This window comes from Xyrauchen texanus, chromosome 30, assembly GCF_025860055.1.
Source record: "Xyrauchen texanus isolate HMW12.3.18 chromosome 30, RBS_HiC_50CHRs, whole genome shotgun sequence".
In the NCBI taxonomy this organism is placed as follows: domain Eukaryota; kingdom Metazoa; phylum Chordata; class Actinopteri; order Cypriniformes; family Catostomidae; genus Xyrauchen; species Xyrauchen texanus.
Genome location: NC_068305.1, coordinates 22,680,893 through 22,802,630, shown reverse-complemented (window position 1 = coordinate 22,802,630; position 121,738 = coordinate 22,680,893). Strand labels below are relative to the sequence as shown.

The 121,738-nt window shown below is 39.7% G+C and overlaps 2 protein-coding genes and 2 pseudogenes across 5 annotated transcripts; 2 read left to right on the top strand and 2 right to left on the bottom strand.

Moving 5' to 3' along the window:
- Positions 1–1,030: 1,030 nt before the first annotated feature.
- On the top strand, positions 1,031–11,316 carry LOC127623919 (39S ribosomal protein L19, mitochondrial-like; annotated as a pseudogene).
- On the bottom strand, positions 4,065–11,151 carry LOC127624064 (uncharacterized; annotated as a pseudogene).
- Positions 11,317–14,131: 2,815 nt separating the features above from the next.
- On the top strand, positions 14,132–74,542 carry LOC127624352 (intersectin-2-like). Of its 4 annotated transcripts, none has more exons than XM_052099144.1 (40): positions 14,139–14,254; positions 34,867–34,927; positions 39,573–39,665; positions 39,849–39,912; positions 41,487–41,650; positions 41,943–42,134; positions 42,873–42,933; positions 49,432–49,574; positions 49,694–49,757; positions 50,394–50,531; positions 50,618–50,712; positions 51,137–51,417; positions 52,023–52,160; positions 52,342–52,482; positions 52,801–52,885; positions 53,041–53,180; positions 53,712–53,792; positions 57,960–58,099; positions 58,747–59,018; positions 59,567–59,688; positions 59,783–59,946; positions 61,345–61,417; positions 61,696–61,874; positions 62,209–62,264; positions 62,363–62,529; positions 63,019–63,052; positions 63,163–63,284; positions 64,252–64,348; positions 64,505–64,696; positions 65,989–66,110; positions 66,711–66,817; positions 67,021–67,204; positions 67,902–68,000; positions 68,390–68,557; positions 69,357–69,566; positions 69,695–69,816; positions 70,510–70,592; positions 70,684–70,767; positions 71,278–71,451; positions 72,469–74,542. In XM_052099144.1, the coding sequence occupies exons 2-40, from the start codon at positions 34,921–34,923 to the stop codon at positions 72,609–72,611; spliced, it is 5,001 nt and encodes a 1,666-aa protein (XP_051955104.1). In that variant the 5' UTR covers positions 14,139–14,254; positions 34,867–34,920; the 3' UTR covers positions 72,612–74,542. The 4 variants fall into 4 exon arrangements, with proteins under 4 accessions (XP_051955106.1, XP_051955104.1, XP_051955105.1 ...); XM_052099145.1 differs by having other exon boundaries at positions 51,137–51,421; positions 52,027–52,160; XM_052099146.1 differs by lacking the exon at positions 34,867–34,927 and having other exon boundaries at positions 14,132–14,254.
- A 3,363-nt stretch (positions 74,543–77,905) lies between these two features.
- On the bottom strand, positions 77,906–80,981 carry LOC127624047 (CCN family member 2-like). Its single transcript, XM_052098665.1, has 5 exons — positions 80,691–80,981; positions 80,242–80,458; positions 79,654–79,905; positions 79,261–79,472; positions 77,906–79,160 (listed from the first exon to the last, which is right to left on the bottom strand). The coding sequence occupies exons 1-5, from the start codon at positions 80,742–80,744 to the stop codon at positions 78,864–78,866; spliced, it is 1,032 nt and encodes a 343-aa protein (XP_051954625.1). The 5' UTR covers positions 80,745–80,981; the 3' UTR covers positions 77,906–78,863.
- Between the last annotated feature and the right edge of the window lie 40,757 nt (positions 80,982–121,738).

Genomic DNA, 121,738 nt, shown 5'->3' with positions numbered 1-121,738 from the left:
AATCAACTTTAATGGTCAAGTATTTGTACAAATACAAGAAATTTGACCACAGTTTTTTTCATTGCTCTCAATGTGCTTACACAGGATTTATATTATATTTGATCAATAAAATATATATCAAAGTGGATTGACCCTAACCCAAATTAGGAATATAAATTCTGTGCAATTTGTTGTCACACTGTCATTTAACAATTAGTGTTATGCTGCTTTTTAAGTATTTAATGACGTACGAACCTCTGAATAAACTCCGGTGTACTGGCCACCTCTTCCTGGTACTGCACATTGAATACATAGTACCAGTCAAACAGGACAGCTAATGCTGATGAAAAATCTGTTAGCTCCTGCGGCTGGATGATGACTCTGCCCTCCATAGTTAGCATCCATGTTTTTGCTTGGAGAACAGAATCTCCTGTAACAAACACCATCACAGCAGCTTTTTAGATTTGTCACAGGCTATGTTCAGCCTATGTGTAAGATCTTAAAGCTGGTGTTGTATAGACTCACCATCTGATCATAATCTCAGCCATAGTATCAATTAATTTAATTATTTTCATAGTCTTACCAAGTGCAATCACCTTGTGTAATCTGCTGGAGTTGCAGTGACCTAAGTGCAGCAATGAACAAAAAGTAGGAAGAAATTCATTAAATATATAGAGAACATACTTGTCTTTCTTTAAAATACTTTCTAATAGGCTCCTCTATAGAGGTTATGCTTATATGTCACTATGTGTTATATCTTGTGATACAACCCCTTGACCAGTATGTCTGCCTATCTTGCAATTCACAGTTAAATTCTAACAGGCTTATTACCTGTAAAGTTTGATTTTTGAATGATGCAAATAAAATGGACCCTCAAATGCATGACACATGTATACAAAACAGGAATAGTCTTTGAAATGTCAAACTATGATCCTAATTACAATCAATATTCTCTAGAAACAGCTGTTCAAATTAGCATTAATACTTACATCAGCCAAAAGAAAGAGAGAATCCTCCCTCTCTCTGAAGTACGTCATTGTGGTAATCATAGATGAAAACTGCAAGGTCAAGTTGGCAAATCTAGAATTAGTCAGGTTCATATTTTGATATGGTGGTAAAACCTGGAAAGCGTTCACACAGATAAATTACATTGTTTACACACACATAGCGCGGTCATTTTATAGTAACCACTAACTAGTTGCTCGATAAATATCAACCACGAAACAATGTTATGAGAGGCTGCTGATTTAATGGCAACGTTTTAATATTAAAGTCAAATAACATTGGTTTAAGCGCCAGTTTCTTTATCTTTTGTTTGTCTGCTGAACTTACCGTTACAACGGAAACACCAGAAAAGACAAAAGACACCTCCAATCTGGGACTCGAACACGATCCAGACCAAAACCTTGAAAAAAAAAAAAGATGCACTTGAAAATACTGTCTCATAAAATAATAATAATAATAATAATAATAATAATAAACTCCGTTTGAACATCGGTGTTGCCTAACATTCTTTAGTATTTCACATTAGCTATTTACGTTGAGTTAAACACTCCTCCTCCTGGTTAGCTAACATTAAAGTGGCAGAGGAACACACAAAAGTTTCGTTTCTCTGTTTAACTAAGGGTTTCTTCAGCTAATTTAATTGATATTAACATATTCACCAGTTGATAATATCACCATTATGACGGCAATCACCGACAACTCCTAGCCAACAGCCAAAAAAACGGGCGCAAAAAGACAAAAAGTTACTGTTAATAAAACTTTATTTAATCAGGTCACGCACGTTAGTATGCTGTTAACTTTACAAATCAATACATTTGAAAATGTCTCTGTTTTATATAATTAAATATAATAATTCAAACAATATACTAACCTTTTTGATGAATCACCATTGTAAAATTTCTATCCCAGTTGTCCTTTATCTCACTTTCACCAAACAGGATGGAAAAACATATTTGAAAAGAAATCTCTCTTGCCATTGGTCAGTTTTTTGTGGGCAGGTTCACTACTGTAAATGGATTTACAGTACAGAAGAATTACTGTAAAATTACAGTAATGACCATATATTTTCCCATAATCCTTTGCTATTTACAGTAATGTACTGTATACTCATTTTACAGTATCTTGCTGTACGTATAACATTAAAATACCGTTCAAATTACAAAAATCAGTTACAGTGTATGTTAAAATTGGCTTTAAAATGACCTTCCCTGCTTTTTTTTTCTTCTCTCCTCTCTCTTTCTCTCTCTCTCCCAATTTGGAATGCCCAATATCCACTATTTAGTAGGTCCTCTTGGTGGTGCGGTTACCTCAGTCCAGGTGGCGGAGGACAAGTCTCAGTTGCCTCCGCTTCTGAGACCGTCAATCCGCACATTTTATCACATGGCTCGCTGTGCATGACACCGCAGAGAGTCACAGCATGTGGAGGCTCATGCTCCATGATCCATGCACAATTTACCACATGCCCCATTGAGAGTGAGAACCACTAATAGCAAGCACAAGGAGGTTACCCCATGTGACTCTACCCTCCCTAGCAACTGGGCCAATTTGGTTGCTAAGGAGACCTGGCTGGAGTCACTCAGCATGCCCTGGATTTGAACTCACGACTCCAGGTGTGGTAGTCAGCATCAATAATCTCTGATCTACCCAGGCCCCGACCTTCCCTGCTTTTAAATCATGAGTTGATTTGGGAATATGCTTGGAAAGCACTGCTCGGATTCATGCTTAATTCACACTGCATGCTAAAATGGCTTTTCTAGGTTTCTGAGTCCAGAGGTCATCCCTCCTCGTCAGCGCACAAATCCTGTGAAGTTTTCCGTAGAACGGAAAGACATGATACAAAGACGGAAAGTTCTCAACATTCCAGAGTTTTATGTTGGTAAGATAAATTGACTGTTGTAACACCTCTGTAGACTCCTGTGTCACATGGATTTTTTCCTAGTTAATCTATAGGCCATAACATTTCCTTATGTTTTTATTTATTTGTGTGGTTTTATGTAGGCAGTGTCTTAACAGTGATCATGCGAGTGGGAACCTGAATCAGTTTGTTGGGATCTGCATTCAACGCTCTGGAAAAGGACTGGGAGCTACTTTCATTCTTAGAAATGTGGTTGACGGCCAAGGTATAAAAAGTTAACCGTAACATTCCTTTTTACATCACCCAACGGCCCACGGCCAAGCTTTCATATTTTGTCCATGTAATCCATCCATCCATGGAAACATAGCTAAAATTGTTACATTATATCCCATTTATCTGTTCTGATTGTACTGGTAGCATTTTAATAATGGTATTCAGGGGTTACACGGAAATGTAATGTCTGTGTGTAAATGTAAAGTAAATAATGAATGAGAAATCATGTATATTGTGATTACTGTAGGCGTGGAGATATGCTATGAGTTGTACAGTCCACGTCTGCGGCAGATTGAGGTGTTGAAGCTGGAAAAGGGACTGGATGACAATCTCATTGTACCTGAGAGATGCGCTACCTGAGTATAGCACCTTTGACTTTGATTTGAAACCTGTCCGTTTTGAGCTCACTGGAGATGTCCCAGTCAATTCAGTAAGAGACCTTTTCATTTGTAATAAGTCATGAGTAATGCACACTTTTTGTAAAAAGCTTTCCTCACCTGTCCTTTTACTCTCTCTTTCTCTCACTTGCAGTTGAAAATAAAAATGAAGCCTAAACCATGGTCGAAACGTTGGGAGCGTCCAAAGTTTAACATTCAGGGGATCCGCTTTGACCTACGTTTGACCTCAGAGAAGATGGAGCATGCTCAGACAACAGTATCCAGCTGCAGACCCGCAGCACCACCAGTTTCAGAACCCCAGCGCCAGAACCGGAGCTTACGTTCTAAACCGAGTAGCGCCACCTAACGTTTTGGAGCATAGTTGGCTTTTATTACAAACGAAACACCATACTTTATACGTATGTTATAATGATTCTTTAAGGTACAGTACAATAAGCATTTTAAAACATTGATCTTGTGTAATATAATTGTATATAGTTATCCGTTTCATTGTATTATGAGAGTTACTTCCTGATCATGATGGTGAAAAATAATGCTTGAAACTTATGGCCATTTTATATAAAATATACTTTATTCCACAAGAACATGTGCAGCATACATTTTTCTTTATGTAAAATAAAACATGTCAAAAAACTAAAAAAGAGAGAAAATTAAGCATTTTAAAAGAAACAAAAATATATATATATATATAAAAAAAAAAACACTTCAACCCTAGGCCCATTTAATCATGACAATCCTGTATAAATTAAACTTAAAATTTATCAAATGAGGCATTCACTCTCAGGCCCATTTTGTCCTTACATTCTTGTAAAAATAACTCCATGTCATCCCTGAACACAAAATGAAATAGAAAGGGCTCTCTGGAAGCTTCTGACTGTTCCAGGAGATTGTTGCGGGCCTTTTCCTTGTCGTCTTCATTCATTGGAATGAAAAGAGGCTCTTCCACTGGACCCCTGAGCAGATGGCTGTTGGAATGGAGCCATTTCACAGCTTCTTTCATGAGCTGGATTATTGGGAGCTCCTTCATTACAGAATATTAAAGGAAAATGTGACTTTCTAAATGTATTATATGTTAAGAGATTATATATACATATATACACACACACACACACACACACGCCTCACTGCTGCTAAGCGTAGCTTGTTCTTCACATGGAAGGGACTCTTGTAGGGTTTCTGCACTGGAATATATATATCTTGGTTAATTTAAAATTGATCAGAAGAGGGTGCAAATGTAAAGGTGGGCTGGAGTAAATGTCCAGTATCTACCTTTCAGAGAAAACCCCAAAGTTCTCCATAAGAATAAGAGCCCACCATCTCCGTATGTTTGGAAAGTCGCACTGGAAGACAAAAATAGAGAAATCTTGATATTTCAACTGCTACAACATCATAAAGGTCAATTACTTGAACTGGTAATTACTTACAGATGTAAAATCAAAGGGTGCTCCCAAGACAAGATGTAGAGCATACTGGAAAACAGCAAAAATTAAGGAACATTATCTCTGTAAACGTCAAATTAAAAAAATTCTTCCTTGTTTCGTATTTAACAACTTTAAAAAATGTAAATAAAAACACCACCACACCAATCATTGGTTTAATTATATCAAAACAATCTCTCACCATCAACATGAAGACTCCACAGTCTACACCACCAATCTGTTGGGGGATATCCTAAAAAAAAAAAAAGCATGAGTTTTTATTAAGGGTTTGACACTTCAGCAGTCCCAACTTTAGCAGACTTCTTTATAACCAACCTTGCTTTTCAGTAGCACCCATGTGCCAGGTGCAATTTTGGCTGTCATCTTACTGCAACAAAAATAATAAAACAGATTTGTTAATATGAAGTTACATTGTGCAGCACACAGTTTGAAGCTCTGAATCCATGCAAAAACACAGTCAACAGTATTTGGTCTTTCTTGTAAAAACTGTCACAGCATGCAAAATCAGAACATCATGCAAGTAACCATTAAGCAAGTTTATTAAACTCTTGAACGGCAAAACTTGAACACACACATTGAACAGCGAACCTGAACTCAGAACCTTGAACAGCAAACCTGAAGTCAGAACCTTGAACAGCAAACCTGAACTAAGAACCTTGAACATTTTCACTTCTATATTTATTTTTGCAACCTGAAAACTTTCACATATCTCTCATCACTCAACCCATATGGATTGGTTGAATCTAGGAAGTACATGTGCCTATCTTTTGGCTTCATGACCTGCAAAAAATAGTGTTAGTACTTCAGAATCATGAAATGGCATTTCTGAATTGTGATGAGACAAAAGCAGGCAATTTTCAGACAACACTGCAAAGTTACATTAAATAGCCAGATTACAAATAACTTACAACATCCAGTGTGCTGGCTTCCAAGCAGGGAAGACAATGCAATCTTTCAGTGCAATACAATCCTATAGATGATTTAAAAAAAATCCATTTAGTTTAAAATAAAATTGGACACTGCTGTGAATGTTATGTAACTTTGTGGCCTCACTGGAAATGACAAGGATGGGTCCAAATTATTTGGAGGCAACCAGGTCACCACAACATATGCGTTGGCTGTCCACACATCCATTCCCTACAACATAACATACCAATGTAAGACTGTACACTAGACAACTAGGGACTATTGACTATTTGAGATTTGCAGCTTTACAAAAACGTACTCGTTCCTTAGCCACCAATGCGATTACCTCAAGACAGCTGTTTGCAATCTGCAGTTTTTAAAAAGAGAACTGTAAACAGTCACAAACATTTCATATTGTTATTGTATGTTATTGCATGTCAACTCACTGTTGCCTCTAACAGCTCATTGAGACCTAGAGTACAGAAATCTTTCCTTCTCAGAACCAAGTTTCCAACTTTGGCAATTGTCTCATCTGGGTCATCTGTCCCCAAAGCCCATTCAAGCTTAAAGACAAATGAGAGAAGAAATTACATATATATATATATATATATATATATATATATATATAAAAAAATTCTGCATTCTGCATATCAAATTCATAAATCCTGGTTTGTGAGTGCCATTACAACATCAAATAAAACTGAAAACTGTCATTCACATACCATTGCTGATTGCCTATGACTTGGCAGACAATCCCAACACACTCTACTGGCAGACAGGTGTTTGATGTTACAGACAATTTCATTTTCTGCTGTAATAGTTAAAATGGATAATTACATACAATACCTTGCATCAGGATATATCACGAATTAATACAAGATATATTAACACTTACTACTGGTTGGGACCATCATTGAGGTCGGGGTTGTGTCCTCCATCTCAATGTCTATGGGGACTGGCTCCTCAGTGGAGATGTCAGAATTTTCTATAACAATACAAACAGCCAAAAAGAGATAGACCCAAACCTCATATTTCCTTTAAACACAAACACTGGATGGTGGCCTATGCATTTCCACTACTTAAAAAAATAAAATAAATATATATATAAGATATTTTAATTTACCCAGCACAGCCTGTCCATGCATATTCTTCACCAACTTTGATCCAAACGTCTTCATTAATCTAGTCCTCACTTTGTTGTTCTTGTTTTCGTTATAGTGGTGAATTATGGTCCTCATTTGAAACAGATGTGTTGATGGTTGAGACATGTTCAAAAAGTAGTTATTTTTTCTCATCTTTGAGAACAGTTGCTCTGCAACCTGGCTATTTATTTTGCCAGCTAGTTGAGGCACTATAGTGATCTTCCTCAGAACATCTCTACTGTCTTTGGAATTGCTCTCGTGAAAACAGTCAGACAATACGTAATGATCCGAAGACCCTGTCAGTGGGTGTCCTTGAGGATCGCTCACACTAATTTTTTCCTCCAGCCAAGGCAATGACACTTTCAGATTTCCAGATTTGGCAAGTTTAAGGTTTTCTTCATTGGGTTCTGCTAAGCGTCCTTCATATGGACGTATAGGTATGCTTTCTGGTGCCCTTAGATTGGCATGTGTTGCAAAACCATGTGCAAAGTCATAAATAATGATGTTCGGCAGATGCTTCCATGAGAACAGAAGATCAGCAAAATCTCGAGGGCTTTCTGCTCGAAGATTGCTTTTTAAACTGTAAACTATGCCACATGGGCACATGATGACTCCCCAGCCTCCTAATATAGCACAAAAAAAAAGACATTCTTCAAAAAAAATTTCTTTCAAAGTTTTAAACATTAATGTATTGGCAATATATTGACTGTAATATCAAAGGTTATATTTGTAACACCAGACAAAACAGTATTAGAAATTAAGCTCACCAGAGGCACCCCAGATTTTTTCAAAGATTTTATCATATGTTTGCCTCGATTTCATTTCATTAGACAATCTGAGGAGGTCACTCCAAGATCCAATGGAGTCCAGACCACATTCTTTGCATAGTTTTCGAATAACATTAACCTACAAAAAATATTATTGAATATAGTGTAGTATATTGGAAAAAATAGTAGTACTTTTACAAACAAACCTTTTGAAGTTCTTCCTTCAGCCTCACCTCTCTCACCGTAATTTCTGCGGTCTATGAGGCAGACTTTGAAGAATGAAGTTTTTCATACTCTGTGTTTAGCACACTATCTGAACGACGTGTGTTCTTGCCAATCCAAGGAGCCCAGAAGTGATACATGGGTTTAAAAACAAATGGATTTTGTGCCCCACCTACAACAGCAGAATTAAAAACATAATAAGCTGTGTGATTCTTTTAATTTCATTGCAATATGGTGCATAAAAAAAAAACTATGTTTGCACATACTTGCAACAAATCCACGACATATCATCTCTTTGGACAACGCCTCCCAGAATGTTTCCAGATTGACTTCCCCTTGATAGTTTTCTGGGGGGTTCCTCTATGTCATTAACTGGAAGAAAACAAAATGTGTACCAAAAATGTTCACTATATGGCAATAACATGAAGAAAAATAAATAGAAAATAAATAAATAAAACAAACTTGGAAGTGAACATGATTACAATAAACATACCAGTAAGCTGGAAAACACCCTTTTTGTGTAGATCCATTATCACAACAGGGGGATAATCACCACAGGTAATGCATGAATACTCGTACTCATGTTTTGTAAGGGCCTCAAAGTGTAAATAAGCATGCAGCACCGTGTCTGCTGACGGAAACTTTAAACCGGTCAAATCTTGCAAAAAATCTACGGCTCTGCTCACAGAAGTATGCACCTGGAATAAACAAAATCTGTTTTAAGTAACATACATAAATACATACACCATAGTGTTAAATTAAAAGTTACCTGGAGAAGGCTTCTCAAGGTTAGGCATAAGGGTATGGCAAGGATGATGTGGTCATTGAAGTTATGTAGGTGGTCTTTCCACTCCTGGTAACGGTAGAACATTCCACAAAGTGGGCACTGCTTACAGTAGGTGGCAACGTCTAAAATTTAAACAAGTAATACATCAGAGGACAATTTAGCTGAATATCACATACGCAATTACATAACACCAAATCATACCTTCAATAATGGACCAGTTTGTGAGTATTTTAGCCTTCTTTGTAATTAGGATGGGATCACTGAGGGGGATAACACCTGGACAACTCTGACAGATACTTTCATCTGGACAAAGGTTCCTTGGGTAGTCTTTGTCTGGTGATGGTACATGCACATCATCTGGTAGATCAACGGGTATCTTCTTGTGCTGAAGAATGTAAGATACCATATTTTTTAGCCCCAGATCTTTTGGAGGATAAACAGGACTGTCTTCTCTGAAATCCTTCTCCTCAGACTGTGCATGTGGCCCTTTGAGTGGTGATTCTTCTCTGCTGAAGACTGTTCGAAACAACTCACGTTGGGTCTGAAAAAGGTGCCATTTTGCAATATATTTGTGCACACATGAACGCCTCAATTTGGCACAGGGACAATGCCATGTGTTTAATTTTGAGTCATACACAACCATTACACGTCCCAACCGACTGTAATAGGAGACACTGGGTTCAAATACTGAAATTAATTTCTTTGTTTCAGGGGTGCCAATCGAAGTTTGAACAGAGAGTGGTATGCAATTGCTGTTGGCAAGCTGCTGGTGAGTAAGGCATATCTTCTTTTCATTACTAAACCACTTTGCTTTTACCATCTCGGTTAAAATCTCCTCTTTCAGGGAGACTGGTTCTGCAGCAGATGTACAGTAAGTTACAGAGCGAATGTGTTTGCACAGATATGATGACAGGCCACTCCTCTGTGCAACTTCCATGTTGACCTGACATTCATGTGATTCACAGATGACCTTATGGTGTTCTCCCCATGTCTTAAGCTGAATATGAAGAGGAACACTGTGACCCTTGATAACTTTAAGGACTGTAAATATGCCATTTGTCCTGTCAATGCACTGGCTTACAAGATGGAATGTGGCATTAATGTCCTGTATTGGCTGTTCTGTGTGTTTGCGGTCAATGTGTTTTTTTTAAGTTTTTTCTATTAATGAGGATATTGCAAACTGGGCATTTTTTTTTTATCACAGGGTGCACACGAACCCGGTGTGGTGTTGTCAGAGTGGTTGGAGAAGGTGTGGTCAGCGCTGCAGTGGCTGGAGAAGGTGTGGTCAGCGTTGCAGTGGCTGGAGAAGGTGTGGTCAGCGTTGCAGTGGCTGGAGAAGGTGTGGTCAGCGTTGCAGTGGCTGGAGAAGGTGTGGTCAGCGCTGCAGTGGCTGGAGAAGGTGTGGTCAGCGTTGCAGTGGCTGGAGAAGGTGTGGTCAGCGTTGCAGTGGCTGGAGAAGGTGTGGTCAGCGCTGCAGTGGCTGGAGAAGGTGTGGTCAGCATTGCAGTGGCTGGAGAAGGTGTGCTCAACGCTGCAGTGGCTGGTGATAAAATTGTGGCTGAAGTTGGAAGCGGGTTTTTTTTGCAAACCTGTACATGCGTCTCAAAATCCCTTCTCCTTAAAACTGTAGTATCACAGTATGGGCAGTGGTAATGCAGTGCTGTTCTACATCCCAGTCCACATCTGTGTATAGTGAAGCCTAAAATAAATCAGTATACCGGTAAACTATTATGCTATAATATATTGGATGTACATATAGTAAACAAATAACTCAAGATATTCATACCTCCATATACAACTGCCTTGTTGAAGTGGATTTGAACATGACTTTTTAATTTGACAAGTTTGGCTGGCTTAAATACACTGGCCGAGCAAAAAGGGCAGTGGTAATATCTGCAGGACTTGTTGCACTGCTGCAGCTCAGGTAATGAGTCACCTCTCTGAATCGTTATATGTCTCTACAAGAGATGAAAGCACCACACAGTAATCTCAACGTAAAAAAAAAAACACAACTATAAGGTAACATTAACTCACAAACAATGCATATAACAGAGGAAGGTGGAACAAACACTTTAACACCTTCACAAGATGTCTTCAAAACATCACCGCAAGGCCCATTTACAACACGCAAAAATTTATCGAACCATCCGTAGAATTTTTTTTTTTAATACAATAAAGTATGACAACATATTCAAGCTTCAATAAGATGATAAAGTTATGCACAAATTAAATATTTAGCAGATAAACGCTGAACTTAATATATGCGATAATTCTTCACCACATGAGGTCAAAAACGTTGGACAACGTTACACAACTCACCATGCTCTCCGCCATGCTTGTCTCATTGTCAATAACTCCGCCCCTCACTTCCGGTTCTGGCGCTGGGGTTCTGAAACTGGTGGTGCTGCGGGGCTGCAGCTGGATATGTCTCCGCTCAGAAGTGGGCTGAACCTTGGAGGCAGTATGATATGCTGCGGGAATATGACACATCCAGCCTGGAGGAGCAGATCCTACAGGAGGTACAAGCAAACTTCAGCAAGTGAGCAGTCAACAGGGAAAGAATCCAAATAAAGGGCCCTGGGGCAGATATGGCAACTGATTGAGTCGAGATGCTGAAAGTGTTTGAATTTGAGAAGGGAAAATGTGTACAGGTTGACAAAAGACTCATCCATTTATCCACCCACCCCAGTTCTGGTGTGTGCTTCAAAATGAATACTGGAAATTCATTCAGAAGACCAAACATTGGTGCCTGGTGGAACTTTTTGTGAGAGAATGTTTTTGTCTATTTTACACAGTGATATGTACATAATGGATCTCACCTGCACAACATGTTTTAATGCTGGAGCTTATTTACAAATAACAGTAGTCAATTAAAAATGACTCCGCTTTGATATTATTTATCATTATTTTATATCTGTCTCGTCTTGTGTCTACAATGGAGTGTCTTTCTGCCTCTCAATTTGTCACTCTGACCAGTGGAGAGCAGCAGAGAACACATAAATGTTCATTTCTAAATAGAAACAAAATATCCTTAACCAGGTTTTTTCAAACTGAACACTTATAACGAACAATTTATAAAAATGTAAAATAATATTTAGCATTATTTGAAATGATTTCTGGTTAATTCTGAAACTGAAATGAATCATGATTATTTTATTGACGGCTATAAACTAATATACACTCACCTAAAGGATTATTAGGAACACCTGTTAAATTTCTCATTAATGCAATTATCTAATCAACCAATCACATGGCAGTTGCTTCAATGCATTTAGGGGTGTGGTCCTGGTCAAGACAATCTCCTGAACTCCAAACTGAATGTCAGAATGGGAAAGAAAGGTGATTTAAGCAATTTTGAGCGTGGCATGTTTGTTGGTGCCAGACGGGCCGGTCTGAGTATTTCACAATCTGCTCAGTTACTGGAATTTTCAGGCACAACCATTTCTAGGGTTTACAAAGAATGGTGTGAAAAGGGAAAAACATGCAGTATGCGGCAGTCCTGTGGGCGAAAATGCCTTGTTGATGCTAGAGGTCAGAGGAGAATGGGCCGACTGATTCAAGCTGATATGCAACTTTGCCTGAAATAACCACTCGTTACAACTGAGGTATGCAGCAAAGCATTTGTGAAGCCACAACAAGCACAACCTTGAGGCGGATGGGCTACAACAGCAGAAGACCCCACCGGGTACCACTCATCTCCACTACAAATAGGAAAAAGAGGCTACAATTTGCAAGAGCTCTCCAAAATTGGACAGTTGAAGACTGGAAAAATGTTGCCTGGTCTGATGAGTCTCGAATTCTGTTGAGACATTCAGATGGTAGAGTCAGAATTTGGCGAAAACAGAATGAGAACATGGATCCATCATGCCTTGTTACCACTGTGCAGGCTGGTGGTGGTGGTGTAATGGTGTGGGGGATGTTTTCTTGGCACACTTTAGGCCCCTTAGTGCCAATTGGGCATCGTTTAAATGCCACAGCCTACCTGAGCATTGTTTCAGACCATGTCCATCCCTTTATGGCCACCATGTACCCATCCTCTGATGGCTACTTCCAGCAGGATAATGCACCATGTCACAAAGCTCGAATCATTTCAAATTGGTTTCTTGAAAATGACAATGAGTTCATTGTACTAAAATGGCCCCCACAGTCACCAGATCTCAACCCAATAGAGCATCTTTGGGATGTGGTGGAACGGGAGCTTCGTGCCCTGGATGTGCATCCTACAAATCTCCATCAACTGCAAGATGCTATCCTATCAATATGGGCCAACATTTCTAAAGAATGCTTTCAGCACCTTGTTGAATCAATGCCATGTAGAATTAAGGCAGTTCTGAAGGCGAAAGGGAGTCAAGCACAGTATTAGTATGGTGTTCCTAATAATCCTTTAGGTGAGTGTAATTTATAGTTACATAATTTAATATATTGTGGAACAATTTTATTTGAAAGAAATAAGGGTCGTACTTCACTATGCTCTTTAAAGCTGCTTTGAAATTATATTTATTGTGAAAAGTACAACACATACATTTGAATTGTAAATGTTTCACGTTTAAACATCTTGCATCACTATAGTAGAAAAGAAACGATCAAAATTAATACATATTTTCCTAATTAAATAATTACATTTGCTTTAGTGCAATGGCACTATTAAATCCAGGTATTTTCATTTGACAAAAAACATGTTTATAATATAATGTTTACTATTATGCAAGGGAATCATCATATTTAGTGGTTCTTGTCATCGCAAATTTTGAAATTGCTCACAGTCTGGAAAGAAATTAGAAGGGCAGTTAAGAAAAGTTAACAGAGTAAGAAATATTTTATTAATAGAACTGCGGTTTGTTTACAATGTACTGATGAAAGACACTGAGACTTTAAACACGATTGTATATAAAGCTCAGTGCTATTAATATAACACAAATATTTCTGATGATTAGTAATAGCTTTTAAAAGTTCATAATTATTCATTTGATCCGTATTCTAAAATTAATTGCCACACAATCTCATCAAACACATGCACAATGAATATCGCCTTTCTTCACTTTACCACTCTTGTTTCAACGCTCCGTTTGAACAAAGGAGCGCACTGATATCCATATCAGTGACTTCTAATATTCAAGCGTGCTATTTCATTTTAGACCAACTGCTAGATATATATAATCCACAGTATGAGCGTGTCACATTATCTTGGTGACTGCCATGGTATTTTTTCCGACCTCATCTGGAGCCGCTCGCGCTAATCCTCGCGCACATCTGTGCATTGCTCCAGAGAGAGCACGAGCAAGGTTCCGCCCATCCTGCTGTTGTCAGTGACGTCAGCCCTATCACTTGTGGGCAGTGAAACGACGCCGCAGTCAGCGAGCTGCAGTGAGCAGGTGTAGCCGTCACCTGAATACATTGTTTGCTATCCAAGGATATATCCGGCTTTATTTTCATAAAATCCAAAGAATAACGGGTCGTTCTCTCTTTTTTACGTAATGTACGGTAAGTGTTAATGATACCTCGCGACATTTATCATGTGCAGATGCTTATATTACTCTATTTTGAGGTTCGCAATAAGGTTACCATCTATTTTTTATATATGCATATATATTTAGAACTAGCTTAGTAGACAGGCTCTATATTTATGAGCGATATCTAATAGCTGCCTTTTGAGATTAATAATTTTATGCTAGAAAAAGTGGCAGAACATAAGCCCGTAACATGTTGGAGAAGGAGCGGAATAGCTGTCATTGATTTTCATCCCATAACGGACAAACTTGTGTGGCCGGTTTTGAACTTGCGCATACAGCAACTCTTCTCAGTTTTAAGTAACATAATATCCTGAAACGCAAGTGTTTCCCTACTGGGGCGCTGAAAGTGCCGTTAGAGATTCAACACACCTGTCCCACTACAGAACCTGCATTTAGGATACCTGAATACATCTGCAATGACCCTTATCATCCAAGATCTCATCTCAAAATATGGACTCAATGCATACATAAAATGCACTTATTTTGATCACAGTTGATGAATTTGTCTATTAAATTAAGATGTTGGCTGTTTGGTAACACTTTTTTGCTTTGTGGAGTCCATATTACATGTTAATAAAATGTAATTCAGTAACAAAGACAACGTGCTCAAATTACAGTGTAATTATGAAATACCTTGTTATGATTTACTCTTATAATTACACTGTAACATGACGGCTGTTATTAAGTGTGACCCAGGGTTTTAGGTTTTGTAAATGTTTAGATTTACAGACTGTAGGTTATGTAGTGCGTGAAAACTGCCATTTATTCTCATACATTTCTTTCCAAGGCTAGCTCAGCTAATCAAAGCACAGAGGCTACAATCTGTTTTGGCTCTTGCATTTCACAATGTGGGATTTGACCCAGGCGGCAGTAACCTGCTTAATTAAATTGTGAGGCTGGTCAGGAGAATTATGTTGACAATCTTTCCTTTTCTCTTATCAGCACAGTGATACTCTGTCCCTAGTTTATATATATATATATATATATATATATATATATATATATATATATATATATATATATTATACCATAACTGGGATGTATCCAGATGGAAATATTAATAATCTGCAGGTGTCATGCATGCACCTTAGGCAGTTTAATTTTAAATATGCATTTATTTTTGTTATTATAAAAGGCAGAATCAATGTTCTACAACTAAGATTTAATGTTTGGTTGGATGCTATCTGAGGTCTGGAATAGTCTAATCTTTGTGTTAAAGGCAGTGGAATTAATACCTCATTGCAATTGTCCTTGGAGGACATACAGTGTTAATCAGAATTGTTCTTTAGAGTTGTATGCTGACATCACACACACATAGCAGGCCTATGCAGGAAAGGCCTTTATCTGAAGAATCAAGACAAATGACATAATTTCCTGCAAGGTTAAAGGGATAGTTCTCCACAAAAATGAAACATTTCTCATAATTTACTCACCCTCATGCTGAGGGTGTCATGGGTTTCTTTATTCTGCTGAACACAAATGAAAATATTTTGAATCATATCTCTGCCCTGTAGGTCCATGCAAGGAAAGTGAATGAGTACCAATTTTATAAAGATCCTAAAAGCACATTAAGGCAGCATAAAAGTATTCCATATGACTCCAGTTGTATAATCCATATCTTCAGAAGCGATGTGACAGGTGTGGGTGAGAAACAGATAAATATTGCCCCCCCCCCTTTTTTTTTTTTTTTTTTTACATAGAATTCTACTTCCTGCTAGGGCTGTCAAAATTGCTCAAAAATGACATTCGAATATTCCCTCTAAAAAAAACACATATATTCGAACTATTCGAATATCTGGTTGCGCATTTGGTCAATGACGCGCATTACGTCAATAACAGGACAAATTAATACAAAGAGACATAACTATTTGTATAGGTAGTTTATTTAAGTTTAAACATATTTGACAACGTATTACCTACACAAAAACAAGTAAATCAACTAATGGCCAAGACCTCACTCTCGCTCGCACGCACGAGGCACTCTTTCTCTCTCTCTGCCCTCACGCTCTCTGCGATAATGGTTTAAAAGAACAACAACAATAAACAAATGTTGAGTGCTGATCAAGAGTTTTGTGCAAGCAATATAAGGTCGCGACTCTTGTCCCAAATATAGCAGGCTTCATTCAGTGATTAAAACAAATTATTAACATTAATTGAAGTTTTACAGTATATAGAACCGACATTGAACGCTCGAGCGAGCTGTGCTGTGGTAAACATGGAACTTTTCCTTGACATGAAACGGTAAATAATCAAACCAGTGGAAGCCTGCAGTGCATGAAACTGCTGTATCTAACCTACCTTATTCATGCAACATCTATTCAGTCAGTACAGTAGCCTTACATTTTAGTCATGTTTCTGTTTAACGTTAAATAAAATGAGGCACACAATTCCAGAAATGTGACAACAAAGACCCCTCAGGCAGCACGCCCACTCGCAAAGCAGACAGCCGCACATCTGCTACCGCGGGCGCGTTTTTTTTTCCACATTCGAATATTAATTTTCACCTTCGAATTTCTGTTTTTTAAAACTATTCGAATATATATTCGAATTTAGAATATTCGTTGACAGCCCTACTTCCTGCCCAGTTGGAGGTGATGTGCATGAATAATGTGAATCATTAAAAACAAAAGGGGAATGTGAAAGTGGACATTTATAGTAAAAAAGGACTTGTACATCATTCTGTTTCTTACTTACATCTATCATATCCCTTCAGAAGACATTCATTTAACCATTGTATGGACTACTTTTAAGCTGCATTTATGTACCTTTTGGAGCTTTAAAGTTTTAGTCACCATTCACTTGCATTGTGAGGACCTACAGAGCTGAGATATTCTTCTAAAATCTTCATTTGTGTTCAGCAGAAGAAAGTCATACACATCTGGGATGGCACGAGAGTGAGTAAATGATGAGATAATTTTCATTTTTGTATAAACCATTCGTTTAGTAGTGATAATGTTCATGCAGCCTATACAAGCTGCATTGTGTTGCTGTATAGTGTGTCTGTGAAAATCTGTAAACATATCCTAAAATGCACTAGCGAAAATTTATTTAAATGATTTGTGAGCTGCTGAACTGAATGGGGTCAGGCTAAAATAACTGCATATGTGTGGATGGTCGATGTGACATGATTTTCTCTTTGATTCTCAAATATCGATTGGTACAGTTTTTTTCCCCTCAAAAAATGTTTCCACTCTGAAATGCCAACCACCCATGTTCTATGAGAGTGCTAGTGTGTGTAAGTCTCCCCTGTGAGATCAGGGTGGAGTGGCCCAGAAATATGCCTTATATGTCACACAGACAGAGGATTGCTTGCTTCGTACTAGAGGATGCTGGCTGCCCTAAATACCAACAGTTGGATATGTGTGTGTGTGTGTGTGTGTGTGTGTGTGCATGCTTGAGAGTTTACCAGAGAGATAGAAACAAGAGAAGAAGGGAAAATGGGTTTTTTGCCAATATGTCCTCGGAATGCTATTTGAAGTCATCAGATCGTCTAGAGTCAAATTCTCTGGCTGTACATCATCCAGAACAACACAATATCACTCTTGAATATCAATTGATTTACAGAGAAATCTCATTGCTGTCATTGTTCACCTTCAAATGTAAAAAGACTGAGAAAAGCTTGGCATAAACCTCTGTTGAGGAAAAATAGAATCTACCCAGAATATGAATGATGGAGGTGCCTCTCTGAAATAATAGCTTATTGGTGGACCTGAGTGAGAAGAAGTGTTATAGAAAAGACAAATGGTCTCTTAAACGTACTTTTGAAGAAACGTGGCTCCAACCTACACACAGTTAATACTCACACTGTGAAACAGATAAAGAGAGAAAGAGTGCTAAATGAAACTGAAGCGTGAACACTATTTGTGTTATTCAAATTTAGATAAACACTTCAGAAATCTGTGTGTGAGAACAAGATCTGGTGGTGCAGTTCTCCTCCCTGGTGCATTATGATTGTCCTGTTTAGCTCTGTAAACAAAAAGTTAATACATAAAATGTGTGAACATAAATCAAATGTGAATGATTATGACATTTTCATTGTTGAGTGAACTATCCCTTTAAAAAGTATTGCTGTAGTTCACTGGTTCATATCCGGGAGCTCTAGTTCAACTAGTTCAGGATAGTTCACCCAAAAATGAAAATGATCTCATCATTAACTTACCTCATGCCATCCCAGATTTGTTTGGTTCTGCTGAACACAAACAAAAATAAAAAAAAGATATCTCAGCTCCAGTGCTCACAGTGCAAGCGAATTGTGACCAGGAATGTCCAAAAAGCGCATAAAGGCAGCATAAAGTCATCTTTATAATGCCAGTGTGTCTTCTAAAGTGATATGATAAGTGTGGGTGTGAAACTGATCAATAAGTCCTTTTTACTTTAAATCTACTCTTTAACTTTCACACTCTGGTGTGGAAGTGACATTCACTTTCACATTCAGCCACCTACTGGTTCAGGCTGGTCAAAGGTGGAGATTTATAGTAAAAAAAGGACTTAAATATTGCTTTAAGTCCTTTTTGCATATCGAATTGCTTCAGAAGACAAGGATTTAATCATCAGAGTCATGTGGATTACTTTTATGATGCCTTTATATACTTGTGGACCTTCTGAGTTCTGGCCACCATTCACTTGAATTGAGAGGACATACATAGAGGTGATATTCCTCTAAAAATTTGTGTTTGTGTTCAGCAGAAAAAGAAAGTCATAAACAAAGTCAATGAGATTCTTTTTTTTCTGTGTGTTGAGAGTAAAAGTTTGGTTTGACTTGTGTCCAAAGATAAGATCCATGCAATCAATTTGTCATGAAAAATGTCTTTTTTTAATACACTTTCTTTACTATACAGTCAGTCGTTTATAAAAAAAAAAAACAAGACAAAATACTAATTTAATACTAATGACGGATAGCATGGATGAGATAAAGACTTTTGAGTCCTCTCTTGTTAATATGCAGATTTACAGACGCTCTATACAGAACTGCCAGTTTTCTAAAATCTTTCTCATCTGAAAGACGGTACCTTTTTACAGTATTGTGTCTCCATCACTATACTGGGATGTTAGGACCCACACAGACCACAGAGTGAGCACCCCCTGCTGGCCTAAATAACACCTTTTCCAAGTAAAAGTAATTTTATTAACCATTAGTATATGCCAGATGAGCAAGTGTAACAACAGTGAAACTGCTTCACTGTCAGTTTGATAGCAACTGCTTATAGAGCTAAGCAGCATTCAAATCAAACATTATCAAGACTGAGAGTCCATCCTCAACCTAAGAACAAGCCGCAATCTTCACCACAGTTATAACTCCAAAAGTGCCAGCCTTACAAATAGTCCTTTTAAATGCCAATTTAACACACCTTTAAACATGAACAAATCTCTTCCTATTCTTATCTTACTCAAAAATGCATAAAATAACACTTAGTTTCAACATTTGTTCACGCCATCGGTCATTTGAAAGCATGCTGGAAAATGGAAATCCCCTGCCTAGTTTTATCAATGATACAAAAAGTATTCATGTAGTCTAGGGCTGGGAGATACAGTATATAAAACTATTTTTTGTGATAATTGCAGAGGGTCGTGAATTTTTTATTGATTTTGCTTTAAAAATTTTATAACCAAAAGAACCCCATATCCAAACATTTACGGTCTCCAACGGCTCCATTTGCATCACGGAGTTCGCAATGCGTGGCAACCGCAAGGAAATAAAGAAAATTAAACTCACAGCACCTCCCAATATGTTCAGAGATCATTTTCAGCATTCTCATAGACAATATTATTTTTGCAAACAGTTTTCAGATGAATGAAACAGAGAAAAAAGAGTGAAAACTCTATACATGCTCTTGCTCAACATGATAGGCTTGTGCTTCACGCCTCTGAAAAAACAGCAAATCAGACACAAACATTGACGGCTTTTCTTTTGTCTGTTAAAAATATAATAAAGTATGTTTTTTTTAAGCACATGTCTTTGTGACTAACAGCTTTTCTTGTCATGTGTCACTCAGACAGACAGGTCACCCGCCTTTTGCAGGTAGTTGAGCAAAATTACCCACGCATGAAATACATTTGGACGAGGAGATTGCTAACTTGATTCAGCCTCGTCACATTTGCCGGGGGCTAGTTTCACACCCTGGCCACTGTTTAATATATTTGGCGACTTCCCAGATCCATGGTTTTGCCATTTCCAGATTTTGTCAATATTCATCTGGTCGCAATAGTCATCGGGATCTTTCACATTGTCGGAATCCGATTACATTGCCATATCGCCCTAATGTAGTCCAAACTCAAATTGATTAAGTAAACTTCAGTTTTACAAATATAATTAGAAAGAACATAATGAAATCAAGTTAAGACAAAGTTTTCTAGATTTGTGTTGCTTTAGATCATTTTAATTAAGTAAACTGGACAACCTGCAAAAAATTTTTTTTGAGTGTAGATCTGGAACAAAAGAGTTGCCACTATTATTTGCATGTGGTGGTGTTTTACTGTTCACTTGGTCTTCTGCAACATCACTCAGCACAACTGTCTGAATGGTTGATGTGGTGTCTGCTGGCATGTCTTATATGCTTGTTTCCTGTGTGGACAGAGGAGCCCTCATTCACCTTCCCTGCACAAAGCACGCTTAGAACAGACATGTGCTGTGTGAGGAGAGTGAAATGTTGAATACTGATTGGCCTGTGCTGCATGCAGGTGTCCATCATTAACAGTTAAAGGGACATTTGTGACTAAGTGAGAAAGTGAAGGATAGAGGACAGGAGCAGGCATAATGAAAAGAGAGAGTGAGGCTTTAAAGCTGAAGTTTGTAATTCTTGCCCCACCAAACAGAACTGCAAAAATGAACATTGTTTTTAAACAGCTTTACCGAATTAACTCTATACATGACACATAGCATGTATTTCCTGTAAAATGTGTGTCCGATAACAAGCTTCCGGTATCATATTCTGCCAAGGCGAATGTGTCAAGAGAGTTGCAGCAAACTTCTTTTCTTTTTAAACTGAAAAGATTGATCACAAAAAAATGTGATATCATTTAGAAGTATAAAATGTATCTGAATAAAAAGCTCCAATAAGTTTAAAAACATACGCAATTAAGCTTGCAGTATGGCCGAGCACTGCTTGTCCCATTGTTTGAGGCATCCTCTGTGTGCATAGTGTTATAATTACATTTACATCCAGAAATTGTACAGCGATGAACAAGTGATGACTTCATCAACAGAAGTGATTCAAGGAGAGCACAAATACCAGAAGATGAAGTTAGGGAGGCTTTAAAATTTTAGCGTCCTCCGCAGGGCAACTAAACATCACAAATAACAGTACAAAGCTTAAACAGTACTCCTTTTTTTGGCATTATAGTTATTATAATTTCAGTCTGTTGTCATGAAAATTATGTAACTGTGGCAACATTTTTGCTAAATTAAATTATGTGGTTCATTACACGTATCGGTGCAGTTTGGAGGTGAAATGTTCACTGGGCGCTAAAAGCAAGTCAAATGTTTGCTCTATGGAGTTTTAAATTTACAAAAGCTCCATCCCTAACCTAAACCTTTTAACTGAAAACCTAACCCAGGTAGCAAAATACACTCCGGTCAGAGTTTCAGTTAGAATCTCATCTGCAGGAGCCTATCCCTGTAGCCCGCTTCCATCTCCTGTACTCGGGCGGGTACCACTCCCCGATTCTGGCCCAAATCAATCAGCCCAGATGTGGCAGTCGGCGACATGCTGATGCTGTTGGCGTTAAGCCAGAATTGACCCAAAACTATAGTAGACAGCGCGACAGAGCTGGCCTGTGTTTATTTCTGCATGTAACCATGTATGATTCATAAATTTAACATTTTAAAATGTATATTCAACCTAAACTTTCTCTTGCATTTTAATTATAGTTTATAATACATACTTAATATATTTATATGAACTTATTTTAATAAATGTACAAGAACTCACTTAAATGCATGAAGAAAATTTACAACATCACACAAACAGCTATTGTTTAATAAGTATACTTTTAAACATTTATACAATTTTAGAAACATGTAAGTGTATAATACTACTGTCAACCAACAGTGTAATAAAAAGCAAATGTTACATAACAGAGCATTAATCTTAAAAACCTTGTCAGTTTTTCTAGCTTTAAATAAACAGAACTGATGTCCCTACCCTAAATGCTACATCTAAATCTAACCAATAAAAAGCAAATGTGAGATGAAAAACACAATAGCTGAAGCAACCACTTTATTTCATGGTGTCGCTATTACGCTTTCGGCTCACGTGTCAACTTGCGTGCTTTGCTGGTCTCAAAACTGGGTCTTCTGTGTTCAAAGTCCAACACTCTGGTCATGCCTGAAAAGCTTGTAAAGGTAATGCTTAAAATGTGTAGTCTTTGAATGCATTATAGTAAATGTGTTTTGATGTCACTAGAGAGTACTGTGTGGGGAACAGAGTGAAAAATAAATGTTCATAAAGTGCTAATCTACCATTTTATTCATGATTTTATACCACGCCCTCACTTCCACATACTCAAATCGCCCGACTCAGGCCAGGGGGCCATCCAGCCTGCCCAGTACACCCCCCTCCCCCTTTTCTGGAGAGGAAGCCATCTGCAGCCTCAGTCTGTGGACCACCTTGAACTTAAAAGACTGAAGTGCCAGATACTAACGTGTGATCTGTGCATTTGTATCCTTCATGCGATGGAACCACTGGAGTGGGGCTTGGTCTGAATAGAGGGTGAAAGCCCATCCCGGGAGGTAGAAGTGAAGGGTGAGGACCACCCACTTGATGGCCAGACACTCAATGTTGCTGTACCTTGCCTCTCTCGCCCACTGATGTACAGCACGGGGTGCTGCTCCCCCTCGACCAGCTGGGACAACACGGCCCACAACCCTCTGTACTACGCATCAGTCTGTCAGACAAAAGGGAGAGAGAAATCAGGAGAATGTAACAACGGTACCCCCCAAAGTGCAGCTTTCACCTGCATAAAAACCTGTTGGTATGGCTCCGCCCACTGGACCATGTCTGGGGCTCCCTTTCTGGTGAGATCCGAATAATTAAGCACAAATCTTCTATAGAAGCCTGCCAGCTTAGGCCTCTGGCAGGCTGCAATTGCTGTGGTCTTCACAATTTGGGGACACACCTGCCCGTGGCCCCAGTGGAACCCCAGATAGAGATTTCCCTCTCCCATAAGACATCCTGCAGTGGAGCGGACATAGATGGCCCTGGCTCCGCCTCCCCAGCCAGCACATCGCAAAAAACACACCAAGACGCTTTGTTACAAGACCCATCCACACAAATTTCCCACAATAAAGTGGTAAATGCTGGACAATTTGTACCCAAGATTAGAGGATGTGTGAGGTTGGGACTAACTGTCACCTCGACACTATGCTTTTGTCCCCGGAATTGAATAGTCAGCATCACTACCAGATAACCATGGACATCACCATGCACACACCTCATCTTCACCCTGTGATAAGCACCCAAAGCCTCATCTTGAACCAGACATTGATGGATGGAGGTTTGGTTGAAACCCAAATCCACCAAGGGCTGGTATGTACCCCCCTTAATACTCACAGGTATGTGGTATGTTCCTGCTTGATCGGGGGCAGCCTGTGGAGTATTGGGGACTGGGACCAATGTCCCTACCTCCATCACTGGGCACTGGTCCTGGAAATGCCTGGGCTACCCGCAGCTTCAGAAAACCAGCCCAGACTTCCCACCTGTGCCTGCGGCGATGGATTCACCGACCTGGGAGTGAGGGTGGAGTGGGCCAGGGGAAGCCAGCAGGTTTTGCAATTCCCAAAGCTGGGGAGTTGGTCTGGGAGGGGTAACTCCCCATTTCTGGGGAGGAGGAATAGGATGAGTGGAAGGTGAGGAGAGAGAGTGAGAAGAGATAGAGAAAAGAGGACCTCGGGGCTCGCCGGGTCCTGAATACGCTGTCATATGGTCCTCTGCCAGGTGGATGGCTATTTGGTGCGATGCCGGGCGATGGCACTGGACCCATCCCTCTTGGAAGCTGTTATAAACTGCTCCTATACCACCAGGTCAATCACAGCCTGACGTCGAGTTGCTCAGCCAGCAACTGCTGGTCACTGTTAGGACAAATTTTATCACTCACTCCCGCATTCGACGTGAAGTCAAAGTATCGTCAATTGTCTAGTATAGTGGTATACTTAATCTAGCAAGATGAATCAAAATAATAACATGTATAAGTATATACAGAACTTGCTTAGACAGTGCTGGTCAGTGCTCCTTCTTTTAACTGGATAAAGCAACAGTTCCATGTCTCAATTTGTGATGGATATTGTTTAATATCATCTGTATAAACTCCTAAAAATGAATGTATCCCCTGACACTTCAGCATTACACAATTCAGCTTCAAGAAGTGAATTAAAATGTAGACATCACCGTGGTGGAATTTAGCGCATCTAATATTACCCATTGAGCTCCAGGATCTTGGGTGGGGTGGTGTGTTACTGTGTTTGTGTGTATAAAGGACAGGTTTTATATTATGTTCCATTGCCTGTGGGCTCAGACTCTGTTTGCAGTGTAACCAATTCTTAGGTTACACACACTCACAAACACACATTCACTCTGCATTTACAATGACCTACTGTCCATAATATTGACACTAGTAAGGAAGTGTTCTAGGTAACATATAACAATTAAAGTATTTCTTTTCCCATCAGTATTCTTGTGCACCACAGTGGTAGTGGGGGTGTGGTTGAGTGCCAATTTGTGAATGGAGAGCAAGATCGGGAGATGGGAACAGTAAAGATCATCACCTTGAATGTCGCTAAAAGCTGTTTGTCATTGCAGTGAGAGTTGGAGGCAGATTTAAGAGCGAGCCAGATGCCAGTCAGGTAGAGAGAGAGAGAGAGAGAGAGAGAGAGCTACCACACACACACCAAGACTTTGTTAAGCTATGTGCACTGAAAAGCGTGCTTATTGAGTGAAGTGCTGAAAAGACAATTTTGTGTTATAAAATAAATACAGTTTGAGTTGGATTCCCATCTCTCGCTTCCTCCTTGCAACCCCATTACCAACTTTGATACAACCACATATCCTAAAAACAAAACAAATATTAGTGACTTATTCTTTGCTTATGAAACCCTGTGGGTTCCAAAAGTCCATCAGACCAGTTTTGTGATCTTTCCTTATGAAAGACAGATGTCTTAACAATGTCTCAGATTTAGATTTTTGTAGCAAAAATGGCATTGATGTTGGTAACTTATGTTTTTGAATTACTGTATATTTCCATGAAACAATTCATTTGAATGAATCAATTTTAAACTTTGATTTTCTGATTCTATGTACAGGTATACAGTATATATACCTTATACAGTATATACTGAATACATTACTGTGCAAAAGTCACAGATGCATTAGATATTTCACAAAAGCATTTGTCTTAAAATTGTTATTTTATATCTTCTGCTTTGGTGTGACAATAAAAAAATATATTTTAGATTTATACCTTCCTTGTGCAAATAGAATAGAATAGGTGTAGAACAAGGTGTCCTGTAACAGGTGGTATGGCCGTCACAGAGCCCGGATATCAACATCATTGAGTCAGTCTGGGATTACATGAAGAGACTAAATACATTTAGATTATTTACCTAAATACAACTATGGCAAGTTCTCCAACATGCTTAGAACATCCTGTCTGCCAACAACCTTGATAAACTGCATGCAAGTAAACCTAGGAGAAACACACACAGACACACACACACACACACACACACACACACACACACACACACACACACACACACACACACACACACACACACACACAAACACACTATCAATCACACTATCAACTATCAATATATAGAAGTATAATTTATTGTTTTTGTTTTATTGCCCAGCTCTAAACCAGCATCCCATGTAAGTTTTCTCAGTGCCTCAGGGAGACGTAGTTGTGTGGTTTTGCATTTGTGTGGATGTAAATAGAAATTTGGGTGCTGCAGAACTTGAGTGAGTTTATTGAACAAGAAAACACAAAACATTTCTTTCTGAGACCCACAACAACTAATACTGCTGTCAAGTTAGAGAGAATATTATGTATGCTAGAGTTACTATAAAAGTGGCCCTGCAAGCCATGCTATACTAATATATGAACTCTCCTCTCCTGTCCTCTCCTCTCCTCTCCTCTCCTCTCCTCTCCTCTCCGCTCCTCTCCTCTCCTCTCCTCTCCTCTCCTCTCCTCTCCTCTCCTCTCCCACACCTCATCTCTTCTCCTCTCCTCTCCTCTCTCCTCTCCTCTCCTCTCCTCTCCCCACACCTCATCTCTTCTCCTCTCCTCTCCTCTCCTCTCCTCTCCTCTCCACCTCTCCTCTCCTCTTGTGCAAGCAACCCAATTTAGTATTCAATCTACAAGTCTACATGAGAACTGTGAAACTTAGAATGGAATTTAGAGTGAAGTCTTTAATAAGCAATTCAGCATCAATTCACCTTTCAACCTCTCATTGACATGCTGAGCTTTTTTGTAGACATTTTTTCAAGAATTCCTTGACATGAGTTGGCTAAAATCCTGAATGAAATAAAAGAAATCACTCTCTCCCTGATTCCTATTATCTTGAACAGGCTTATTGTAAATGTACTGTGGATGATATTTGTTGGTGTGTGGCTTTATGCAAATCAGTCAAGTTGTGGATTATACAAAGCTGATTTAGAAATGAATCTGAATAATATTCCCCTCGTTCAACAAGTAATGACATGCAAATGTCAGGTCTTTACTATGTGCATATAAATGAGATGAGAATCCCATGTCTGTTTGAGAATAAAATGTGCTGTTTGCTTTAGATTCTTGTTTTATCTCTGTGCTTGTTTTAATATTCATATTTTACTGGATAAGTGTATTTAACTTAAGTTGAATAGTCATCTTAGGAAACCCGGTAGTTTACCAAGCTTTACTGTAATAACTCTTTTATTGTAGGACTGAATTTTTTGCAGATATTTCCTATTGGTTATAGTGGCTATGTATCATAGTCTAATATATTGCAATTTGTCTCCTGTTTTGTATAGATAGATAATTTAACTAGAATGATTTTGGATTTGGAATACATTTTGTTCCAGTTATGTTCCCTTTGCTGTGGCGTTTTTAGCTTAGAACATTTCTCTCCATAAACGCTAATTTTGTGTGGTTGACACACCAGCACAGACAGGGAAACTAGAGCAAATATTCATATTCATTCTCTTATACTGATCACTGGAATAAGAGCTCTGTTATATTTTGGGGTTGAATGAAATAACTGGGTTGAATTAAATAGCAAAAATGAATGTGTGTTTGTGTGTGTCTATTTTTGGAAGTACTTTTTGTCTCATAATTTAGATCCACTTCACACAATTCAACTTTAAGATTGAAGAGCATTACTATGTGGCAAATGCAATTAGAAGTCGCTAAAACATTGGTGGTGGTGTAATGGGCTAAAGCACATAGCATGTAATCAGAAGGTTGCTGGTTCGATCCTCACAGTCACCACCATTGTGTTCTGGAGCATGGCACTTAACTCCAGGTTTCTCCTGGGGAATTGTCCCTGTAATTAGTGCACTGTAATTTGCTTTGGATAAAAGCAACTGCCAAATGCATAAATGTAAATGTAGATAGATTTCTCTAAGACGTACGCCTCAGCACTTCTTGATGTAAAACTGATGATGATTAAATTAGTTAATGGTTAATTTATACTGCAATTGGTCAAGGAGAAGTTCCACTTTTTATTAGGAAATTCATTTAAATTTAAAGTAGTATTATATGCCTTTGTTACAGTGCATCATAAACTAATTATTACTGTAAGTAATGGGTCATTTGTTTCATGACAGTATATGATGTCTGAATATATATCTGATCTGTAATAATATAATAATATAGATATATATCTTTTTAAATAACTTGTCAGAAATAGCAAGTTACTTGAGTTAGAAATAACATATGTTAGAGTTAAGAAAATAATTCAAAGGACATTTTCTAGTAAAAAAAAAATGCTGAATCACGAACCTTCTTTCAAGACAATCTAGACTTTGCTTATCGTAAACAGAGATATCAAACTCTGAAGTCATTGGCTAAATTGTTGCACCTCCCAACTTATTTTAGTGTTTGTCCACATGAACATTTCTCACACTGGTGATCTTTGTTTACCTATAGGATCTCTGGTTTACAGTTCAGCTTGTTGGTAGAAGAAAGTTCATGTACAGGTGAGATATAATGCACTAAACTACAGGTCAGTGACAATAAGTACATTTACATGCACAGTTTTAAATTGAAAACTTGCAAGATCATGTTAATCCCTTAATATGCTTATTTTTGTCTAACGGTTATAAAATGTTAAACAGGAATAAAGGAATATTTTACCCAAAAATGAAAATTCAGTCATAATTTACTCACCCTTGAATAAATTTAAGTGCTAAACAACGCAGGTTCTCGAGTGAACATGCAACAGACTAATGAATAATGAAAAATGAATGAAAGCTGCAATGCATAACTTTGTGCTCTCTTGCAACATCTGCAATTTGCGAAAGAACACTTTACATCAGTCATTTTTCAGCACTGCCCTTCTGGCGGATGAATCTCATCATTTGAGCTTAACTGGACATCGCCTGTGTGTGATCATGACTGGTAGATATTCAGAGCAGGAGTCACAACGTGCAATATTCATGTTGATTTTATGTTATACGATTAAACATTTAGAACTGAAATATGACTTGCTTTGATGAAGATAAAATAACACTCTCATTTACATATTTTGAATGAATTTATTTTATACTTATAGTGCTTTTCTGACACTCAAAGCGCTAGAGAACTGGGGACTGTCCTCAACCACCACCAATTACCAGTATATTTTAATATGATTATTCAATTGTTTTATCTACTCTTAATGTTTGTATTGTACTACGCTTATCAATTTAAGAGGTGAAACTCACGATATGGCTGATATGAGTTCAATGGAAGACTTTGTTATTTTTATGTTATATTTTGTACAGCCTCAGTTGATAATACAAGTGAACCATAATACTACTACAGTATGTCTTTGCAATGCACACTATAACACAGTAAACATAAAACAAGTTCCCTGTCTGTCGCTCACTCGACGTTTGTTGAATGAAGTGACACTAGGGGTCTTTCTTGAAGGCCTCGGTTACTTCTGAACTTGAGAAAAGGCCAATGAGAAATTGGCAGACAAAATTTGCATGTCCCTCCCCTGGACATACGGGTATAAAAGGAGGGAATCGTGCATCTGTCCTTTCAGATTTTTGCTTCAGAGCCGGTTTTGTGTGTTCAGCAAGCTGGTGTTCCACTTCTGTTCCACTCGCCTCTAAGAGCATTGCAGTCCACACGCCTGAGCGCTTTGACGGCATTTCCTTAAAGAGCAAATAGACCTGTAAAAGAGTATATTTGCTCTAAAAGAATATACAAATTGGCGTTGAAAGTCTTTTTAAAGACGAGTCTTTTTAAAGACGTCTTTCCGCAGGTGGACCTGTTTGCTTCCCAAGAGACCTCCCACTGCCCGCTCTGGTACTCCCTAACAGAGTCTTCCCTAGGAACAGATGCACTGTCACACAGCTGGCCCAGGGGGCTGCGCAAATGCACATTTACCCCAATGAGCCTACATGCACAGGTGCAGTGCAAGGCCAGGGAGGAAAAGGAACATGTCACCCTAGTGGCCCCCTATTGGCGCACTCTGACTTGGTTCTCGGATCTTATTCTCCTCGCGACAGAACCTCCCTGGCAGATTCCCCCGAGAAGGGACCTTCTTTCTCATGGACGGGGCACCCTCTGGCATCCACACCCAGACTTCTGGAACCTCCATGTCTGGCCCTTGGACGGGGTGCGGAAGATCCATGTGGCCTACCACCTGCTGTCGTAGACATGATCAACCAAGCCAGAGCTCCCTCTACCAGGCAGCTTCACACCCAAAATTGTGGCTTGTTCACGATTTGGTGTTCTTCCCGATCTGAAGACCCGCAGAGATGCGCAGTCGGGTCAGTGCTCTCATGTCTGCAGGAGAGGCTGGAGGGGAGGCCCCCCTCCACCTTGAAGGTCTATGTAGCCGCCATGTCGGCTCACCACAATGCAGTGGACAGCAAGTCCTTAGGGAAGCACGACCTGATCATCAGGTTCCTTAGAGGCGCCTGGAGGCTGAACCCTCCCAGGCCATGCCTGTTTTCCTAATGGGATCTCTCCATGGTCCTTTTCTGGCTTCAGAGACCCCCCTTCGAGGCACTAGAGTCAGTCGAGCTTATTTCCCGTATTTTCTCAAGTCCGAGCACGTAGAACTCAGTAATGTGGAATGGCTGACTGGGTGTTCCGCTTGCACATAGTGCCCTTCCCCTCCACTGAGACGATCATGTGCACTCTTTCTCCCAGGAGAGTCCACTAAACTCACGCTCCCTGGATGTCTTTGCTCCCTAGCCCTCTGGTCCGTGAATTCAGCTGAGGAATTCCCGACCAGACCCACTAAAGGTGCGTACACACTTCCAGCGACTTTGTCGCTGCAGGTCGCCAGTGGCTGGTGGTGAAGTCGCTAGTGGGTGTTCCCACTACTGGTTGCCTAGTAACGTTTATAAATGACATTCACGGATGTCATTCCATTGCTGTTGACAGCGAATCTCTTTTCTTGCCACTAAAAACAAACATTTTGGAGGGAAAAGACTAAATATAAATGGAATCAGTACATAAAATGCCTTATATCAAAGATGAATGAGAAACAAGGCATGCTGTTTGCCATATCGGCTGTTTATCTGCGGCGAAAATGCAAATGTCGGTCTGTCTGGGTCCATAAAATCCCCGTGATCTCAGATACACCTTTCCACGCAGTATTTTTCTTAAAAATGTCCTTGTACGTGGGAAGAGACATATCATAGAGCACTGGAAAATTTCTAACAGCAAGAATTAGCCTTTCATCCATCTTTCCGTTTCTGCAGGAGCTGAGAGAGAGAGAAGGATCACGTGAGCTCTCCCGTCTTCTCTCCTATTGGCTGTCGCTTCCGTTAGTCGCTCTTCATTTGAATAAAGTTGAACTTGTCTCAACTTTGTCGCGTCGCTGGACACGCCCACATCTAGTCGCCAATGGTCGCGACAGCTCGTGTCGCCGGAAGTCGCTGTGCTTGCATTGAAAATGAATGGTATGGAGTTGCTGTCGCGTGCGATGTCGCTGGCAGTGTGCACGCACCTTAAGGGTACTAACTACCCTGTACTGGAATAGGTGCTCCACAGGGTTTGGCCATCACGGATGAATCCCCCCTTTGGGTTTGGCCATCACAGATTAATCCCCCCTTTGTGTATTTTCTACGGTCCCCCAGCTGGCGGACCTGCGTCTCCCTTGGGCAGTCCCCTCTGTCCCCCGGTCACTGTGTTTGTAGCAACTCCTCCCTCGCTACGTAGGATCTACCACCACACCACTTCCACATGTGGCCTGAAAACCTATGTGACGTATTTGGAAAAGAACGCCTTTCCCGATGTGTGTTATAGCGTTAAATGGCCTTGCAACCCCCCCCTCACACAGCCTGCTGCCTTGGCATGCAACTGCCTGCCCACACCAGCATCAGCAGTTCACGTACACGGTTCAGTGCATGGCGTGATTGAATAGGGACCCCTAGTGTCGCTTCATTCGACACAACAACATACAGGGAACGTCTAGGTTACTATTGTACCTTCTTTCCCTGATAGAGGAAACGAGACGTTGTCCCCTGGCCACAACGCTGAACCGAGCCACTGTTACGGCTGAACCTTATTCTTGGCCCCTCAGTGAAAAACCTGAATGGACAGATGCACAATTCCCTCCTTTTATATCCGTATGTCCGTGTGAGGGACAAGCAAATTCTGTCTGCCAATTTCTCATTGGCCTTTTCTCAAGTTCTTCAGGTAACCGAGGCCTTCAAGAAAGACCCCTTGCGTCGCTTCATTCGACACAATGGCTCGTTCCCTCAATCAGGGAATGAAGATTACAATAGCAACCTAGTTGGATTCAGTAATGATGGGGATAAAATATACTTTATTAAACATAGACATAATATGCTTAATTATGCAATATAAAAATTACAAGTTAATTTCAGAAGTCATACATGTTAGTAAACATGTTACAGAAAATTCACCGGACAGCGTAGATACATCGCGACATGTTAACACATGAGTAATATTTGATTCATAAAATCATGACAACCAATATATGCTTCAACAACCCTACCAGAAAACATATCCAAGCATCATAGCACGTAAACACCATTGCTAAACGGATAACATATATACATCCATCCAGATTGCTGCAATGTTGTCCTGAACGGAATGAGTGTGACTGACTGAACTGAAAGCCATAGATTCCCTAGCCAAAACACGTGACAGCCGGTTCCTCTTTTCTGTCTTTATGGACATGACATTATGACGCAAGGCGAATGACATAAGCCAGAGATTTCATGCCAAATCTGACCTGACAGCTCAAACTACATATATTTTTATAGGCTTACCTATAAAAAACATATAGGCTTTTTATAGACCATGCAATGTGCAAAAGCCTAGAACTGTGTAGTGCTGCTATTGTGTTTGCAAATAGAGCACATACTCAGAGTGCATGCAGACACAGACTCTCTCGAGCGCACTTTCCTCTCTTGCGAGTAGCGCTGGGCAGTTTGCGATCATTCAACAAAGGTTGATTCATTTAGATGTTTCAAAACGATTCACAGCCACAGACATCAAAACGTTAGAAGAGGGAAGGCATTGGAGAGTGCGCTTATTGTCTCTGATTGCCTCTTTTTTGATTGCTGTCTGACACTATGCATGCACATGATTGCCAACCAAATGAAAGGAGCCTGATTATTTTGATCAAACGAAAGAGGTACGAAGCGTTATCACTTATAGCCATCTGAATTCTGTAACATCATACCTAACAACACTGCTCAGCACCAGATGTGTGTGTGTGTGTGCATTGGCACTGAATGAAAAAGAGAAAATGTGATTAACCCAAGGGCAGTGAAATTATTAAAAGCTCTTTGTTTTACATAAAAATACTACTATAGTTATTGTATCTGTGTTTAATAAACTAAGTATTTTTAAAGTTTCATTATCGCTTAACCAATAAAATACACTTCATAAAAAGCAGCTATTTTAATGTTATGATACCTTGCTAATCAATGGTGTCCTGTATTTTGATATTAATAGTGAAGTTATGCTCCATGTGAGTATCAAAAAGAAAGTATCGGTATTCATACTCATTTTCTTAAAACGTTATCTGTGCATCTCAAGTATGATTTATATTTGAATGAAATATTTGAATAAAATGTTCATATGAAAATTCCAGTTGAAATCACATGACACATACAGATGCATTGATGATCCACCTCAGAGTTCATTGTATAGAAATATATTTTAGACTTAATTGGCCAATTTAGCACACAGAAAATTTCTCAAATTGGTGCATTCTGGAATAATTGTTAAAAATGTTTACGTATTAGGTTTGGGAGTGGCATATTTTGAGTTTTGCTATTGGGATAGATTTTGGGCTATTTTTATAGGCTATTAGGCTAGTTGTGATTGGCTATTAGGCTAGTTTTGATTGGCTATTGGGCTGGTTTTGTAACAGAGACCTGGCAATCCTGCCTGATGTAATCTCCTCATGTACATATTCACGGTTTTCTTGTGTCATCAGGTTTCGCTAATGAGCTACTTTTTGATAATTATCAGTGCATTGCTGTACATTAAAACACATCCATTTACACTTTTCTGGATCTCCCCCCTTAACTGCAGCTCACAAATTTTCCAGCAAATGTTTAGATTGAGCTTGAAACACTTCAGCTTTAATTAAGTTGAGCTTGTGTTTGTTCAGTTGGCCCATGGAGCACTGACTTAATTCAGCTGTGAGACACAGGGCTAGTTTCCCAGAAAGAGCTTTAGAGCGAAGACAGGGAGGTATACACACGTGTGCACAAACACTCACACTGCATTAAGTGAAAAAGCTATGGCACAATCAATATCACCGATGTGTGTGTGAATGTGTGATGCTGTGCAGGCTGTGTGGCATGCTGCATGTGCATGACGAGGAAGATGAATGGAAACAATTAACAAAATTACAGTGTCAAGAGAGGCTAAGAGAGATCCCTTTGTCCATTTTTTTTAAAAGCACTCCTTTTCCATTCTTAATACTCTCTAATTGTTCTCTTCCTATAAGAATGTGTCCTCTGTAGCTCCTAAAGGTTTGTAAAACCTCAACTTTCTAATTCAACATGATCAAACGGAAGGTCAGCATGTTGATTCAGAGAGTTCCAGTACCCTAGGATCGGCCACATTATGCCGACTCACTGACAAGCACCATCTCCATCAGACATTTTGCCTTGGCTCCAACGTTTTTACCTGGTCTTGTGGAACGAACTCACTTTTAGCACCCCTCCATGGACATTACAGCCGGAAAATGGAGCTCACACATGCCCATACTCCCAACAACACTTACCGCTTTGGACACTGTGGATAGTGATTCAAATTTCGATAAGCACAGATTGATTTTAGCTACATCTGATTTCACAGTGAGATCACTCTGAACTCCTTACCTACCTAATCTCTCTCTCTCTCTCTCTCTCTCTCTCTCTCTCTCTCTCTCTCTGTGTGTGTGTGTTTCTACAGATGAGTATTAGCTAGCCAGTCGAGCAGAGGGTCACTCACATCCCACCTGCAGTCATGAATGGTAAGAACACAGTTCTTTATGTGTTTGTGTGGCAAGGTCATGCATTTTCTTTTAAAGGAGCAAGGAGGTCATTGCATCCTTCTCTCTCTCTCTCTCTCTCTCTCTCTCTCTCTCTCTCTCCCTCTCCCTCTCGCTCTCTCTCTCTGTCTCTCTCTCTGCTTTAATTTTTTATGTGTGGAAAATAATTCAGCTGACAGCTCATTTCGCTTTTGTGCTGAATTTGATCAGAACAGCATCGCACAGTATAAGAAGGACGTGAAAGGTTCTGGTGTTGTAGAGTGTTATTGAGCTCAGATTATATAACGAATAGTTCCCCTTCTGTCACTCACTCGATGTTGTGTTGATGAAGTGACACTAGGGGTTGATCTCGAGAGCCTAAAACATCTTCAGATCTTTGAGAAAAGGCCAACTTACGGGTATAAAAGGGAGGCCAGCGTGCAAGTTCATTCAGATTTCTTCTTCGGAGCCGAGCGGTCGCACTACAGCAAGCTGATGTTGTCTGCTCACTCATTCACCGTCCCTCTCAAGAGCGTTGTTGTTGGATTTACGGTGCTTTCCAGCAGTCTCTCTCCACTCTGCACTCTGCTGCAGACTACAACCCTGGGCACTTAGACAGCGCTTCTGAAAGACTTTATTTTCTCTAAAAGTGTGTGCACAGTCACGCCTTTTAAAGATTTCATTCCGTCTCTGTGCATTTCCTGGATGTGGTCATTACCTCTCCGCCTCTGACGGTCACGAACACTGCCACACCGTGTGGCTCTAACGCCCGCAGCTCGGCGCCATTTCAGCCCTTGGACCGACCTTACGTTCTTGCAGGCAGGAGTCCCTATACAGAAAGTGTCCAGGCACGTCATATTACGACGGATGCCTCCAAGACCAGCTAGGGCACCAAGGTGGTTAACGCTCCCGTCTCATGTCACAACTCACCCGCCGGCACCTCCTCTGGAATCACCGGTGGCTCAGGTTGCTGCATGCCACGTGCAACATCACAGCAGATGCTCTGCCATGACAGGTAATGCTCAGAAGTGAGTGGAGACTCCCCCCTCAGGTGGTCCAGCTGATTTGGAATCGATTCGGCAGGGCACAGGTAGACCTTTTTGCCTCCCAAGAATCTTCCCACTGCCCACTCTGGTATGCCTTGACAGGGACTCCCCTCGGCACAGATGCGCTGGCACACAGCTGGACCTGAGGGCTGCGCAAATATGCGTTCCCCCCAGTGAGCTTGCTTGCATAGGTTTTGTGCAAGGTCAGGGAGGATGAGGAGCAGGTCACCCTCGTGGCTCCGTACTGGCCCACTCAGACCTGGTTCTCAGACCTCACACTCCTCGCGACAGCTTCTACCTAGCGAGTTCCCCTGAGGAAGGACCTTCTTTCTCAGGGACGGGGCACCCTCTGGCACCCATGCCCAGACCTCTGGAATCTCCATGTCTGGTCCCTGGACAGGACGCAGCAGATCTAACGGGTCTACCACCTGCTGTGGTTAACATGATCACTCAGGCCAGAGCCCCTTCTACAAGGTAGCTCTACTCCCGTATCTTTGCTAAGTGGTGTTCTTCCTGGAATGAAGACCCCCAAAGCTGCGCAGTCGGGTCAGTGCTTGCCTTCCTGCAACAGAAGTTGGATGGGCAGCTGTCCCCTCCACTCTCAAGGTCTACGTAACTACCATAGCAGCACACCACGACGTGGTTCAAGGTAAGTCCCTTTGTAATCATGACCTGGTCATCAGGTTCCTGAGAGGCGCCAGGAGGCTGAACCCTCCTAGACCTCGCCTCTTTCTCTCATGGGACCTTTTTGTGGTCCTCTCGTGCCTACGGAGAGCCGTAAAGTAATAAACTTTACTGTTTATTAAACAGTGTCTTTTATATTGCTCTTCTTGCTATCACTTTATGAAAGTCAAAAGCCCCCGAGATTTTTTCATGTGCAAGGGTGTTTTTATCTTAAGCACAACAGGAAGCATAATGCTTAAACTCTCTTTAAAATAAATGTAATGCATGACCTTCTGTGTGTTATTACATTAATACATGAATTAGTGAAAAAGTAATTGTCAGAATTCCCACATTGTCTAGATGCAGAACAATGTTTGTACAGAACACGCCCAGCAAAATTTGCAAATGACTACTTCCCTAATTATTTAGGAATAGGTCAAATATTTGCTAAAACACCACAAAAGATTCTGAAAGGTTTTATGAATATTTTCAACACTTTGTTGAACACCCTTACACAAAGTTGTGGTACTGACTACTAAGTGATTGAAAAATATCAATACTCCATGGTACATGGTACTACAAGCTACACTGTCAGTAGGGTTTCCACTTGTTCCCGTAAAATACAGGATCACCCCGTATTTAAAGATGAAATGACGCATCCCGTATCGATTCAATATGGGACGCAATATGTCCCATATTGAATCTGGTCAGATAGCGTCACACTATAGATCATTAATTTAACATTGATATAAATTGGAAATTTTGCCTATGGTCTGCTGTCTGAAAAGTCCACACATTGTACTATAACTGTGGATTATATTATATTATTGAAAAACAAAATGTTAAATGTTCATTAAGATGTACAAAATGACACAGACCTGTGTATAGTTTTATTAAAAAAATCATACCATTGCACAATTTATATTTATTGGGTAGAAAGTGTGTGTGTTTGATGTCTTTGGTTTGTTTTATGTTGCCTTGAAGTAAAGCTTCAAAAATGTTTCACTGTTAAGCTTACTTTTACAGCCATTACATCTCTTACTTTAAGAAATCAAGAATTGCCCATTTGCTGAATGCAGCATCAGAAAGGTGGCAAAATTGAGATTGCAGGTTTGAACCTTTGAATGTAAATTAATCCAAAAAGACAAAATAATCTCAAATAAATGCTAATCATAAAATGTTGTGCAGAATTTAGGCAGGGGTTTTAAAACTGTATAGGCTGAGGTATGCATTTCCAGATGCATTTCTTGTTGATGTTTCGTGTGTATATACTGTATGTGTCCTTATTTTGTGTCTGTGTGTACTCCATTCACCTTTGTATGGGCATGTGTTTGTTACTAGCCTATGTGGTTGCTAATCGTCTTAGCGCTGTTTGGAAAGGGTTGCCTGTTCACAGTTTAATCAACCTGTAAGTGCACAACAGAGAAATAAATATGTTTCCGTAAAAAATTGTGTGTCAGTTGGTATTTTAATCGTTATTTGCTGTTGATTCTGTATTATGTTCATTTGAGCTGAAAAAGCTCCTTTACATTCCTTAAAAAGCATACCTGCCTTTTCAAAACCAAAAAAATAAATAAAAAATTGCACTTAACGCTTAAATGGGGAAACATTTGAATTAGTAATAAACCTTAAGAATGTGTTTCACTGTGTGTGGCCTGTAGAGATTACATTTTCCCAAAGGAGCACCTGAATACTTCAGAAGCACCTGAAGACTCTCTGATTCCCACAAGACTAACTCTGTTGCCATGATTCATTGTTAGGGGACCTGATTGTGGAACTGTGTGACCTTCAATACAATGTTAAAAGTGGAAATGTGCAGATGTTATAATGGTTGGTGCTATTTTATGATTTTCATCAGAACTGCATAGAAGGTAGCTACTGACATACAGTATATCAAATCTGTTGTCTAACAGGGACTTGGGTTAGAATTCTGCAAATTTATTTGCTGGTAATTTCATTCTAGATTCAAAATGTTTTTCTGCAAATCAGCTTACAAAGCATCTGATTGTCAGTAACTATGCCAACATTGAAACTGAGAAAGAAAGTGTGGATTTTGTAGTTACTGCAATTTGTCTCTAAATCTGATCTTATATTGAGCCAGACCTGTGCTGAAAGCCTTCATGTGTGTCCATGTTTGAGGATTAGAAAATATGGTCTACTTGAGGACGTCTTGTTATGTTTGACTTTTGGATGACATGTTTACAATACTCTCTGATCAACTCTGCAAGGAAAGCGAAACAATAATAAAAGATAAAAACATGGATGCTAATGAGTTAGTATCAGTTCACTGAAGCAAATATCTTTGACTTGAATAAAACCAGTTAATTTATTCATTACTACATTAAGGCAATTTTTTCTGGCTGCAAAACATCAGTGTTGTTTCTAAATTTTTCATGGTCATACAAATAGTTTATTTTTGTTATAAAATGAGATGGGGTTGTTTTTTTTTAATGAATGGGCTAAATTTGTAAAGAAAGTGTTTAGGTCCATTGCTCAAATCAACTGCTGTCTCTACCCTTTAGATCAGTGCAATAATGCACCAGCAGGTATGAAAATGCATGTTTTCAGCACTCTGTATGAAAGCTGTGTTGAAAATGTCCTACATTAAGCATGTTGTTTAAAATGCAGGTCGTTATTGGCCACTTAAATCTTTGATTGATTTTTGCATGTTGCCTATAAAAAGAAGTAATTAATTAAAATAATTAATAATAATAACAACGAAGGCCCAAATCATCCCAATATTAGTCATTAGAGCCCTCCTTGAACAAACATCTACAGTATAATACTTTGAACACTCACAAGACAATAGCCCTTGTCTATGCAACGTTAAATATAATGGATTTTCACAGAAAACTGCTTGGAATTTTAAGACCCAAAAAGATGAAGAACAACATCTGATTCAAATGACATTACTCTCTTTCTTTCTCTATACTTCATAGGTGGTTTTAATATTTGGGCTATAACTCCAGAAGAGAGAGGGAAACATGACAAACAGTTTGACTCTCTGGCTCCCAAACTGGGCTATTTGTCAGGTGTGAACACACACACACACACACACACACACACACACACACACACACACACACACACACACACACACACACACACACACACACACACACACACACACACACACACACACGTACAGTATGCTTCATGCACACATGCATTCTGATGGCACTGTAGATTACTGTGTGTGCTGTATTTTTTCCTAGGAGATCAAGCACGAACGTTCTTTCTGCAATCTGGCCTTCCTACAGCAGTCCTGGCTGACATCTGGTAAATGTACACATACATACACACCCTAACTGTAAATACACACTTGATCCAGTTCTTCTAACAGTTATTCAGTGTACTGCCTTGCCCTTCCTATGTCTTCCCTTCTGTCTTGCATTCCCTTACTCTTTGTGTAATGTATATAGTCTGCTTTCAACACTCAAAGACTGTTGTTGTGATGCTTACTGTAAAGGTTTCACACAAAACTAATTTGTGAATGCACATTTGTGAATGTTTAAGTGACAAAGTGGCATATAAAAATAGTGAGGTAAGAATGCAAACTTTCACAAATTAGGTTCAAAAGTCTGAAACCACATTAAAAAATCTCTGGATATAACTTGACCTGGAAATAAATGTATATTTTTGACAAAATTAAAACTGATAAAAGATATGACGTAAGAATTAATGGTAAGGTAATACTAAGAAACTTTAATACTAAGGTTACATTTGTTAACTTTAGTAAAAGCATTAGTTATTATGAACCATAAATGAACAATATATTTTTACAGAATTTATTAATCTTAGTTAATGTTAATTTTTAAAAGTATAATGTTAGTTCATGTTAGTTCATGATGTATTAACTGATGTTAGCACATGTACATGAATCTGGCGTGGTGAGCTGGAACCTGCTTACGTCAGCTGTCACCGCTTACGTCACGAAGTACCGCAACAGCCAATAGGAAAATTCAACTGCAGTAGCCACCGTTCAACCTGAAGAGGGCAGCACGCAGACGTTTTTACACCATATATTGTAAAATTAAAACACTTTATACACAAATGTCAAAAAAATTACTTGAATCAATGACCAGTACTAATAAAGCCCCATGCTTACAGATCATTAACTAAAAAAAGTTGGTTTAGGGTTTAGTTACCCTTTAAAGCAATTAGGACAAACCAAATGCTAAGAAATTCTGAAATTCATGTTAATTTTCTAATTCAACTTGTCACTCAAATTGTTATGCTGATAATATAAATTTAGTATGCAGTAATTACACATTTTGTAATAAAATAGAATAATTTTCACTACTGGTGTCAGACTTATGGACCCTATTGTACATACATTATATCTAAAAGGCTGTGCTTTGTATTTGCCTCTGATTTACTACACCTGTGTATACTGCATGTGCCTTAATGGTTGTTTTTAAATGTGTGTGAGTGGTGAGTGTGGATGTGTGTGGTACAGTGTGAGCTTGAAAACACATACCCCTCTGGAGGGTGGAGGTTCCCTGAAGCAACATCTTCCTGTCTGTGCTTAATCAACTTGTAAACACTGTTGCTCGTCCACAAACAGGATGTCGATTTATTGTGACTGGATGCAGATTTTGATTTGAGTTTATAACACAGCAAGTTGTCTTCTCTGCACCATGCTAATTCCCAACATTCTCTTATTCCTAATTAAATAGATATGTTGGAAGCATAACAGATTACTATCTGAGCTGTGCTACTGAGATCACAATAATACTGCTCTGTCGTCACACAGTTATATCTGGGCTGCTCCACTGGGACTAATGCAATTAGTGTTCTGTAAGCCAGATTTGATAAAAAGCATCAATGGCTGCTAACTTCCTTTCTTTCAGGGCTCTTGCGGATATGGGGAAGGATGGGAAGATGGGCAGATTGGAATTCTCCATCGCAATGAAGCTAATTAAACTGCAGTTGCAGGGTCAGCCCCTCCCTTCCACTCTACCAGTCATCATGAAGAAGACACCTTCCCCCATTATGACGTCATCATCACGCTTTGGTATGCAAGATGGTAGAAAAGATGATTACATAATGACAAGATATTTACCCAAAAATTTAAATTATGTCATAATTTTCTCACCTTCATTTCATTCCAAACCCGAAGTATTTTCTTTTTTCTCTAAACGGAGATGTTAAGCAGTGTTTATTTAACTACCCTTTGTTAATTTAACTACCGGCTGAGACTAAGATGACTTTGATACTATGACACAGATTAAATTTGTTTCAATCAAAATCATTTTAGAATTTAGAAAATCTCAATGAACTTATTTAATTTGATACCTTATTTTCAGGAATGGGCTCAATGTCAAATCTCTCTGCCATGTCAGTGATGCCCATCCTTACACCCATGTCTGCAGTCCCTGCAGTGACTGCTTTGGTCTCTGCACCCACCCTGGTATCAGGAGCCCTGCCTCAGATCCCCAATTCTCTCAGCGTGCCAGTCTTACCCAATGGCAATGCAACTCTCCTCACAGCAACACCAGGTAGCACACTCTCTCACACCATTCTGCATTTATGCACACCCAGCATTTTGCACTGGCCAAGCTGAATGCACAGTGAGCAGAATTTGCATGCTGGAAAATTGAGTTTTAGATGATACACGTATCAGCATGAATTACTAGCAAATATGTCTGCAGTGAGACTCTCATCTACAGCACAAAATGTATCTGTATTTTAATACTGCTTTCACACTTCATTTGATTTCATGGTCCGATACCAAATTTGAATCCAACCCTCTTCCCCTGCCCTCGAATGTCTCTTTTCACATTGTATAATTTGCATCCGAACCTTGCTATATTGCGTCATAACGTGAGTATCGCCACAAGTTCTAGCAGCAGCTGTTTATCACTGATACTAGGTAACAACTCAGGAGGAGAAGATGCCAGTTTAATTTTTATTATTGAAGCATTTGTCCCTTTGCATTTAGAAACCTTTACGTATGTAAAACTTTACATACACAGAATGGCAGTTGTGTTTATCTGCTGTGGATGCATTGCAAGAGATGCAAAGAATGCAAGTTGCTCTAAGAGAGTTTATTTGGAGACAAGCAGCTATTCTAATTGCATTATATTCTAATAATTGCTTTGAGCATGCAAAGAGGAAAATTAGACATCATCACATGTTGCATTTGCGAATTGAGCCTAATTGCTTACATAATAAATTGTGAAAGTACCCTAAGCAATTATCTTTCTCTCTCTTTCTCTCTTCTCTTACCTCTCCAGCTTTCCCAGTTTCCAGTGGTTTGAGTAAATCTCACTCGCTGTTGGACCTTGGCTCTAGCAGGTGAGAAACATGCTTACTGAATTCTACATACACATAAACGGCCACGTTTCTCTTTACTATTGGATTTTTATGTAAAATTCATTACATGAATGTGTATGAGTGTGTTGGCACATTGTTTGTTTCTGTCAGAGCTGAAAGGACAGTGGTTTTCTTATTGCAGATTTAAATGAGTGGGTAGAACTGAACTCTTCTGAGACATCCTGTTGTTTTGCTAGTACTGGAAGTTTGTAGTAAATAAGAGTGTGTTTGCTGATGGAGTGCTTGAATAGCACAGTTGTCTCCCCGTATCTTAACAAGATCTTGTTAGGGTTCCTCCGAGTGCCATCCAGCCTCCACATGTTGGTACAGAAGCTGTTAATTAACCCACTAATACCTGTGGGTTTGTAATGATTATCGCTACATATGAGATGTAATGATTATCGCTGCAAAAATATATCTTTTTTTTTGTATTTATAAAACATTTGGCATGTAAATGCAATATCTGGATTTGAAAGTGCAGTACAATTGAAAACTTTCAGGAATTACCTGAAGATCTAGATGGTCTGTATTTAGCATAAAAATAATTTAAAGGGATAATTTAAGTTAACCCAAAAGGAAAATTCTGTCTCCACTATGTTGTCCCAAACTGTATGACCTTTTTCCTGCTGGAATATAAAAGTTGATGTTAGACTGAATCTAAGGGATTGACAGGATCAGTCGCTATTTATGTGTAAATGGTGACTTAAACTGTCAGTCTCTAACATTCTATCTAACATCTCCTTTTGAGTCTTTTTTCTCCACAGAAGAAAGACATTTTGGAACAACATAATGGAAAATGATAGTGCATGATGACATAATGTAATTAAACATTTTGGTTGAACTGTCACTTTTAAAGGTGCACTCAGTAACTTGTTTCTGTGTCATCTTGGACTTACATTAACACCTAGCTGCTTGGATGTAGCATCATTAAACATCAATAGTTTTCAGTGTCAGATGCCATTGTATAAATCATCATGTTACTGTTGTAACCTCCGTTCCCGATGGAAGCAATGAGATGTTGTATCGATTGTAGTGACACAAGGGATCTCTTCTGAGAGCCTTGCATACCTCTGAACTTGAGAAAAGGCCAATGTCAAGTTGGCAGACATAATTTGCATGCCCCGCCCCTGGACATACGGGTATAAAGGGGAGCGGGCAAGCGAATGTCTGACAGGTTTTCACTGAGGAGCCAAAAATAAGGTTACGGTGCATTACAGTGGTAGGGATAGTGACGTGGCAAGGGGAACACAACGTCTCATTCCTTCCATCAGAGAATGGAGGTTTCAACAGTAATCATGACATTACCCTTCTGCCACTCACTCGACGTTGTGTCGATTGTAGTGACACAAGGGGTCCCACTTCAAAACGCCATGCACTAACCCGTGTTACGTGGCTGCTGAGCCAGTTGCAAGCAGGCTGTTGCGTGCTAGAAGCAGCTGGGTTGGCTGCACGTAATACCCCCCAACACCCCCAATAAAAGGTGTCATATACCGCTCTTAGTTTCCAGTACCCGTATGGGAACAGGTGACATGACTTGTATGGGAGCCAGCCGGCCAGCCTATCTTAACGCTACAGATGCGTCGGGGAAGGCATTCTTTCCCGTTCCTATTCTTTCAGGGGGAAAAGGCTCTGCGGAGACAACGACCTGCCCAGACTTGGGGAGGTAACTTGTGGCTAAAACACACAGGGGTTGTCAAGCCACCTGTGGACATGGTGTGATGGTAGATCCTGTCGCTACAGACATGGCGACCTGGGGGCAGCAAGGACTGCCCAAGGGAGATGCGGGTCCTGCCAGCGGGGTAACGTACAGCGGAAAATACGTCACCGGGAGTTGCCTGAAGCGGGAACAATGCCTGTGGAGCCCAAGCCCAGCACGGAGCACTCGACTCGTGGTGGGTCTGGTGGCAAATTCCTCCGCTGAATCAGCGGCCAGAGGGCTAGGGAGGAAGAGCATCCAGGAAGCGAGAGCTTGCTGGCTCACCTGGGAAAGAAGGCACACTGGATCAGCTTGGTGAAGGGCGCAAGGTGCAAGCGGAACACCCGGTCGGTTGTTCCGTATTAGCGAGTTCTACCAGCTCGGACCTGTCAAAACACGGGACGAGACTGACTCAACCCTGAGGTTGTATAACCTAGCAAAGGTGTTGGGTGTTGCCAAGCCCAAGATATCTGCTAGGGAGGTACCATGTGCCAGTGCCCACGAGGATGCCACACTTTTCGTAGAGTGTGCTCGAACCCGCGGGGGCGGGGGCACGGCATGGGGGTGATAGGCTAGGGAGATAGCATCAACAACCGAATGAGCTAACCCCTTTTTGGAGATGGCATTCTCTTTCCGCTGTCCGCCAAAGCAGACAAAGAGCTGCTCAGAGCATCTAAAGCCCTGCGTATGGTCCATGTAGATACGCAAAGCACGTACTGGACACAGCAACCAAGGGGCTGCACTTGCAGGATCACGACCTGGTCCCTGAAGGGGGTCGTAGGAACCTTAGGCAGGTAGCCCGGTCACGGTCTTAGGATGACGTGAGCACCTGCCGGACCGAACTCCAGGCATGTGTCGCTGACAGAGACGAGAACGCTTGCAGGTCCCAGACCCTCTTGATGGAAGTGAGTGCGATCAGGAGGGCCATCTTCAAGGAGAGGGCTTTGAGCTCGACTGAATCAAGTGGCTCGAAGCGGGTTCTCTGAAGGCCTGAGAGGATCCCATCCCAGGAGGGGAACAGGTTTGGCCGGGAAGGATTCAACCTCCGGGCGCCTCTAAGGATCCTGATAATAAAGTCATGCTTACCAAGGGACTTGCCGTCTACTGCGTCGTGGTGTGCTGCGATAGCAGCGACATAAACATTCAAGGTCTCCCCTCCAGCCTCTCCTGCAGGATTGAAAGCACTGACCGAACTGCGCATCTCTGTGGGTCTTCAGATCTGGAAGAACACCAATTTGGGAACAGACGCTACTTGAGGGCGTAAAGCTGCCTGGAAGAGGGAGCTCTGGCTTGGTTGATCGTGTCTATGACTGTATGTGGTAGACCACTTAAGTCTTCCACGTCCTGTCCAGGGCCAGACATGGAGATTCCTCAGGGGAATTTGCCAGGGAGGTGCTGTTGCGAGAAGTGCGAGATCCGAGAACCAGGTCTGGGTGGGCCAATAAGGAGCAACCATGGTGACCTCTTCCTCGTCCTGCCTGACCTTGCACAGCACCAGTGCAAGAAGGCTCACTGGGGGAAATGCGCACTTGCGCAGGCCCCGGGGCCAGCTGTGTGCCAGCACGTCTGTGCCGAGGGGGGCTTCCATTAGGGAGCACCAGAGTGGGTAGTGGGAGTTGTCTTGGGAGGCAAAGAGATCTATCTGTGCCTTGCCGAAGTGGCCCCAAATCAGCTGGACCACCTGAGGGTGGGGCCTCCACTCTCCGCTGAGCGCAACCTGCCACTACAGCGCGTCCGCCATCGTGTTGCGGTTGCCCGGGATGTGAGTGGCGAGCAGTGACCTGAGTCACGGCTGACTCCAAAGGAGGAGATGGCGGGCGAGTTGTGACGTGATGGGAGCGCACCCACCTTGGCGATTTATGTACGCTACAGTGGTGGTGCTGTCTGAACGGATCAAGACATGTATGCCCCGAATCAGCGGGAAAAACCTCCGCAGGGCAAGGAGGCCAACAACTCAAGGCAGTTGATGTGCCAATGCAGACGGGGCCCCATCCAGGAGCCCGCAGCTGCATGCCCATAGCACACAGCACCCCAACCCAGTTGAGTCTGTCCAAGGGTTGAAAGTCTGACGGCAGGAAGGGGTGATAACCACACTGTATGTGCCGTGGCGCCATGCCAATCTCGGGACTCGAGTCTGAAGCCAGTGCTGGGGCGGTCTCATATCCATCAACCCGAGTGGCGTGACCGTGGCTGAGGATGCCATATACCCCAGGAGCCTCTGGAACTGTGTGAGAGGCCGAGAAAAGAGATGCTCTGAACCGGAGAAAGCTTGCTTTTTTCCCCAGTTGACCTGAAGCCCTTAGCGGCTGAGGTGCATAAGCACCTGGTCCCTGTGGGCACATAGTAACTCTTGATAGTGTGCTAGGATGAGCCAGTCATCAAGGTAGTTGAGTATGCGGATGCCCACTTCCCGTAGCGGGGCAAGGGCTACCTCTTCGACCTGGGTGAAGATGCGAGGGGACAGGGACAGGCCGAAGGGGAGTACCTTGTACTGATATGCCTGGCCGCTGAACACGAACCGTTAGAAGGGTCGTGTCGAGGCAGAATGGAGACGTGGAAATACGTGTCCTTCAGGTCTACCGCCAGGAACCAATCTTGATGCCGAACACAGGTTAGAATTTGCCTATGCGTGAGCATTTTGAACGGGAGTCTGTGTAAAGTCTGGTTGAGAACTCGCAAGTCCAAGATTGGCCACAACCCACCACATTTTTGGGCACTATGATTTAAGGGCTATAGAAACCCTTCTTCATCTCGGCTGTAGGGACAAGCTCTATCGCATCCTTGAGTAACAAAGTGGCAATCTCTGCTTGTAGGTGCTGGCGTTCTCATTGCGCAACAGGGTGGAGCGAATATCGCTGAAACGAGGCGGTAGCCTGGCGAATTGAATCACATAGACGAGTCGGATGATCCTGGCCAGCCAATGCGACGGGCTGGCAAGTGCAAGCCATATGTCTAAGCTCCGTGTGAGGGGCACTAATGGGATGATCGTTTTGGACGTACTGGGTGGGGCCTCGCCGCAGGGGCGGAGCAGGAAAAAGGCTTGGGTGCTGAGAAAAAACTCAAAGCACTTACCTTGATCCGCACACCCGGGGCTGGGCAGTCGTGGGTCTGGAGGCGAGGTGGCCGCGTCGGGGAGAGCGCACTGGTCTGATGAAATTGCTCTTTTATTGATAATTTGGGTTCCGCAGCCCAAAGGGGGTGTGGCGAAAGAAAAAGGGAGAACTGAGGATTCTACTCCCGGCCCTCCACCGGGTGACTGAGTGGTCTTGTTACCAGCTCCGGAGCAAACTTCACAGTCTCAGGAGCATTTAGGGGTCTTACGGGCCCTAGAGGAGGTCCTGGAGACGGGGGTTGTACGCTGCCTGCTGGGTGCTCGAAGCTGAGGTACCAATCATCAAGCCGTGAGGGTTGGGGGGAGGACGGAGGGTTCCAGTCCAACCCAATGCTCACGGCGTCCCGAGGACGGGAGTCCGGTCAGGTCTTCAGTGTCAGACTCCTGAACGCACTCCGATGCAGCGGTGATGTCGTCATCCAGACCTGGCTCCAGGGATGACGCAAACTGGCCATAAAGAGAGCCGCCTGAGTGCAGACTGAAACAAACGAGCATGCCGGGGGACGGGGGGTTCGATGGGCTGTGCCCGGTGAAACCGAGCCCACTGCCATCCCCAAATCGCCTCCATCGCCAGCCAGGTCATCTTCAATCTCGCGGGAAGGAGTGACGCAGGTGCGGCTGGAGTGCCGTTCGTTTTGAGGAACGAAAGCTGCGACTGCATCGTTGCCATGGTCATGTCCTCGCAGTAAGAACATGAACCATTCACAAACGCTGCCTTGGTGTGATCGCTACCCAGGCTCACGAGGCAGCATCAATGACCGTCGGATCTGGAGAGATAACGGCCACATCCAGAAACTACACAGTGGCGGAAGGGCATCTTTAAAAAGACGAATCCTAAAAAGGACGTTCAACGCACGCTTGTGTATGTTGCTCTTTTACCAGAAACAAACTCTTTTAGAGGAAAATAAACTCTTTTAGAGAAGTCAACTCTTTTAGGAGAGAAGCGCTGTCGAAGCACCCAGGGGCAGAGTCTGCACAGCGTGCAGAGAGGAGAAAGCCTCTGGAATGCACCGTCAGATCCAACAGAAGCTCTCTTGCAGAGGTGGGTGAAGCAGTCGTGACACACAGCTCGCTGATCACACAACCATTCGGCTCCGAAGAAAAAAATCTTTCTGATATTCGCTCGCCCACTCCACTTTATACCCATATGTCCAGTGGCGGGGCATGCAAATTTGGTTTGCCAACTTGACATTGGCCTTTTCTCAAGTTCAGAGGTACGCAAGGCTCTCAGAAGAGACCCCTTGTGTCACTACAATCGACACAACTTCGAGTGAGTGACAGAAGGGGAACTAGTACTCTGTCAGCCATGATTACTTTAATCAGCAAGTGTCAAATAACAGGACGGTTACTAAGATTAAGTGAGTAGTATTGGCTACGTGATTCTAACATGGCAGTTCCATGTGTGAACCCTCTCCATGTAGAAAAAAAAAGTCTTCATTTGAATGTGAATGGACATCATTTTCTACATATATTGCAAAATTACAATTCATGTCTTTAGGAGTTCAACTTTTTTAAAGAGGAAAAAATTACTGAGTGCAACTTTAACTTTATTTATTGGAGGAATTATATTTAGGAATGAAAAACAAGACAAAGAAATTGTTAAAAATGAAATTACATGTGCAGAAAAGCAGACTAATAACTTTTCTCCCTGAAATCTCACTGGTTCCCACAGTTCTAACTCTTCTTCTACCACCTCTCTTGCGAGTAACTCCCCTAAAATGGGTGCATCTGACTGGGCAGTACCTCAGTCATCCCGTCTGAAATACCGACAACAGTTCAACAGTCTGGACAAGCTGATGAGTGGATACCTATCAGGTGAGTGTAAGTTTGTAGATGTAAAGAAGTGGATGGGATTAGCAATGTTTGTAAATGGCACTGTGTAAGCATCTCTGCATATGCGCTACGTGTTAACACTTTAGTGTATATATTTGAAGGTCCCCAGGTCAGAAATGCCCTTACAGCCTCAAACCTCACGCAAACACAGCTTGCCACCATATGGTGAGTACACAAAACACAGTCTCTCACAGTCTATCTAAAACACTCAGGGGTGAAGAACATGTGTGGGAGACATTATTTACATGACTTATTAAATTAAGCACATCCTCGATTCTCATGACTTAGTAACTAGGTTATACTTGATAATCATGTTCAATTGCTGAGTGATTACATTACTTGGTTGCCACAGTAGTTTATGTTGCACTTCCCTGAATTTATGCTGATTTAAATACATTCATAACTCGTAACTGTCATTCATAATAAGGAGAATTACAAACCTAAATTATGCAACATCCAGATGCATTGCAGTAAAGAGTATTCATGAAAATAATTTTGCAATGCAAAATATTCCAACAGTTCTAAAATATGCTTATTTTTCTTAAGATTATGTCAAATAAACATGCAAAGACTGTGCATATAATTTATTTTTTTTATTTAATTTTGGGCTGAAACATGACCAAGACATGTTCTTGACAGGCTTTGTAAATTCCACCCACATATTCAGGTTCATTAAACATGAATGTATTGCTTTAGATCACACTTTGTATTGAACATTGTATTATGATAAACACCAGGTTTACATGAAAAGCTTCCAGGTTAATCAAAAATGTGTGCGTGTTTGCATGTGTATGTGTGTAGGACTCTTGCTGATGTCGACCGTGATGGGCAGTTAAGAGCAGAGGAGTTTATTCTAGCAATGCACCTGGTTGACAAGGCCAAGTCTGGCCATCCCTTACCTCTAACTCTACCTCCTGACCTGGTACCACCCTCATTCAGGTAAGGCATATACTTATGCAGCAATAAGTAAGTTATAGAGGAGACGTCTTTTCTTGTTTATTTTGTGAGTTTGTGTTTGTTTTCAGAACAGGGAAGTCATGTGACCTGCTGAACGGACCTGTTCCTCTGATCAACACTGAGCTGACTGAGCCAGAACAGCCACAGAAAAACAAGACCAATGGTATATGCATGTGCACAAACTGAACCTGTGGTCGACCAATAGGTTTTCAATGACCAATTCCAATATCTGGAGAGTGGGGAGGCTGATAGACAATATATGCCTATGTATATGAGATATACAGTATAATGCAATTTAATGATAACAGTCTAAATGAACATTTTATTACCAATATATCAGTCTATCTTTAATACATACTCACACCCTCACTAAAACATATGATCACAAGTACACAAATACACACTGTCCTAATTTCAACACTGTTTTGTGAAGTAACCTAAATCAACAGCTAAACAGTCTCTTCCGTGAGTTTTGTGGCATCGTGTAGAACAATTATGAAATAATTGTCTTTCGATTACACTTTTCTCTGATTTCTTATGCTACTTTTGTCAAGTTGACTTGGATAACACTTCTCTTTCTCTCTCAGTGTCATTTGAGGACAAATTGAAGGAGAATTTTCAAAAAGGCAGCACAGAGCTGGAAAAGCGGCGACTGGCTTTGCAGGTGGAGCAAAAGAGAGAGGAGGAGAGACGGAGAGAGGAAGAGCGGAGAGAGGAGGAGAGAAGACGACAGAAAGAGAGAGAGGAGCGAGAATGGAAGGAGAGAGAGCAGAGGAGACAGAGGGAGGAGGAGAGAAGGATAGAAAGACAAAAAGAGCTGGAACGACAGCGAGAGGAAGAAAGATTGAAAGAATTAGAACGACAAGAGGCAAGTACAGAATAGCACACAAGTGTACAGCAGTGTGGACATTAACCAGCACTACAGTATCACAGCAAAACCTTTGCTGTTAATAGATAAAAATAATCAGTCGCAATAAATCTCATATTTTAAGTGCATTTTATATCTCATAGTTAAATGCTAGTAATGGGAACTGTACAGAATTGATCAATTCTGGTACTGGCTACAATTACACTAATGATACTTTTAGTATTTGAAGAACCATTTGTTATAAACTATGTACTACTTAACACATTTTTCTTTACAAATATAATACAACATTTTCAATTAAAGAACAATTTATTATATAAAAACTCTGTTCTGAATGTGTAGCTTTAACAGCACAGACAGTAATGTAAATATAATTAGGTAAATATGTTTATTGCGTTAAGCACATGTAATGGCATTAGACATATTTAACTAACCTCGTGTAGTGTTAACTTTGGCAGCCCTTATACTGTATATAGTGGAGTGGTTCTCCATTTAGGGCTGGTTCCTGGGAAAGCAATTTGTACATAAAATATATCCATATCAGAATGAATGATTAGATGGTAAATCTCTGGATTAATCTCGTCCTCTCTTTATTTTTCTATCAGGAAGCAGAATGTCAGAGGCGGTTGGAATGGGAGAGGAGAAAACGAGAGGAGCTTCAGACACAGAGAGAACAAGAGCAGAGCGACATACAGAGACTGAAGGACAGGAAGAGGAATCTAGAGATGGAACTGGAGGCTGTGGTCAGATTTCTACCGATTTAGTTTTCCTTTTCCTCATCCTCTGCTTTTTTAGTGCACTTGTTCACCCTTTGCACTACCTGTTCTCCATTTAGTCTCTTAGATCCTCATCTCTGTGGTGTAATTGGATTGATGGTTGAATTAAATTACAAATTTAAGACATTTCAATACGTTCTTCTTCCAGGGTAACAAGCATAAGCAGATCTCTGATCATCTCCGAGACGCCAAGAGTAAGAGTCAGGTCCAGGGAGCTGAGCTAGACTTGATCAATCAGAAGAGGGACAGTCGTATTGTGGATATCAACTCTCTCCAGTTACAGTTTGATGTATGAATATTACATTTTTTTACATGAATTGGATTGCATTCATTATTGTTATGTAATTTATATCATCTAAAGGAATAGTTCACCCCAAAACAAACATTCTGTCGTTATTTATTACCCTCATGTCATTCCAAACCCGTATTGTTATTATATATTGTAGTTTTTCAATGAAAAACACAACAGCATACAGTTTTGAAATGACACAAAGGTCAAAGGGACAAGAGGACAAAAGGCCAAATTTTCTGGTATCTATTTTATGAACAAAAATAATAACAGATTTTGCTTCTCTTGTGAAAAGTAATTGGATATATGTTCATGCAGGAAATTCAGAGGCAGATGAGTCATTTTGGTCCTGAAAAGCAGAGACTGACAGACACACTGCTTCACCTCACCCAGAACAACACCAGTGAGCACTCACGTACTCTAGGACTTAAGCAATAAATTAATGGAAGGGTGGATGACTAATTTAATTTAGTCCATTGCATTTGTCTTGAACTCCGAGCCAACAGAGTTTTTTACTCTGTCCCTCTCTTTCTTTCTTTCTTTCTTTTTCCCTTTCAGGTCCTTTGATAAATGATGTGAAACAAAGTGTGTGCGAGAAAGATCTGAGCTGTCGGAAGCTGAAGGAGCAGTTGGATGCTTTGGAGAGAGAGACCACGGCTAAACTCTCACAGATGGAGCAGTACAAAAGAGAAATCAAGGTCAGCCTTCTCCTAAATTCCCAAAGTAAACCTTGAAAACATTTACAGTGCCATGTTTTGATTAAAAGGTAATGTGGACATCGGATGGGGACTTGTTCCCTTTGAATTTATTTTAATCCTTAATGTCCCTGTGAGGGACACATTAGTTCACTGTTCTAGATGTTCCAGTGATTAAAACTTGCAGCTTAAATCCCAGCCCTTAGGACAGGAGCGCTGTTCATTACACACTAACTTCACACTTGGTCATACTAAATAAGAAACTCAACACACAAACACTGTAATAACACATACCATATGTCATAGGTTGGTTAGATCTGCAACTTGAGCATTATCATTATAACACTTTGCCATTGTTTAGAGAACTTCTAATGGTTCAGCTCCAAGCCTTCTTTCTTTCTTTCTTTCTTTCTTTCTTTCTTTCTTTCTTTCTTTCTTTCTTTCTTTCTTTCTTTCACAGTGCACATTTTCTCATAATTTTCTTTCCCTGCTATGTCTATTTTCTCTGCCTCTCCACCCTGACTGTCTTAATAGTTTGTGGAAATGGATGACTGTGTGCTTCAAGGACTTCTCTCTTTGCTGGGTTGCTTAACCAATCTCTTCCTTCTAATAAAGGTTGACCTCTTTTTGTCTTGCCTGTCCTTATGCTCATCTCACCTTCCTGTCTTTCATTCATTTTCTTGACACCTTTTGCCCCTGTTATTCTCCATGAAAGAAGCCTCATACACACATTATTCTCAATTGAGCTTAAATTTCTAAACTTGTGATCTTATTACATCTTCGTGTCTGCCTGTTATATATCCATCACTTCATAACAGAGTCACTGTGTCATAGAGCAAACGAAATATTTCTACTCACTGCCTAAAAACTAATATACAACAATTACATTAATAGGGTCTTTGTTTTAAATATCTGCAACATTCATTTTAGATAAATTGTTGTATTAGTTATAATTTGTACAGATCCAGAACTGTTTGCTTGGGAAGTTATAGAAGCTCATTACTACCAAATTAGATTGATTTAGAGATATACCTATTATTGTTTTGAGAGATAATCACACATTTCATAGGTTCTTTAATATTGTTCCTTAACATTAATAACACTGTTCACATCATACCTGCCAACAGTCACGGTTTTAACAGGTTTCACCCGTTTTTCCACCCATCCTCCCGCCGTACTGTCCTCTCTGCAGACTGTAGCGTGATGACGTAGTGGATTTAATCCACCATGTAGTTGATTTCCGTGATGTACTGGATGTTTTTATGATCACCCCCAGCTACATATTATATTAGATTCTCTTTACAATAGTATGTAATTTAATTTTGACAGTACAGCATGAAGCCTATATGCAATTTAGTTTGACAGGTTATATTAGCTAGTGGCTAACTAAAAGTTAGTAGTTTACCTACTGCCGGTAGACATCTGTGTCTGTATAAGCTTTAATGTTTAATGTGTGTTCGAGAAAGTTACACCGTAACAAATGTTATTTTTTCTTTGGCAGCTTCAAAGTTTGGTGTTTATTTTAAAGACTGGATATCATTGTTGTGTATTTTATCTCCACAAAACTGCTCTACTTGTGCCATATTGAAACTGACCATTGCAGGATATTCTTTTTATTCTTGTCATCTGAAGTACTGTAAGTAATATTTTTTATCGATATAGGTGTTGTCCATAATCCGCATAACTTCATTTTGGAAATAAAAATCTACTAGCCACACATTTTTTATTTGTCCTTTATGTTTTGCTGTCCAAAATGTAAGGTTTAGAGACTGAAAATATCTCTCTGTAGCCTAACTGTATAATTATTCTCTTGTTTTATAGAGATGTTGAGGCGGTGTGTTATATTCATTAATTTATGAATCAAATAAAGGCTATATATTTCTCTGTCCCTCAGTGATATATATGCTACTAAAATAAGATTTTAATCCCAAATCAAGTTAAAGTGTAAATAGGACCGTATATGTTCTCGAAGTTATTAGTACTGTAATATCCTACTAATATAAAAAAGCTTAAGGAAATATTATTGCTCTCTCTCACTTTTTATTTAGGCTAAACATAACGCTACATACTGTACAAGCTGAATACAATCTTTGCATTAAAAACATCCAGTACATCACGGCTCTTAACATTTGTAATCCATTAAAACATGGATTTAATCCACTATGTAATGGATGTCTGTGACATAGTAAATGAAATCCACTATGTCATCGCACTACAGTCTGTAGCAAGGACCTGTGCCCCAATTTACAATTTCTCCCCCAAAAATCCACTGTCGTGAACTGTGGGTGCATCTCAATCATTTCCCTAGTTCAGAAGTCAGGGCACTGATCAGTAAGTCTGAGATCTTAAGGGATGTCTCATTCGCAAAGTCGTTGCAGTGAACTGAAATGTTTACACCCTAAAAAATCCCACAATGCACCGTAAAAACCAGTGAGCATCGTTGCTCACTATGTTCACTGACCAGAAACGTCATGTCTTAAAGTGTATCTATGAAGTATAACTATGAAGTCCAAGCCTTATTTTATCTTTAAAAGAGATGTTGAAAAGTAATGTCTTTCATTCATAATTACAATGAAAGTGAAACAATCTTTTAAATATTCGAGCTCTTAAAAGAAGGTTTAAAATACACTCCTACATATTTTTATTTCTGCATTTACACCATTTATCTGTTCTAATAACACTGTACATTTGAATATCTTCAAGGAAAATGAACGATAGAGTCATTTATTCAGCGATGGTGCTGAATAATAACATCTCCACCTCTGTGACCGAGCTTGTTGCAGGTGATTGAGTCAAGGGTGTAGATTTGGCTTGAACATTGGGAGGGTTGCAGCATGAAGCTTTTACATGTTTACTTTGATCATGATATTCCAATGGATTCCGCCAAAATCTACACCCCTGTATTGAGTCATAAGTGTCCCAATGTTCAGTGGATCAGAACCTTTACCAGAGCCCTAATTTGAGATTGCAGTATACTTATTCACAACATAGGGAGCTAGGGAGCTGATTGAGACACAGATGTTGTGTCCGAAATTGCCCCCTATCCACTAAATAGTGTAGTATTTCGGGTATCGGCCATTTTGTAATAGCATCCAAATTCTGAGTGAACTATTCTTTCCCTTCTGTTCGCTTATTCTTACACACAATGCACTCTGATTTTGAGTGTACATCGGATGTACACTCGACAACGGTTTATTGCCCATAATCCACCACGGGGAGGACTGACGCACGTGCGAGATTGAGAAGACCGGGAGTTAGTTAACTTCCATCGTTCCTGCAATGTTTTATTTCATGCTGACTGTATTGTTTTACTTTTTGAAAAATATCACTTGATTAAAATAACAAGAAAATATAGTGAGCCAAAATCATACAGATAAATTTTCAAATGTTTAATTAATAAAGCTCCATCACTCTCTCCGAAGCTTGGTGTATACGTCAGAGTGTATGAGTGAACGATTTTGGACACAGCCAGGGTGAGTCCGCCTGTAAAATATAATCCACATCTGAAGCCATAGCGATTCCTGGCTCATAGGACTTTTAATGAGTACTATATTCAATGCCTGAGTAAAAATCCTACAAAATCCTTTTATGATGTATGTCAATATAACTTTGTACTGTATATATGACATTTAATGACATCTAAATATTTTTTTACACATAATAGTATATTACCATAGCTATAGATTCATTGTTCTGTGTGTTTTTCAGTTTACTACAGAATTACTGAACCACAATATTACAAAATATTTAACTTATTTACTCAACGTATGATCTTATATGGCCACCAACAATTACAGTAGTGGCCAAAAATATTGGCACGCTTTGTAAATATGAGCAAAGAAGGCTGTGAAAAAAAACTGCATTGTTTATCCTTTTGATCTTTCATTAAAAGAAAATCACAAAAATCTAAACTTGAACTGATGTAAAACAATTGAACTAGGGGAAATATCTAATTATTAAATAATTATTTTTCTCCAAAATCATTGACTATAATTATTGGCTCCCTTTTATTCAATACTTTTTGCAACCTCCCTTTGGCAAGATAACAGCTCTGAGTCTTCTGCTATAATGCCAAATGAGGTTGGAGAACACATTGACAAGGGATCTAAGACCATTCCTCCATACAAAATCTCTTCAGATCCTTCACATTCAGAGGTCCATGTTTAAAATACATGTAAATAAACACAGATGTATATATAAATAAGATAATGAAGGTAAATAATCAAAGAGATTAAAATAATTATATTATTTACTTATATAAATCATGGCTCAGGAAAGTTCTCAGCATATAAAAAAAGAGAATTAAATCGGCATATAATAAAGATATACACATTTAGTATTAATAACTCCAAATGTATTTATTGCTAAAACTGTGAAGGAAAATTATTGATTACTGAAGATGAATAATACTAAGAAATTGACCATTTATTCAGAATTATAAGGGTACTGCCGCTCCCTATAATTAATAATAATAATAATAATAAAATATTAATAATGCATGTTTTTATAGTTGTAGTCTTAATGTAATTAATATTTAATTATTGTGGCAGAAATAAAATATTGATTAAAAATTGCCTATTGGATACTTTAATTATTTTCTGTATTGTTTGTTTGAAAACAATATTGTTTGATCATTAATTTGATTATGCTTGTTTGGGCAGTCAGTAGATCTCAGCACATTGATATACCAAATATTTTCATATTTGAAATGTCTCCATGTTATTATAATTTTTGTTATAAACGTAATCCAACGGTTGAGGGAGCATGTGGGTAACGTTTCAGGAGTTGAGACAGAGGCAAAGCCAGCAGCAAGATGTCTTAGAGCAGCTAAGGAGAGTGAGATCTGAGAAACTAAAAGAGCTACAGAGACAAAGAAAAGAGGAGGAGGAGAGGAAGAGAAAACAAGAGGATGAGGCTGCAAGGTAACCTCTTGTTAACACACACACACACACACACACACACACACACACACACACACACACACACACACACACACACACACACACACACACTTAACTATAGAGTGCACATGAAGTCATGGTAAACTTGGAAATATCAGGGAATCTTAAAATGTACATTCCAAGCCTGGGAAAATAATGGAAATTAAAAGAATCCTAAAAAGCGTCATGTAAATTTCTATAGTGAATATATATATATTATATTAAATATTTATTCACATGATATTTGCGCACTGAGATTGCAGAAGGTATAAAATATTTTTAAATAATCCTTATCCAATAATCACAAAGTCATGGTAATTCATTGGTCAAATTCACTGGCCTATATTTAAAGTTAAATTACTATAGTATAGACCAACTCTAAGCCAAGCCCTAAACCTACCCCTACAAGAAAACCTTTTGCGTTTTCAGAATATTTTTTTTTTCATGACTATTATTTAGTTTATTTATAAACCATTTTTCCTTTTTAGGACATCCATAAAATTAGGTTTGTCAAATTAAGCTACCTTCATAAAGTATGGCTAGGTTAAACTCATACACAATCTTACCTACTTATGAATGCTCAGTGTCAATGCACACTTACAGAAGCATTTTGTTAATGTGTACGTTAGACAGGCAAAGCTGGAGCAGGAGCGTCTTGATCTTGAAGAGGCAGAACGTCAGAGGATGCTTGTCCAGGAACGAGAGGCCAAACTCAGAGAGGAACAGCAGCGGCAGGCCCAAGCCCGACTTCAGGAGGCTCAGGAGCTGGCACGAGAGAAAGAGGAAAAGAGAAGAGCAGAGGAGAGAGAGAGGGAAGAGAAAGAGCAACAGGAGAGAGAAAGGAATGAATTGGCAGTACACACTCAGGCCTGCATATCATTCAATAGCACAGAGAATAAAGGTAAGTGTGTTTAAGTATAAGTGTGTTTTGATGATTTAGAATTCTGCCAAAGTCTAAAATCGGCTTGTATTTTATCCACTTGGCCATGAATGTGATGTCTTCATTATATAAGTGCCATTCTGTCTCCTATGAATTATATAACTTAATATATCAGAATGTGAGCTTTGAGAGAATTATCAGAAGGTAATAGACCTAAACATGTACTGTATAAAGAAATTCTACACCCAAAAATGAAAATTATGTCATCATTTACTCACCCTCATGACGTTCCACATCCATATGACTTTCATTCTTCTGTAGAAACGCAAAAGGAGAGTTTTTAACCAATGCGCCGATCGTTCATTTCCAAGCATTTAAAGAAATGGAAGCTTTAAACTTAAATTACTTAAATTAAGGTTTGCTCAGTGCTAACACTGGCTTTCTGATTTGAATTCTTGTAAGATGATTTTAATAGTTAAGTGGTTAAAAGACTATTTCTATGATGCCTTTATAGATGTGTTTTTATGGTTGTGATATGGTTATAAGTTGGTTATGTTTGGTTTTTGCAGGTTTACTGCCAGTGATAACCACTGAAGATATGTCTACTGTCCTCACAACCTACAGAGCTCTTTATCCCTTTACAGCACGTAACTCTGACGAACTCTCACTGGAGGCAGAATGTTTAATCAAGGTACATGTGTAAACACACATTGACTCATATACATATACACATTTTAAATGAACTCTCTCAAATACTCTTATTTATGCTTCCTATGGATCCATAGGTAAATGAATCAACAGTTAGGGAGACTGGCTGGCTGTATGGGAGTTATCATGGTAACAGTGGCTGGTTTCCTGAGAGTTATGCTGAGAGATGCAATAAAGATAGTCAAACTGAACTGACTGCAGCTTTTACACACTCCATATTGCCCTCTACCAACTACCCAGGGTATGACACTAAAACTACTCTACTAACACACTCTACTAACACATCTTGAATAGGAATACAAGCTTATAAGATTCAGTGAGCAACATCCAGATATCATCTTGTAAATGAAAATATGTTTTTGTATTTTCAAGATAATTTCTTAACATTTGGCAGTCTAATCAAATAATGAGTCAAGAAAGAGATGTTTGAAATTGCGGCTGATGTTCCTTGCATTTTTTTCATCATGCTGGAAAGGGAAGGTCAAATCAAGCGATTGCACTGTGGGAAAAACCGTACAACATGCAGTGCTCTTTTGTATACTCTACATTTTTGGTTGGGTATTTCTGTATACAGAAAAAAATCACACTGTGCACAGTGTATATACAATGTTATATACTGCAGAAATTGTCAAAGTAGTCCGGTAGTATGTGATCTGAACATTTTGATGAGCTTCACATTCATTAGATGCCAAAATAGGTCATTACAATTTGTGTCTCTGGAGAATATGTGAATCTGAGACAAATGTTTTAGGCAGTCATTTATTCTGTCACCTCTGTTTCATTCTTAATCAATGAGTGTATTAGACCTCTGAGATTCAGCAACATTCAGTAGTTGATATTCTCGACTGTTATTGAACTGTATTAAATCTGCTAGTGGGAGAACAACTTAAAGGAGTATTCTGGGTTCAATACAAGTAAAGCTCAATCAACAGCATTTGTGGTATAAAGTTGTTGACCACAAAAATACATTTTGACCTTTGAAAAAGAAAAAATCAGAGTTACTTTGAGGCACTTACAAAGGAAGTAAATGGGGCCAATCCGTAAACAAAAAATACTCACTGTTTCAAAAGTACAGCCACAAGATGTAAACACTATGCTCATTAACATGATTTTAGAGTGATAAAATCACTTACTTACCTTTTCTGTTTAAAGTTATAGCCAATTTTACAACTTTGTTGCCATTGCATTGTAATGTCTTGACTTAAACCGTAAAACTCAAAATCAACTCTAAAAACGATGATTTACATAACTTTACAGCTCATGTTATACACAAGTTTTTACAGAAGAATTAATGTAAGTGCTTTTATAAAATTATAAGCTTCACATTTAGGCCTTTTAAACCCACCAAGAATTGGCCACATTCACTTCCATTGTAAGTGCCTCACTGTAACCTTACTTTTACATTTTTTTAATTTTCTTTATTTCTTTATTGTATTTTTAAAGAAAGGGAAGGAAGATACATGTTTTGTGGGTATCAACATCATGCCACAAATGCTATCTTGTATTGAACCTGTAACATTCCTTTAATAGACTGGCATATACTCACATTTGCTATAGGGTTGAATTATAAGTTTGTTTGTTTTTTTTTACATTTTATTTAATGCATTTATTGACATATCTTTCTCATTTACTCTTTCAGAATTCCTCGTGTGGACATAGAAGGTCCAACACCAACACACACACCAAAGTTGACAAACACACAATGCACACAGGTTGGCATGTGTGAATATATACATAATCTTTAAACCTCTCAAATACATGTTCACATAAGTCGTTTCTCTGCTAAAAAAAATTGCTTAGCTTGTTAGAGATGGTCTAGCTGGTCTCCCAGCTGTTTGGCTGTCTGGTCTCCACCAGACAAGACAGAAAGGCAGGGAGATCATTTTAGGCTTTTTTGCTTGATTGGAAGATAATTTATAAGAATATACAATTTTATTACTGCCATTTTCTCTGTGTGCACATTTTTTTATGTGTGTTTGTGTTGCTGTAGGCTGTAGCTGTGTGTGAATGGGGTGCTAAGACTGACAGTCACCTGGGCTTCTCTAAAGATGACATCATCACTGTTCTAGAGAAGCAGGAGAACTGGTGGTACGGAGAACTAAACGAGAGTCGGGGCTGGTTCCCTAGTACACATGTGTCCATGGTTACCACCAATAACACACAGCCCGAGTATGCAATTAAATACCTCACACATGCATCCACTCAACAAATTAGTCATAGACTAATCTTAAAGTCTATTGAAGTCTACTGCAAATATATAACATTGTATTATGTAATCATTATTGCTATTTACTGTAACTGAAATCACTAACATAATGCTTTGGAACTCAATAGCAAAAATTGCAGAATTTGAATGTTATCACAGGTAATTCATAATTGAATGCACTGGCTTAACAGGACTTGAACCTTGAGAGAGATGTGGCGCAATGACCAAAGATGTCTGTCTTGGTTGTTTTTATTTGCTACTTGAGCTAAAGCTTTCCTGTTTTTGTGCCTCTTCTAGACCATTGTATTCTACTGTTGATGAGATTGAACTTTCAAATACTTGTCAGCTTGAGGGTGAGGCACTGTTTATGTTTTTTTTAGAATAATCAACCAAATCAGTTATTTTGACACACAGATTTTTGTCATGGTTGTATTTAATGTAATCTAATTAGAGTATGTGGCTCTGTACACATATGAGAGTCCGGAGTCTGGTGACCTGACGTTTTGTGCGGAGGATGTTGTCCTGGTAACAGAAAGGGAAGGAGAATGGTGGAGAGGGTGCATCGGTGACCAGTCTGGCCTCTTTCCTTCCAACTATGTTAAACCCAAAGATCCTGATGTACGCATATTTAACAAATGTCATATATTGTCATGTGTCGATAGTTACCTTTTGAATATTCATTTTTTGTTTAATAATGTAATATTTTTATTTTAAATACAGTTCGTTAATAATTGTATTTAATTGTACTTTGGTTATTTTAATCATATTAATTAAAATGCCATGCTAAAAAATAAACATCCTAAACCAGTTTATGCTGGTTTGTTGATTTGATCTGGTCTTCCAGCCTTGTCGTGGTGGTCTGTTTGATGGTTTTATAGGGGTTTTGGGCACTTTTTGGTTTTCTTGGCAATTGGTCAGGCTGGGAGACAAGCTTTAACCAGCTAAGATAGCTCAGGTCTCAACAAGCTTAACCTGTACTTTTCAGCATGTTAAATATTCTTTTGGGAGAGAAATGTTTTAATATATGTTTCTATTTGTTAAAATCATGCATGATATTAAAGTTGTTATGCATTGTGATAATCATATGCTTACTGTATTATTTTTTAGATCGCCAAAGCTGGAGATCCTTGCAAAAAGCCAGGTGAGATTTTAAAGCATATGCCAATATGTGCCAGTACACAGAAGAAAATATCAAGGTTGGATATTTCAAATGTTAAACATGATTCATTTTCCATCTTGATTGGTCATCAGAAATTGCTCAGGTAACCACGGCCAATTTTGCCACAACACCTGGGCAGCTGAGTCTCACACCTGGTCAACTGATTGTGGTACTGCATAAGAACTCAAACTGCTGGTGGCTGGGTGAGCTACAGGTCAGTGTATCACAAAGGACAGCAACTTTATGTGCTATATCAGTTTGTGCCCACAATTACTGACCATTATAAAACGCATAGTTCCGGTCCTGGATTCTGATTGGTCAATAGCTGTGCTTTATTCATGATAAAGCACAGCTATGACCTCTTCATCGATCTATTATTTGTATCACTACGCAGCACCCATAACTGATTGTTACTTTTGTTGTTTATTTTTATTGTTGTCAATGTTATATATACTGTCACAGAAAATTATTATGTAAAAAAAATATTCTTAATAAGGCCACGTCCACCGTGCTGAGTGACTCCAGCCAGGTCTCCTAAGCAACCAAATTGGCCCGGTTGCTAGGGAGGGTAGAGTCACATGGGGTAACCTCCTTGTGGTCGCTATAATGTGTGGTTCTCGCTCTCGGTGGGGTGTGTAATGAGTTGTGCATGGATGCTGCGGAGAACAGCGTGGGCCTCAACATGAGTGGCTGGGTGAGCTAAAGGTCAGTATATCACAAAGGACGGTAACGTGATCAGATGGGCGGATTGATGGAGGCAACTGAGATTCGTCCTCCGCCACCCGGATTGAGGCGAGTCACTATACCACCATGAGGGCTTAGAGTGCATTGGGAATTGGGCATTCCGAATTAGGGGGAAAATTAAAAAGAATAAATAAAAAATAAGGTCACGTCCACACTATATTAAATTCCAAACTTCATGGGGATGTCAGAAGTCAAGCCCAGTCCTGGTGCTCGAGCCAATGCGTTTCAAAACGCATTGATTTTGCTATGTTTTAGTCCTTTCATCCACACTAAAACCCCATACTTTGTAAAAGAAAGGATTATTATAAAATAATTAATGTTGTCTTAATGAAAATGTAAAAAAGCAGAAAGGTTTATGTCGCTCAGTATTATAAACAATAAAAGTAATGTAAGGCCTCCACCATGATAGAAAAACAAAAGTGTGTGTATGTTTGTAGGCACGGGGTAAGAAGCGTAAAAAGGGCTGGTTCAAATCCTCAAATGTCAGATTACTGGAGGCCAACAGCGGCAAAATATCTCCTGAACCTCAACAATGTAAGACACTCAATCTTACACACTCTTCTATTTATCTCCTTCATACTCCTTTGTATGTGCTGATGTGTATGCATTATTTTTCCTTCTCTTTACCTCTTTACCTTTCCCTGTCCCATTCTGCTCCATCCACACATTCTCTCTCCCTCCCCCCTGTAGTGTGCCAGGTCATTGCGATGTATGACTACAAAGCAGCCAATGAGGATGAAATGAGCTTCCAAAAAGGTCAGCTGATCACCGTACACAACAAGGATAACCCTGACTGGTGGAAAGGAGAGGTCGGTGGGGTCATAGGGCTTTTTCCAACAAATTATGTGAAGATGACAACAGAATGTGATCCTATTCAGCAATGTGAGTAGAGCTACTTTGATCAGTTCCTATATTCTTATCAGTGTTAAGAATTGTTAGTTAGAGGGCAAGGATGAAGAAAATATAAGATTAAATTAATTCAATTAATTGCTGCCTCTATATGTTTGAAAGATACTTTGAAAAAGAGTATCTGCTCACTGTGAAGATAAAACACAGAAAGAGGTTGAAAAGTATATATATATATATATAAGTGAGAAATCCTTTCTTTCTTTCTTTCTTTCTTTCTTTCTTTCTTTCTTTCTTTCTTTCTTTCTTCAAAATGTTCTAATATATATTCTCCATTTATTTCTTCATTATTCTTTATTCTCCTCTCTGTCCTCTTCTTCTCTCTTCCACTTTTTTCCATTTTATCCACCTCATATGTGTTTTATTGTAGGATGATAGCTCTGGCCCCTCCTCCCTCTTCCTCCTCTCTTTTCTGGGTCACTCAGAACACTGCTCTGGTCCAAGAAGCAGCCTCAACACTCTGTCCTGACTAGCTGTTTGGATTTGACTCCTCCCCTTTTACTATTTGTGTAGAAACGTTTCTTAAAATAGATAAATGAACAAAAATAATTTACTTCCTCTGCCTTTAGCACACACACACACACACACACACACACACACACACACACACACACACACACACACACACACACACACGCATGCACACACTAACACATTTATATATATATATATATATATATATATATATATATATATATATATATAAATTCATTTTTGTTGTTTTTGTGTCATAGGGAAATGTTAAATATCAAGTACAACAGGCTTCATAAGTTGTATTAAAGGGGTGATATCATGCGGAATTAAAAAAATATTATAATTTTCTTTTTTTAAACATGTTTTTGTAAAGCTCAAAACTTCCTCCCCAGTGCAAAAAGTCTATCGATAGAAATTAAGCTGCAAAAATGTCTTGTTACGAAGACGTTCAATCCTTGACATACAAAAACATTAACATATGACAGTCTACTGCAAGCTTTGCAGAGATGCTGTTATTGAAATTGCGTTAGCATAAGCAATGTAACTGACAGCAAACCTGCATGCCACATATAAGTGCAACAAAGCGCTCACATTTCACATCTGAAGTGATCATTAGACCTAGCTCTAAATGTGTTAACCGCTGGATGCATTTTTATAATGAAAATATTCACAAAAATACTGTATGAATTTGAATTTTAGAAATAAAGTTTCTAATAGTGAGATGCTGTAATGTCGTGGTCACTGATGAGTATGGATGTTTGCCTGCATGAATGTGGCATCCCGTGTATGTGTAGGGTGTGACGATCTGTTAAGTTTAGAGTCGATGTGCACTGAGGAGAGGAAGAGGCAAGGCTACATCCATGAGCTCATTCAAACAGAGGAGTCCTACCTGGAGGATCTGGAGCTTGCACTGGAGGTAAACCTACAAACAATTTAACCCTCAAATGCTACTGCATTAATTATATAGAGAAGTGTGTATGATATCCCTGCTTTTAGGAAGTAACGCTCTTCATAATTGAAACCACTTTATTATGGGAATATTTGGTTCCAAATGTCAGAGACCACTAGTGAAATGTTGAAAAATATTTCATTACAAATTATATTGTCAGAATAATAATTTGAGTAAACATTTCAATTAAAAATTATATTCATTTCAGAATATCTGAGTGTTTTTTCTGTCCCTTTTTTGCTTTAAATGACAACATGCATTCAAACTTGCATGGACTATTCAAGTTTGTGCAAAACCTGTTATCCATGTTATCCCAGCATAATTTGGGAACATGTGTTTCAATGTAGAAAATCTGACATTTTGTGCAATATTTGCTTATTTGTTTCATCATTACTCTAAACAAAATATACTTTTTTGTATCTGTTTAAATGAATGTTAATAATAGTAATAATTTTCAATGTGATCTCTGATTTGTGGACCACACTATATATTTTCTAGCTTGTAAACTATACATAGGCCTAAACATGTTGATTTGTTTCATTGATGTGTGTTTGTGTGGATATTCAGGTGTTCTATAAGCCAATGGCAGAATCAGGGAGGTTGACAGAGTCCGAGATGGGTATGATCTTTGTGAACTGGCGAGAACTCATCATGTGTAGCACCAAACTCCTAAAGTGAGTAAACACCAACTGCTGGAGTCCAACTGGTCCATAGCATACACTGGAGCACTGTTGTACCACAAACATGAGAACATTAAACTAGATTTCCAAAAACTACCACAAATAAATTGTTGCACCTAGGCAAACAAAAGAAAATGCATTCAATGTATAATACATAAATATCAGTAGGTAATATCCTGTATGTGTATGTGTGTTAGAGCTTTGCTTGTCCGTAAGAAGATGGCTGGAGAACGGATGCCGGTGCAGGCAGTGGGTGATATCATGTCCTCTGAGCTCTCTCATATGCAGGCCTATATTCGCTTCTGCAGTTGCCAGCTCAATGCTGCAGCCATGCTGCAACAGAAAACAGACAAATCACCTGACTTCAAACTCTTCCTAAAGGTGAGAATATACAGTTTAAGTTCAATACAATACAATACAATAACAGAAAAACTGTTGTTAACTCTCTCTAATTTTAGATGGGTTTAAATATATGTTGCAGAGGGGGAAAAAACAGCTTAGACCAGCCTTAGGTGCATTACACATTTAAATATGTTTAGAGTTAGGGTTAATCTTTCCTGTGACCTGAAAATTCTATCTTTTACCTTAGTTTAGGTTTCTAGGCATAGACTCTTGTTCTATATTGAAATATATATATATATATATATATATATATATATATATATATATATATATATATATATATATATATATATATATATATATATAGTTACAGCTCCCTCTTGTGGTCTACTGTGGAAAATGTAACCAAGGCAGGCATAGCGTTGCAATAAAATATGTATCACACTACTGTTTAAAAAACAAAAACAAAACATATAATATATATATATATATATATATATATATATATATATATATATATATATATATATATATAAACAGTAGTGTGATCCATGCCTAACATATTTTATTGCAATGCTGTGCCAGCCTTGGTTACATTTTCTACAGTAGACCACAAGAGGGAGCTGTAAGTACTACCCTCTATTGACTACTGAAGACTTATACTCTGCAGAAAAAGATTACATTATTTATACTCTTTTTCTTGTGTTTTCTTGTGTGGCTTTCATCTCCTTTGTAGAAAATAGCCAGTAATTACCGCTGTAAAGGAATGCCACTGTCCAGCTTTCTCCTGAAACCCATGCAGAGGATCACACGCTACCCACTGCTTATCAAGAATGTAGGTGAAGCTTCTCCTACAGTCGTGAACAATAAAATGATATGAGGAACGAAAGCTACAATATTATAGAGGTGTAGGAAAATTAGAAAGGAAATAAAAATTCAAAGTAATAGAAGAGAGATAATGAAAAAAAATAAATGAGATATATGAGCAAATTCATTTTCAAGGTATCTGAAGATCAATGAATGGTCCTTAAAATTAGTAGGATAAATAATAATGCACATATTCACAGATAAAAAGATTATAATACTATAATCACAATAATATTGACATATGAACAATGTGAGCAACGGAATTAAAGCATCTTAAATATTGTTTTTATGTTAAATTTACATTTAATTTAAGCAATTCATTTATTTTACTCTTTGTTTTTGAATCTGGTCATTTAGATTCTGGAGAATACACCTGTGGCACATGCAGATCATGCAAACCTGCAGGCAGCGCTAGAGCAGGCCGAGGAGTTGTGCTCAAAAGTGAATGAGGGAGTGAGAGAGAAAGAAAACTCAGATCGGCTGGAATGGATCCAAAACCATGTGCAGTGTGATGGAGTTATTGAGGTGTTTACTAAGATTATTAACTAAATACCCTACTGTTTACTTTTTTGTGCTACACAGTGACCTCAAGGTGTAAAACAACAGCTTTTATCATGTTATTAAAGAGATAGTTCACCCAAAAATGAAAATGTTCTCTCATCATTTACTCACCCTCATGCCATTCAAGGTGTGTATGACTTGCCTCCTTCTGCAGAATTTTAGAAGAAATCTCAGCTCTGTAGATCCATGCAATGCAAGCGAATAGTGACCAGAACTTTGAAGCTCCAAAAAGCATATAAAGGCAGCATAAAACTAATCCATACAACTCCAGTGGTTGAGAAACAGATCAATATTTAAGTTCTTTTTTATTATAAATCTTAACTTTCACTTTCTTCTTTTGTTTTTGGCGATTCACATTCTTCGTGCATCTGTCACCACCTGCTGGGCAGAGAGGAGAATTTATTGTAAAAAAAAAAGACTTAAATATTGATCTGTTTCTCACCTACACCTATCATATCATTTCAGAAGACATGGATTTAATTTTAACCACTGGAGTCATATGGATTACATTTATGCTGCCTTTATGTGCTTTTTAGAGCTTCAAAGGTCTGATTCACTTGCATTGTAAGGACATTGTAAGAACAGAGCTGAGATATTCTTCTAAAAATATTTGTTTGTGTTCTGCTGAAGAAAGAAAGTCATACACATCTGGGATGTATGAGTAAATTATGTGAGAATTTTCATTTTTGGGTGAACAATCCCTTTAATATTTTTATGAAAACGTGACTGTATTTCTTTTGTTTTATTCTTTGTCTTGTTTTAGCACCTTGTTTTTAACTCTCTGACTAACTGCCTGGGCCCTCGAAAACTGCTGCACTCTGGGAAATTGCATAAGACCAAGAGTAGCAAAGAGCTTTGGGCCTTCCTGTTTAATGACTTCCTGCTTCTCACATACACCTCCAAACAGTTCTCATCAGCTGCAGAAAAACTCTTCAACTCAAACTCCAATGCACAGTTCAAGATGTATAAAATGGTAATGCTACATGGTTGGTTATGTAGGGGTCTTCTGAAGTATGTGTTAAGTTCTAGATTAGATTGTTTTAGACAGTGTTTTACTGTATATTATTTATTTTTGTATTATTCTAACTATTGTATTTTTAGCCAGTGTTTCTGAATGAAGTCTTGGTCAAAATGCCCTCTGACCCATCCAGTGATGATCCAATCTTTCACATCTCGCACATTGACCGTGTGTACACACTCAAGACTGACACCATTAATGAGAGGTACACATCATATTGTGGCCACACAACTTCACAAATGCATTCACACTCAAATTCTCATTTAAAGACCTAAATCTGGAATTACACACTCATAGACACAACCACCAAACCTAAAGGGATAGTTCACCCTAAAATGAAAATTATCTCACCATTTACTCACCTTCATGTCATACCAGATGTGTATGAATTTCTTTCTTCAGCAGAACACAAACAAAACTTTTTAGAAAAAATATCTCAGCTCTGCAGGTCAATACAATGCGAATGGTGATCAGACCTTTGTAGCTCCAAAAATCACATTAAGGAATCATAGAAGTTATCCATATGACTCTAGTGTTTAAATCCATATCTTCAGAAGCAATGTAATTGATGTTGGTGAGAAACAGAACAATATTTATGTCATTTTTTACTCTAAACCTCCACTTTCACATTGTGAGGACCTACAGAGGAGATATATTCTTCTGAAAATCTTAATTTGTGTTCTGCTGAAGAAAGAAAGCCATTCACATCTGGGATGGCATGAGGATGAGTAAATGATGAGAATTTTAGTTTTTAGATGAATTATCACTTTAAAGTGAAAATCTTTTACAAAAATAAACAATAAACAAAATGAAAGTACAGAATTAATACGTAGGTATGTGTTTTAAATGAATACAGTCACAAACATTATTAATCTTTAGCACTTTCCTGTTTAAACAGGACTACATGGGTGCAGAAGATCAAAGCAGCATCTGACCACTTTATAGAGACTGAGAAGCACAAAAGAGAGAAGGCATACCGAGGTTGGAAATCAATTCTTCTTCTTAAGTGTCAGCTCAAAGCCATTGTGCCTGAATGCATCTTTACTGATAAAAGTCTGTGTATTTTGTTTAGCTCGTTCTCAAAAGAATAGTGGAATTGGGAGACTGTTAGTAACAGTCCTGGAGGCAACTGAGCTGAAGCCCTGCAAGCCAAATGGTTTGTAATTAAAGCACTAACACATCACATTCACAAGCACTATTCACATAAATTCATTAACAATTTTCCAATTTTTAAAGGTGCTCTCAATTTTGTGTTTTTGTTGCACTGACACCTAGAAGCATAGATGCAAAACCAGTCGTTTTTAGTTGCCGATGTCTTTGTAGAAATGCTATTAATCCATGAGCAAAAGCGTCCAATTACATTCGAGATAAAGTGAGTAATATTCAGTAGGACTCGTGATTTCAACGTGCCGATGCTCAGTAGTGTGCACCCAGCACAAATTGTAGAACAAAGCATTAAAGATATTTAGACATTTAGAGATTTCTCTTTTTTATGGTACTTTACATGTACAGTGTACCCTGATTAGTATCAAGTCATTGTTTCGCTTTTGCCAAATATCTGTATAATTTTAGTAATTCAACTGGTTCATGTATTCACTTGCCTAATTTTAAGTCAGTTCTTTTTGTAGCCGAACTGATCTCTTGTGATTTGCTGTGTGATTTACAGGCAAAAGCAACCCATTCTGTGAGCTAACTATGGGTGCTCAGTGCTACGCCTCCCGTCATCAGCCCGACACACTTAACCCCAAATGGAACTTCAACTGCCACTTCTTCATCAAAGACCTATATCAGGATGTCCTCTGCCTCACTATCTTTGAGAGGGACCAGTTCTCTCCAGACGGTGGGGTTTAATTAATAATGCACATAAACATTCATAAGGTTATTGACATTGATGCTGGGATACCTCTGGCTGACCAGTTAGTCCAGCAAACCACTCTTAGGCTGTCCTCCACCAAAATTCTACATTTTATCAATTAATATTATATCACGAAATTGTGTATATATTATAATGTGAACTTCCAATGTTTGAAATATTGTGTACAGTTAACAAAGTGTTCTCACACAGGTGGTCCGTTTCATTAATTAAAGAGAAAGAAGTCTCGTTTTTTTTGTGCACCCATGCTATTTGTAATTCAAATAAATATATATGTTTTTTTAGGTTTTTACCTGACTGTAAAGAACAGAAAGGGTATTAAAAGACACATTATTCAATGAAATTGGAGTGCGGGATCTAATTTTTGATGGACACACATTAAACAGAAGAAATGGTCCATTATAATCTCAAGCACTTTAAAACAAAAGGCGTTTTGCAGGTATTTCTGTACTTTCCAGTACTTCCAGTAGTTTCTGAAAGCTAAATTCAAGCACTTCAAGGATCTTGTGCGAACCCTGTAAACAGTGTAGAAAAAAGCGTAGTGGGGTCAAATCAAGCGATGTTTGAAAGGTCATCTTTTATGATCACATGGACAGAAAACAATGTTGCAAATTTCGAAACATCGAGTATTGCTTTGATATATTTTATTTTTATTTAAGGTTTGTGACAAATCGAAATTAAATATATCGTCCTTTACCTAATGCAGATACAAAAAAAGTTTTAAATTGTTATGCATACACGGTAACCTGCAATTGTTACCCTAAGGAGCTTTATTCTGCTTGATCTAACCATTACAATTAGTACTGTTGGAGTAACCTAATGTATTCAGCTTTATTTTGAAATATTAAATAACATTTTTGACTTGATTAAACCAGTTAATTTAGATGTTACACCTTCAGAAAAATTCTTAAACAAATATGTCAGCATCTTAGTCTTTTTCAGTCTTTTTAAAAACATTTTTAACTGAATGTTCTTTCAATACAGATTTTCTTGGTCGTACTGAAGTTCCTGTTGCAACAGTAAAAAAGGATCAAGATGGTAAGAGTCCATTGGTACGACGTCTGCTTCTTCATGAAGTTCCCACTGGAGAAGTCAAAGTGCGGCTTGACCTTCAGCTCTATGAGTAACACCTCAACTGTGAATTCCACATCTGTTTTACAATAACTTACACTTGCACTTGAAAATTAAACAGCTCAAAACATTTTCATTTCATCTACATGATTATATTTTTAAATTACATAATGAGCACTTCAGAACTATGTTTGGCTGTTTTATCTTGTTGTGAAATGTAAGCTTTAACTGCAAATTTCAAGGGCTGACTCTCCTATGTTATCGTGGATTCATTGATTAAAATAGTGATAATTTTAAAATGACAGGAGTGACAGATACTTTACACTGTGCACACATTTGATGTGGCAAACATGAACCACTTTACAAACATTTACATGCTTTAACATGCCTACAGCCTTTTAGTTTCATGCAATTTACTGTCATACATGCTCATGATGTCAAACAATGGGAAGTGTTGGTTAATAATTACATGATGGTTAGGATAGGAACAAGTTGATATTTTAAACCTTTTCAAATCTTCCCTTAAAACTATGAATGATACTATGAATATATTCCGTCTGACCAGAAATGTCAGTCTTAACACTATTTTTAAACATATGGTATGGGGAAAATTCTTTAATGAAATAAACCATAGATCTTTGTCCTAAATATGAAATTCTTTTACTAGATAATCCCTACCTTTCTCTTTTCTTTCTTTGGTCAAATTCTGACCTGTCAAATGTCTTGTTCTAAAGCCAAAATTGCTTTAGTTAGGGTAAAACACAGAGTAATCTTTATTACTATATCTTAGATTACTCTGAAATGTATTGTTATATTCAGTAGCAGCCATGAGAAAATCTGGCAGAAATTAAGTCAGAATTGGAATAGTGGTTCTAAACATTTTATACTGTATATTTAAATGGATATAAGTTACAATGACTCCTGTGTTGAATTTTGTTTTATTGCCATTGAATGTATAAATAGATTAAAAGATGCCACTGATGTTTTCAACTAAAATTATGTTTACAATTGCCTATACTCAGGACATGCCAAACATTAATTCAGTAGTTTATAGAATCCATAGAGCCAAGCATACATCCCACCATGAGCAACCTTTAATCTAAGAGCGATACATAAATGCAGAAACTTTCATATCTTTAATGATCTTTCAAAATATATAGTCCTTTATTAATCAGTTTTATTCAGTATGGGTCACAAGACCTTTTTCAAGACATACATAAATGTTTCAATTATGATATTCACAAGGTGAGGTCAGAGAATAGATTCCTTTATGTCAGAACATACAAAATATATACTTCTATATCTCAAGTATGCACATTTAGGGTATCTTTTTAACAAACTGGCTTTAAGTACAGACTGGATCTGAATATTCTGCAGTTACATTTACGGTTGTTCCTGCCAGATGTTAAAAGTTTGCATCTTGTTTCTGTTTAAAAGTGTTTTGTTAATTTAATGCATTATACTGTTAAATAATACTTCCACTGGAATATTGTATGATCTGTTGGGTTTGGGCACAATAAGAAAAAAAATAAAACCAATAATAACGTAACAGAAAACATATTTGTTTTGCTATTTTCTCTCAGAAATGTATTTACCTTTTAATTCACATTATTTAAAAATAATAACATTTTCAATTGTATATCTTTACAAGTATAGTACTTTACATTTAGTTATGCGTAAATTAGATCTTTTCTATTTTCTCTTCATCAGTTTGTGTATCTACTTGCTTTGGACAATTAAGGCACTCATGTGTCAGGCACACATGTGAAAAGTGCTTTTCTTTTGTCCTTTTGGATAAGAAATCTGTGCATGTTGTGCTTTGTTTAATTTTCAAGTGTTTAGTAATATGTTCACTGACTGTTAAAACGACAGTATTGTTGTTAATATTGCTTTGTTATTCAGCATGTTTGTTAACCACAAAGGTAGCGAGGTGAATGAGGCTAAGGCTATTGTTTCAACAGCCTACACATAAAAAAATAAAAATAAATTCTGGAGCTAAATTGAACATCGCACCAATTTTGTGATTGGTTGTTATGGGGGGTGGGGCCAGGGTGGGCCAAGCTCCTGATTGGGTTATATATATATATATATATATATATATATATATATATATATATATATATATATATATATATAAAAACCCCTCAAAAGTTGATTATCAGAAGCCAACTGCAATCACCACAGCTTCACTTCTTATGTACACAGCACGATGAGCATTTACATTAAAATACAACAGGTCCTGAAATGTGGTAAAGAGGGGGAGAAAAAAGACTAAACACACAAAGACAGCATTTTTGTACTTTTTTGACATAGTAATATTTAGGAAACATAACATGCCTAGGCCATCACTATTGCCAAAGACTAGCCAGCAACAGGTGCCTGAACAGCTGAATAGAGTGAACACAAATAAACTGTAACAAAATCCTATATGAAAATAAAACTAGTGTAGCATTGGTATTACTGGTATGCAAAAGCCGTCAGTACCTGTGATGTCATTTAAGTGGTAGGCTACATACAGTACTTCTGGAAAGAACACCTGTTGAACCGCCATTACATGTAAACCACGCAACCACAAACGAAGGATGGAACCCCAGCAATGCCTGTAAATATTAACATTCTTTGTCTGAAAGGATACTTGTATGTAAATCACACTCAAGTAATAACAGGAACATCTTTTATGCTTGTAATATATTGTTAAAAACATATTTTCTTGTACATTCCACAAGTTCCAAGTGTTCAGAGAGTAGAGTTTTCTCGGGTCAGTAACCAAACAAAAGAGCTATTTACTAAAGAAAAAAAAAACACAATACAAAAAAAGAAAAAAAAAAAAAAAAAAGAAAGAAGTTTAAACAGTTAATAATTGTAAAGTTTAGTAGTTATTTCAATTTTTCATTCTTTTTAAATACATGGTAAAATGATGGTTGCAACTATTCGGTTCACTTTCGTTATATTCTTAAGATGTTTTAATGTATAGGTTTGAATATTAGATCTGAGATTCGCTTTGCTGTAACTTGTTTTTTACTTGTTTTGCTGTAACCCAGTATCCAGCATTTTACCCAATTTACCATTTGCCTAACTTAGTTAAACCAGATAAAGACCTTGTTTTCAGCAAATAAAATAAAAAATGAACAGCCATTAATAGTATTCCTGCATGACTGAAACCCAGAACTTAGCATTTGTTTCAAATTTTGTATGTAAAACTAAAATATTTTATTAGAATATATTCATATAGCTTCTTTTGTTTTTACAGTTTTGAAGCAGAACTAAAAGAATTCGACAGACTGAGAGACAGTATGAAACCAAATCAGTGATGTATAAAACCTATTGTATTAAACTCACAAATAATGTCAATGAACAGTACATTACCGATTGACTCATTTTATATTTTAATTTTCTATTCTTTAACACAGTTCAAGAATTGTGGAAGAACATGCCATTAAGTTTGGTATAATTATGCATTAGTTATTTTGGTTTACACATTGGAGACTTATAGTATAATTTCAGACCACATGGATTTTGCAGATTGCAGAAATCCTTCTCTTCTGGAGACCATTTAAAGTATACAAAAGTGCTATCGTGTACAAATATGCTACAGTGCTACAATTGACAAAAACTATCTGAATCTATTTTAAGTCTATTGGTACATTTATTTTAGGCACATGTACTTTTAGGTACATACATATTTGGACAGACTCAATTTTCACAATTTTGAGTGTACGCCACCACAATGGATTCGAAATGAAGCAATAAAGATGTGATTGAAGTGCAAAATGTCAGCTTTAATTTGTGTGTATTTACATCCAAACTGGGTAAATGTTTTGGAATTACAGCATTTTTTATATGCAGTACCCTCCATTTCAAGAAACCACAAGTATTTGGGCAATTGACTGAGAGGCTGATTCATGGCCAGGTGTGGGCTGTTCCTATATTATTTTATTAACAATGAAGCAAGTTAAAAGGTCTGTAATTGATTTCAAATATGGAATTTGCATTTAGAAGCTGCTGCTGTGAACTCTCAATATGAGGTCAAAAGAGCTGCCAATGCAAGTTAAGCTGGCCATCATTAGGCTGAAGAAAAAAAAAAGAAAAAAAGACCCATCAGGGAAAGCAGAAACCTTAGGAGTGGCCAGATCAAAAATTTGGTTCATTCTTAAAAAGAAGGAACACAGACTCACTTTATATTAGGTGTCTTTAACTAGTATGTACTAACATTAAAATAAATACAATATGATGTATTTACTGTGTTACTACTGTTCTGCAAATTCTCACAAGATTCACATTTGCTGCTACAAAGGTGGATGAATGGGTAGGCTTAGGATAAGGGTTAGTGTCAGGATAAGGTTTTAGTTTTACGATAAGGGTTGGGTTAGAGTTTGGTTTATGGCTAAGCTTAACAAAGTAACTACAAATATAATTAAATATAGGTACTTTAAATGTAAGTGCTATGCAACAACACATATGTGCATAATCCGAACACTGTATCAAATCCTCAGTAGTTAAGACACCGAAACAGGTAATGGTAGTTAAAGACACCCAAACACCCCACCCCTGGGCCTTTTTCACAATGGAGTCAATGTGAGTCTCCCACTTCAGGTCCTGTGAGATGGTAGTGCCCAGGTTAGGATCCTGCGACATTTCAGGTAGTCCTCATTAGTAAAAGTTCACAAATTGACCGAATCAAGTTTTGCTTTAATTTGTATGTGCACTTTTGGGGGGTTTGGGCATAAAATAATATACTTAGCCTGGCATGAAATCATTGGAAGTCTATAAGTTGTATTGATTCCCTAACGAAAACCTTAACCACCATACGTAGCCTGGTATTTGCTATTTATTGCTGGTATGGCACTATTCTAGCAGGTGGACCAGCAAAACATTGCAGTTAGTCAACCGGACTTTGTTAAAAAGCCTGCTATGAACATCAGCATACCAAGCTGGGGAACAACTTTCAAAACATCACATATGCTCGTGACCATCTTTTCAGCATGTGTGTGTGTGAGGTGTGTGAACACATCCCTTGACTTTAATATTGTGTTTAATGGTGTTTAAGAGCATGTTTCATGTACCAGTTGTATTTTTGTATATGCAATGAAACAGCTGTGCACACCTTATGATCATTGGAATTAAGCCTATGAAGAACAGTACGTCTATTTTAAACATAATGTGTATGTATGTTCTGTCATAGGACTGTGTGTGTGGTCTTGGGGATGATGAACCGCACAGTCACACACAATGCAAATATGTGGTCTGCAATGGTGGTGTAAAAATGTCCATTAAGTGTGAACATCAGAGGCCCTTGTTAGTGGTGTGCATGTTGGATTAGCAAGGTAAAATTAATCAACATATAACACTGTTTATATAAAAAATATAATATTTTATTTCAAACTTCAAAAGTAAAAACATGTAACGTTTTGGTCACACTTCTCAATAAAATAATGGACACACTGTAACGAGAGAACAGTCAAGTCAGCACATTAAGCTATCATTAATCATGGTGAAGCAAGAAAATAAGAAAGACAAATGCTTTAAATTTAAATTAACTTAAGCTGTACAAAATATGTACAATATTTACAGCTTTAAAAAAAATAGATAACAATAATAATAATACTATCAAAAGAATGAAGTTACAATTCATCCAGTCTTTCTGACAGGGGTACTGACACTCTCCTAACAGGAGCAGCCAAGTCAAATTCAAACACTCAGTGCTATATTAACCTTCATAGTTCTTGGCCAAACTGCATGTCCCAATTCAGCTCAAACTCTGAGCTGGTAGGAACACTAACAAAAAATAACTAAACACAAGAGCACATCGCTTTCTGTCTCTTTCTTTCTCCTTCATTCAGCTGCGGTTCACAGCTGCCACCCATTTAACTTCTTTTTATTTATGCTCTCAGTGTTGGAGTCTGCCCACCACAGTTAGGGGAGGGGCTTGCTGTCATCTGCCAGTCAGTGACATTGGGCGTCACAGAGTCGGACTATAGTGCAATCTGGGGGGGGCGTCCACATAGAGCCCGGTCATTTTACAATCCCCAACCCCTTGCCTTAACCTCTATGCACTTTAAGGCAAGGTAGCCTTAGACATCCACCGTGACAAAATGAATATACACATATACTGTAAATCTGTGTCCATGTACAAGATACAAACAAATAAACAAACAAACAAACAAACACAAAAATACAAAATAGAAAACCATAGAAAACAAACAAAAGTACTTTGTGCTGAGATATGAGATGGATATCTGTTCCTTTCAAGTGGACATTCAATGGATGAATTTTTCTTATTCAACTCCACATTATCAGTCTTTCTTCACTTATACCATGTCACCAACCATCTTCTTGTAGTACATGGACTCAAAGATGTCATTCTCCCCAGGGCAGTTGTAGTGGCATGCGCATGTCTTGATGAACATCATCTGCTTCTTCATGACTTCACCATCGGGACACTTGAACTCCATCGGCAAGGTGGTGGTTCTGTGAGGGGTGCAGCAGCGACCATCTGTGCACACGCCGCAAAACTTGGGCCTGTAAGACTTGGTAGTAGTGCAGCCAGAAATCTCAAACTTCATTGGCTTGGAGACACGTGGTGTACGGATGCACTTTTTCCCTTTCTGTAAAGATGACAAGGAAAACAAGCAAATTTAGTCCATGTAAACAGGTGATGACATCACTGTGTGTGAACAGCAACATGATTGGTAGGTTGCTGCTTACCCTAATTTTCTCCTCCAAGTGCGAATCACATGGGCGGACCATGCAGAGGCGGGACTGCTTCTCCAGGCGGCACTCGCGGTTGTCATTAGTGACACGGGTGGAGATTCCCAAGCCACATGTTTTTGAGCATGCACTCCATTCTGTGGTCTGAACCAGGCAGTTCTCTCTCATCATGGAAGGATCAGGCCCATATGTCTCCTCCTCTCTGTAAGCTATAACAAGCAGACAAGACATTAGTCAACACATTCCACCCACCTATGTCATCATGCTCTGAACTCTTGTTGTAATTTAAATAATGACATCATTGCACTGGTATTCATTCCAGAATTTTTTAATGGAGACATTACTGTGTCTGTATATGTATGATTCATTTAATTACTCAGGAATGCTTACCTGCTAGAGCTGAGCCCACAAAGGTGTTCTGGTGAGGGGAGTCACACACCCACTCCTCGCAGCACTTTCCTGGCACCTTCACCTGGCGGGGAAATGGGCAGTCAGGGCTGGGCAATCTGATGTCCATTCCACAGAGGGGCACACAACCCACGGCACCATCCAGACAAGTGCACTGGTATTTACAGCTGCTCTGGAAGGACTCTCCACTGCGATAAATCATCCCACCAAACACACAGGTGGCACCTTCTCTGGCTATTGGACAGAGACAGAAGATAGATTACAACTCTGATCACTAAACTGTCACCATGTCATATTGTGCTAAAAGAGTTAGTTCACTCAAAAATTCAAATTTGATATCAGAATGTTGGGGACTAAAATCCTCATTCACCATTTACTTTCATTATGAATGTGAATGGTGACTGAGGCTTACATTTTGTCTAACACATCTTTTTGTGTTCCACCAAAGTAATATGGGTTTGGAACAGCATGAGGCAGAGCAATTTACACTTTTGGATGAACTATCCATGTAAAGTAGTTAGAGCTATGAATGTGATTCAATATGTGCATGGGATGTAAATGACATCTCACCTGTGCAGACTCCTATACGATGGTTGCTTGGGGAGCCATAGTCACAGTAAAGGCCTTTGTGAGGGTCACAAATGTCCCGCTCAGTGCAGAGCTCACCCAGCTGCTTGGCACACACCCTGCAGCATCCACAGGAGTCCAGCACCAGGCTTACGCCTGGCAGGCACTGGGGAGGCATGCCAGGGCACTGACATTGTCCACTGCACTCCTGAGCCACAGCCTGAGGAACAAGACAGATTCATATGAGACTTTGTTCAAAAGGAAAAGGTAATCTTTTAAATGTCTTTATTCAGAAAGAAAATTAACTGCTGTGGACAGAGAGCTTAAGGCATTATGTGATGTAAAGCTGCAAAGAAATAACCCTATCACTATAAAGACCTGGAATTCATTATATTTTAGAAGTACATCAGACAGCAAATTCATCATCATAATAGTGCATTACAAGAACTTACCCAGTTAAGGAAAGATAGGCACATCAGAGAAATCAGGTTCATTCCAGAAAACATGGTGACTTCTTCGTCTGTGTTCTTACAATATCAAAAATGAAATAGCTTTTTTTGGGGTCCTCTTCTTGCTTGGAGAATTGCAGTCTCCTTTTCAGATCTGATTGAGCTGATCTCGTTGAGTAGTCTGTAAATTCAATTCCTTCTGACAGCGTTGAGGGAAAGCTAGAGTTTAGCTTCAGTACAGAGTTTAAAGGCTGAGCTGAGAGACTGTTGCTTCTTTCAGGAGGTCTCGAGTGTTCTGATTCTCCAGCAACAGCACAGCTACCTTTATACATGCCAAGCTGCAATGGACTGCCTCCACTTCAATGGAACACTGGATAAACATGGGCATTCCTGGCATTCTTTCCAAGTTTCCTGCCCCCCCCCTCTCAACTCCCCTCTCCCTCTCCGTTTGACCTAAACCCGCTGCCATTTTACATTCCAGAGCTGTCACATATCAAAATAAAAGTGCAGTCTTGGCATTGCCTTGCTCTTGCTGTGCTTTGTGGTGGCTTAAACCATTTGTTTTTATTGATGGTTACAAGTTTTTCTGGTTTAATAAAGCCAAGATGGCTTTTAAATTCTATGATCTTGTTCTCTGTATAATGATGTGATGACTGACAGTTCATGATATGTAACTGAATGGCAGTTCAGCATCATTTACAGACATAGTTCACCCAAAAATGGAAACTCTATTCTTGTTCTCTGTATAATGATGTGATGACTGACAGTTCATGATATGTAACTGAATGGCAGTTCAGCATCATTTACAGACATAGTTCACCCAAAAATGGAAACTATGTCATAATTTACTTTCATAGTGTGGAAAAAAGACAAAAGTGAATCTCTAACATTCTGCATAAAATCTCCTTTTGAGTTCCACATAAGAAAGAAAGTAATTTGAGTTTGGAACTAAATGATTCCAGCAATGCATTTTTTGGGGGGTGTACTGTCCCTTTTAGTCTATGCAAAACAAAGACCCCTGGGCTACGTTAACTTAAATATACCATAAGTCTGGATTTTAGTGCTAAACAGACATATTAAAGTTGAAGTGTGTAACTTCTCCACCACTAGCCCAAAGTGTATGAAAAGTAACAAATGTTATTCTTTTTATTGAATATTGATGGAGCAACACTATTAGTGTGAAAAGAAATGAGCAACTGTTGCTTAACTGTTGCTAGATAATTATTTCATGTCCTAAACACATGTGTCTATTGCTGTAAGGCGGGACTTCTGTTTTTACGCTCGCCATTTAGGGTGTTCCAATTTCTCCCATACATTTTAAATCAAGTGGTCTGTCTCAGCCTATACAGTCTCTAATATAAAAAATGGACAACTAACAAACTAACAAGCAGGGCTGTTTCAGACCATTCTGGAACTAGGTGAGATCCTCATTGGTGCTTCCGTCATGGGGTTGGGGGTGGGGGGGTGAGGGGTGTTTGGGGCGCGTGGAGGTGGCCTCTCTTTGGAGACTGCTTAGATTGCCTATGCCTAGAATTTACCCTGCTAACAAGAAGTTACACTTCTAACCACACAAGGAGAGCTGTAGTTTCAACCACACAACTTTGCAATGCTGTTTGCAAATGTTCATTGGTAATATGGATTTGGTAAACACCAAAGTATGCTGGTAACGATGGAACTTGCAACCATAGTTGGCTGATGATGCTTTTGTGAAATGCATCCCTGGTCGGATGCTCAAACAAACAGAACAATGTTTACACTTTCAGGGGAATAAACCTATGAATTACTAATTTTCAGCATATTAAGCTGGTAAAGAAGAAAGTATTTATAATGACACACATCACCTATAAGAATACATCACTTCGAAGAAAACCTCAAATTATGAATACCAGACCTAAATCTGCTTGCACACTGCATAGCTTACATAAGATTCTTGTGGAGCTAGAACTCTTTGATTGGGGCTGGATTCTGATCCATTGCTTTAATCATGCAGTTTTTCTGTAATTCTATACATTCACCAGGCTAATAAGGTGTAGTCAGCTGCGTGTTTTACAGCGCAGTGCTGTAAGATTCTAGTTTGCTATTTCAGACAGCAGACAGAGAGCAGACAGAAGGGCAGCAGGAAAGTGGCTAGACTTCATCATTTGTATATACATTATTTATTTTTTTGTAAAAAAGGATCTCCAGACTCCCCTCTTCACTCTTATGAAAGGAAGCACTGCCTCTTTCCAGCCAGTGAATCGGAAATGAGAAACTCCTAGAGAAGAAACGGGAGGTGAAGGAATGTTATCCCCCTGCCAGCAGACAGACTGGTACTACATGCAAACAGTCTCAGAGGAAGACTTGCCTTATATGGGAATCTTCCCTCTAGGTTTTCTTGTTTCCCCCCTCTCCTCTTCCTCCCACTAACTCTCATTCTCTTTTCCACAGTCTTTCCCTCTGATCTGGTAACAGTGTTGCCAGTGTGCAGGGTTGTAATGGGCCCAGTCCAGGGATGGACTGGGAAGAGACATCAAAGTGGCTAAAACCTGCAAGCCCCTCTTCTCTATTGGCGTTTGGCTCATCATGATGCTGCATGTGACTCTGTTGCACACTGTCATTCATTTATGATATGCTGTGTGTATTTGTGCGGGCAAGTTTCACTGTGGCCAAGCAGGATGGACAGTGCCCACAGTCTGGTGGTTAAATAAATATAGCTCTGTGTGTGGCACAATTCAGGTGTGAAAAAGAATTGCATTCTTAGCTTAGTTCACAAAGCTCTTTTAGTGACTGCAGATACATTCTTACCTCAATGAATCAGATAAATAATTTCTGTTCTGCTAAACTTTAATGTCACGCTTACTACCTCCCTAGGAGGATGAAGGAAGACTGAAATTGTACCTCCAACAGGGCAACTATTTCAGAAACAACTTTATACCAGGTCTTTGAATAACAATACCCCCCACATACAGTTTATTCAAGCTGGCACACTGATCTAAAAGACCATAACGGAAAAGCTGACTGTGTCATCAAACAGTTGGTATGGGAAAAGGTAATGGTTTGAAGAGTGGGTCATGGAAAACTGGCTTTAAAAAAGTTGATTGTAAATGATGACCGGATTCTAAAACCAGTAGGAGTGACGCGGGCAGTTAACAGGACTAAATTTGGTGAGCCAAGCAGTGTGTGTATGAACCACTGAGACAGGTCAAAGGTCACTATCTAATGATGTAATGGAAAGACTGTAGGCATTCAAGAAATTAAAGCCTGTTGACAGAATTCACTGGAGTATGTGATCTCATGACCACATTTCACTTTCCTTCCAAGAGGGGCAGGGTCAGGTTTAGGAGGCAGATGGGTGTTTAGCATATCATTTGGAGGATGTTTATTTTTCTCTTGACAAAAACTTCAGAGCTGTTTTCTGGCTGCCAGGTTTAAATTCCAGCATCCCATTTTCATTGTCTGGACAGCTCCCAGACCAGTTCATTTGAGCCCTCAGGTTACCAATGTACAACCAAAATATGCCATCTATGTACTGTAGCATTGGCAATTTTTTACCCAAACCAAAGACCAAATCTTAGCTTGGGCTGGTACTTTGTCTAGTCTAAAGAGCAACTATGCACTTACAAAGAACAAAGGAGGATGTTTGAATATTTTGAATAGAGATCATAAGATAATTAAGCAGGGCCTAGAATGATGAAAAACAGAGCTGCTATGACAGCAGTCTTAGTCTACAGCACTTCACCTGTAAGGGTTTTAAACAACCAAAATAAAACTGTAAATAAATGTATCTCAAACTCAAAAAAATTTGGTAACTGGTTGCATCTACAATTTCTAGTTGGCTTAGTAAAATGTTCTGTAAATGAATTAGGTAATGGTGACAGTTGTTCATATTTTTAAGGTGGAACTGCTGTGTAATGTTTTCATTTAATATTGAGTATTTTACCCAAAGCAACCTGTAATCAAGATAAACATTTTATAATTAAGTTTGTTTTCTTGGAATCAAACCCATGACTTTAAATGGCTATTAACAATCTCTATGAGTTGAGCATTATTTGAATATTTAATCTGTATAGACTTTTGGAACATTCGTTTTGTTTGCTTGGAAAATATAGATTTTTGTGCTGAATTTAAGAGCTTAAGAGCATCGTAATTACAATGAACTGAATATAAACTTGTCTTTAAATGGTAAATAAATTACACAATGGTTGATGAAACCATTTTTTCTGTTTTGGGACAATGATATTCTACATTATTGTGGCAACATTTCTTGTTTTTTTTTTTTTTTAGTTAACATTAACTTTATAGTGTGCTTTCTCTTGTATAATTTTACTGCTCATGAATTGGAGGAAAAAGCTGTCTGACAAATTCATACAATTCTGCACAGCCTTGAAAATATACCAGCAGTTACGCACATTATCATTTCCTCCGGTAAAACAAGATAGAGATGTGGCAACATGCACCATGCTGAACATACACAAATAAACAGTTCCCATACACAGGTGCCCCACTCTCTTCCAAAGGAAACACAATTTGGCCATTTAACTGTAAACAGATGTTCTCAGATTTGTGGCTTAAGACACATATTGATCCTTCTGTTACATAGTCCAGTAATAAAAGCAGCCTCTGTTTCTGCTACTCCTGTTTCACTCACGGTAATATAAGCCAAGCATAGCCATGTTACAGGGAAGTTTTAGCAAGGATCAGAGAAAGAAGATTGTTTTTGTCATTATTTTCGTCATTATTTTTAGAAGATTGAAGCATGGTGCATGTCTCTAAAGAAGACCTATTTGGACATATTTAAAGGGAAAAATGACAATTCTCTCATAATGTAGTCACCCTCATGAATTCCCAGAAGTGTATCACTTTCTTTCATATGCAGAACATAAATTCTAATTTTTAGAAGAATATTTCAGCTCTGCAGGTCCATAGTGAATGTAAGTGAATGGGTGCCAAAATGTAGATTGCTCCAAAAAGCACATAAAGGCATCATAAAATAATCCATATGACTCCAGTAGTTAAACCATATCTTCAGAAGTGATATGATAGGTATGGGTTAGTTATTTAAACAATTTTTTTTGCTAGAAATTCTTCTCCCTGCCCAGTAAGGGCCGGTATGCATGAAGAGTGTGAATCATCAAAAACACAAAAAGAAGAATTTGAAAGTTATCTGTTTCTTACACGCATCTATCATATAACTTCTGAAGACATTGATTTAACAACTGGAGTTTTATGGATTATTTTTATACAGATTTTTGTGATTTTTTTGAGCTTCAAAATTTTGGCACCCATTCACTTGCATTGTGCAAGTAGAGCTGAGGAATTCTTCTAAAAATCTTATTTTAGTTCAGCAGATGAAAGAAAGTCATACACATAAGGGATGGCATGAGGGTGAGTAAATGATGAGAGAATTTAAATTTTTTGGGAAACTATCCATTTAATGTGTAAACACATTTAAGGTATAGTCAGTATTTTTTCCTTATTCAAAAAGTTTTGCACCCAAAGAAATGAATAGCCCTTTAGGATAATATAATAATAAAAAAAAAATGTACACTCAGATGACAAATGAAAACATTTATCAGTAGCCTAATAAAATATATTTTATTGTTAACATAACGGGGATACCTCATGGGGACTGAAATATTAAGATCATATTAAGACCAGCCGAATGCTGCTCACTTTATTTCACTTCAGCACCCCTGGTACTGGACAATTTTGCTTGCAGAATAATTAACCATAGCTTACTACGAACTGGAATTTTCTACAATGCCATCAAAAAACGTTTGCTTTTTACATGTTCGACTCGCCTATATGGGCAAGTTGGGCAGAGCCCCATCTAAATATTCATCCACTTGAAAACAAAGATCTATACTTAAACTATACTAAGTAATGCCCTTATGTTTTGAAGAGTGTCAACTAATTCACCTTAGTTGTCTGGCTGTCACTTGAAACTATAGTCAGTCTGCTCATCTATAACACCATCACCAAAGTAAAATATCTCCTCTTGTTCTTTGAAAATAGTGTTAAAATATGTACAAGTTAACTTAAATAACATTTTCCCATCTGAAAAAAAGGAACACATATGTGAGAATGCTGTTTGTAGACTGCAGCAGCATTCAACGCGCTCCAAGCTTGATGAGAAACTCCGGGCTCTGGGCTTAAACAGCTCGCTGTGCAGCTGGATCCTGGATTTCCTGTCAGGCAGACGTCAGGTGGTTAGAATGTGCAGCAACATCTCCTCATCACTGAACCTCAACACTGGAGCCCCGCAGGGCTGTGTTCTCAGCCCACTCCTGTTTTCCCTGTACACACATTAGAGTGTATTTTTAATGTATACAGTCTTCTTATTTTGTGTATACTGTATATTGTATGTTATTAGGTGTATATTGTATATTGTGTTGTGTAATAAGTTGTGTAAACTGTGGTATGTGTAAATCAGATGTTTATTGAAATTGTCATACTGCTATGCTGCATGTAACTGCACCCAAGATTTTCACCCATTGTTGCACTTATGTATATGGTTGAGTGACAATGAAGGAAATTGATTGAATTTGATTTGAAAAGCTAATTCTGACATTTGACCCAGAAAACGCTTCTTGAAACCAAACTTTCCAGTCAACAACAGGACTAGAAACCCTAGTCGTAAAAATGATTTCTATCTAAAATAGTAATTGAAAGCTCAGATTATATCCCAAAATAAATTATCTGGCAATTGACCTACCAACTGAGTTCTGGGAATACAAACAGACACAAGTGTGTAATTGAACATGCACCACTGGAACCCATAAGAAAACTGTGTATGTCCACGTTCGCTAACAAAATGTTCACGAGCAGATGTGCAATGATAGAATTCTATTTATGGTGCTAAAGGTGACTAATTATTTTGTAAGATTTTTTATGAGAAAATTAGTTTTGCCATGCACATATTTGAGATAAGTGCTTTTCATCAGACACAGACAATATGTAACAATAATGTAATAGCCTATGTTTGCCCATAAATTAGTTCAAAATCTTGACATAGGTATTTACAAGCAGGCCTAATGTACGTTTTATCCTATTTCTAAGTCGCAAAGTAGCTTAAAGCTCCTTTACACAGTGTTTGAAATAGATCTACAAGCATGTGGGGTAGAGAATACACTGACATCCCGAACTCCTCAGCACCACTCATTTTATCAATGGAAATTTGTGGTCAAATATGGTACTGCGCCAAGCCCTCAATGAGACCCATTGGGGCAGAAATTAATCTGTTCATACATGTAGTAGCAAACCAAAGGTGACTTTAGTATTAGTGCCAACCCTGTCAAATGAAAATTCTTACATAATTTACGAGTTGGCTATTTCGTATGATATCGCACGATGTTGTTCACATAAACTCGTAGGACTTCATCACGTGCAAAATCCCGGATGTCTAATGTGGAAGTAAGCACGAGTTCCGTCCATGAGGCATTAAGGACATGCTTATTCAACATATACATGTTATGTCTTATACATCTAACAAATTGTTCCTGACAAGCCAGACAAAAAAATTTGATATGTAAAAAAAATTGTTTCGCAATCAAAAGACAAGGGTAGGTGATAAGACATTGTTTTGTATGTCGAAAAATCTTATGTCAGGAAGCCTTGTCTCTTGAAACGTTTTGTTTTAAATTTACTGTGATTTAAAAGATTATAATCACTCTAAAGCATATCGTTTTTAGTACTGTGTAAATGTGTAAATGGCATGTAGATAGTTCTGTTTTTTCTCCATCTCCTCCCTGAGGTTATTCAACAACTTTTAACATTATAAAATAAAATTTGTTTTAGATTTTGATCTACAGCAAGTCAACAATTTAAGATAAAGCGTTCTCCTTTATAATATTAGAATCAACATAATGTTCTAAGTGTCCCACTTTGTGGTGGAATAATGCAAGGACACCACATATTGTGTCAGCGCGTTTGTGATGGAATAATGAGTTGAACAAGTTTGAATAATGTAAAAAAAAAATACAAACAAACAAACAAACAAAAAATAGAGCAAGATCTGCTCCATCTTTATCTATGGTCATGAGCCGCTGCTGGCTTTTTGTGTGATGATGCATACATGCTGATACATGTTCATATAAGTCCAAGACCAATGTTTTATCTGCCACAGCAAAATAAACCAAGCCCTCCTTTAAATAATGTTGTGACTTTAAAGTCATTACCTTGTCAGGGTTTCCTCTGTCTTGCTGAATAGGTGGCGTAAGACTTGAGGGATGCCCTCATTTGCTCAGTTTGTTGTGCTGCAGACGTTTTTGCGGCTGCATTCCTGTGGGATTCGGTTGAACATTCCTCATGGATATTGCCTGGCACTCCTTATTCCCATGCATCTCTCACATCTCCTTTAGTTACATCATCAGCTTCCTATCCACCTGTTACTTGCATGATGATGTCATAGCAGTTAAAGCCTTTTGATGGGTCAGCAAATATGCTGCAAATTTTTATTCTATTTAATGATAATCCACATGTTCCATAAAGCAAACCTAAACTTTTTTGTGTTATAGAAATACATTCATACAAAAGAAAGCATTACTGGGTCAACAGGTTCACATGTGTTTAAGATTCAGGCCTTTTTGAGGTATTTTCATCAAATGTTTATAGAAATGCCAAAAATTATCCATGTTCCATTTTCCATCTTGCCTCATGGTACGTACACCACCAGAATTTGCAAATGCTTATGTGGAATGTACCACATGGAGGACATAAAATCCAAGATTAACAGCTTTCTCTAGTACAAGCATTATTCTTTCCATTTGAACATTAATAATGCTCAAAATTCAGGAGACAAGCATATTTTTAAGTTTCCTATCAATGGTTATTGATAGGAAAGCATATTTCATAAGCATGTTTCCTATCAATAGAAGCTGACAAGGACTCACTTTAAAGCTAAAAAAACAAAAACAAAAACAAACGAAAGTGTCATAAAATGGTCAGTGTCTCCATATTCCAAGTCTTATAAAGTATTACAATCACTTTAAATCACTGACTATCTGGGAACCGGAACTTTTCCCAGTGGGCCGGCCACGAAACAGGGCTGCGATTTACAAAAGTGGATTGCGATATGATGAGGGGGGCGCGATAATCTAAAGGGGCAGGGAAATGGTGCCGCGATATGCCAAAGGGGGCCACAATATGCAGAAGGGAACAGCAAAACAGATTTTTTTGTAGGTAATTTTTTAAAACCCAAAATACTGAATTGAGTCTTTTTTATTTGGCAATTTGTAATTATGTAATATGCTTAACAGCACTATCTTCAAAAAACATATGCTGATCAGTAACAAAAACAGGATGCCGTTAAGAATTAAATCTCAAATAAAATCTTCATAACACATAAATGTAACTACCTTTTGTTCAGGAAAAATACAATGGAAAATGTAATAGGAGTTTGGAATGACATAACGGTGAGTGAATACAGAAATTTCAAGCTAATCAAACTGATCATAAATTATCATTTTTGTCTCTTAAATCCCTTTTTCTGTTGATCAAGCTATACTGCTTGAAAAAAATGTATGTACTGGCAGATATTAGACTGGCTGCTCAACTCTCAACTATTTCAGTGTCAAAAGTCTCATCATCAAGAGACTCAAGCAGCTAGGAGTGCTGAAGCATAAAATAAACTTAGAGAAAGATTATTTACCCCTAAATCCACCACACCCTCTAAAAATGCTGCCTCTATAATTGGCTTCTGGCTGGCCATTAAAAGAATGTACTGCACTTTGATACTTCAAACTGACCCTCCCTCATCCTCAGTTTAAATACCACATGTGGCAGACATGGTAAACGAAGTTAATGGTGGTTATGGGCAGCAGTTTTGGTCCTTTGAAATGGTGCGGCTAGGTCAGACTGAACTGATCCAAAGTCCAGACTGGCCCAAGCCCACCAGACAACATCACAATGTCTCTAGGCAAAAACCCACACCACTCGTTAGATAATTTAGGGAACTTAGAGCCAATGGACCAAAAATTGGAAATTGAGTCCCATAGAAAGGATTAGTTGATTTATAAGACAAAATAAAAGGGCATGCTTTTGTTTTGTTTGAAAGTTAAAGGCTGGAATGTGGTAGGAAACTGTGGCTTATTTGTTGAAAGGTTTGGTTTGAGCGAAGAAGCTAGGGTACAGTATGTGCAGATCAGGCCCATTTCAAGGTCTCTAATGTTTCCAACAACTAATCTGAAGCATTAGGTTTAAAGCAAAATCTGAGAATCTGAGAGGTTTTATTTCCTTTTTCTAGCCTGGCTGACGCTAGAAAATAAACATACTAGTTTCAAAAGGTCTATAGAGTGGAAATGACTACACTAACCATCTGTACTGTATATGTACTCCAGTTTCAGTTCAGTTATATGTAGTTCAGTGAAATTCATCAACAACTGAAATTCTCTTGAACTCATCTCTTATAAAGTTTACAATTGTGCATTCAGTATTACAATATGTAGCCAACAAAGTTATGATGCTTCATGATAAACTTAATTCTGAAGCCCTGAAAGCATAGATGCCAAGAAATTAAAACCTTTGAAATGCTGACAACATACAATATTTTAAAGAGTCTTGAAAGAAACAGATGATGTCAGTAAATATTTAGAGTTTTCTGATAATATTATATGATAAATATGATATTGTTTTATATAAAATATTTTTATTGAAATTCTGAAGAATGTTGACAATGCTGCTATTTTTCCATACAGTGAACCTGAATGAGGCTGTAAGTCCCTAACATAGAGATCTTCATGGGCATTGAAGACTGAACATGGCCCATTGACAATACCTGGAGAGTACCCTCAAATTTTAAGCCAGAACATGTCCTCAAATCGCTCACTCTCTTAATAATTTATTCTCCAATCCAATAGCCAATACATTTTTTGTAAAATGCTGTATTTTATTAATGCATCATTGGCAATGTTTGTAACAGTATAGTTACAGTAAACATACACACTTTTAAAAAGGCATGATGGCAAAAGACATCCGTCTAGCATTTTTACATAGACATAGATTTAACTAACAACTGACAATCAGAGCAAACACACACAAAAACACATGTGAACAGCCTCTAACCCTGATTTTACTATGAACTATTAGTAGTAATAATATCAATAATAATGTATTTTTTAATTAATTAAAAACCTAAACCCAACCTGAACCCAAAGTTATAGCCTATTGAAAAACTTTCTTGAACTCGGCCCGAAACCGATTGGTCTGTCGGGTCCTGCCAGGCTCAGATCGGTTAGCAGATCTCTACCCTAACATTCTACCTAAAATCTCTGTTTGTGTTCAATTAAATAAATAAAGTAATACTGGTTTGGAACTACATCAATTTGAGTAAATGATGAAGTAATATTAATTTTGGGATGAACTAAGCCTTTAAAGGTATTATTTTTAAGATCTTACATGTCTCATTATAAGATTTACAGCAATGAGAAAGTCTCAAAGTTAACAACATTAAACCAGTGCAATTTTGAGTAACCCATCAATCACACTGAGATATATTCCAAACAGTCGCCTGACTGGCTTTTTTCCTTTTATTGAGTCCACTGAATTCTTCTGGAATCTGGATCAGGGGTTGAACACTGTCATGACAAAGAGCAATGATTGAAAATTAGGCCCCAGATCACTCCTCTCCACCAGACATACAACATTACTGCTTTACTAGACAACGCCAAGGTATGCATCTCCTCCTGCCCCCACAGAGCAGTTACTAGAACATTCTATAGATGTGGTTCCATATTTTCAACTCTCCCAGAGAGATCTGCTGTTTGGATAAGGCTCGCCAAACCTAATGGTAGGATATCTTTGTTCCGCCTGAAGCTGTGTGTATTTAGACACTGTAATAAACCAAAAAGTCAAAACAGACTGAGATGTTTGAGTGAGAACTGTGGTAACAAGTTGAGTTTGTACCATTATACTTATATATCCCAAATACAGTAAGTGTTCTAAACTGAGTGCAGGGACAGGCTGTTTATGAATAGTAAGAGGGTTAGAGACTCACTAAATAGACTTAAATAAACTGCCTAACATCTCTTTTTTGTGCTCCACAGAAGAAAGTAAATAGATGATTACCTAAACTGCATCTACAGTATTTACCTCTCCCTGCTGTTATATAATCGATCTTTGTGAAGCTTCATCAGATTTGTAACGTTGGCATTCCAGAGAGTGTTGAGGGAGCGAGGGATGGATGTCTGTGGCAGGGCCTGTGAAAAGCTCTGATTCATCTGACCAGTACAGGACAGAGCTTCAGTGCCAACACAAGCAGTGCAAGAATGTTACCCCAATACATTGCACAGAAAATAGCAGACTGGTGACACACAACACTCCCAAAAGTGCACAAACAGACACACACTGCTCAGCCACAAACACAGTTCTGATGCCTCCCTACCTGACATTTCAAGCAACAAACTATGAAGGTCAGCATTTGGGAAAACATTACATCAGCCAAAAAGAACATGCAAAACTGCAAAAAACAGCCAAGCTTGAAACACATGACTGCACAGCAACACATCGCACCCTAATGAACATAGCATAAATAAACAGATTAGGAGTCATGTAAATGTATTTTTCTATTTGCCAAAAATGGATATCTAAGGGGCCGTTCACACCAAATCCTTTTTTGCATCTGTCTATCCCATTTTTCAATTGTGTTTCTATGTAAAGATCCACTAGATGGACATCTTTGACCATTGCGCCACATCTTGTTTTTTAAAGTCTGCATTTTTTTAGATGCTGTTAAGTAAAAAAAAAAAAAAAAGTTAATTTTGGAAAAGGTATCTAGAGACATCCATTTGTTCATTCGTTGCTCTGCGTCTAGCTTTTTTTAGCGCAAGAACGCAATCTGTCTGAACGGCTTCTAAGGTTAGCAAAATAGCATAGTTATGCAGGTAGCGACAACATGGAATGTGAGGAGTATTTTCCTAGAATGTTATTTTCCCCCACACATAATACAGTAGTAAGTTTGTATCATAACAGGCAAGTTATAAATCAGAGAAGAGCAGTAGTGTGGTTAGAAAAAGTGAAAAAATCTGTTCATTTAGTGAGGAATCTTTCAATGCTTGCTCACTGTCCGCTTATACCCGCTAATCCTCACAAACATGACTGAATGCGCCTCGCCCTGCTGTTCACCACCCTGACCCTGATACTTCCCCAGCATTTTGGTCTCTTATTTATACTGTAACTCAGCTGCTCCATTCAGCAGGTAATTTCAAAGAATGTTCCAAGTTGAATAAAAGTTAAGCTCTATCCACACATGCTGTAAATTAGCACAGAAATGTATTTTGACTCATTCCATAATTTGTAAAAACAAACAAAAATTATGTTTACAGTAATTCACTTACTGTACAATGGATATCAATGGGGTTTCCAGAGAGTTAAAAGCAGATATATGCTGCTGTAATGTTGTCAACACCATTATTTTAGTGGTAGGACTATACTGTTCTAAGTGGATGAACATCTAGTTATGCATTACCACAGACTGAGGTTGAATGTTCTACTGCTGATATTGGTCTGTGCTTAATGAAATTTGAACCCCTACCTCAGAGGCCAAAGCTGGAAGTGTTGTTGACCAGTTTCTGCTTGAAATGTTAACATAGTGGTGCCAAAAGTGAGTTGTAGTTTTAGTTGTAAATGTATTACAGTCTACAGGAATGCCTATATTAACACTACCCCCAAACCCAAACCCCAACCGTAAACCTAACCATCAGTTAAGTAAAATTGTAATATTCGAGCAAAAAAATGCATCTGCCTGGTTTCCATGGAACTGGAACAAATAGCCCTTTTCCAAAAGCATGGTTCATTGGTGAGTTCCTGGGCCTGGAACTGTTCTGTGCATTTCCACCACAAAAATTTAGTCCACACCGGCCCCAAAAAGCTTTCTGGTCTCTATGCAGGGACTGAACACATCAGGGGGCAGAGGGCAGGATAATGTTTCGTCACCAGGTAAAGTTTTCCCAAACATCAATAGTTGCTACAATCTGCAGAAACTTTTTTACTCAATAACAATTACAATAAAAACCCCACAAAAAATATCCAATAACCATCTGCTATGCCAACGTTAATAATGATTCCACTATCACAGTTTATAGTACTTTGCAAGTTAAACCACATGAAAAAGTTCATACAGAATGTGGTGAAATGGGAACTGTAGGAAAAACATCTAGGTTACTGTTGTGACATCCGTTCCCTGATAGAGGGAACGAGATGTTGTGTCGAAGTGACACTAGTGGACATCTTTGAAGGACTTCGTTACCTCTGAACTTGAGAAAAGGCCAATGAGAAATTGGCAGACAGAATTTGCATGTCCCTCCCCCAGACATACAGGTATAAAAGGAGGGAATCATGTGTCTGTCCATTCAGGATTTGCACTGCGGAGCCGAGAGTAAGGTTCGGCAATAGCAGTGGCTCGGTTCAGCATCATGGCCAGGGGGACACAACGTCTCGTTTCCTCCATCAGGGAAAGGAGGTTACAACAGTAACCTAGACGTTCCCCATCTGTTGCTCACTTCGATGTAGTGTCGAGTGAAGCGACACTAGGGGTCCCTATTCAATCACGCCATGCGCTGAACCGTGTACGTGCATTGCTGATGCAGGTGCAGGCAGGCAGTTGCATGCCAAAGCGACAGGCTGCGTCAGACTGCAAGTACCCTTCCCCAACGCCCCATAAAATTGTCATAAACTTTTTAGTTTCCCAGCACCCCGAAGGGGGGAACAAAGCAACGTGCTAAGCATGGGAGCAGGCCATGCCAGCCGCGCCTTTTCTCTCACTATGTTTCTCGCATAGAGTTAAAGCGGCTGGGGCCATCTTAACGCTATCACACGCATCAGGGCAGACATTCTTTTCCAACACCTATTCTTTCAGGGGGAAAGACCCCGCGGAGAGCACCACCTGCCCAGGCGGCGTGGAGGTAAAGAGTAGTGAACTACATCACATGGGATTTCAGGCAGGTGTTTTCATTTGGGAATGGCGCGGTGGTAGATCCTACCTGCTGCGAGGGAGGAGTTGCTACAAACACGGCGACCTGGGGGTAGCAGGGACTGCCCAAGGGAGAAGAAGGTCCATACCGTGGAAAAAACACACAGGGGGATTAATCCACAAGGGCCCAACCTTGGGCACATAGCCCAGTCTCGGTCTTAGGATGACATGGGTGTCTGCCGGACCGAACTCCAGGCAAGTGTCGCTGACAGAGTACGCTTGCAGGTCCCCAACCCTCTTGATGGAGGCGAGCGCGATCAGGAGGGCTGTCTTCAAGGAGAGGGCTTTGACCTCGACTGATTCTAGCAGCTTGAAGGGGGAACTCTAAAGGCCTGAAAGGACTACAGTGAGATCCGATGAGGGGAACAGGCATGGCTAGGGAGGGTTCAGCCTCCGGGCATCTCTAAGGAACCTGATAATCAGATCGTGCTTCCCTAGGGACATACTGTCCACTGCATCATGGTGAGCTGATATGGCGGCTACATAAACCTTCAAGATGGAGGGGGACAGCCTTCCCTCCATCCTCTCTTGCAGAAATGAGAGCACTGACCTGACTACGCATCTCTGCAGGTCTTCAGATCTGGAAGAACACCAATTTGCGAACAAGCGCCACTTCAGGGCGTAAAGTTACCTGGAAGAGGGAGCTCTGGCTTGGTTGATTATGTCTACGAATGCAGGTGGTAGGCTCTTAGGCTCACTGGGGGAAATGTGTATTTGCGTAGCCCCCGGGGCCAGCTGTGTACCAGCGCGTCTGTCCAGAGGGGACCCTCCGCTAGGAAATACCAGAGTCTCTTGGAAAGTGAACAGGTCTATCTTTGCTTTGCCGAACCGCTCCCAAATCAGCTGGACCACCTCACTCTCCGCTGAGCGTACCTTGTCACGACAGCGCGTCCGCTGCCTTGTTGAGGTTGCCCGGGATGTGAGTCATTGCTGGCTCCAAAGGAGGAGATGGCGGGCGAGTGCACGCCGCCTTGGCGATTTATGTATGTTATTGTACCGGTGCTGTCTGATCAGATAAAGACGTTCTTGCTCCATATTAGTGGGAGAAACCTCCGCAGGGCAAGAATTAGAGCCAGCAACTCTAGGCATGCAGCCCGTCCAGGACCCGGCGGCTGCGTGCCCGTTGCACAACTCTGTTTGGAGGCATCTGTGGTGACCAGAACGCACCGGGACACCTGCTGTATGGACTCCTGTCAGCAGAAAACTGAGGTCTGTCCAGGGGTTGAAAATCTGGCAGCAGGCGGGGGTGATGAACACACGGTACATGCCATGGCGCCATGCCCATCTCGGGACTTGAGTCTGAAGCCAGTGCTGAAACAGTCTCATATGCATCAACCCCAGTGGCACGACCACCACGAAGGATGCCATAAGACCCAGGAGCCTCTGGAATTGTTTTAGAGGGACCGCTGTGCCTGGCTTGAATAAGGTGAGGCATTTCAGCACAAACTGAGCACACTCGTTGGTGAGGCGCTATCAGAGCTTGCTCTTTTCCTAGTTGACCTGAAGCCCAAGACGGCAGAGGTGCCTGAGCACCTGGTCCCTGTGGACGCATAGTGCCTCTTGAGTGTGGGCTAGGATGAGCCAGTCGTCTAGTTAATTGAGTATACGAATGCCCACTTCTCTTATCGGGGCAATGGCTACCTCTGCGACCTTCATGAAGATGCAAGGGGAAAGGGACATGCTGAAGGGGAGGACTTTGTACTGATACGCCTGGCCATTGAGCGCAAACCATAGGAAGGGTCGGTGTTGAGGCAAGATAGAGACGTGGAAGTACGCGTCCTACAGGTCTACCACTGCAAATCAATCTTGATGCTGGACACAAGTTAGAATGTGTTTTTTGAACGGGAGTTTGCATAAGGCCCGGTTGAAAACTAACAGGTCCAATATCGGTCGTAAGCCGTTGCCTTTCTTGGGTACGATGAAGGACTGTAGAAACCCTTCTACATCTCAGATGGAGGGACAGTCTCTATCTCGTCTTTGAGTAGAAATTTCGCGATCTCTGCAAGCAGGGTGTTGGCGTCTTCGATATGCGAGGTAAAGCGGACGCCGGTAAAATGGGGCAGGGGCCTTTCAAACTGAATAGCGTAGCTGAGTCGGATGGTCCTGACCAACCAGGTCGGGTTGGAAAGTCACATGTCCGAGCTCCATGTGGGGCACTAAGGGGACGATCATTTTTGACGTACCTGGCAGGAGCAGGTAGTATGGCCTTGGGAGGCAAAAACGCATCCCGAGGCTTTGGTGCTGAGAGAAAACTCGAAGGACTTACCTGGCTCCGTACACCCTGCAGGTGGCGGATTAGTGACTGAGGAGGAGGTCCCATGTAGGCATCCTCTGGACTCATCAGAACTGGCCGGCTATGGGGGAAGCAGTCATGAGTCCGGAGCCGAGAGGTCCGGGTCCGGGGTGCCGGGACTGCTGGAGTGTGGCACCGGGTTGCTGCAAGAATGGCATTTGTGGACCGGTTGACACAGGGAAAGAGGAATTTGCTCTATTATTGAGAATTTAGGTACAGCAGCCCAACGTTCGGGAGCCTGAGGGTGCTAGACGCTGGGGCTGAGAGCTGGACCCAGGTTTGGAAGCCGCAGGAGGACGCCCTCGGTGAGCACACGGAGCACTGGTATGGTGACAAGGCATGATGTGGGAAATAGCCTCCATCTGTTTCTTCACTGCTGAGAACTGCTGGGCGAAGTCGTCAATGGTGTCGCCGAATAGACCGAACTGGGAGCCGGGGGTGTTGAGGAAGCATGCTTTGTCTACATCCCGCATCTCGACCAGGTTCAGCCATAGATGACGCTCCTGGACCACGAGGGTGGCCATCGCCTGCCCGAGTTTCCGCGCTGTGACCTTCATAGCTCTGAGGGCGAGGTCCTGCAACATGTCAGGGTGAGGACTACCCAAGTGCAGATCTTTGAGTGCCTTGGCCTGGTGAAATTGCAGGAGGGCCATGTGTGGCTGTGAGCGGCACCCAGACCCGAGGAACCAATTGTGAAGGATGTGGGGAGGACAGAGGGGTCCAGTCCAGCCCCATGCTGATGGCAGCCGGGGCAAGTATGTCGGCAAGTATGTCGGCCATCTGGGCGTCAGCCTCAGACTGGGCGTGCTGACCCGAAGGCGGCAATCCAGTCGAGTCTTCCACGTCAGACACCAGAATGCTGTCCGATGCAGTGGTAAACTCAACATCCAGCTCGAGGGCTCGAGGGAGTAAACAGACTGGCCGTGAGGTGAGCTTGGACGGAAATCAATGAGCGTTCTGGGGGGCGGGTGGTTCGTGGGGATCTACTCGGCGAAAACCGAGCCCGCTGCCATCCCCAAATCGCCTCCATCGCAAGCCGGGTCTTCCTCAATCCCGTGGGAAGAAGGAGAACATGGGGGGCGCTGGAGTGCCATTCCTCTTTAAGAAGGAAAGCCATGACCGCAACGTTGCCATGGTGAGGTTCTCACAATGAGAACATGAACCATCCACAAACGCCGCCTCAGTGTGATCGCTGCCAGACACATGAGGCAGTGCCTGTGACCTTCATGAGCAGAGAGAAATAGACCGCATCCAGGAACTACATGGGGCGGGAGGGCATCTTTATAAAGGTGCGTCCTGAAAAGGACGTTCAACACCAGCCGTGTATTTGCTCTTTTAGAGAAAATAAACTCTTTCACAAATATTCTCTTTTAGCAGTGCTGTCGAAGCACCCAGGGGCAAAGCTGCACTGCCGTGCAGAGAAGGAGAAAGCCGCTGATATGCGCCGCAGGATCCAACAGCGTAAGCTCTTGGATGTGGAACAGTAAGTGATTTCAGCTCACTGATCGCACAACCGCTCGGCCCTGAAGAAGAAATCTGAATGGACAGACGCATGATTCCCTCTGGGGGAGGGACATGAAAATTCTGTCTGCCAATTTCTCACTGGCCTTTTCTCAAGTTCAGAGGTAACCGAGGCCTTCAAAAAAGTCAGACTCGGTTCCTCGAGGCTCGGGTGATGATAGGAGGCCATTTCCTCGCTCTGTCGTCGGGTGGTATGGCTGCTAATTCTCAGTGGGCTGGTGGAGAAATCAGTGACGTCGACTTGGATATAGAGGGAAAAGAAATATTCTTTTTTCACTTCTGCTGGCAAATGGATGAAGATGCGGATTGCTCTGCAGTCTCCTTCGGATCCGTTAGAGTGTTCGGTGGAACACAGTGTAATCTCAACTCATCCAGCAATATGTAGATTGTATGGCCAAAGTTTCAAGTCATACGTTACTTCCTTGTACAACGAGGCTACACCTGAGAGCAGCGATGAGCTGCGTCTACGCACAGCATGGAAAGTTGCTAGAAGCAATGCCCAGAAGGATCTCAGCGGTATTTCTGCTCCCAATGACATCACAGTTGAGGGCCGTTCTATTGCGAGCCTCATCCAATAGGAGTTGAGAGTTCGATCCTTTGGAATTTCACACATAGATGTATAGTGAACAAGGCTTCATGTGATTTGTAGTCTATTTTGGACTCCTTTTGTTTGATTTTGGCATGGTTTTTATCAGTAAGATTTATGAATGTGTGGGTGTAGGCCTCAGTCAGGCTTTATGACTGTGTAGACTTGCCTTTGTCTTATATCTGAATGCATGAGTCCCAACATGAGAATCCAGATTGTCAGGGTATATTATCAGGTTAAGCCTTGAATACTTACCTTAATAAATAGTAACTGTTCGTAGTAGAATGACATGAATAATTCAAGATTAAAGATTATCATAATCGATTTGTCAGTTACAAGTGATTACAATTCACTACACATATTTTAAAGTTACATCAGGCTATAATAATTAAGTTGTCATATATAAAATTGATCACAGGTCATGAAGTCATTTTCAGAATTATCAAGCAAGGCAAAGTATTGTGTACATTTTGGGTCCAAATGCGTTCTGTACACTTTATAGGGTTAACTCTGTTAACTCTGTTACACGATGTACTGTGTACTTTGGTCAAGTACTGTGACTTTGTTTGAAATGTTCCTGAATTAAGATGAGATGTCCTTGTATTAGAATTGTGCAAACACAAGGGTCCTTAAAAGTAAACCTGCTTTAGCTCTGTTGCTTTTAGCTCTGTATCTTATAAACCTCTGGTTTTGAAGCGGTGGGGGTTTTCCCAAGTGTGGCTTTTGTGGAATTGCCAGGGGCCTCTGACTGTGGAAAATAACAATTCTTTGGCCTATGAGATCCTACATTATGACAATAAAGTATCTACACAAAAAATTGGAAGCTTTGTCTTTGTTTTTGCATTATTGCTTCCGGTAAACCCATCATTGGAAAGGTACCTTTTTCATCTAGAGTTTTCTTTGTGCTTAACAGTCCCTTTAAAGGCAATTAATGTGGGTTCATGAGCAGGATTCTTAAGAAACATGCTGCCATGGCAAAATTCAGTGTTCTGTACAATATACAGGCGAAACTCGAAAAATTAGAATATCGTGCAAAAGTTCATTAATTTCAGTAATTCAACTTAAAAGGTGAAACTAATATATTATATAGACTCATTACAAGCAAAGTAAGATATATCAAGCCTTTTTTTGATATAATTATGATGCTTATGGCTTACAGCTTATGAAAACCCCAAATTCAGAATCTCAGAAAATTAGAATATTGTGAAAAGGTTCAGTATTGTAGGCTCAAAGTGTCACACTCTAATCAGCTAAACACCTGCAAAGGGTTCCTGAGCCTTTAAATGGTCTCTCAGTCTGGTTCAGTTGAATTCACAATCATGGGGAAGACTGCTGACCTGACAGTTGTGCAGAAAACCATCATTGACACCCTCCACAAGGAGGGAAAGCCTCAAAAGGTAATTGCAAAAGAAGTTGGATGTTCTTAAAGTGCTGTATCAAAGCACATTAATAGAAAGTTAAGTGGAAGGGAAAAGTGTGGAAGAACAAGGTGCACAAGCAGCAGGGATGACCGTAGCCTGGAGAGGATTGTCAGGAAAAGGCCATTCAAATGTGTGGGGAGCTTCACAAGGAGTGGACTGAGGCTGGAGTTACTGCATCAAGAGCCACCACACACAGACGGGTCCTGGACATGGGCTTCAAATGTCAAACGTCTTACCTGGGCTAAAGAAAAAAAGAACTGGTCTGTTGCTCAGTGGTCCAAAGACCTCTTTTCTGATGAGAGCAAATTTTGCATCTCATTTGGAAACCAAGGTCCCAGAGTCTGGAGGAAGAATGGAGAGGCACACAATCCAAGATGCTTGAAGTCCAGTGTGAAGTTTCCACAGTCTGTGTTGGTTTGGGGAGCCATGTCATCGGCTGGTGTTGGTCCACTGTGCTTTATTAAGTCCAGAGTCAACGCAGCCGTCTACCGGGACATTTTAGAGCACTTCATGCTTCCTTCAGCAGACAAGCTTTATGGAGATGCTGACTTCATTTTCCAGCAGAACTTGGCACCTGCCCACACTGCCAAAAGTACCAAAACCTGGTTCAATGACTATGGTATTACTGTGCTTGACTGGCCAGCAAACTCGCCTGACCTGAACCCCATAGAGAATCTATGGGGCATTGCCAAGAGAAAGATGAGAGACATGAGACCAAACAATGCAGAAGAGCTGAAGGCCGCTATTGAAGCATCTTGGTCTTCCATAACACCTCAGCAGTGCCACAGGCTGATAGCATCCATGCCACGCCGCATTGAGGCAGTAATTAATGCAAAGGGGCCCAAACCAAGTACTCAGTACATATGCATGATTATACTTTTCAGAGGGCCGACATTTCTGTATTTAAAATCCTTTTTTTTATTGATTTCATGTAATATTGTAATTTTCTGAGATTCTGAATTTGGGGTTTTCATAAGCTGTAAGCCATAATCATCGAAATTATATCAAATAAAGGCTTGAAATATCTTACTTTGCTTGTAATGAGTCTATATAATATATTAGTTTCACCTTTTAAGTTGAATTACTGAAATTAATGAACTTTTGCACGATATTCTAATTTTTCGAGTTTCACCTGTAAGACACAGTGTTTTCCACAAATGAGTGTATCAAACAGTCAAAGCAGACATGCGTAACTTCGTCAAAACCACAAAATTATGTCATTTTTGATGGCTCATAGCTGGATCAATACAGTTTGACCGATGTAGCTTACAAACTGTGTCACTGAAAAAAATAGTAGTATTAAAGCAGGCCTCAGAGGTGCCAAAAAGAGAAGGTTTCCAGACAGAGCAGAGTCTTGACCTACTAACAACAAGCAAGCTATCCAGCCAGATGTCAACCCTACAGTTTTTTTCTTTGAATGTGTTCAGTCAACTATAACTGCTCGCATGCCACTTTTAGACATCGAGTTGCAGGGTAGGTCACAATTCCTTAAACTTCTGGGAGAAAAACTTTTTTTCTCTCTCTCTCTTTCAAATTCTCTCATTTGCCCAGGTGTTAACTTCATTTGGCATGGACATGGCATGCAAGAGTCTGTATGAAAATGAGAGCGATGGAAACTTGACTTCCTTTCGTTTATTTGTCTAATTTGCATCACTCATTGAGAAAGCGATTTAGCTGTGTACCCTAACAGTCATTATCTGTCTTTCATAAACCGACATTGGCTGTTTGTTTCTGTGTGATTTAACAGGAATACCTGTTGCTTTCTCTTTCTCTCTGTAATTTAGTCGGCACATTTCTTTTTATAACTGGTTTCCTGAAAGATTAATGTTGGTCAAATCTACCTTGTTTGTTTCATGGTGTGCCAAAATAAATGTTTCTTGAACTCATAGAGAGACCACTAAAATGTGACTGCCTTATTCCCCCCCAAAACAGGTGTTTCTTACTGTGATACACCGCCATCCTGTCCAATTTTTCCAGTCCTGATCCAAAGATATCAAGCGACGCTGGTTTGTTGTTTTTATTCCCGCAATGATTATTTAATTCAAAACATTGCACTTACCCTGTAAATACATATGGCATTACCTTTTTTGCCCAAATCAGATAGCCCAAAAAAGACCTACAGGTGTTATGGCCTATTTACTTAATGGCCACAGACAGAATTTAAATTACATTCAGCTCACACTTCAAATGCTTAGGTATTTGAACAGAGAAGGAATCTGGTGATGTTAAACACATTTTTATTTTATGATAATATTATTAGTAGTAGTAGTATTGTGGTTGCCATGTTGTGTTTTTCTTTCTTTCTTCAAAATAGTACAGTATGAGATCAGGCACTCTCCATAATCTATTGTTTTTTTTATTATTATTTCATAAATGTTCTATCCCCCAGTCCAATTTAAAAAATATTTTCCATTTATAAGAACGTTTTTCATCTTTTTATCCACAGAATTCTTAATCTACGCTGTGGAACTGAAGGCGGTATTTAGGCTGTAACAGTACACTCACTGACATACTGAATCTTTATGATGAACTCATTCACCAGCTTGAGTTGAATCAGGCTTTAAATTAAGAATATTATGTATGGGTATTCAGAGAGACATACAGGACTAGTTGTACATAATGTCCAGTAATCTTTTTGTCGATAGAGACATCTGTTACATCAGTCCTTGGCACTCTGCGGATGCGAAAACACTAGTAACAGTGATAACCTTTTCGATAAAGTAATGAGTAAAGTCAGAAATCTGATTACAATTTTAGAGTAGTAATTAGTAATTGGTTGTGAATTACTTTTTTAGTAACTTATCCAACACTGTTCTCAAGCATACAAGCTTATTGTGTTTAGTTTCAGCAATTACAAGCAGTAGGCCATTTAAAATTGAAACACTGTAATATACTGTGCAAGGAAAAAAATTATTTTAGAGCCATTGTGAGCACACATGAAAAAGCACACGTTAAATTACACGTGACCCACACACAAATACAATTTAGCCACATCATGGCTTTGCAATGGCTTCCCAATAACATCATGCACAATACATACACTCAAATCATTAAAATTATTTCTTAGTTATATCACACTTGGTAAAAATCCAGCTATAATGGGTTAATAGCATTACACCACAGTGATAAAATCACATTGACACCATTCTTCAGGTATGATTATACATCAGAAACTGATGTAAACTCAGCCACCCCCTTAAATCCTGGGACCAATCCAAATCTTTCTCAGACATCATAGCAAGAGAAAAAAACTACATCTGTTTAGTCTACACAGTTGACACAGATGCTGGTACAGTTGTTGAATTTGATTAGCTGATTCTGCACATCAGGCCCACAGCTGTAATCTGGGCTCCACCTCACTGCTGCTGAATCAGATGAGATGTGATAAGTTGTATCCCCAGGCCTGTAGAAAGAGAAGACAGGCTTGATTGTGTGTCTTAAGGGTGAACAAATTTATAATTATTAATGCAAATCTGCAGTGCAGTCACTCAGCTTTGGCTGATCATTATGGTTTTGGAAAAAAGAATTGCATAGTACAGATTCTGCAAAATAACAAACACCTGTTATGCAATCTTTATAACAAGGAGACATGGAAATATAAATAATGGAAAATTCTAAAAATGTTTGTTCCAAGAGAGTGAGACTTTCCACCTGATGAATGATGAAGTGTCATCATATTCAACGAGAGAGAGAGAGAGAGAGAGAGAAAGAGAGAGAGAGAGAAAGATAGACATGCTGCATTTGACCTGGTTTTGGAGGGTCACAGGTGCATTCCCCCTGAAAGTCAAACAAAGCTGATAAATTATGTGGACATTCCACTGAAACTCATAAATTAATTAGAGATCTGCTGGATTAGCTGGTGATCCATTGCTGTGTGGACATAACTTGTAAATATTTATGAATGGCCCTTTTTTTTTATAAACTCCCATGAAGCAAATGGATCTGTCAATTTCAAAGCATGGCTTTTATTATTTATGTTGCCTGTACAGTTAAAGCCGAGGACAAGGGAAAGGATTGTATAGATGGAGGGGATTACATGGCCCATTTGGAATCTGGAGTTATCTGGCAGATGTGTCTGGCAGACACCAATTTGGACCCAGTGTCTTATTGTCTGTGTCAGTGAAGGAGCCCCTGAGAGCAACATTGTCTGTCTGGGTATGATTCAAACTAAACAGTGTGCTTATAACTTCACTGTACCCACGTCCCACATTATAGGCTAGTCAGAGGTGTGCAAAAATCAAAGCCCCTTAGTTCCCCCTCAATCTCAACAAAGTCTGGCCTTGTGCTCCATGTACTTTAGCTGAAAGACTGTAGGAGAAAGACTCAAGCAGTCCATGTCCAAGAACAGAGTGTGAGAAAGACGTACTGATAATATTTCCTCACTTGGCTGCCATACATTCTCATGAGCTCTGGAAAGTTGTAAGAAGTACTGAAATGGACACATGGTTTAAAAACATCTCTTAAAGGTGAAGTGTGGCATTTTTTTCAATGTTAAAATTCTTTCCCTAATCGATTTTAATATGCAAAGACAACTGTACTAGTACTGTATGTAAAAAGGTTGATTCCCCAGAAAGGTATAAAAATGTCTTTGTTTGTGGGAGTATCCCAACCAACCTCAACCAATGGCATGAGCTTGGGGGAGAACTGTCAGTTGATGGACCAATGGAAGACGGGGGAGTTTTTGGGAAACTTATTTGAAGGAAATCACAATTTTGCAATTTCATTTGAGTTGGACACAAAGTTCATCATATTCTTGATAGCTGGTGGCAGCTTGGTTAGCAAATTTCTCAGAGCTGGAGACTTTTATGTGTGTTTTTATTTTAATTATTATTATTTAATTGTAAAATAAATAGGAAACAAATGTGAAATTAGAATTAGAGTACACATTAGCATGTTGTAGCAACCTAATGGTGTGATATTCTTAAATATCATATTTAATTATATACAAAATGTAAACTTTTTTATTGATTTATTGATTCTCAGTAATTAATAAATTATAAGTATATAATCAACATTTCTTAATTGAGAATGCAGTTGCAATGCATAGTATTGCCTTCACTGTGAATGATACAATGAGAAGTTGCCTCAAAATCTGGCATAAATGAGGTAGGCCTATCTAAAGAGGCAGAATAATTAGGATGTCTTCATTTTAGGAACACATCTATGATGCCTTAAAATGCTGCCTGCTCAAAAGGTTTGGAACAGTTTTGGAACAGAGCAACGTTGTACAGATAAATATGACAGTGTGTACAGATGTATGGTTTAGGGAGTAGTCACAGAGGGTACACTGGGTTGATAAGGACTGTCTTGACTTATGTGATTTTTATGTTAATAGAGGAGGTCCTGGTGCTCCATGGGGTGAGTCTATAATTGGTCACACTAACGGTCTATTCACTGGCTCCAGGCCCAGAAAGTTCCCTTGTCAGCCTTAGCCAAGGGCATTTCAACACCTTTTACTTTTGAACATTCTGGAATGTTGATAAAGCCTCTATGGACAAGTCTTTTAAAGGTTGGAAAATCCATGTTCCACCTTGAGTCCCCAAGTCTGTTTCAGAGTGGAGTTCCCTCACCCCACCTACATTACTTCCATGAGTCCATGTGATTGTTAGATATTTCAGAAATGTTGAGACAAGTACAAACACCCCCAAACATGAGGTGTAGATAAACACAAAAACAAAACTCACAGTCACATTCAAACATGTACACACACCCTTAAGGAACATACCATTTCTTTTTGACTCCATGGGTCCTATTTTTAGAGTGCTAACCCTAAGTGCAGTGCTTTGCATGATTTTCATGCAATCATGCACAAGTGTGTTGGCGAAATTGTACGTACAATGTGCTAATGGGCTGGGTGAAGTGCAATTTTTCTCCGGTTATTAAACAGTCTGCATCCTATTATATAGTTCATTCTCTTACAAGAAACACTGATAAAATAGAAGACAGTCCATTCATAAAAATTAGATAATTTAATTGGAATTGTATACCATTTGTTATTTTGCACAATAACTGTCCTTGCTGTGAACACTTTCCCATTTTGTCTGCCATCGTTCCAGTTGTGTTTAGCAGTGAGATATGCCTATATATACCTATTTCTCAGTAAAATAGCAAATTGCGATCTGTTTGCATACATACACCCACAGAGAGCACAAACACTCCCACCCAGACCCAATATATTAGCAGGAAAATTGCTCTTAGATTTAGCGCTCTCACAAATATTGGATAAGACATACTGTAGCACACTGTCATTGCCAAATGTGCTGCGCCTAACGTGCTCACGAAAAAGAGCTTCGTGACTCTCAACCTTATGCTCATGATCTGTGAGAATTCTGATTACAGACTTGAGTTACCAATGCCATTGTTGAATTGCACTATTCACAGTCAGCCATAACTAGTTTATTCTGTAAGCTATAAAGATATTTTACTAAGAAAAAATAAGTTGTATTTGGCTGGCCATATAATGTCACCGTGGCGTCCTCCATGTGTCCTCATCAGCTCCATGTATAATAAAGCAGCTTGTATTACTGGATCTCTTCATCTCAAGTGAATGCACATTATAAATGTTTTCATTTTTTTTATCAAAAGTGCTATTCATTTCTTAAAGGGTAAAACATTTCATTAATAAAAATGTACTTTGTGCACCTATAAAGGATGACTTTCTTGACCATTTTTCCATTCACCAAATTTCCTTCTCCAGTTTACTACAGGAGGGTGATGAAAGTATTTATTTGACAAGGCTTAAATGATTAACATTCTCAATGAGCAAAAAACACACTTGTTCTTAATTCAAATATGTCATTGACATGATACATGTAGAATATTTCATAATGAATATACTACTTACCTTAGGGCATAGGATGTCTTTTATCAAACCATTTAGTTTTGACATTTTGGTGAGAGAGGGATTTTAAACTTGACACCCTGCAAAGAAGCTCACTCAATAATGTTAGGTCCTGATGACGTCTGAAGTGATGTTAGTGCGCTGCATGTGTGTTTGCTCTACACCCTTTCTCACAGCTAACTGTTGACTTCTCTCACCATAAACCCACAAACTGCTACACGCATACAACCCTCGATCCACAGGTCAGACTCAAAATGAGAGAAAGAGAGAGAGAGAAAGAATGGGAATAGCTTGTCCAGGTAAGCTTGTTCATTTGATGGCAATCCATCCACAGGTTATTGTAAAATATCTAAACATCATTAAAACAAGATAAATTAACTTGAGAAGCAAAAGTGTGTAGGATAAGTAGGGTTGGGAATCGTAATTAATTTTACGATTCCAGTTCTGATTCCTCTAAACGATCCCGGTTCCTAAACTGTTCCAGTAACGATTCCAGTAATTCTTTTAGTGAAATTATTTTTCTCATTTGTAAATGCAATTCTTATTGTACAGAGCAGAAATAACCAATTAGAAATAAATGTAATACTGTTCTTGTAAAAGGTGTGTTTGCAGACTTTTTAGAGACATAAATACAATCCAACAATAGATCCTAACTATATATTGTTATGTATGACCTTGTCTTGTTTTACCTTTGCCCCTTTGTTTACCATTTTGTCCCTTGTTTTACTCCTTAGTTTTCACTTTTGTCCCTTGTTTAACTCCATAGTCTCCTTGTTAGCGTTCGTGTTCTCTGTCATTGTTTTCACCTGCCCTTGTTAATTTGCCTTTGGTTTCTGTTAATCACCTTGTCATCTAGTTTGTGTTCTGTTTGTTCATTGGCCCCTTTGTCCCATGTTTTTGTATTTATATCCTGGTTTTTGGTTCAGTCCTTGTCTGTCGTTGAATGTTTGTGAATGTAGTTAGCCTGGTCTGTGTTCCCTGCCCGAGTTCTCTGTTCTTGTTTATTTCCCCATTGAGGGTTTTTCTTTGTATTTTGTTAGTAATAAAGTAAGCTGCATTTGGATCCTCAACCTTCGTCTGCCTTCATTGCCTTACATTCGTGACAGAACGACAGACCATAAACATGGATCCAGCGGTGTTACGAGCAAGCTGCAAACTGCTTAGCCTCATGCAGGGAAACCGTCCGGTGGAGGACTATACCCGCGATTTCCTCGCAATTGCGGGTGCCACTGACTTCCCTGACTCCGACCTGGTGGCGTTTTTTCGGGCCAACCTCAGTTGTGCGCTCCGGGAACGGTTGCCATCGATGACGCGCGGCTGGACGCTCCACGACTTCATTGAGGAGACTCTGCAGGTTTGCATTTCGCCCATGGTTCGTCCCTTCACGCCTGCCTTGGTCAGTGAGCCAGCACGGTCCTCTTCGTCTGCCCGGAGGAGGAGGAGAAGACAGGCTTCCGCCTCCCTACCCACGCATATCACTGTGAGCGAACCAGTGCCCACGCATGTCACGGTGAGCGAGCCAGAGCCCACGCATGTCACGGTGAGCGAGCCTGTAGCCTCCGATGTCAGTGAACCAGTGCCTGTAGCCTCCGATGTCAGTGAACCAGTGCCTGTAGCCTCCGATGTCAGTGAACCAGTGCCTGTCGTCCCAGATGTCAGTGAACCAGTGCCTGTCGTCCCAGATGTCAGTGAACCAGTGCCTGTCGTCCCAGATGTCAGTGAGCCAGCGCTGCCCTCTTCGTCTGCCTGGAGGAGGGAGAGAAGATGGGCTTCCGCCTTCCGGCCCTCGCCTGCCCCGGTCTGCGAGCCAGAGCCCTCGTCAGCTACGGTCAGCGAGCCAGAGCCCTCGCCTGCCCCGGTCTGCGAGCCAGAGCCCGCGTCAGCTACGGTCAGCGAGCCAGAGCCCACGCATGTCACGGTGAGCGAGCCTGTAGCCTCCGATGTCAGTGAACCAGTGCCTGTCGTCCCAGATGTCAGTGAACCAGTGCCTGTCGTCCCAGATGTCAGTGAACCAGTGCCTGTCGTCCCAGACGTCAGTGAACCAGTGCCTGTCGTCCCAGAGGTCAGTGAGCCAACGCGGCCCTCTTCGTCTGCCTGGAGGAGGGAGAGAAGACGGGCTTCCGCCTTCCGGCCCTCGCCTGCCCGGTCTGCGAGCCAGAGCCCTCGTCAGCTACGGTCAGCGAGCCAGAGCCCTCGCCTGCTCACGGTCAGTGAGCCAGAGCCCTCGCCTGCCACGGTCATGCGAGCCAGAGCCCTCGTCAGCCACGGTCAGCGAACCCAAGCTAGCGCATACCACGGCCACCCGAGCCTCCCAGGGCTCCGCCCCTCAAGCCTCTCGAGCCTTCCAGGGCTCCGCCCCTCAATCCTCTCGAGCCTTCCAGGGCTCCGCCCCTCAAGCCTCTCGAACCTTCCAGGGCTCCGCCCCTCAAGCCTCTCGAGCCTTCCAGGGCTCTGCCTCTCAAGCCTCCCTCAGCTGAGCCTCCCATGGCTCTGCCTCCTGAGCCTCCCACGGCTCCACCTCTTGAGCCTCCAGAACTTCCCACGACTCCGCCTCCCGGGTCTCCTACGGCTCCGCCTCCCGAGCCTCCTACGGCTCCGCCTACCGAGCCTCCTACGGCTCCGCCTCCCGAGCCTCCTACGGTTCCGCCTCCAGAACCTCCCGAGCCTCCTACGGCTCCGCCTCCAGAGCCTCCTACGGCTCAGGCCCCAGAGACTCCAGAGCCTTCCAGGTCTCCGGCCCCAAAGCCTCCTACGGCGCCCCCTTCCTCGGCTCCGTCTCCTGAGCCTTCCTCGGCTCCGTCTCCTGAGCCTTCCTCAGCTCCGTCCTCAGAGCCTTCCAGGCCTCCGCCTCTAGAGCCTCCTATGGCGCCACCTCCATCGGCCCCGCTGCCAGAGCCTTCCAGGTCACCGCCTCTAGGGCCTCCTCCCAGGGCCCCTGACCCTGTTCCTGACCTGTGGCCTCCTCCCAGGCCTCCTGACCCGGCCCCTGTCCTGTGGCCTCCTCCCAGGGCCCCTGACCCTGTTCCTGACCTGTGGCCTCCTCCCAGGCCTCCTGACCCGGCCCCTGTCCTGGGGCCTCCTCCCAGGCCTCCTGACCTGTGGCCTCCTCCCAGGCCTCCTGACCCGGCCCCTGTCCTGTGGCCTCCTCCCGGGCCCCCTGACCCAGTCTCTGTCCTGTGGCCTCCTGACCCGAGCCCTGTCCTGTGGTCTCCTCCCCGGCCTCCTGACCCTGTTCCCATCCTGTGGCCTCCTCCCAGGCCTCCTGACCCTGTTCCAGTCCTGTGGCCTCCTCCTGACCCGGTCCCTGTCCTGTGGCCTCTTCCCAGGCCTCCTGAACCTATCCAGTCCCAGGCAAGATATTCAACTGGGTTCTCCTCAACAGGATGAAAGACGCCATAGATTCTCAGCTCTGGGACCAGCAGGCAGGCTTTTGAAAAGACATGGCTTACACCGACTAGATTGCAACACTGTGCATCGTCGTGGAACAGTCACTTGAGTGGAACTCACCTCTTTAAGTCAACTTTATTTACTATAAAAAAGCATTCAACAGCGTGGAGAGACAGGTCCTCTGGAAAATGCTGAGGCATTATGGAGTACCAGAGAAGATTACCAACATAGTCAGAAACTCCTAGGTATGACCTGCAGAGAGCTCCATGGGCATCAACTCACTGACAACTTCCAAGTGCAGACAGGAGTGAGGCAAGGATGCTTGCTATCACCTTTCCTGTTCTTGCTGGCTATCGACTGGGTCATGAAGACATCCATAGCCCAAAAGCAAAACGGGATACAGTGGACACTTTGGACAGAGCTGGATGATTTGTACCATGCGAAAGCTTTGGCACACTTCTCTCCCAAACCCAACAACAGATGCAGAAGAGCAGCACGGTTGTGGAAAACACAGTACTCAGTTTTTTTCCCCAATTTGGAATGCCCAATTCTCAATGCGCTCTAGGTCCATGTTGTGGCATAGTGACTCCTCAATCCAGGTGGCGGAGGATGAATATCAGTTGCCTCCATGTCTGAGACAGTCAATCCGCACATCTTATCACGTGGCTTGTTGAGTGCATTACCGTGGAGACATAGTGTAGTTGGAGGCTTCACTCAATTCTCTGTGGCATCCACGCACAACTCATCACGCACCCCTCCGAGAGCTAACCACATTATAGCGACCACAAGGAGGTTACCCCATGTGGCTCTATCCTCCCTAGCAACCGGGACAATTTGGTTGCTTAGGAGACCAGGCTGGAGTCACTAAGCACACCCTGGATTTGGAAGAGCAACATTTTCCAAAAAGATCAATGCTGCTGTCAACAGAATCCCCATCACACTAGAAGGCGATGCACTAGAAGAGGTGGAGAACTTCAAATATCTTGGCAGCATCACAGATATGAAAGTTGGAGCAGACGCTGACATTAGAGTATGGATCGGCAAGGCGAGGGTAGCTCGAGAATAGCTAAAGAATGGGACCTGTTCTTAACAAGAACCGGTTCTCGGATCTAATAATAAGCAGTGTCCAAATTGAACCAGAGTTCTTGGGGTTCCCTTATACCCCCCACCCACACACACACACACACACACACACACACACACACACACATGGTGGTATTGTGGTGGAGAGAGAAAAAAGTTTTGGAATTTCAGAAAAAATGTTTACATCAGACGCATGCACAACTCTCCAAGAAACTAGACTATACTTTTTAGAATTTAAATAGTGGTTACCGTGGCTAAGATGCATAGTGTATAATAGAGTTATAAATAAGATGCAGCTCACCTGTAAATAGCATTATATATTGATGTTATTGTTTATCAGCAAGGCTGATAACATTGACCAGTTTCATTTGATTGATGCACTGCCTTGTTTGTGACCAATATTCCATACACCTTCATTGTGCTGCGCTGTAAGATGCAACATAAACCTTCTTCAGGAGTTAAAAGAAGCTCCTACATTCATACAGACAGTATAATCACAGACATTTTTTTAATAAAGTGACTAAATCAGACCAGACCAGAAAACAACACAAAATCATTTGTAACTTCTGAATGAGAGATATTTACGGTGATGTACTGGTGATCATGTGTTATCACTGTTCACACATCAGACTCGCCGATGTACAGAGATGAATAAAGGATAAAATATCTTTAAATGTCTGCGAAAGTTCAATTTGTCAATATTGTGCTGTCTTCATACCTGTATGACATTTTCCTGGGACTTGGCATGGATCAAAAGCAATTTTTATAGTTTTTCTTAATATCATTTTTCAGGTGTTTTTCCATTCACATCCAACAAAACAAAACAGGATTTCAATCCATAGAATACAGGAATCTGGAATCCAAATTTTGATTTCATGGGGTGTTTAAAATCTCATGCAATTTTACTTCTCAAGTCAATTTATCTTGTTTTAAGTCAGCTTCGATATTTTTACTGCAAAACAAGATAAAATATTTTATATGATTTTGAAGAAAACGTTTTTGAATGAAAATGTCAATGTCTCCCATGGCAGGCTTATCCTTTCCATCTCATTCTCTTTCCATCTTGCTGTGTCTGGTCCCTCAGCCTCTCTCTGTCTGAGTAAGCACTGAGCCGTGACCTTCGCTCCTGTCAGAGGGAAGCAGAGAAACCGGTCAGAGAGAGCTGGCAGATTCTTAGCCTGCACTGCTTTCCAGCTGCTGTTGCAGAAGAAAAACGAGACTGTGGAAATAAAACCAGACAGACCCAAGTGCCTCAATAACTCACAGCAGGCCCTGCTGGGAATAACATAACAAAAAAACGAGCAAGAGGAGCGAGGTGAGGCTTGATAACATATTATAAGAAGGAAAACAGCAAAAAGTGTTTATGTTTTAAGAAGTTCATTTAGCAGCGTTTAGCATAAATTTGGCAGCCATTTTAACAGCCAACAAATTCATTTTGACATGATGTAAAGACAATAATGTCATTGATTGACAGGTACTGACAAATTCAAAATGAAAAGCTAAATGAACCAACCGTGTATTTAAGAAATTTTGGCTTTCTGCTCTGCCAGTTTCTTCTAATTTGTGTAGGTACCTCAAGCTATTTCCTATGTATGTCATTGCTTTAATCATACACAAACAGAGTCAGCACATACTCATACTGTATGGGAAGCTATATTACAGAAAGACTGTAGCAGATTAAGTTTATTGCCTTTCTCATTGTTTACATGGGACATGTTCCAAGCAAGATTCAAACCAAGATAGTAAAAAATATATAGTTTTAGGTATAGTTCACCCATAAAGATAATTATGTCATCATTTGCTCACCTGGCTGCATGTTGTTTCAAACCTGTATGACTTTATTTCAAACGTGGAATACAAAAGATGTTAGTTAGCCATTGTCATCATTCACTTTTATCACATTCTTTTTTTTCTCCAAACAATGAAAGTGAATAATGACTAATGCTGTCAGATCCTGACATTCTGCCTAACATCTCCTCTTGTGTTCCACGGAAGGTAGAATGTCATACAGGTTTGGAACAACATTAGGGTGAGTAAATGATGACAGAGTTTTACTTTGTATGTAAACTATTCCTTTAATACAGCAAAGGCAAACAATTGTAAATGATGATGGATTATTCTCTTGAAATGTTCAAAATGCTAACACACATTCACAAACTCAGGCCTTCCAAAATTACTGTGTATGTTTGCAGGAGTAAGAAAAAAGGTGTTTCTAGCAGACATCTCAGATCTGTGTTTGAGTGGTTTGCGTGGCCTGTTTGGGTGTCAGTAGTTGAGTCTCACTCATGCTATGGCACGGTATGTTTGTGCAGGTGTGGAACGGCCCATAGGAGGAATTTCCTGCCTTTTGGAAGCTCAGAGCTGTGTGCTGCATCGCTAGACTGCTCTAACAACCCAGCACTGCTCACACAACCATCACTGAGCACCTCCACACCATTCACTCAACACTTCCTCACCTTTAACACAGGTCAGAAGTCACAGATGAAACTTCTAGGCTGCTTCTGTGATCTGCAAACACCTGCCTAGATCATATACACACTCTCATGTGAGAAGTTCTTACACACATGCACCAAATTAATATAAAATATCTATCTATCTATCTATCTATCTATCTATCTATCTATCTATCTATCTATCTATCTATCTATCTATCTATCTATCTATCTATCTAATGGTAAAAGACTGTAAAAATGCCCCCTCCCAACCATTTTTTTTTTATAATAATTGATTAATGAATATTAACTGTAAAATATAGAGTACAATCTTTTAATATATTTCAAAAGACAAAACATTTGTTTTTACAATAAATCATTTTTTTAATGAAAATGATTTATTGATTTTCCAGTATAATTAATGGTATAAATATACATTACGTTTAAAAAGAGGGTACATGTACATTTTACTGTGAATTATTGTTAAAATTACAGTAAAAAACAATTATCCCACAATTCCCTGCGTGACCCATCATATTTCCTTATATTTTATGGGAATAGTTATGTTTCTTCTTATTTTTAATATCAGTTACATACATTGGGGTGTTCTGTTTTAAATGTAATGTAGTTTAGTTGTTTATGCATGTTTATTTAATTGTTATAATGTTTACTGCATTATTTAAATTTCACATGTGCTACCCTGATGGTGTTTAGTGTTTGTGTGAGTGACACTGAGCACTTTCTCTACATGATCATTGGTCAATGGTCCTGGAAGAGCCACTTATGGTAAACTTCATGCAATTACGTGCTCTTCTGTAATTTTTATGGTGAATAACAATACCTTACAAAGTAAAAAGCTGATTTGTACAAATTCAGATTGTTTTTTATCAAGTTTATGATGTTTATTTTATGTAAATTTAACAATTATTATTATTATTATTACTCTTATTATTATTATTATTATTATTTTATAGTGCCAGTGTGGTCATATAAATTACAACTGTATTCAACTGTAAAATTTACAGGTTGTTCTATAATGTTGTTTACATTACTGCATTTTTTACAGAATTATTCTGGCAATCACAACTGCCATTTTATTTTATTTTTTGTAAAAACAGTGTAACCTTCACCTCAGTAGAAGCAAATGTGAATCTTGTGACAGCTTTGCAGAATAACATGTAGTTACAGTAAATACATTGTATTGTATGCATTATAATGTTAGTACATGGCAGTTAAAGACACCTAACAAAAAGTGTGACCAATGTTGATATGATCAGTCTTGTAAAAGTATTGTTCATCGTTAGTTCATGTTAACGAATATAACCTTACTGTAAAGGATCTATGACACTATTTGACCAAAGTAATTTGCTGAAATTATGATTACTGATAAAACAATATTTTTTAATGAATTTACAACTGTGTTTTATATTTAGGTGAACATCCGTAGTCTCAGACACAGATGACAGTGAAAGAAAGAAAGGAAGTAAAGAAAGGGAACTCAGCAGGAGAGTTTGAATCAGACTAATACAAATAAAGAAAGGATTCCTCCATCAGTGAGCTGAGTCTAAACAGAGCTATTTTTAAAATCACAAGACCCCAGGGCATCAGCTGTCCATGAATGAACAGTTCCTGCTTACATCTGTTACATCACTAACCTGACCGAAACACACCATCGGCCCACACAGGGGATGCACAACAGATGTCCGCTTTTGTCTGGAGCTTTGTGTGTATGCGTTAGTGTATATTAAAGTAGCCTGCAGCAGAATTGCCATAGAATGATTAAACTATCTTTGCTGGTGGTAAGTAGGTTGCATTCTAAACAGTCTGGTCATTTTTACACACGACTGCTAATAACAGAGGTTTATTTTTACTAGGGGTAAAAAAACAAACTAGATAGCCTAATCTTGCTAGACCAACTTCTATGTGTTTTGTGTTTGTGTAGTTGTGTAAGTTATTTGCTTTGTCCAATAACAGTACATGGTTTAATATGTACATAAGTCCGTGTGTGGTGTGATGACGCAGAGGAAAGATCGAAACTGAGCTGGAAGGCATCAAAGGTACTTTATGTGTATGTAGGTCCATACATGTGTGTTAGGGGTTTCATTTGGTTTAACAAAAGTAATGCTAACTAGACCAACAAAGGGAATGTTTACAACACAGACAAACATATTAGAATTACTACAGTGCACTTCATACAGGCAGAACCATTGTTGTTGTCACTGTTACCACTCTAGTGTACTTATAGTTGCATACAGGTCTTAAGGGTGTCACAAGTTAATAAGCACATTTTTCAAGAACATGCTGGAGGTCTCGAGACCTTGTCAGCCACACACGATGTCAGTGTGTTGTGGAAATATCCAATGCAATCCTCTCACACACACTTGAAAATGTAAAAACACAGGCAGGACACAGTGCAGATGTAGGCTCTTCTTGAGCACACTGCACTGGTATATTTCCGCTGTGCTGTTATTAGAAATGTACCCATCCAAAGGAATGTGTGAGTTGTTTCATGGTTATTCTGCTCTGTGTCAAGAGTTCAGCCCAGGCCTTCAGTTCACTTGAAATACATGTAGATTCTCGTGATGCAAAAGCACAGGTGTTTTTATGAGCTCATTTAGGTCAGTTCAGAGGAAGATTAGGTAGTAGTCTGAACTTATGCCCTGGCCATTGTAATGCGATGAAGTTGGTTTGAACTGCTCATCTTTGTTTTAGCACTTGAGGTTCATGTATCAGCCACTGTCTAGTTTGCGTTCAGATGAAGAGGAAACCATTCAATTTTGTTTTATCAATGAAATACTAATGATTGTATTTGCAGTTGGAGATAACTTGATAGTATCTACAGTAAATGAATTGGTTGACCTACATGGCAACATTCAGGAAAAGAACACTGGATACTTAATGAAAATGCCAACAGAGGCCTTGGGCCAATCTGCTGAAACTACAATTCTCAAAATCAGTTTGTCTGAGGTAAGGATAAAAAGAAGGTGCATTTCTAACTGTTCTGAGACCAGTGCAGACAGACAGTACACTGTAGGTTAAGGCACTAAATAAAGAGCAAGGGTGTGTCATATAGCTTTCTATGTGCATTCACTCCTAAAATCTGACCAAAAGGTTGCAGATGATTTTTGGACCACTCAACATGTTTGGCAGACGTGGAACAATGATTCAGAATTTTATAAAGCACATTTTTATTTTAACATGATTGCCAGTGATTTGATGATGCTGGCCATTACTTTTAATCAGAATTATTTATTTAGCTTTATAGAAAATCAGCTCTAATCTCAATAACGTCTCAAAAACATAAATAACCAACACTCCTGGACACATAATAAAATATTTGTTGAAAAAATTTGACTTTCTATAGCTTGGTATTATTTAAATTTCACAACTTAGTCCTGCAGTCCACATATGTGTACATCCATTTTTAAGAAAAATATTTGGTCTAGAAGTTTGGCAAATGGTAATGGAAAATTCACATAGCAGTCACATGGGGGTCTCAGGAGGTTAAGAATTAAATAAAGAATCAACAGCTATATGTTTGCTGTCTAGAAGCCCCTCACACACACATTCAGGTTGCTTTTAAAACTCAGATTGGATCATTAGATACAACATGGCACTTGTCAGTAGTTCAGCATTATGGAGTTAATTTCAGGGTACCTGAACTTTCGGAAGCAAATTTGCATCAGCATGCTCTTTTTAGTCGTCGACTTGTGCTCAACATATGCTAGTGACCAGCTTTTTTTGAACAAGTGTGTGTTAATATTTTTGTGTAGCCATTTAAGTTTACAGGCTTTTGACCTTTTGGAAATTGTATTACAGGAATCCAAGGCTAAAAACAGCTTAATTACATTTACACACCACACCACTGAAAAACAAACCTGATCGACTGCAAAGAACAATCTGAATCTCTGACTTATTCATGCAGCACTGAAACTAGCATGATAATAGCAGTAATGATTCCTTTTTTTGCAAATACAATTTGAGTCACAGGGTGCGTACAGTCTTAACTGAGTCCAGAATTCCACCTCTCTGTAGGCTGGTTGGTTTTGGGCATAATCTGTCTGTAAACTGCTGACTTTATTTTTTTTGTATTCCCACTATCACTTTGTGTGTGTGCATTCACCTCCATATTGAAGTCATTGTTCCAGAGGTGCACGCCTTGAATGGAGGTCAGCAAAAAACTTGGGAAATCCACTCTCTGCATCCTCTGTGGTTTGTGCATTTCAGATTTATATCTCAGTGCCAAGGGATCAACATGAAAAGGCTGCAAGAAGTCAGGTCTGGGTCTCATTCGTTTTAAGCTTAATAATTGGAGCTCTGGGAAGTAAGTGAGAATGTAAAAACATTGGAGCTATGGTGTGGGTTAACCGCTAATTGGCCCAGCCTATAGTCTGATCCTTGAGCTTGTAAATCTCACCTCACAGTACTGCACATTAGTGCAAGCATAGGACTTTGACCAGGGATCTCTAGGTGATCACACTTCTTTTAGATATGTTACAAAATCTCTATGGGAAAGAGAAATTCCCAGTTTCAGGAATGCAGTGAAAACATTTTCAAATCAGCATGGTCAAGTTTATAGTTTTAAAAGGGCCCGACAAAGTCTGGCAAACAATCTCATGCAGATTTTGTGAAAAAGGCTTTTTAGCAAGTCTACAGGATTGAAACATTTTTGTACAGCCAAAGTCCCTTTATGGCAAGTCAGGCCACTCTGCAGTTATGTAACACTTCTTGGCAGCCAACAGGATGCTATTTTCTATGGATGCAAGTACAGCTGAATGGGAAAAAAACCAAAATGGGTTGGTCAAGAATATGAGAAAATGACATAGTTCAAAACAGCAATAAAATCTGACAACAATCTTATTACTCAGATCATGCACATTCTCAATAAAACTGAGGGGATTGGCTCTCAACCTTCGGCAGGACTTCCATCCATAGAGCTTCCATATTCAGAGGTACAATTCCTCCAAGTTATGAGCATATCGGTACAGTGACCCATCTCCTTCTACACCGTCTCTGGTACTGCCCTTTGTACGTAATCTTGTATGTAAATCAGGTAAACATGAAATCTGATATATCCCAGAGAGCTAAGCAGAATATCCAATTGTGCTCAAGGAAATATAGTTTACCTTACTTAAATGTCTCAAACAAAACTTAATTCAGAATACCAGCCAGTCAGATTGGAGCTTGCTGTGTTGAGAACACTCTTGCCATTTTTAAGAGCAATAAGCACAAGATGGTTAATGAAACTTACGTAGGCCATCTTTGAGTATATACTAAATCAGTTTGTGATATAGAGTCAGTCAAAGACATACAGTTTGTAGGCTATTTGATATTCACTGTTGGTACAACAAACTCCTAATAAACTTCCAGCATGTAGCAGTGTAGCGTGACCAAACGCTACATCATGTTGGTCAGATTATAACTAATAGCCTTCCTTATTGCGTAGAAGCCAAACTTTTACCAGCAAAATGTCTGACAATCTGGCAGCATATTTCTGTCTGCTGATCAGAATCAGGCAGCATCTTCTTCTTCTTTGTAATGGCAGATCACAAACAAAAATAGTGAATTACCACCATCTACTTAGAGCTTATTACAGCTCTCTTGGATAAGAAGAGATTTTCTGATGGTTATGTAAATCGAGCAACCACAGTGTGTTTACCTTTACAAGACGTACAGGGGCAGGTCAATCTGAAAATTATAAAAGAACACCATTTTATTCTTCTATGAAACAAAGAATGTTTCAGACACTTTGTTCTTAATAGATCACATAACAGCATATTTACCTTCACTATTTTAAATAAAATAATTCAAAAAGTTATTATTGCCTTTTCAGGGATTTTGTTTCCTTCCCCGAGTGCGGAGATAACGCAACTTCCTAAGGCGATCGTGATTATCCTCTGTGGTAGTGTCTACAACACGTAGAGCTGATGAAAGAGCCTTGTAGTGGTCACGTGACATACATCCCCTCACCCATGAGCCCTGAAGTGTTTTGGTTCACCAATGACAATGGGAATCAGGGAGAATTGAAAACCCCATGTACATGAGCAACCCAAGAAAATTTGTAAAATTCATCGGGGACACCTCCATCCAAGCTCTTTGGTAGCTGGAATATGATGGACAGTGTAGGATGAGCTCCCAGCCCTGACAGTTTGTAAAGCTGCATATCTCAGTAACTACAGCCTGAGTAAAAACAGCATAAAAAGTCAATTTCTCGCAACATCATATTGGAGGTTTTTTCACAAGCGACAAAATTGGCAAAACAAATGGATTATAAAACAGTTACGTTATTATTTCAATGCTCTGGCTGGTAAGGGATAACATGTGGAGAATAAGTCACATGGTCTTACCAACTGGAAGTACCACATGTGAAAAGAAGCACCCGTGGTAGGTCTTACCCAGAGAGGAGGAACTCTACAAACGCGGCGACTGGTGGCAGAGGTAGCTCTGTCCAAGGGAAGACATGGATTTGTCATCAGGGAAACAGTACCATGGAAAATATGTCACATGGGGTTACTCACAGGCAACCAACACATGTGGAGCATC

Excerpts from the sequence above, each read along its gene's own strand:
- LOC127624352 (XM_052099146.1), top strand. Across the intron at positions 66,111-66,710 it reads ATCTGGAGCTTGCACTGGAG|GTGTTCTATAAGCCAATGGC; the intron begins GTAAACCTACAA and ends GTGGATATTCAG. Across the intron at positions 69,817-70,509 it reads ACTGACACCATTAATGAGAG|GACTACATGGGTGCAGAAGA; the intron begins GTACACATCATA and ends CTGTTTAAACAG.
- LOC127624047 (XM_052098665.1), bottom strand. The coding sequence starts at position 80,744 with ATGTTTTCTGGAATGAACCTGATTTCTCTGATGTGCCTATCTTTCCTT. Across the intron at positions 79,473-79,653 it reads TGTGGGCTCAGCTCTAGCAG|CTTACAGAGAGGAGGAGACA; the intron begins GTAAGCATTCCT and ends TGCTTGTTATAG. Across the intron at positions 79,161-79,260 it reads ACTTGGAGGAGAAAATTAGG|AAAGGGAAAAAGTGCATCCG; the intron begins GTAAGCAGCAAC and ends TCATCTTTACAG.